This window comes from Saimiri boliviensis, chromosome 3 (assembly GCF_048565385.1).
Source record: "Saimiri boliviensis isolate mSaiBol1 chromosome 3, mSaiBol1.pri, whole genome shotgun sequence".
NCBI classification, from domain to species: domain Eukaryota; kingdom Metazoa; phylum Chordata; class Mammalia; order Primates; family Cebidae; genus Saimiri; species Saimiri boliviensis.
Genome location: NC_133451.1, coordinates 133,761,376 through 133,902,801, shown reverse-complemented (window position 1 = coordinate 133,902,801; position 141,426 = coordinate 133,761,376). Strand labels below are relative to the sequence as shown.

Below are 141,426 nucleotides of genomic sequence, written 5' to 3'. Positions count from 1 at the left end.
TTTTCTCACAGTTAAAGTAACAATTCCTATCAAATATCTGTAGTTTAACAGGTGCCGCTGTCCAGACTAGTTGACACTCCGATGATTCACCTAGGACAGTCTTTGTAGCTTTTCTTTTTACCTTTGTCTTTATTCAACTTCGAATTAAAACACAGCTGGAATAAATTTTTTGTGTGGGAAAGGCGTCTTCCCTTGTTAATGTTTCTTTCTGAGTAACAAGCTGTTTCTATCAGAAATAGTAGCCAATAAATATAACAAAATAAAACACCAAAAAATATCTGCTCAGAAGGAAATGATTATTGAAAGCAAAAAACTTACTAAAACATGCAGGCTAATTATTTTTTATATGAACACTTTTGGAAAATTGTTAAAATTTATTATATCAAATAATAAACTGAAGAATGTGCATTATTGTGCATAAATGGCACCATCTCTTGACAGAACACAGTGATTACATGTATCTCTACTTTATGGAACTTGTTAGAGTCACCATTTTATAAGCATCTAACCATTAATCATTAATATAGTTACATATATTTTGCATATATTTGAAAACTTGTAAACTCAACACTATAAGTTCAAACTAGTCTTATACGGAGGCAAAATAATTCCAAGTGATGTAAGTAAAGAACCTGGCTAGAGGTCCCTGGTCATCACAGTAAAGATTTTAGGAATAGGATTCATTTCATAATATACAAATTTCTCCATTAAAGAGCTCTTCTTTGGGGTTAAATTTATGTATCAGTCTGTTCTCACACTGCTGATAAAGACATACTGTAGACTGGATAATTTCTAAAGACGTTTAATTGACTCACAGTTCCACATACCTGGGAAGGCTGCACAATCACAGTGGAAGGTGAAAGAGGAGCAAAGTTACATCTAACATGGTGGCAGGCAAGAGGGCTTGTATAAGGGAACTTCCTTTCATTAAACTATCAGATCTCAGGAGACTTTTTCATTATCATGAGAACAGCATGGGAAAGACCTGCCCCCATGATTCAATTAACTACCACTAGGTTCCTCCCACAGCACATGGGACTTATGGGAGTTATAATTAAATATGAGATTTGGGTGGGGACACAGCCAAACCATTTCATTCTACCCTTACTCCCTGCCAAAGCTCATGTCCTCACATTGTTCAAAACCAATCATGCCTTCCCAAAAGTGTCCCAAGTCTTAATTCATTTCAGCATTAACTCAAAATTTCACAGTCGAAAGGCTTATCTGAGACAAGACAAATCCTTTCTGCCTAGGAGTGTGTAAAATTGAAAGCAAGCTAGTTACTCCCTAAATACAAGGAGGTACAGGTATTAGGTAAATACACCCATTTCCAAATGAGAGAAATTGGCAAAAACAAAGGGGCTACCAGGCCCATGCAAGTCTAAAATTCAGTAGGGAAGACATTAAATCTTGAAGTTCCAAAATGATACCCTTTGACTCCATGTTTCACATCTAGGTCATGCTGATGCCAGAGATGTGCTCCCATGGCCTTGGGAAGCTCCACCCCTGTGGCTTTGCAGGGTATAGCCCCCCTCCTGGCTGCTTTCTTGGGCTGGCATTGAGTGCCTGTGGCTTTTCCAGGTGCATGGTGCAAACTGTTGGTAGATGTAACATTTTGGGGTCTGGAGGACAGTGGCCCTCTTCTCACAACTCCACTAGGGAATGTCCCAGTGGGGACTCTGTGTGGGGGCTCCAATCCTACATTTTCCTTATGCGATGCCCTAGCAGAAGTTCTCCATGATGGCCCTGCCCCTGTAGCAAACTTCTGCCTGGACATCCAGGTGTTTCCATACATCCTCTGAAATCTAGGCAGAGATTTCCACATCTCAATTCATGACTTCTGTGCACCTCAGGCTCAACACATGGAAGCCACCAAGGCCTTTTGAATTGCACCCTCTGAAGCCATGACCTGAGCTGTGCCTTGGGCCCTTTAGCCATGGTTGAAACAACTGGGACACAGGACACCAAGACCCTAGGCTGCACATAGCAGGGGATCCTGGTCCCAGCCCACAAAACGTTGTTTTGTTTTGTTTTTTTTTTTTTTTCCCTCCTAGACCTCTGGTTCTGTGATGGGAGGGACTGCCATAAAGGTCTCTGACATGTCCTGAATATATTTTCCCCATTGTCTTGGTAATTAACAAATAATAAAATGAAAGAAAGCTGCTTCTTAATTTTATTTGCTCAAATTTATTCCTCACTTCTATAATATTTAAAAACAATAAAAGTATTTGCTCTTTCTCACACAAATCCAGTAACTTCTCATCTCTATATTACTTTAAAATGAACTTTTAAACACTTTCCTCCTTTTCTCTTTAGCTTTGAAGGTACTTCATTCTCACTTCTACCTTATTACTGATCTTGGTAAATTTAAATTTCATTTTCTCTGTTGAGTTAAGAAATCTTCCATTTTCCCTCATCTCCCTTATTTGAAATCAAACCCCGTATTCTCTTCGCAGTTGTACCTTACTTCTTCTTTGCACCCTCAAGTTTCTTAACTTTCTAAGATATCTCATTAAAAACAAATATAGAAATGTCCACTTCTCTTCTTTCTAACTTCTTCTGACCATTAAAGTTGCTTTGACTAACAAATGTGTTTGACAGAGGCAGATTTTCATTGAGAGGGACTTGTATAAAAATAATAAGAAAAATATTTCAAACAGGTAGATTTCAAATTTTCTTTCCTCTCCATACCACCCGAATACCTACACACATAGAGGCTGGTAATTAAATGACAAAACCAAACCCAGTGAAAATCTAGACAGTTCTGAATAATCACCCACTACTTCTGAACAAGTGGCATCAACAACAAAAAACACCACCTATTAGTGTTAATAAATGCAAATGATTAAATTAAAAAACATGCATAGAAAAACAAAGCAACTAACCTTTCATCTGACTCTGAATTTGAAATTAGAGCCTAAGCAACATTAAAAATCAATATGCAGTGTTTAGAGAAGTATATTCTTTCTGACCCATTACCAGTTATAAAGACGTATAAATGTGTGTTATTCAACTATTTCCTGTTAATTCTATTTTTTTAAAATTCTCATGTACTTTAATTTTGAGTCTAAGGTATACAAAAAACTTTACTATTTTTAAATTAAGATTTTATATTTTATTTTCTGTTGGGGGTGATACATGGCCATTAATAATGCTGCAATTACTCTTTTTAGATTTAGACAGACAAGGTAGAGCCTACACATCCTGCAAACAAATATAATTTAAGGACTACCTTTAATCTCAGAAAGAAAAGCCAAAGCAACCTCACGACTTAGAATGTTTTGAAAGTAATAAATAGTTCATTCATGTCTTGCTTTAGGTCTGTAATAATACAAGAGACAGAACAAATAGAGCCATTTTCTGTTAGGAACTATGCGTAAGTGGTGTTGGCTAGTGTTTTTATTATAATATTTGTATAAAGCTCTAGGTGGAAGAAATTAGCCAAGGTATATCTATTCAAAGCAAACAAATTCATGCATCTGAAATAATTGCATGTAGTGGAGAAAGAGACTACAAAATATCAAATCCAATACTTATTACCATTCCCCGCCCTCACCCAAAGAACAAAGGAAGCTCAGAAATTAGGAGAAAGAATGGAAGTTCTACAAAGGAACTGTTTGCCTGTTTTGTTTAGCTATCCAACTACAAAGAAAAATGATGCTCATCGAGTGACTAAGTTTGTCCCGGGGATGATTATCCCAGAACTTTGGAAGGCCAAGGTGGGTGGATCACTTGAGGTCAGGAGTTCAAGACCAGCCTGGCCAACATGGGGAAACAGTGTTTCTACTAAAAATGCAAAAATTAGCTGAGTCTTGTGGTGTAAACTTGTAATCCCAGCTACTCAGGAGGCTGAGGCATGAGAATCACTTGAATCCAGGAGGCGGAGTTTGCATTGAGGTGGAATCAGGCCACTGTACTCCAGCCTGGGTGACAGAGCAAGATTCTGCCTCAAATTTTTTTTTTTTTAACTTTTGTCCTTTTTTATTATGCATTATGATGAAAATTATTGTAATTTTTCAAACATTTTATTTGAAAAAGTGTGAACTTATGGTCAAGTTACAAAAATTGTACAAGGAATACCCACATATATTTCTCTTTAATTCAATGACTTTTAACATTTTCCCATATTTGCTGTATCTTCATTATTAAATGTATGAACCTCCTATCTCTTAAGCAGGATATCCTCCTGTATAAATACAATATAGTGATCTCGTTCAGAAAATTTAACTCTTACTTAGCACTTTATTTAATATGCAATCCATATTCATATTTTCCAAGTTTCTCAAATTAACTTTATGACGTTTAATTTTCCTCATTCAGAACACAATTGAGAATCATAGCTGACATTTAGTTTGCATGTTTATTTGGTCTTCTTTAATTCACAAAAGTTTCCTAGACATTAATTAATTTTTTTAATTTTTTGTCTTCTCATTACATTGCTGTTTTCAAAGAATCTGTCTCCGAGAAGTTGCAAAATGTTTTTCAATTAAGAGTTGTTTTCTTCTTCATGATTAGGTTCAGGTCAAATACTTACAGTAGGAGTAATATATAGGTGATACTGCATTCTTCACAGTGCATGTACGTATCAGGAAGCATGTGATCTCACATTCTGTATTTAGTGACAGTAAGTTTGATCTCTTGATTTAAAAAGTGTCTGCAAATTTTCTGCTTTGTAAATATAACTTTTTCTTTTTGTAACTAACAAGTAATCTGTGGAGGTAATTATTTCAGATTAGAGTATTTTGTTCCCAATCTTTGACATAATGTTATTAGCATAAATTAATGAACCCTGTCTGAAATAATTACTTTCATGGTATTTCAAAATAATGATTTTTTTCAATTTCTATTATTCTTTCTGTATGTATTCATTGGCACTAATTTGTATAAAAAACTTCATCTTCTGATGTTCCTAATTTATAAACGTTTTTAAATGTATTTGTGGCCTCATGGATTATTTTAGTATTTTATGCATTATAACCTATTCTGTGGTTACTCATTTAAGAAATTCTTCAAATTGGCACCTCTTCTAGAAGGGCTGATTAAAATAAGTTTATTCATTGCATTAGCAGTCTGTTCTCACATCGCTAAAAAAGACATACCTATGACTGAGTAATTTATAAAGGAAAGAGGTTTAATTGATGCACAGTTTCACATGGCTGGGGAGGCCTCACGATTATGGCAGAAGGTGAATTAGGAAAAAAGTACCATCTTACATCGTGGCAGAAAAGAAGACGTGTGCAGGGGAACTTTCCTTTATAAAATCATCAGATCTCATGAGACTTATTCACTATCATGAGAACAGCATGGGAAAGACCCACTGCCATGATTCAATTACCTCCCATCAGTTTTCTCCCACTGTTTCAGGAAAAAAAATGGGTCCTTGTCACAGGATCAGAAAAAGTTAAAAACACAGACACTTTGAAGGGTGAGAGGGAATGGAATTTATTGGATGAGAAAAAAATAACTCTCAGCAAAGCAGGATAGAGTCCTGTTAGCAGATTTCTCACTTCACAGACAGAATCTCAAGTCCCCGCCTAGGAACAGGAGAGGCCAGCCTCCTCCCCGCCGCAAACAGCACACACTTCCAAGGCTCCACCCAATCCTCCCAGTGCACAGGTGGATGTTATTCAGAAATAATCAGGAAAGGGCAGACTTCATCCAGGACCAGCAGTCTGGTTCTTCAAGCCTTCAGGCTGTTTTAGACTTGAAGGCAGGGTTTCACTGGGGGACCCTTGGCTGCCTCCCATCTCTATCATTCCCCGCCCCCCCCCCAAGAAGTTTACCTAACTGCTGTTAGAATAACGATAAAGACAAAGGTGCATCTTAACTGCTTTCTGCTGACAGGGGGCGCTGTTTGAGGAAAACGGCAGTCAGAGTTCCTTTAGAGGTCTATTGAAGGGTCCCTGGCAAAAGGGGCTCTCATTCGAGGCTCTGGTTGCATGATCTTTTGGAGTTTGATGGCCTGAAGGCGAGAAACAAGGCTGAAGGCGAGAAACAAACCAGGTTATTAGAATATATGTATCAAAACAAAATGGGGATGAGGGTGAGGACAGCTGAAAAATCCTGAGGCCTTTTATCAGTTTACACAGGGAGAGAGAGGCCAAAAGCCCAACTGATAAAACAAACAAACAAACAAACAAACAAAAAAATCAAAAAAACTTTTCCCCTTTAGCCAGAATGTCAGGCGTCTGAGTTCCCTTACCCTGAGCCCAATCCTAGGCCAACCAGTAGAAAGTTTGGGAAATTAACTCTCCCCAGTTTGGAGAATGTATCTGGGGGAGGTGTCCTGTCCCATAGGAAAGAAACACGATTACCTAACTGTGACAAGAGAATGGAGGAGGAAAATGAAAAAGAAGGGTCTTTTTTTTTCATAAGGTTCCCAGGGGCTAGGGATGCATTTGAAAGGGGTACAGATGGCCGGGCTCAGTGGCTCCTGCCTGTAATCCCAGTGCTTTGGGAGGCTGAGACTAGAGGATTACTTGAGGTCAGGAGTTTAAGACCAGCCTGGCTAACACAGTGAAACCTGTCTCAACTAAAAATACTAACATTAGCCAGGCATGCTGGCATGCACCTGTAATCTCAGCTACTCAGGAAGCTGAGGCAGGAGAATCACTGGAACCTGGAAGGTAAAATTGTAGTGAGCCAAGATCATACCACTGTACTCCAGCCTGGGCAATAAGCAGTAAGAGCAAAACTCTGTCTCAAAAAAAAAAAAAAAAAAAAAAAAAAAAAAGAAAGGAGATATAGACTGATGATGAATGGGTACTTATCTACAAAAAGGAGAGAAGGCATCCCTGGTTTTTCTTCCCAGAAAATACTTGGGGTATGTGAAGGAGGGAAAGTGAGGCATTCCTCTTCCTTTTTCCCTCTTTGTATCCCCAAGTCCCAGAGACCACACAGGATGGATGTCAAACCGGTCTTCATCTCTGTTAACAGGGGGGCCTGGGAGTGGGAGTATTCACTTTTACCCTTGTACATCCTATCTCCCTTGCTGTCAGTAGCATTTGGATTCTCCAGACCTCATTTATACCATGGATACTATAGCATGACCTTTATTCATGAAATAGGAAGCTTGGCTTATTCAGCAGGAGTCAGTCACACTCACCTGCACTGTGCCTTTTCACTTCCATTATCGTCTGCATCTAGATCCTTTAGATCTAGTTCCCCCTCCACCCCTGCCCCACCCCACAACCAAGGGCTTTGACCCAAAGCTTAGAAATGAGTTTGGGACAAAAATATGTCTTGGGGGCTTGCATGGATTCCTTATTATAAGCCAAATGCTAAGATAAAGCTGTGGAATTGAGTCCACCTCTAACAAGGAAAAGGGTGTCTTATGACATGCCCAGATAACTGGTGTCTATAGTTATCCTCGCTAAGATTTGGGTGCATGGGGCTTGGCTTTGGTTAGCTTCCTTGGTTTTACTTTCCCAACAAGGCAACCTCTAGGTGATGGGTAGTCTATTCCCATCACCTGGCAGGATTTGCAGGCTAATTGCTCAGAACTAGAATTTGATCCAGAATTTTACATTAGCTGTCCCTTTTACTCCTTCTGAGCTGTAGTTAGAGAATGCTGGTTGATTCACAGGAACAAGCAGGGTTACTTTAAAATGTAGGTAGAAACTTAAAAACAACTGATGGGTCTAGAATTTAATAGAAAATGTGTAAGTTTTGAAACATAATTTCTTTCTACCCAGTCCTCAATTTGTTAAAAAAAAAAATCATGATAGGACTGAGTTGTTTGTAAAATAGACTTTAATCTTACACTTGGACTGATTACTTGCATAAAGTGCAGAAAGAATAACTATTTCTATATAGGCCTTTTACATTGGTTTTGATGGAAATCTATTCCACAAGGAATCTCAGGTAAGATTTTTTTGAAGCCAAGCCCAGCCCTCAGTTTGAAGGCTCAAATACCTGTAAGTTTGGTAATCCTCACCCCTTAAGTTTCTAAGATAAATTTTGAGCTTCTGGACCTGTTAGAAAGTAACATTCTTTACTAACCACAGGTCAGAAACCCCACAGAGGAGCTGCATGAGGCCAGTTTTCCCAAGAATCTTTTATCGACTCTGCAAGTTGAGCTTAACTCCTTAAAAGGAAGCATACTCTTCCAGTCAAAGCCTTGGTAAAACAACCATTTTCTCCAATTGCATCTTCTTGCAAAAGAAAATGGATTCTTATTGCACTGATGCAAACATCTATGTTGCCATAAGTTCTGAATACTCACAACTAGTCCAAATTCTAGAGAAGCAAGGCAGAGAGAGAGGCAAACATGCTCTGTGTTATTAACAGGAGTATACCTTACTCAGTTATTAAAGGTCATAAATAGTTCAAAATCAGTTTCCTTGACTCTGAAAAAACAAACAAACAAACAAACAAAAAAAACAAAAAAGCAAGGATCAAGTAAAAATAAAAAAGATTGCCTCAGTTTTTTATGACTTGGTAAGTTGTTGATTATGGGCTAGGTGCAGCCATTAGTCCATTTAGTTAACTCTTGTTTTACTTGATATTCATGAACATTTTAGTCTTTATGAGTCTTGTACATTTTCCCTTTATTCCAAAGTTATCAGAAACCTGTATTTGAGAGCACCTGTCAGAGTTCTACAGTTTATCATAAACCATCTTTTAAAAAGGATTAAAACAAGATAATTGTCTGTGAATAACAAAATGTCCAGGGTAGTTACAGTTAGAAACACGATTGACAAAGAATGTTGGTTATTTCTGTTATTTACAATTATTTAACATAAAAACCTTAATTATGAAAGCTCAAACATTAGAATTTTTTAAATCCCATACAATTTTGGAACATATATTAGTATTATTTATCAAAATATAACCTAAAGAATATTGAACACTATTTTGGCAATCTCATATACCTAAATACATCAGATAATACTGTTTACTCCTCTTTTGGATACTCCAGGGGCCCTCTGAAGCATCCAAAAGCCAGGTATCAGGAAAGACAATTATGAAACTGAAGTTTGGTTTTCAGAAGCCGGTTAAATGTGTTAGAGGGTTAAAATACTTGATATTATGAAACAGAATTCCAGATTACTGTAAGTTATTTATTTTGCCAAAATGATGATACAGAAATTTAAAAAGCAAAAAGCCTTTTATAACCTTTACAAATTTTGCCAAAGAGCAGATTACTACCTTAAGAGAACCTTGTTGTACTTTTATTTTAATGATCAATTTACAGGAAAACCACATAATATCCTTTTGAATTTAGCTGGTATGTTCACACAGGAATTTTTGTAAGGTTAGTTTGTACAATCCTTTTACAACTTGTTTGAACCTTTCACTATATCTTATCAAATTCAAACAATCTTTTAAACCTAGGCAAAAACTTACATTTCCACATCTTCTTATAATCTTTTACTAAAAGCATATTCTACTGTTCTTACACAGCTTGCATGTAAATCTATTTCAGTAGTTTCAATTACATGTTATAATGGTTCCTCCTAGCAATTTTTAACTTTAATGTAAAACTTGGTAAGTTGTTTTGATTATGGGCTAGGTGCAGCCAAGGTTTGACTTCCTCTAGCACAGTTAAGGGTATGTTTAGTTCTATATGTTCCCAACCCTTACCAGTTATGGAGCAGACAAGACAAATAATTCTCAAAACCCAAAAAGCAGTTTATGATCTTAAAACATTTAGCAAACCTAGCACTTGACCTGCATAGTTTAGTTCAACTATTTATATTTTGATGACACACATCTGCATTTTACCAATAATCTTATAGGCTGTTTTTATTTTTTGAAGATTGAAGTCATATGAACTGAAAGGTATCACAGCTTTTATTTTCCTTTTTAAAAAATATTTGATGCAAGCACTTACCTTCCTATAGGCCAATTAATAAGAGCTTTACTCTGATAGCCATTACACACACAACACATGTATAACTACAGAGACAGGAAGAAGAAAACCCAGGAGCCATACAATTTTTCATTTGCCAAGCTCCTATTTGGATTATTGATCCCTTTAAGAGACAGCACTAGGAAAACATGTAACTCCCTTTAAGGCCTAATAGACAAGGATTACTGGGAGATAAAAACCTGTGTTGAGAGGGATCTAACCACTTTTAATTCCTGGGGTTCCATGAAGAAGACAATGGCCTCTCCCCTGTCATGCCTGCATTAAAATTGGCCAAGCAAAATGGAGATAAAAAAATATAGTCAACTGAGAAAAAACCCTTTTTCTGCAAAGCAAGATTCCAGAAGAGAAAAGAATAATAATAAAGGACTTTTAGATATACCTATAACTTGGATATTCACCTTTAATTAAGCTGAGCACTCCTTAAGAAAATCCTTTTAAATCCCCTATTACCTGACTTCAGCCATGCCAAGAAGACAATTTTTGGGCTTTGAAACTTTACTAAAGCCTCAGCAAAAGGAAAATCCAAGGTGGTTCATGGAGGGAAAGAGAATCAACAAACAGCAAAGATACACAGATATCAAACCAGAAAGACTCATTTGCTAAGCCAGAATTGAACCTGGGTTGTGCAGAGGCTAAACAAAGCATTGCCATGGGGTTACAGGTCACATGCTCAAGACCATAAATAAAGATGGAGGCCTGGAGCAAAGTTCATTGCTGACCATACAGAAAGTTATGTAAAGGCCAGGAGTGGTGGCTCACACCTATAATCCCAGCACTTTGGGAGGCTGAGACAGGTGGATCACTTGAAGTCAGGAGATTGAGACCAGCCTGGCCAACATGGTGAAATCCCGTTCAACTAAAAATACAATATATGTATATATATCTATATATCTATATAGATATATAGATATGTGTGTGTGTGTGTGTGGAGAGAGAGAGAGAGAGAGAGAAAGAGAGAGAGAGAGAGAGAGAGAGAGAGAGAGAGGCTTGTGCCTGTAATCCCCGCTATTCCAGAGACTGAGGCAGGATGATCATTTGAGCCAGGGAGGCAGAAGTTGCAGTGAGCCTAGATCGTGCCACTGCATTCCAGCCTGGGCGACAGAGTGACACTCAATCTTAAAAAAAATAAAATAAAATAAAATAAAAGGAAGTCGTGCAAAGCGTACCAGATTGGCTGCAGCTTAAAACCAACCTCATAAAGAATTTGTAACAATTAAAACTCTGCATAGAATAAAAACTGTGACCCCGTCACTCCTGGCCCAGCAATACATCTTCCAAAGGAAAAAAAAAAAAAAAAAAAAAAAACCTGCTGAAAAGTCAACTCCCGATCCAGTGGAGAAAAGGAAAAGACAGATTAAATGCTAGGCTGTGCTCACTGTGGACAGGTTGGATAATAGAAAAGATGCCTAGGGAAGAAACTCTTAGTCTTATGCAAATAAATTCCTCCCCAGGGAGAAAAACTTAATTGCAGTCAATCAGAGGGGGATCCCTTGGCCAGGGGAGGAGACATCTCTAGGGAGCCCTAGCCAGCCTGCCGTTGGGCACCCCTTGGGCCATGCCTCCCAGCCGTGGCTGACAGGGAGTGGGTAAGCCACCATTTGTTTGCCCATCCTGAGTATACCTACAGCCATCAGGGTAGGGTGGTGTGCAGTTTCCTCTCCCCTCAGAAGAGATCCAAGGAAAAAAAGCGTTAGAAACAAAAGGAAAAAAGGTTTTTTCGTTTGCATGGTTATCCTTCCTCAAGCCCAATGTTGGTCACCAAAAATGTTGCAGAAAAAAACTGGGTTCTTGTCACACAACCAAAAAAAGTTAGGCACGCAAACACTTTAAAGGATGAAGGAGAACAAAATGGATTGGGCAAGAAGGAAAACTAACTCTCCACAAAGCTGGAGAGAGTCCTGTGAGACAGTGTCTCACCTCACAGATTGAATCCCATGTCCCTACCTAGGAACAGAAGAAGCCAGGTTCCTTCCCCGACAGATGGCTTTCATTTTCTGAGGCTACACCTCATCCTTCCAGTGCACAGCTGGGTATTACTCAGAGTCAGTTGGGAAAGGGAGGGCTTTATCCGGATAGGCAGTCTAGTTTTTCAGCCTTCAGGCTGTTTCAGGCTTGATGGCGGGGTTTCACCAGGGAAGCCTTGACTGCTTTCAATCTCTGTCACCACAGTATGGGAGCTACAATTCAAGATGAGATTTAGGTGGGGACACAGCCGAACCATGTCATTCTGCCCCTGGCCTCTCCTAAATCTCATGTGTTCACATTTCAAAGTCAATCATGCCTTCCCAACAGTCCCCTAAGGCTTAACTCATTTCAGCATTAACTCAAAAGTCTATATTCCAAAGTTTCAGTCTGAGACAAGGCAAGTTCCTTCTACCTATGAGCCTGTAAGATCAAAAGCAAACTAATTACTTCCTAGATACAATAAGGGTACAGACATTGGGTAAATGCTGCTATTCCAAATGGGAGAAATTGGTCAAAATGAATGGGCTACAGTCCCTATGCAAGTCCAAAAGCTAGTAGTAGGGCAGTCAAATCTTGAAGGTCCAAAATGATTTCCTTTGACTCATGTCTCACATTCAGGTTGTACTGATGCAAGAGTTCAGTTTCCATGGTCTTTGTGTCGTAACCGAGTGAGTGCAAGATCACCACTGAGACAAAGAGTAGGCCAAATTACAGGGTCTTTATTGCTGGTGGCCGAGGAGGACTCACACCTCTCTAACCTACGGCCCCACAAGGAGGGTGTTAAGACCTTTTATGCCTGTAAACCACCTCCTGGGTGGGTGTGGAGGCGAGGGGCTTTGGACATTCCAAGGGCCAGTGGACTTTGGACATTCCATAAACTACCTCCTAGGCAGAGGTGGGGGCGAGGGGCTTCAGACATTCTGAGGGCCAGGGTACTTTGGACATTCCGATTGTTACTTAAGTGGTTCACAGAAGTCAAGATAAGTGTTAGTTTACACATTGTCTGGATAGGGTGGAAATTACAGACCTTAGTTACTTACTACAAGTTGTAGGGGCCAAGATGGCCTGGGTTTGGACTGCTTGCCTGTCACATCAGGGTTACAGAGAGCAGTTTCAACAGAAAGCCGAGGTATGGTTGAGGTATCCAGTTTTATGGGGCATTTACCATGCCACATTCCTCCCTTGTTTTATTTACAGGAATTAAATTATTAATTTCTTTAGTAGGTTAGTATTGTTTGTTTGTTTTAAGGGGGTTTGCTGTAGGGATTTACAGCACGGATTAGGGTGGGGAGGGTGGTGACCAGGAAGCACGCACAAAGTTTAGCTCTAATGAATTCGGGGATGAATGGTTGGCGCTCTATTGTTCTTCCGGTGGGGCAGTCTTGATGTGGAGGTGATGAATTTAGGCTGTTAGTTTGTTCACCTTGAGTGCGGTGGGTGTGGTTAGGATAACCGTGTAGGGTTCCTTCTAACGGGGTGAGGCTGGAGGTGGCAAATTTTTTAACAAGGACAGAATCTCCATGCTGGAAGGGGTGTGTCAGCTGGTCTGTGATGTTTAGTGGGGTGGGACAGGTGTCCTTAATGAGCTGGTGTACCTGGGATTGAACAGACTGGAATGCCTGTAAGGACTTAAGGAAGGTATAGTTATGGACTTCAGCATGTACGGTATCCCGCGGGTCTGGGGACTATAAGGGAGGGGGCTTATCGAACATGATTTCAAAAGGGGAGAAGCCTTTCTGATAGGGGGTGCATCGGATGCGGAGGAGGACAAAAGGAAGCAGACTGACCCAGTTTTCACCGGTTTCCAAGATAAACTTTGTCAGGGTTTCTTTTATGGTTCGGTTCATTCATTCGACTTGCCCTGAACTCTGGGGATGATGGGTACAGTGTAATTTCCAGGATACACCCAGAGCCTTGGCTAGGCCCTGAGAAATGTGTGCAGTAAAGGCGGGCCTATTCTTTGACCTTAGTGTTAGAGGGAGGCTGAACCGACGAATAAGGTCCTGTGATAGTTTTTTTAGTGACAACTAAAGCAGCCTCGGACTTAGTGGGGAAGGCCTTGACCCATTTAGAGAACGTATCCATAAACACAAGGAGGTATTTATAGCCATTTGCTGGGGGTTTTATTTCAATGAAATTTACTTCTTAATGCTCCCCAGGGCTAGTCCCTCTGAGTTTTACCTGGCTAGACCTGTTCCCTCCCGGATTTACTTGGGCACATACATTACACAGAGTAGTGATTTTCTTGATAAGTTCATGTAAATGGGGAATGTAGTCCTTGGCATTTAGCAGTTTAGTTAGTTTGGTCTGTCCTAAATGAGTGGCCTGGTGTGTGTTTTAAACTAGGGCCTGTCCTAGAGCCTTGGTGACCACAATCCTTTGGTCTGGCAGTATTTACCATCCTGTGGAGCTCTGTGTGGCACCCTGTTCCTTTGCAAAGTCCTCACCTGAGGAGTTCGTGGGAGTGGGGAGGCAGAACTGGGGCGGGCGGGGTTACAAGGAAGGTCAGTGGTTTCCCTGGCCCCATGGCTGCCTGCCTGGCCTGCAAGTTGGCAGCCCTGTTTCCCCTTACCTCCGGTGAATTCCCCTTTTGGTGTGCCTTGGAATGGACTAGTGCCAACAGTTTTAGGCTCTATGTAGCCTCTAGCAGGGCTAGAATTTCCTCTTTATTTTTAATAGCTTTTCCTTCTGAAGGAAGTAATCCTTTTTCTTTACATATTGCTTCATGCACATGAACTATAGCAAAGACATAATGGCTGTCGGTATAAACAGTGACAGTCTTTCCCTCTGCCCAGTTTAAGGCTATTATCAGGGCTATAAGTTCAGCCTTTTGGGCTAAAGTTCCATGAGGAAGGGCCTGGGCCCAGATGACCTGCCGTTGGGTGACTACGGCTGCCCCCGCACACCTGACTCCGTTGACTATAAAACTGCTGCCATCCGTATACAGTACCTCTTCTGGGTTCTGTAAGGGGACATTGGTGAGGTCCAGTTGAGCGATTTGGATGACACCTATTATTTGTTGACAGTCATGTGTGGGTTCTCCTGGCTCACTATTAGGCAGCAGTGTGGCTGGATTGTAGTTTTCAGGAACTCGATGTGAGGCTGGTTCAAGAGTAGAGCCTGATGCTGCACTATGTGGATATTGGACACTCACCTTCCTGGAGCCCCGTGGAACAGTGATTTTACCGCATGGGGTGCCACTGGGTTTAATTCCTGCCCTAGAGTCAGTTTGTCTGCCTCCTTTACTAATAGGGCTGTTACTGCCAAGGGCTGAAGGCAGACTGGCCACCTAGAGGCTACAGCAGGTGTCCCCAAACTACGGCCCCACGGGCTGCATGCGGCCCCCTGAGGCCATTTATCCGGCCCCCCGCCGCACTTCAGGAAGGGGCACCTCTTTCTTTGGTGGCCAGTGAGAGGAGCGCAGTATGTGGCGGCCCTCCAACCGTCTGTGGGACAGTGAACTGGCCTCCTGTGTAAAAAGTTTGGGAACGCCTGGCAGGATTAAGTCTTTTTGATAGGTAGGTGACCGGCCTGGACCATGGTCCTAATGTCTGGGTGAGCACCCCCTTCGCAATTCCTTGTTTTATGTGTACAAACAACCGGAAGGGTTTAGAAACATCTGGCAAGGCCAGGGCTGGGGCCGAGGTTAGAGCGGCTTTAAGTTTATTAAAAGCCTGTTGTTTTACTACTGTCTAAATTAGGGGTTGATTCCCTCCTGTGCAGGCATACGGTGGCCTGGCTATTTCGGCAAAACCTAAAATCCGTAGCCTACAGTACCCTACCGCCCCAAGGAACTCCCGAACTTGGCATTTTGTGGTAGGGGTAGGCATCTGTAGTACTGTTGTAACCGAGTGAGTACAGAAATCACCACCAAGACAAAAGTAAGCCAATTCAGAGGGTCGTTTATTGCCAGCGACCACAGAGTACTAGTGTCTCTCCAACCCGTGGCCCCGAGCTCAGGGGGAGCAAGGGTTTTAAGCAGAAAACCCACATCCTGGTGGGGCACGGGGTTCTCTTTTTTTTTTTTTTTTTTTTTTTGCAGTCAGCATTATGCAGAGCAAGCTAGCTATTTTTCACAGAAGCCAAGGTCGGCAGTTATTGCAAGGAAAACAGGACAGCAAGCAGTTATCACAAAGGAAACAGGGCAGAAGTTACAACTTATTTTTGGAAAAACCATTTTTCTTGGTGCTTGCAGGGTGCAGGGTTTAAGATGGCGTTGCTTAGGTTCTAACTCTGGGTCAGCTATGGTACTGTACTGCTTGGACTCGGCTGGGTGCCAGCGCCCGGTTGCCTTTTTCTATGAGATAACCCACATAAGTAACCTTTTGTTGACAGACTTGGGCCTTTTTGGCTAAGACTTGATATCCCAGAGTTTGTAGTGTCAACGGTACTGAGTGGGTGGCTTCTCTGCAGGCCTCTTGGGTTCTTGAGGCCAGAAGTAAGTTATTTACATATTGGAGAAGAGTACACTCAGGGAACTTGGCCAGGAATGTGGCAAGATCCTGGCTCAGTGCTTTATTAAATAGAGTGGGAGAGTTTTTGAATCCCTGAGGCAGCCAGATTTATGTGAGTTGCCCCGAGACCCCAGTGTCCAGGTCTGTCCACTCAAAGGTGAAAATGGGTCTGCTGATTGGGGCCAGTGGGATGCAAAAGAATACGTCCTTGAGGTCTAGGATGGTATAGTAATGGTGGTTTGCATTCAGGAGGCATAGGAGGGTATATGGATTTGGGACCCTGGGGTGGACAGTTTTTACTTTTTTATTTACTTCTCTTAGGTCCTGTACTGGCCGGTAATTCTTTGTGCCAGGTTTTAGAACAGGGAGCAGAGGGCTGTTTCAGGGTGACTTATAGGTGGTGAGAATTCCTCCTTCCCCGCCTGGCTTCCTGACTCATTGGGTATTGCCGGACCTGGACCGGAGCTGCCATTGCCAACAGTTGGACCACAACCAGGCTACAGTGTTCTACGAGACCTGGGGAATTGGTTTCAGCCCCCACTCCAGGTACACTCTCCTGGCATTGGCGGAGGAGGTTTGACGTTGATGCCTGATTTGTTTCTGGTGATAAAGCTTCCTGCAAGAGATACTCATCTGACAGAGCACAAGGGATGAGGATTTGCTGAGGTGCTTCTGATACGGACGACAAAGTGGGGACAGAGAGGCAGGCCTGATTTTCGCAGGAGATGGTTGCTCAGAGTTTGTGAAGTAGGTCCTGCCCTGATAGCGGGTAGGCATTCTGGAAGGACTAACGAGTGGGTAACAGTGCCATTTCCTAAGTTAAAGACTTGATTTGTGGTCCATGAACTTGTTGTGGTCTTTCCTGTGGCCCTTCGAATGACTGTTTTCCTACTGGATAGTGGTCCCAGAGGCTAAGGACTGAGTGGGTCACCCTGCTGTCCACTAAAAGACTGATAGATTTGCCCCCAATCTTTAAAGTAACCCTGGGCTCCTGGGGGCTTAACAAATAAGAGCCCTGGCCCCATCAATCTTGATCTTTTAAATTGAGAGTAGCCCTCGGTGGCTTTTTCTGAGTGGTTACTTGTTTTTTTTTTTTTTTCTCTTGGGGCACTCATTTTTTCATGTCCCTCTTGTTTATAGTATGTACATTGATTTCTTCCTAACGGGGGGCCAGGGACCCCGGGGGCCCTTTTGCAAGGCCCCCTGCCCTCATGGGATGACTGTGTTTTCTGAAGGGCTGCTATTACTGCCTTAGTAATTTTTTTTGCCTTGTGTGGCTCCAGGAGCATCCCTGTTATTAAAAACCTTCTGGGTAATTTCCAGCAATTGGGTTAAATTTATTCCCTGGAATCTATCTAGTTTTTGCAACTTTTTCCTGATCTCTGGGGCTGACTGGGAAACAAAGCCTAAGTTAATGGCCCGTTGATTTTCCGGGGCCTCAGGGTCTATAGGAGTATAGTTACTGTACGCCTCTTGTAGGTGTTCCAGGAAAGCAGCCAGTGACTCCTGCGGACCCTGAGTCACTGTTCCTACCTTGGAGAGGTTGATGGGCCTTCTTGCCACCCCCTTAACCCCCGCTAAAAGATACTGGGGAAATGTGTTCAGAGCCTGGTGACTCCCCAAGGTATCGGGGTCCCACTGGGGTTGGGTAGAGATTCTCTTCTACTGTTCCTTGCCCTGGACCTATGATGGCTTTCAGGGCTTCCTGTCTAATTCTGCCTCTTTCCTCTGTGGTGAATAGAATCTTAATAATTGTTGGCAGTAGTCCCAAGTGGGGCGATGAGTCTGGAGTACAGATTCCAACAGCCCTGTCGAAGCCTGGGGCTTCTCAGAGAAGGGGGGATGTTGAGCCTTCTGACAGAACTTACTCCATTTTAAAAACCCTACTGCCACCTCAAGTTTCCCAGCTTCCCAACATGACCCCCTCCCAGGGAACTTTCCATCTCAGCAGGTCCCTAACCCTCCCCCTCTCACCATCTTAGCAGTTCCCCAGCATGAACCTCTCCCGGGAACTATTAAACTCAGCAGTTCCCAGCACCTCCCCTCCTGCACAGCCCCTCACACTGGATTCGTCTGCCTGCTTGCAGGCCATAAAAATCCCTTTTGACACACCACGGGTGCTGTGCACCAATTTTGAGTGCCGTCCGGCAGCTTTTCCCTTGCTCTTAATAAAGCTTGTTCCGGCACCTGGTGTTTCGGCCCTCTTTGTTATTTCTATTACCTTCCAGTTATATAAGTCACTTGAAGAGAAGGTGATGTGAACAAAGAATGGGCGACCCCGATTGTCTTCTCCCATTGGGGGCGCCTCTCGGAGAGGAAGGACTGCCGCTGGGTGTGGAGCCCCGCTGTGGGTGTGCAGGGGGACACGGGTTGGTTATTGGTGCTGTCCGGTGCACGGGGATGCTGAGGCCCTGGTTCAGAGGGCCTTGAGTAGAGTGGAGGTAATTCCTCATCTTCTGCTGGGGAGGGAAGTATGGCTGGCGCAGAAGGGGCTCCGTTAGGGGCTGCCAGCATAACTTGTAGCCCAACTTGTTTTATGCAGCGTTTAAGCCATGAAGGGGGGCTGTTGAACTAAGCCTAGCCACTGGTTAATGTATGGAAATTGATCTGGGTGCCCAGGGGAACCTGTTACTACATTCCATACAACCTGGGTTACCTTGGGATTATATGTCCTGGTGTCTGGCCACCCCACCCCAAACGATGGTGACTCCAATTTACACAGGGTGTGGAGTTTTTCCAGGGTTAGTTTTACCCCATATTGGCCTGAAAATCTAGACTCAAAATTGGCCATCATGCACTGGAGGAGGGTGCAGGGCTGGGAGCAAGAGGATCCTATCTGTTTTCTTTTCTTTCTTTTTTTTTTTTTTTTTGTAATCTATCAGTTGTTAGCCGTACCTGTTTGTTTTTATGGAACTGTCAATTCTGGAAAGCGCTGTACTTGTGCCTTGCCCTTTCCAGCACCAGTTTTAAGTGTGCCGCTGTAGCAAGGTTTTATAAGGAGCGAGCAACAAGCTTGATAGGCCTATCCCTGGCTCGAGGTAAGGAGACGGGTGGAAGTGGCCAGGGGTGTGGGTTGATGTCACCTGCGTGGGACCACAGCAGTGAATGGCAAGCTTTTAGGAAATTGAAAAACCCACTTTTGTAGGATCTTTCCTTAGATGTGCCCTGGTGGAGTCCAAGGGCTTAGGGAAGGTTGGAAAGTGAAAAAACAAATGAACAAATGGGGCAGCAAATTAACCGGGTGTGAATTTTGAATTCACCACTGCTCACAGAGATTACAAAACCTTTTCCAGTGATGTCTCATGGTAGGCTTGCCTCGTCAGAGATTAATGACTGTGTCCGTTCCCCTGACCTGGGCTCCTGATGGACTAGCCCTTCCGATTTCTACATCTGACTTACCTCTGGAGGTTCCCGGGACCCTGAGGAATTTCAGGTGAATGTTGGCAGGGCAGTCGCCTATCTGCCATGGGGCCAGAACTCTGGGGCCCTGGAACGTCTCAGGGGGTGCCTCCCCTAGAGATCCCCGAGGTGAGGGCAGCCACTCGGGCGAGACTCCAGGGATTTTGTCTGAGTGATGTTGGAAAAATCTCACTGGGGTGTCCAAATGTTGTAACAAAGCAAGCACGAAATTACCACTGAGACAAAGACTAGGCCAAATTACAGGGTCTTTATTGGCGGCGGCCATGAAGGACTTGTGTCTCTCTAACCTGCAGTCCCGAAATGAGGGTGTTAAGACCTTTTATGCCTGTAAACCACCGCCTGAGTGGGGATGGTTGCGAGGGGCTTTGGACATTCTGAGGGCCAGTGGGCTTTGGATATTCTGTAAACTGCCTCCTAGGTGGGGGTAAGTGTGGAGGGCTTCAGACTTTCCTAGGGCCAGGGGACTTTGGACATTCCGACTGTTACTTCAGTGGTTCACAGAACTCAAGATAAGCGTTAGTTCACACATTGCCTGTGTAGGGTGGAAATTACAGACATTAGTTACTTATTACAAGTCACAGGGGCCCAGATGATGTGGATTTGGACTGTTTGCCTGTCAAATCAGGATTACAGAGAGCAGTTTCAACAGAAAGCCGAGGTATGGTTGAGGTATGCAGTTTTATGGGGCATTTCCCATGTCACATTTGGGCAGCTCTGCCCCTGTGGCTTTTCAGGGTACAGTCCCCTTCCTGGCTGTTTTTCCAGGCTGAAGTGAGTGTCTGCAGCTTTTTCAGGTACACAACGCAAGCTGTCCGTGGATCTACCATTCAGGGGTCTGGAGAATGTGGGTTCTCTTCTCACAGCGCCACTAAGCAATACTCCAGCTGGCACCCCACATTTCTCTTCTGCACTGCCCTAGCAGAGGTTCTCCATGAGAGCTCTGCTCCTGTAGCACACCTCTGCCTGGATATCCAGGTATTTCCATACTGTAAGGGTCATTGCTGAGTTTAAAATGAGGAAACTGAGGCCAGTATGAGAAAATTAAATGCCAATTTATTCAGCTCCTGGGCGAGGTTCCATGGTCCCAGGGAAAGGGGCCAGAGAAGTTGCGCTGACTTCCTGAGGCATAGGGTTTTTATAGCTTTAGTGAGTGAGGAGGAGCAGGGTGCTCTGATTGATTATAGGGGAGCAGGACGTAGAGGGGCAAGCTGCTATTGGTAGGTAGATTGTTGGGCGGGACTTCCCTAATGCAGGATCCAGCTAGGGTTGATTAACTGGATCCCTCCAGCAGAACATGTGCTCCTGAGGTAGTTTCCGGGCGTAGAGATGTGAGGTACGTTCCAGGCACAGAGATGTGACGTAGGTATTGGGCGCAGAGATGGGTGGCTGCGTCCAAGCTCCTGGTGAGGCAACTGGCCTTACACAAGGTTTCGGGATTGTGCCTGCTGAAGCAACAGCCAGAGCTCTAAGTTAGCCCACTTTAGCCGCAGCTGGGATGCAGGGCACCAAGTCCTGAGACTGCATAAACCAGCAAGGTCCTGGGCCTGTCCCATGAAGCCATTTATTCCTCCTAGATCTCCCTATTTGTGATGGGAGCGGCTGCCGTGAAGTCCTCTGACATGCCGTGGAGCCATTTTTCCCATTATCTTGGCAATTAACATTTGACTCCTCATTACTTACGTAAATGTCTGCAGCCCATTTGAATTTCTCCTCAGAAAATGAGTTTTTCTTTCTATGACATCATCGTGCTGCAAATTTTCTGAACTTTTATGCTTTGCTTCCCTTTTAAACATTAAGTCCCAAGTCCAAACCGTATTGTTATGAATACATAACACTGAATACTTTTAATAGTACCCAAATCACCTCTCGAATGCTTTGCTCCTTAGAAATATTTCTTCTACCAGATGCCATAAATCATCTCTCTCAGGTTAAATTTTCCACAGATCTCTAGGGCAGGTAGCATCTCTCAATGCCACCAATCTCTTTGCTAAAACATAGCAAGAGTCACCTTTGCTCCAGTTTCCAACAAGGTCCTCATGCCCATTTGAGATCACGTCATCTTGGACTTTATTGTCCGTATCACTATCGGCATTTTGGTCAAAGCAATTTAACAATTCTCCTGAATGGTCAAAACTTTCCCACATTTTCCTGTCTTCTTCTGACCCCTCCAAACTGTTCCAACCTCTGCCTGTTAACCAGTTCCAAAGTCGCTTTCACATTTTGGGTATCTTTACCACAGCACCCCACTCTACCAGTACCAATTTACCGTGTTAGTCTGTTCTCACACTGTTAACAATGACATACTCAAGACCAGGTAATTTACAAAGGAAAAATGTATAATAGACTCACAATTCCACATGGCTGGGGAGGCCTTACAATCACGGAAGAAGGTGAATGAGGAGCAAAGTCCCATCTTATATGGGAGCAGGCAAGAGGAGGTGTGCAAAGGAACTCCCCTTTATAAAACCATCAGATCTCATGATACTTATTCACTATTAGAGAATGGCGTGGGAAAGGCCTGTCCCCATGACTTGTACCTCTTACCAGCTCCCTCCCACAACTTGTGGGAATCACAGGAGCTACGAGTCAAGATGAGACTTGGGTGGGGATCAAGCAAAACCGTATCACTAATTTTCCACAATTATCTATTAAAAGTCAGTGATGGAAAATATGTTTTAGAAGAAAAAACATTGATAATTTGATAATTCAAACTTGTAATGCTTTAGAATTGGATTTTCTAATTTAAAGCACCAACGTATTTAGCTATAGAAAAGGAGATACGTTTCCTGATCATTCTAGCTCTCAATAATTTGAGTGGTTATGAAGAGATAGTTAAGGCAACATGTGGAAATACTAGCTTCTGGATATTCCTTTTAAATAACAATTTACTTATGTTACTTATGTTATATTTATTTTATCCTTTTTTTTTTTTTTATTATCAGATATATGAAACTCCTAAACTTCTTAGGTCAAAACAGAAGTGAATCACATACTTCCTATTTTTTTATTCCATCTTTTGTACATGTCCATTTTGAACTTGTCCATTTCTTCTGGTTTTTACTTTCATTTACTGATTGAATGAAATGCTAATCCTTAGATCTTTAAATATAGGAAGCAACTTTTTTTTTTTTAATCTTATGCACAGGAGTAATACACATAGGAAAATATTACATGCCTGTGACATCATTATCAACAAACATTTATTAAATGTGCCATGGATATATCCTAATCATTTGTATTTTTTAAAAAGCCCATAGCTAGCTGGTATGCTCAGGCATTTGAAAATGAAAGGCTTTCAAGAACGTTTTGAGCCAATTTCAGTTACTGGCTCAGTTTGCAGGAGGTTTCTGCTTGTCACTCAGCCGCAGTCACAACATTAGAGCAAAGCTTTAGTTTAAAACAACTCCATGGTTTGCTACAAAGTATTGAAAGTATTCCTATTATTGGTCAGGACAAGGGGAAGGTCTCCTCTAATGTTTAACTTGTAGGGCCATTCGCTTGCCAAATTATTTGTCCACACAGTACATGATTTCATGGGTCATGGTGACTTGGACAATGTTTCTCCAAATGTTCTCCCTGCAGTTTTATGTTTCTATCTGATTTCTCAACTCTGATCTCTTATCTCTGTGTACTAGAACATTAGTACTGTTACAAAAATATTGATTTTTCATTATTTCCATAACTTTGGGCATTATTCTAATAGAGGGTTATTAGTTGTGTGGTTAATGCAAAAACAGAGCAAAATAAAACAAAAATAACTCAAAGAGAGCAAAATAAAAAACAGAACATTGAAAAGGTACAAATCCTGGGCAATAATATAATATAATATAAATGATTAATAATTTTTTCTCATGTAGATTTTACACACTATAGTAAAATAGTATTTCCCAAAATTCATGTCCATCTAGAACTTTAAATTATGACCTTATTTGGAAATAGGATATTCATAGTTGCAATTATTTAAGGATATTAAGATTCTGCAAATAGTTAGTGTTTCCATCTAGAATTTCAGCATGTGACCTTATTTGAAAATAAAATTGTTATAAATATAATTATTTAAGGATCTCAAGACCCTGGACTTAATGTGGTTCCTAAATCCAATAACTGGTGTATTCATAAGAGATCAAAACAGAGAAGGATATTTGGACACAGAAAAGTACAGAAAGGAAAGCTGTGTGAAGACGGAGGTGAAGCAGAGGTGAAATTAATGCTGCTGCATGCTCAGGAAGTCTAAAAGCTACCAGAAGCTGGAAAGGTCAATGAACGTAGAGATACACTATGTCAAATGCTGCTGATGGGTCAAGCTCAGTGAAGCCTGTATATTGAGCACCGGTTTTAGCAATGTGGCAGTGTTTGTGGTAGAGGCAAATAACAGACCACTGTCTTGAGGAGATTTACTGCTAAGCAGAACAATAAGATGGTGCTGACATGGAAAATGTAACCAATAAAAGTTTTTCCATAAATTAGAGAAATAATACATATTTATAAGTTTATAAATATAAATGCCCTAAAAAGTGAATATGTGGGAGGAAGAGGGCTATTTGTTGGAGCAAAATTCTTCGGGAGTTAGATGAATCATAGTGCAATGCCCAAATAGAGAGTCTGGCGTAGATAGTTCATTTGTGATATGAGCAGAGGAATTTAGATTATATGGGAATACCTACTAGGAGGCTGTAGATATCTAAATGGTAATATTCCTCTTATTATTTGAAATTTCTTAGGGTAAAAGACATCAAAGTTATCAACTGAAAGTAGAAATAGAGATTGGAGAGAGAGGCTAATGTGTGAAAATTCAGTGGTCTAGTAGGCCGGATGCAGTGGCTCACGCCTGTAATCCCAGCAGTTTGGGAGACCAAGATGGTTGGCTTGCTTGAGGTTAGGAGTTTGAGACTAGCCTGGCCAACATGGTCAAACCTCACCTCTACTAAAAATACAAAAATTAGCTGCACATGGTGGAGGTGGAGGCACAAGAATCGCTTGAACCTGGGAGGCAGAGATTGCAGTGACCCATGATTGTGCCACTGTACTCCAGACTGTGTGACTGAGTGAAGCAAGATGCTGTCTCAAAATGTATCACGTGATCTAGCAATGTGGAGAGTACACTTGACATTCATGGTTATGATTTTCAAGTGAACCTAGAAAGTTTGGTTTTGGGTTTTGTTTATTTGTTTTTTCTCCAGCCACATTCAGTTACCAGAGAGCAGGCACAGAGTCAGTAGAGACTAAGTTAGCCAGGACAGAATTTTGGATCTAGAAGTGAGACAAAGTGAGAGGGAACAAGGGAACTGAGAGTAAATGCCAAAGAGTGACTGAAATCACTAATCATTAATAACCAAGTGCAACAAGGTGAGAATGGGGCAAGCACACCCAAAGGGGTGAGGGACAGAGAAAAATTAGTTAGTTCAGTGCAACATCACAGATCCCAGAAAGACTGCTGAGGTCAAGATGGTAAAACAAGCAAGCTGTAAACAGAAAGGTGGGCAGAAAATGGTATGCAGGAAATTAAATTATGAAGAGCGACAGTTACTTACAGAGAAGTCCAGGCTAGACCCATCCAGTAGAAATATAGCATGAGGCACATACATAACTTTGGATTTTCTTGTAAATTAAAAAACGTAGAAAGAAATCAACGCAATTTTATTTATTTATTTATTTATTTATTTATTTATTTATTTATTTGAAATGGAGTCTCGCTTGTTGCCCAGGCTGGAGTGCAGTGGCCTGATATGGGCTTACTGCAAACTCCCTCTGCCAGCAGAGCAATTCTCCTCTCTCAGCATCCCAAGTAGCTGGGGCTGCAGATGCACGCCACCACGCCTGGCTAATTTTTTGTATTTTAGTAGAGACGGTTTTCACCATGTTGCCCAGGCTGGTCGTGCACTCCTGAGCTCAGGCAATCCACCCGCCTCAGCCTCCCAAAGTGCTGAGATTACAGACGTGAGCCACCGTGCCTGGCTTATTTTTTATTTTTATTTTTTTGAGTAAGAGTCTCACTCTGTAGCCCAGCCTGGATTGCAGTGATGCGATCTTGGCTCACTGACACCTCCACCTCTGGGTTCAAGCGATTCTCTTGTCAGCCTCCCAAGTAGCTGGGACTACAGATGTGTACCACCATGCCTGGCTATTGTTTGCATTTTTAGTAGAGATGTGGTGTCACCATGTTGGCCAGGCTGTTCTCGAAACCCTGAACTCAGGTGATCTGTCCACCTCTACCTCCCAAAGTGGTCAGATTAGAGGAGTGAGCCACCACACCTGGAGGTAAATTTAATTTCAATAATAGATTTCTTTTGGCCAAGCACATACAAATCTTATTTCAACTTGTAATCTAATCAACATAAGAATTGTTCAGGAGCTAGTTTCTATCCTGTTTTAGTGCTTACTCTTTGAAATTGGTATATATTTTACACTCACATCTCGATATGAACCAGCCATATTTCATGTGCTCAGTAGCCAACTGTGGCTAGTGGTTATGGCACTGGTGATGCAAGTCTAGGTAATGACTGCAGGAGTGTTTCACTGAGAGAGAGCCGTGTTCAAGACCCTCAGGGGAGGAGGGGGTTCAAAGAACTGAATGGCCAGGCTATTGGTATGTTCATCCTCATGTGTGTTATGGATTTCAAGAACTAATGGATAGAAGTTTTAAAGAGAATGGCTGTAAGCAGGTAGGTTAAATCATTTAGAAATGTGGAAGGTGATTCCGAAGTCGACAGTTAACAGTGACAATGAGCAGTGATGAGGTTTTTAGGAAGAAAAGGAGAATGATGTGAAAACAATATTTAGAAGTAAGTAGTACTTCTCACCCACTTCCAGATCCCATGCTACCTGGGGTGGGGGAGACAAAATACCCATCCTTTGAGAAGTCTTCTGTGGGAGTAAGTACACATTTAGTAGGAAGTTTTCAGTAGAGTCAGATAAAACCATTTTTAAAGAGATTCTGCTTTATTTACAGTTTTTATGTGAGTGTATTTGTGAGACAGGATCTTGCTCTGATGCCCAGGCTGGAGTGCAAGGGTACAGTCTCAGCTCACTGCAACCTTTGCCTCACAGGTTTAAGCTATCCTCCCACCTCAGTCTCCTGAGTAGTGGGGGCGACAGGTACATGCCACCATTTGTGGTTATGTTTTGTATTTTGTGAAGAGACGGCATTACACGATGTTGCCTAGGCTGGTCTGCAACTCCTGGACTCAAGCGATCTGTTTGCTTCAGACTCCCAGAGTGCTAGGATTATAGGTATGAGCTACTGTGCTCAGCCTACACATCTTAAGGATCAGATTTGGCTGAGATTGAATAAACTGTATAGTAAGAATTGTCAAATACATACATATTTACACTTGTCCAGCAGAAATAAGGCTTTATCTAAAATTATATTGAAAATAATTGTTCTAGGTATGGGAAAATTCAAGGAGGATATGAATAAAGTTAATGAAGCCTATTCTTGGAAGGTGGAATCGTGGTAACTTTCATTTCTTTAAGGAGTGTATTTTTATTTAAACACTTCAAATATGTATGATTGCATTTTAATAAAAAATTCTAAGACCAGTTCTTTCCTTGAGATCTTTTAACTTGATATAACCTGGCCTCTAAAGGAAACAATAGGTATTTTAAAAAGTGGCTAAGTGAATGAGGTGATTTTCTGTGTGTGTTTTTATACATTTAGTCAGATAATGATTACAAAGGGCAAATGAAGCAACTAAATAGTAACAATTCTGGGTGTTTACGCCATACAAAGCAAACACCAACCTTTCCCAGGATAAACATGTTTCTCAGGCAGGACACCAAGGCAGGTAGCTAAAAGAAAGCTGAAATCTATTGGTATACACATATTGCATTGTTGCTGAGAAATTATTGTTGATGCATGAAATGGATTTAACAATCAATGCGAGAACAAGGGGTGTTTCTCTTCTGTAAAGTGAAATCTGCCCCTGGTTGGTGGCCGCAGCTGACGATTTGCAGGGCATGTGGTTCTTTTGCACTAGCCTTTGAAGCCTAAGATAACTAAAAGCTTTTGCTTAAAATAAGCTACAATCCCCCATGTCAGAACAATAATTTGAATTAAAAAAAAATTAAGAGCTGCCATTAATTTTGAGTTTACAGACTTTCTTCTTTGAACATTTTGAGGTTCTCCTACTTATCATTATTATAGTTCATCAAGTTGATAATATTTTGTCAACTAGTTTGAACTAACTTTAAGATAATATGCTCTTTAAGGAGACAAAACAACGTCAGTGGCAAGCGGCATAACTGAGCAGAAAAAGTGCACAGTATTTGAAATCAGATGAGATTTGGATGCTGGCTCTATCATTTACAGACTGTGTAACCAAGTATGCGTATTTTCTAAAACATAGTTTAACTATTATTATTATTTTCTTATGGCACCTTCTTTTCTTGTTCCCCTGGTTCCCCACTTCTTAGCCCTTTAGAAATGTAAATATAGCCTTTTACCCCCATTCCCCATACACTTTCTACAGGGCAAGTTCATCTAAGTATGTGCTCCAAGAGGGAGCTCTCCTTGAGAGTTAACCCTTGATTTACAAATGGAAGAATGACTGGCACAGAACTCTCACCCACCAGGAGATTGCCTCCAGAGGTTAACAGTCAAAGAGCAAGTCGACTGCTATCTCCTAACTGCAGAAGCTACGGCAGTTTCTGGCCTATTCCTGCCCATGAATGCGCCAGCAGTCACTAGCTCCACTGCATCGTAGATAAGGCCCCAGAGCTAGCACATGGACGCCCCTCTTGCTCACTTTCCCCTCTTCCTTTCAAAGTGGTTGCTTTCTGCTCTAAAAGCAAAGTAGTATCCTTAGGTGGGAAGTTTGCTTTTCTTCCCTAAGCTAACTTCGGAGTAAATCACTTTCTTTACATGAGACATGGCTCTTGTTAATGGGACTTTCTGCGAGTGGCGAGTGCCTAACCTGTGTTTCAGTTACAACTGAATTAACCATGAGAAATCACTCAAATCCTCCAACATACTGTTTCTTCTTCTGTGTAATCAGACAACAGTGTTTCATAAAGCTGCTGTAAGAATTAAATGAGATACCATGTATCTGTTACATGGTAAGCTTGATACACGTGAGTGATTATTATTTTCGATAAGCCTATGTTGTCTGGAATAACTCATATATTTTTCTTTTAAAAAGTTGATGCTAATTATAATTATAAGCACAAATTCATAAATTTTATGTATAAAGGTGTCAGAACTACTTCAATCCTCAAGTCATGTGCAGTCTTTAGACTTTTATTTGAACGAAATTTACCATCATTGAGAAAATCTTTTACACCATCAAGTCAATCGTGGTATGTCATTCAGTTAGTCACGAAACCATATTGCTTATTGCGAAAGGAAAGAAAAACCTTGGAACCCCAGATTCACTACGCCAAAGGGCAAACTTAAGCTTGGAAACTGAGTCATGCAAGCAACTACCTTTCCTTTTGTTTCAGATAGCTACAGATAATATGTTCTATGTTTACTCTATCTTGTGTAGAGTGCAGGTGTACTAAACACAGATGAATACATATTTAACTGTTTCCCTCTGCCCTCTCCTTTTCACATGCAAAAAATACACGGATTTGGCAATGTTGTACAAGCCCTTTTTCCCCTCCTTACACTTCCCTGTTAAATATTGAAGCCCTCAAAATCCTCTTCGGAAAAGGCATGAAAGAAAAACCACAGTCCTGTGGTTTTTGTGTTTCTTTTTCCTGGGCATGTTGACACCACTGGAAAAATAAAAGTTTACGTTGATTGAGACCTGTCTCAGATACTTTTCAGCTTACGCTATCATGACAAGATAAGCTATGGCACTCTCTGGGAGTTACAAAACATACACTCTAAATGCAGAGACGAAGTAAACATTTGTCAGAAAGTTTAATACATAAATTCTCCTCCGAAATCATAGAAGTTTGATTTCACAGTGGGCTGATGGTGCTATGAGAAGACACCATGAGAAAGAAAGGACTTTAGCCACATCTGGAAGACTTAAGGAAATCGATGGGAGGATATCCATGTTATTTTGTATCATATGAAGGCATCTTACGAAGCTGCGTTTCTCAATTGCTGTAGCAAAGAAGACCTCACACAATGAACTCAAATTCCCTTTTCTACTAACTTGAAAGACTCCTACTTCTGTTACCAGAAACAGAAGACTCCTACTTCTGAGCCAGAACCCAGGAGAGAGTTCTTGGACCTTGTGCAAGAAAGAATTCAAGGTGGCTCTGTCAAGTGAAAACAAGCTTATTAAGAAAGTAAAACAATAAAGAATGGCTACTCCATAGGCAGAGCAGTGGCATGGGCTACTCAACTGGGTATTCTTATAGTTATTTCTTGATTATGTGCTAAACAAGGAGTAGATTATACATGTATTTTTTGAAAAAAGGGTGTACGATTCCCAGAGCTGAGGGTTCCTCTCCTTTTTAGACCATTTAGGGTAACTTCCTGATGTTGCCATGGCATTTGTAAACTGTCATGGTGCTGGTGGGAGTGTCTTTTAGCATGCTAATGCATTATAATTAGCATATATGAGCAGTGAGGATGACCAGAAGACACTTTTGACACCATCTTAGATTTGGTGAGCTTGGGCCAGCTCCTTTACTACTACCTGTTTTATCAACAAGGTCTTTATGACCTGTATCTTTTACCTCATCCTGTGACTAAGAATGCCTAACCTATTGAGAATGCAGCCCAGCAGGTCTCAGCCTTATTTTATCTAGCCTCTATTCAAGATGAGGTCACTCTGGCTCTACCACCTCTGACATTTCTCCAGGGAAAACTCTAGCCCTATTTGTCCTTGTGCCTCCTGCATGAAAATCACAATACCCAATCACTGTTGCATAAGCATCGTGCTTCTTCCTGTATTTTATTTTATTTTACCAAGTTTGCACAGGAAAAGCTAAATTTCCAGATAAGGCATCAAGATTCTAATGTGAGTTAGGCAATGTTTTCGATATCTAACCGAGGGCTTCTCAAATTGTGTTCTATATAATACCAATTCATTGATAAATTTCTTTGAATTTTTAAATGTCACCTAAATTTGAGATTCACCATGCACTTTGCCAACTTTGAAGGTTTTAAGAAGCTTTGAAGGACCTAAATTGGCTTGTGTACCGCCAGCTTTTGATTACAGAAACTTTCCTTCTATTACCCCTAATAAATCAATGGCAGAAATTCTGTTTCAGACAAATTCCTAAAGTGCTGAGTTAAAACTGCAGCATATTAATAAAAGTTCATAAGCAATTTAGGCACATCATAATTCTCAATCTATTGATGAGAATACATACTTAGGCACAATCTATTGATTGAGAATTATAATGTGCCTATGTAGCAATTAATTGAGAATTACGACATACCGACATATCAATTGAGATTAGTGTCCAATTCACTCACATTCTAGATAGTATCATGTTAGAATGAAGGCATTTTCTCTTTCTCCGGGCTACTTGTAATATTCCTGAGAACTAGTTTATTTTGATTCTAGTGGGATTGTAGATTATGTACTTATGCAGTTTTCTTCTTTGTGTTAGCTGCTGGAAAACTTGGGGCCAAATTTTTGCCCATGTCTAACAGCTGCCTTGATTCTTATAGATCATGTTGTAATAATCTCATTCCTGGCTTACTAATATTTTACTACATGCATTTTTATTTTTTTCTGTTCTCCCTATCTTTCTGTTTTTAGCTGCATTTTATTCATGTCCATTGAATGTATATTGTACATTTTTTTAAGTTTTTTTTTTTCCTTTTGGAACAGGAAGCTTATAAACAAGTAATATTATTTTAACAAACTACCTTTTATGTATTTTGTTTAATGAGCCCGCTCTTAAAGAAGTTTTGAAACATAAGGGAATGATCATTGCATTGTTGGGGCCGTGACACTTTTCAATGGCTCAGTCTCACTTTCACCTCTAATTAGCAGATGCATTTAGGCAATATTTTGAAATTCTCTGGGCTTCCATTTCCCATCTATGAAGTGAGTCAGTTAGAAACAGGCAGCCTCGGTTAAAGATTACACACCAAGTGGTTTTGGCAGGAGACGTAATGCAGCTTCTGCCAGCTGAAGAAAAAGAGTAGAATGAGATGGGGCTAGCTTCGGTCAGATATAAGGAAGAAACAGGGTGGGGCTAAGATATGTGGGCAACTACAGTTAGCTAACAATTTGGTTTCCATTTAAATGGATATTATCTTATAGATTTATTTCTTTTCTTTGGTGGAAGAAGGAAAAATTTTATTTGATTAGAATTGTTTTTAAAAACAGACTCATTCCCAATATCTAAAGTGAAATGAGTAAATAGAAAAAAATTCAAAAATGGTGTCTATATTATTCTGTTTTAAATATTTTTTTCTAAAACTAGTGTAAAAAAGGTAGAAAAGCTACATGTTGAACCAACTTGTTCCTATTAAATGGAAATATTTTTGCACAATTTCGTTTCAGAATTTTAACCAACTGCAATGCACATGCTTATGACAAGAATGAGCTACTGCAGAACGTCAGAGCTAATGAGGAGCTTTCCCTCCATCCTCCCAGGCTTGAGAGTGCTTCTATCTTGGCAAAAGTGCTTCTATGTTGGCAAAAATTTCACCAGTGAAACAAGAAGGTATGCATTTGTTTATATGCATCACCCAATACTTCTCTAACTTCTGTTCTAGGCAAATGAGAACACAGGTGAGATTTGTAGGTGTATGACTGTTCACACCAAACAAATGCTGGATGCTATCACTGTGTTCTACTGCAACAGATGCTTCAGGATTGTATGAATAGACAAAAGAGCTCAAGAAATTGAGACATCACAGAGCTCTGTCATTGTAGACCAGCAAGACTCAGAAAACCTGTGTTAAAACAGTTGTAAACAGTCACACTGTGGCCGATACCTGTTTCAACACAATACTAAATTAGATTTGTACACGTAAATATATTACACATAGGAATTTATTTGCATGTTTTTATAAATTTGCTTTGGAATTAAAATTCTATAAAAGGCACAAACAGAGAGATGCAGGAGCCAGAAATACCCTTGGGAAAGTTAATGTCATTATACATAAGCAAGAAAGTCACTAGGCCTGGCTACCAGGAAGTGAGACACAGAATGGGCAAATTTAGAATGGGAAAGGAGACACATGTGAGACTCCTGAGTGGAAATGGGGTGCGGATATGGATGCAGAGATGGGGAACAGTGGGTGGGGCAAATGACAGAGTGCTCCTGTGGGAGAGAGGGAGAGTCCAGAAGATGCTGGCAGATGGGAGGCCCTGAACTCCACCAACCCGATTACTCCGGCTTTGCCAAAAGTCACAGCAGAGGCAAGTCAGCATGCTCATTGGAGGTCAGTCCAGGCGCCTATGCAGTGCGCGGCGAGGAAAGCGTCCATCTCTGCCACATTCACACCTGAGGGATCGCAGCGCCTCTGCAGGCGGTTCAGTTCCACCCGGGACGTCTGCTGCCAGCCCCTCAGCAGCTGAGCGCACCTCTCCCAGTGACCAGGCGCGAGGTTTTCCGCCATCCCCATCTGTGCTTGGCTGATTCCTTACCATCTGGGTTCCACTGTGTCTCCCTCTCAGAAGAGCTTTCCTTTCGCTTTCCTTCTCTGCTATTGCCCGCCTCATAACTCTGCTTAATTTTTTTCAGAGCCCAAATTGTGATCTAAAATCATCTTACTTCCTCATTTGTTCAAAAAAAATTTTTTTTTGGTAATTTCCCTCTTATCCTGCATCTTAACTTCATGAAAAAGTTGATCTTTTCTGTCCTGCGCATTATTTTAACACTAGGAATCTACGATTGCTACAAACAATTACTCTCTGTAACATAGTCATTACATTCAGTATGCCAAGTGAATGAATGTTTTCGGTACAAATTTAAATAGCCTTTTATTACAGGTAATTTAAATAAACACTTAATATTATATTTTAGAACACAATTTTAAGGGACTTTCTGTTACTGGATAGATGATGAACTTTTAACTTCTTAAACTGATGCTGTATTAAAAATATCTAGGAAAAAATAAAACCAATAATATGTAGAAAACACTCATCACTTCCTTGTTGTTCTATGACTCTTCAGTTTTCATACTGATTTTATCTTATGAACTTCAGAGGCATTTCTTCCAATTTGACTGTTTAAACAAGCCGCAGCCATAAAGCAAATTTGGAACTAGCGAGACTCATTCTTTACAAATGCCTTACTTCCTGTAGACACTAGTGAATCTGGCATATGGGTCAGATTCTGAATATTGCAGTTTTGTCTGTGTAACAAGATACAATTTGAAATCAAAGTCAAATTAACAAATAATAACCATAAAAATGTCATTTTCTTATTATCCAAGTGATAAGTAAAGGTATTTCTAGATTTATAGTAGTGTAAAACATAGGGCCTTATCTCTGATAAAGAAGAGAATCAGTAAAGGTATGTTATTAAAGTCTAACTGTTGGGAATTATAAGGCAGCCTGTGTATGAGAAAGAGTAAAGACTTCACAGTGAAAGAGCTCTTGGTTTGTACCCTGACTCTGTCAATTTCCGGCATAGACAGCCTTGGCAAAACTATTTCTCAGAAAGCTAAATGCACGACCATGTGGAATACCCTAGCACAGTGTCTGACATGTAGTAGGCATTTTGAAAACATGTATTTTTTTTCTTCTTTTTAAATTTTTTTTCTTTCATTTGGTCAAGTAATTTCATAAATGCTGATCAACTATTTGAGAGTGGTCAGTTTAATCTTGGATTCATGAGAATTCTAAATGTGCCAGAGAGAAGTAACTGCACCTCAACAACTTTTATTGAGGGCGCTCAGTAAAAGTTCTTGATTTACTGGCATGCCTGTGTGCAAAGATTTGGGTATAAATATAGAACAAGTCATGGCATTTGATGGTTCATGACTTCGAAACAAAATTCATTGACCTTCATTGGCTACCCACATTTATTCCTTCCCATATTTCTAAATACTATTAATATACTACTTCTCTGCTAGATACCTAAGCGTTTGGATTCATCTTGACTCTGGTTGAACAAAGGGTCATGAAAAAAAATGAGATTTAATTTTGTTGAGGAGCGTTTATTGTGTTTTTATTGACCTTATCTATGTTGGGTGCAGAAGATTTAAAGAGAAGAAACACTCAGTATTTACCTGTAAGAAATTATAGGCTAGTAAGTGAATCAGGCACAAAAACCAAATGAGGACAGTTAAATGTGATAACTGCCAAGAATTTAAATACGAACTAAGTCTTGTTGAACTACTGAGGGAAAGAAATTGTTCTTCTTGAGGATACCATGGAAAGCATCCCAGAGAAAGTGCTATTTGAAATGTATCTTAAAGAATAATGAGAGTTGAGGAGGTGGAGGGGTGGAGAGGTCACTCTAAGCATGCAAAGTTTAAAGAAGATTCCAGGACTTAGTTCCTATGCTCTAGATTTATCACTAGGTGTTTGTGGGGAAGTTATGGGAGATGAGATCTGAAAATTATACAATCTGCTGTAAGGGTGTGAACTCTTGAGTTTTCTGCTAATAAGTTGGGTTAGTATGCAGATTTTGTTGAACACTGAAATAAATAAACGTATCATGCTAGCATCAGAATTTGCTTCCCCCTTCCCTTTAAAAGAACAGATGGTTCAATTTGAGTATTTGTTATTTTTTTTGACTTGTAAACTACCTTTAACAGTGTTTTTGGTGTTAGTACTTACTTTAGTAGTAGTGATATGAATTATATAAAATTATTACTATTTAACCATTCTGACCTACAAAAGCATGTTTCATATGGTTCAGACTGTATATTACAGCAATAATATCTAAACTTTTAAAATCATTTTAATGATTTTATGTAGTTGATAATAAAATATGCTACTTAGTACTTTTTAAAAAAATTATAGAATATATTATGATAGTATCATAAAGTTTAATATAATTTATACTCTTAAAATAATTGTTAACCCCTTCTTATTTACAAATAGAACACCTTGTTTTTTAAAATACTATTAAATTATATAATGAAAAACATAATTTCTGTTCAAATTTTCAATGATACTATATCATGTTGATCCAGGGAAAAATGAATGTTAACATGTTCATATACCATCAATAGTGGACAAAAAGCAGTTTTCATAACCTCATGTCTGAAATTGCTGGAACTTATTTAGAATCTCAATGAAGTTGTTTTTGTAAAAATGTTCATGATTTTTAATAAAGAAATAAAATTTATCTGTAGACATTTCTCCAAAGCCCGAGATGAGCAAGGGTCTCCCGGTTTCTGGTTCCTTTGTGATGTATTCCATGTGAGGCAGGCCAGTTTTCTTAACTACAAGCCTGTGTAGTGTAACCTTATCTACACACATCTTCCAAGAGTTTCATTTACTTTTCTCTTGAAAACTAGTCATCCTAAATCCACATAGGTAAATGAAATAGTCCCTTCATAGTCCATAATTTCTTCCCTTGAAAATGGTGCCCTAACTTTATTTTCTGTTTTTTTTTCTCAAGTCTGCCATAATTACAACTGAGCAAAAGTTACTTGCTGATGGCTGTTTCTGAGTTTTATCAAAGAGACTTTGAAAACCTCCTACTTGTGTGACTAAATTTAAATTCTAGCTAAGGAATTTTAATTCTGTTCAGATTCCCATCTACGGGAATCAAAGAAAACGTCAAGAGAGCAAAACAAAGACAAGAAAAAGCTACTTCACAGAACAAATGGTAATTTATCCTGTCAACTAAATTTTATCAAATGGCTGCTATGTTTACAGATGCTTCTTGGCTTTGAAAGGAAAAAAATCTGTTTTAAAAAAAGTAAATATTCAATTCCTAAATATATTTTATGTCCTGATGAACAAGAGCTCTATGTATTAGATTGGCTTCCCCATGAGAAAGCTTGAGGCTGAGATAAGGATATGGGGGAAGGGGATTTATTTGGGAGGTGTTGCCAGAAAAGTAATGAGGGACTAAGGAAGTTGAGATATGAAAAGAGCCACCAATAAAGATAAATTATATTGAGGTGAATGCTAGGAGCAACTGGCAATTGCTCTGGGCTCTTTGAAGAAAGGTGCAGAATCCTTTCAGAATTCCCATACTGAGCCCCCATTTCTGTGTCTGCCACAATCTACCAACACAATCTACTACAATCTACCATTTTTTTGAGTAAGAAAAATAGTTGAAAGTTACATTGGCAGACAGGAAAATGTTGCAGCAATTTTAAGCTGTGAAGCGCAGATGGAAAAAAAGGGTAGATGGAAAAAAATCTTACGGAAGAGCACATGTGGTGCTTTGTAGAAAGTAATATTGTGAAGGCTGAGGGAAGAATCTTTATAAATTCCTACTCACATTTAGAATTTAGCTCACTGCAAATTCCTGCTAATTCTCATTGCTCTACCCTCACAGGCTCACTCTTTTCTGCACCCTAACCATAGAAATCATGAGGAAAGACCCAGAGACAAAGGTTTTTGTTATAATGATTTATATCTGATCTTCATATTCTTTTACTATATGTCTGAGCAAAGAAAGTTGTTGTATCTCTTAGCTTTCCAGTACCTTCACTTCTGAAATAGATTAGATGGTTTCTAGGGTCTCTTTTAGGCCCAGAATTAGTTATGATTTGCATCCTCTAAACATGCTCATCAATCAGTCTTGCCTCCAGCATCTTCCTTCTCTAAGTCATGTGTGCACAGTTATGTGCATAGGGAAATAGAATTTTAGAAGGTGACTGCAGATTATTGCCTGTACCGGTAGAATCTCTGTTAAATGTCTGAGGTTCTGTCTATTACATTGTATTCTTTGAGTTAAAGTATATTTTCAGAAATATACTTTAACACATAGTAAGTGTAAAATATTCAATATATAAATAAACCGGGAGCAGTAGATACCATAGTAATAGAAATTTGAAATCTAAGCCTGGGAGCAGTGGCTCATGCCTATAATCCCAGCACTTTGGGAGGCTGAGTTGGGAGGATTGCTTGAGGCCAGAAGATTAAGACCAGCCTAGTCAACATAGCAAGACCCCATTTCTAAAAATAAAAATTAAAATAAGAAATAAGTTCCAAATACAATTATAAAGAATAGTTACCTAATTAGATTATCATCAGATGGACAAATTGGGTTCCAAGGGCAAAATTTAAATATTGGCAAGATCATGACCAAAATATAACCAGTAATACATTTGATAATGTTTTCTGCTGCAAAAAGTAATAAGAATGTGTGTGTACGGGGGCCTTCCACTGTAGTTATCCTCATGGATGAAGAAAAGAAGTTATTTTTGGATTAGCTTACAATTTCTCTGATGCCTCAAACTCAACCTTTTCAATGATCAGTTCTTATGATGTAAAAGCAAATATTGAAATGATACTACTTAGAAGTGAAATGTCATTTCCTCAATTTTTTTTTTATTTCTAAAATATCTATTTTTTCCAATTCATAGAAATTTTTTTCCTCATTTCTTTCACTGGTATGTTGACCAATAAGTGAAGAAACTTCTAAGCTTAAAAGGCTTAAAGAGAGTGGAATACATTATTTAACATTATTCTTTGTAAACACATACCCAGTTGAACAACTATGTAGAGAAAAGAGGGGCTGTTAACCATTCTCTGCTTCCAAACACTCTAAGCCAGGACACAGGGAAAAGCAACAATGACTCCACCCCTCTATCAGACAAGGCCAATATCCATTGTGTAGGTAATTTCCAGGATCATTCATAAAAACTCAAGGGAAATGAGACAGGTATAGCACATAATTTTGATGATTTTCTAGTTCAATTATAACATGGCATTTTCATGTTGTTTATCCTTCTGTATTAGATACATAATTTATTATTCATTAATAAAATCAAGATTTTAATGTGGTTCGGGATTTTAAAGATTACCATCAACTAAAACAATTTTTCTTTCGGTGAGGAAGTTGATATGTACAGAGGGTAAGTCAATTTTTCTCATATTACAAAGGTAGTGGTAGAGCCAAGACTAGAAATGAGGTTTCTGACTTCTAATGACTTTGGTTAATTAGAAAAAATTTCATCATGGTGATGTAAAGGTGAAGTAAAGGCTAGGTGCTGTTCCTGCATATAGTTCTTAGTGAGTAGGAGTGGTGTGCTAAGGATAAGGCCATGAAGCTTCTATCCTGGCTTAATAGTTCTTGGGGCAATTGCATCGAGCCTAGATTAATAAATAATGTTTCTAGGAGGACTATTTTTTATCACTGATATTATTTAGAATTATGGGCACATGGCTATCACTGTTTTAAAAGTCTATATAGACAATGTATCCTAATGTGGATGACTCCTACCACCATGTCATTGGTATGCCACAGATGAACAGTACACTGATAATGTCCATTTAAATTCCAGTACAACATGTTGGGAGCTTAACTGTTGCTGTTTATTAGATGATATTTAGATCAGAAGAACTCTGATGATTGAATGGAAATGGCTTTGAGCATGTACCCAGAGTTTATTATATAGTTAATTTCCCTACAGGTGTTAAAATTCAGTCTTTGATCTATAAATTAATTGCTTTTTACAAGCTCATTGTCTTATGTATCCTAATACTAAGCCAAATGCTTTCTTGGGATTGAATAAATGTAATTTTTTAAACTTGGTCTTTATTGATTCATTGAATGTTTGTTACTTTGAATATAAAAGCAGAACTTGGCAAGTCATATGACTCAATTTGGCAGATCACTCACTCTTAGCAAACAAACTGTGCCCAACATAAATCCACTCTAAAGTTGACAGAGGTTCTGTACCAATGGAAATGAGAAGTTAGCTAAGAGTACAAGAAGCATGCTGATTGGCTGGTGCAGGGTAAGCAGGATACATAAAAGGCACCTGTGGAACATCTGGGAAGGTCAATGATAGCATCTGCCTAGAGTCAAACCTCAGTGCTTCAGACTGCCTATTCACCATGAGTGGGTGCCTATTTTTAGAAAATAACTTTGGGTGAGTATTTATCTTTATTCTGAGTGGGTTTAGGCTCTTAGTAGCATGAAGTATGAACATTTTAATTTCTGAATTTAAGGAGCATTGAAAACTGTCACCTTTATTCCTTTGTCTAACAATCTAAAGAAAATTTGCAATGAGAATTTCAATCATCCGTATCATTAGTTAGCTGTGTTTTCTAATGCACTATTTTTCTCTCTTGATTTATTAAATTTGCAGATATGCTTCAAAAAATCTCCCTTTAGAAGGCAGTGAAGAGGGAAAATCACAAACTGGTGTGAATAGAGCCAGTAAAGGAGGTCTTATCTATGGGAACTACCTGCATGTAAGTGACAGGGTCCTTACAGGGTTTGGTGTCTATTGCTAGGCACTCAATTCTGCCAAGTGACTTTTTAATGATTTTGTTTCTTGGATTTTTTTTTTTTTTCTCAGTCACCAATCATTTTCTGGACCTAAGAATATCCCTCTTCATAAACATTTTTACATTTTCAACTTTCTTTAGGATAATTCAAGAGACTTATAGGAGAAAATTCATCTCCAGTGGAAGTAAAAGCAGAGAATTCAGAATCTGGGCAGAGGCATATACATGATTAGGTGCACTGTGGATAATTTGCAGGCATTGGGCAACTTGTATAAATAAGACATGGTTAACAAATGCCAGCCTAGATAACTGCGAATGCATCTTGAAGGAATTCTCTTTTAAAGCTCTTATAGTAGAGTAGAAATGTTAAAGGCACACGGATAATTTTCTTTAAATCTTTAACATATAAAGAGGGATGTTAATGAACAAGGTGATTAGAGATTCTTCTGGGCCAAGTTTCAGCCTGGTTCGTCTTCTATTTTTTTTTTTTTTAAGAAGCAAAACGATTAGAGTCCTTGATGGATGAACTGATAAAGAATGTTAAGATGTTCCTTGAATAGGCTCTTCAGGGGAATAAAAGAATGGGAAATGCATAGTCAGCTCAGCAAGTTTTGAAAGTTTCATCATATTCATTTCATGAGAAGGGATATGACTTCTCAAAGAGCATAATAGGATGTATTATGATCAAATCCTACCAAATAGAAATTTTCTGAGAAGAATAAAAATCACAAATTCAATTCACTCTTAATGATGAGATTCATTGTTTAAAAGAAAATAGATTGGTTTCTGAGCATTTTGGGTTTGGAGGTACACTTTTCATTTTCATATTCTACTTCTTTACTAAAGTTGATAAAAACAAAGTTCTGCAATTTCAGACAGGCTTTTTATTTTTCATTTCAAGTTGGAAAAAGTTTTGAATGCACAAGAACTGCAAAGTGAAATAAAAGGAAATAAAATCCATGATGAACATCTTTTTATTATAACTCATCAAGGTAAGTTGCACAAAGGGTTTGGACAGTAACTATTCCACAGGCATTTCTTACTGATAATGAGGAAAGTTATAATTTTTAAACTGTAAGATGATGAAAGATCATGGAATTAACTCTGTTAGAAATGTTTGAGAATATTTTGCTGCCAGATAAATTCTCGTAGGACCTATATAAGGATTTAAATAGCCATCTTCATGCTATCCCACTGCTAACTGGGTGAAGTAGGACTTTAGCTTTGTTCTTAACTCCAAGGGGACTTTCTGCCTCTTGGAATTTCACAAAGAATTCGCAAGTGAAGATGTTACTGTTTCTCACCTTGGAACACTAAAAAACTATTTTCAAGATTATTGAAATTTATGGTGGGTTGACATAATCCTGTAACAATCTGTTAATAAGCAAAAATGTAAATTTTGTTCAAAAATGTATGTTTATCCTTTCCAGATTTCTATAATAATTTTTTGGCAGTGATTTTTTTTAGCCTACGTGTCCATGACTTTACAAGTTTAGAAGGTCTCTGAATTCTGAAATTATGCACAAATTTTCATGAATATTATCTTTCAGAGGTCTGTGACCCCAAAATATTAGTAACATTGACTCTAAGCTTTTCAGTGCCACTATACTGTCCTCTGAATGACTGGAGCCCAATCACTCCTGCCTGCTAGTGCCCCACATCTAGATGTGTTTCCTTGCCTTACCAATTCTCTGTGTTCTTTCACAAATGGGTGCTTTCCAAACTGATTGACTAAATTAATAAACTCTTTCGAGTAAAGAAATTAAAAGCAAAAACATTGGCTTATTTCTCCTGTTTTTATGTTTATACTTTTATTGGTGGCTTATGCCAACGAAAATCAGTAAGAGAAGAATCATTGTATGGTAGCATAAATTAGGAATTTCAAAATTGTTTAGAATCTCAATTCTGTTTTAAACTGTGTGACTTTGGTCAAGTTGCTTAGATCACAGGACTTCCATTTACTCATATGTAAAATGGAGAGAATTGCTGATGCTCTCACTTATAGAGTTTCTACGAAGATAAATGAGATAACGTGCATTAAGCGCATAGCCTGCAGTATAGTACGTAATAAACATGCAACAAATGGTAGCTATCATTATTTTATAAAAACACTTTTCTTCTATTCTTTAGTTATAATATGTATCCAGTGGTTAAAACGCTATACCTTTTTAACATAGGGTTAAAAAGATACACATAAACTGAACAATAAATACTTAGTTGTTCTTTGCTCACATATAAAAATTAGGTCCCCCAAAGTCTCCTTAAACATAACTTAAAGTTATAATTGGATTCTCTTAGCATCGAAACAAGACCTTTATCCATATGATAGAGCCAAATAGTATGCACTGAAGATCTCTAAGATTATTGATTTCCTATGCTGATATAATTATTACATTGTCTATTTAATTTATTCATAAAATAATCACCCAATGTTTACTTTCTGCCTAACAGCTTGCTAGATACTGCAGAAAAATGGATGAATATGAGCAATCCCTTAGTTTTTAGTGGCATAGAATACTATGGGAAGGACAAGCCAATAGGAGAGCCATTTATATTTGCTATGAATCATCTGGTAACACAAAGGAGTCAAAATGTCTCTCCATGGCTATCATACTGCTTTAAGTCTTAAGGTTTTGGAGCAGAGGTTTCCAATTGTAGACGGGTAACTGATCATTTTACAAATGAGTCAACTGAAGTTAAATAAGATGATTTTGCCCCAATTGACATAACCACTAACTTCAAGCAGATTGATACCAACTACGCTTCTTCCAATATGTCATTATTATATCACTTTTCTTTAATGCCAATGTCATTGTTTGATAGCCCCTAGTAAAAGGAGAGAACAAACTTAATATTTCAACAGAAAAGTTTTGGCAGGATTCGGGTTTAAGCAAACAAACCTTGGACTCATGGAAATTCTGAAAGACGATCTACTGGATAATGTGGACTCAATTGCAACAAAGTTGCCCCTGGGAATTAACTGTGACAGTCATATGAAGCTTTGCCTTTTTCATTTTGCCACAAACATCTGGCCACTTTCCCATATGTCCTAAGTCTATGAGTTGCTAAGATTTTCACAAATGAAACAAAAAGACAAAATGCTGCATTTTAAGTAACTTAGCTTTTTATTTTCCAGTTCTTAAAATCCTACAGTCTTTCATTTAGGTTAGGAAATAGTAATTTCTCAGTTTGTGGTTTGTGGTTGAAGTTAATTATCACTCTGCTTCCTCACATACTTCCAGCTTTTATAGAGGAAGCTAAATTAGGCTATGTGCTGTATCCTCAGAGACCTAAAAAATGCATTTGCTGAGAGTAATTACTGGTAATGAATATGAAGCATTAGGTAACATGCCTAGCATATTAAAACATTTAATAAAAGGAGGCTATTTCAACTTTAACACTAACAATTATTTGTGGCATACAATGGGATATTTACATTTACTGATTTTAAGGTAATATTTTAATTTCTCTTTTAATATGATAACTGTATTTTTCATATAATAGTGGTCAAAAAGGCTCCCATAACTTTCCAATTGACAAATGATTTCCTTATTACAGCTTATGAACTCTGGTTTAAGCAAATCCTCTGGGAATTGGATTCTGTTCGAGAGATCTTTCAGAATGGCCATGTGAGTTCTTACGTCACAATGTTGGTTTCATACATATTTTTAGAAGATTTGGAAAGTATTATAAATGAGAGAAAAACATTAACACCAAATCGTGGCCTTACTGCTTAATGTTAAAAACAAACAAACATTTTCTGAATGAATGAGGCGTTCAGTCATATTTTCCCATTGCTACTCCAGAATTACATGTGACTTTAAGGTTCCTTTCAAATTCCAGTTCCAAGCCCCTGGTTTAGAACTCATTTCCACCCACAAAGGTGTTATAAATGATGGTGGATTCCCAAGCGAAGAGGGATCCTTTAATGAAGAGGTACTGGAGTTGTATTTCCAGTAAATATTAGCTGCAGGAAGATGGGAGCAATAATAAAGAAAGTGAAAAAGAAAGAGAAGGAGGCAGTAGAGAAAGAGTAGTGGGAGGAAGAAAAAGAGGAAGACAAGGGTGAAAGGGAGAATGGGGAAGAAAAGGACAGGAGGGCAGAGTGAGAGGAGACGAGGGAAAACTTCCGGGGTTTGACCTGCACTGCATCTCCCACCCCACCTCCTCCTGCCATGGCCTCTGAGGATCCTGCCTTGGGTCCTCTACCTCTGACCCCCTGCTCCAAGGAGGGCTAGGAGCAAGAGCACACACAGACGGGTGGGACTTTCCCTGCATGTGTGAATCACTTTCCAACCACGTCAGGGGCAACTTTGGCCCTCAGTAAAGAGTAGGCGGTCCACATGTTGTTTAATCCTCACCAAGAATTTCCTGTGTTATCTTGACCTCCCTTCTTTGAAACAAAACTAAAAGAGAAACTTGTTTTGAAATCAGTGGGGGGTTGTATTCTAGAATTTTCTTTTGTCTTGCTTGTATATTATTTTCTATAGTCAAAGAAAGAAAAAAAAAAAATCCAGGCCCGGCGCGGTGGCTCAAGCCTGTAATCCCAGCACTTTGGGAGGCCGAGGCGGGTGGATCACGAGGTCGAGAGATCGAGACCATCCTGGTCAACATGGTGAAACCCCGTCTCTACTAAAAGTGCAAAAAATTAGCTGGGCATGGTGGCACGTGCCTGTAATCCCAGCTACTCAGGAGGCTGAGGCAGGAGAATTGCCTGAGCCCAGGAGGCGGAGGTTGCGGTGAGCCGAGATCTCGCCATTGCACTCCAGCCTGGGTAACAAGGGCGAAACTCCGTCTCAAAAAAAAAAAAAAAAAAAAAAAAAAAAAAAAAAAAAAAAAATTAAAAAAAAAAATTCAATTTTGCAGAGATTCCTTGCATGCAATTCAGAACTGTTATTAGTTCAACATATACTCTTGGCAAATTTTTGTTTCAAAGTTTCCTTTTAAAACAAAATGAGAGATGAAATGAATGGGAATGCAGTGTCATTGTCTATTTCGTATTTTCTAGAGGTGAGCGTTGCTAACTCAGTGTTTCATTTCTTACCCATCAGGTCAGAGATGAAAGGAACATGCTTAAGGTGGTTTCTCGGATGCACCGGGTGGCAGTCATCCTTAAGCTGTTGGTGCAGCAATTTTCCATTCTCGAGACGATGACAGCCTTGGACTTTAATGACTTCAGGTGTGTACCTCTGGCATTTAAAAAAATGAGATGAAGTTTACTTTCTCATTTCAGCGGGGTAAAAGGAGCAGGTGTGTGTTGTGTGCCATGAGGAGCCTGTCTTACTAACACTTTGTCACTATATGGATTTAGGGGTCTTCAATCACAAAGCATTTGAGAAGTTATTAAAAATATTTTATTATTCATTTTTACCTGTAAGCATAATATGATTAATTAATTTAAATTCATCGCTGTATGTCCTGTGTTTCTCCAAAAAAATTTTTAGGCAACTTCACACATTGACTAAAATACATGTAATTACATTTGAAAAATACAAAAAAAACGGGAGTGATATATAGAGAAGCACATCAATCGAAGTAGACGTTATGAATTAAACCATAATGTTAGCTATACATTTCAAGGTAATACCATACAGATAGCTTTTTTCTTACCAAAATATGAGAAGGAAAAATTTGAAGAATCTTTCATTGGATGTAGGATGTAACAAGCAATGTCCTGAATATGGCCAACAAAGGAAAAGTAGAGTTCGTGGCGAATTTAAAACGTTAAAGTCTTAGCAGCAACAAAAAGACATTCACAAGGATGTAATATGGGGAGTGGGAGTAATAACATTTTTTGGTATTCGATGATGTCTAAGTCACCCATTTTTCTGATTTCAATAACAGTCAAATCACAGGTCTAATACTAGACAGTTGTGTGCATTTGCTCTTGATATCCAGGAGAGTAAAACTGACTATTTCTTACAGTAGAATAAATCATTATGGTGATTGCTAATCTTAAGTCTTTTCTCTTCTCTTCCCTCCCCTCCCCTCGCCTCCACTCCACTCCTCCCCTCTCCTCTCTCCTCTCTCTTCTCTTCTCTTCGCCTTGCCTTGCCTTCCCTCATTTAATCCCAAAGAGAGTACTTATCTCCAGCATCAGGCTTCCAGAGTTTGCAATTCCGACTATTAGAAAACAAGATAGGTGTTCTTCAGAACATGAGAGTCCCTTATAACAGAAGACATTATCGTGATAACTTCAAAGGAGAAAATAATGAACTGCTACTTAAGTCTGAGCAAGAAAAGACACTTCTGCAATTAGTGGAGGTACGGGCTCGCATACAATTTCTAAAGTTTTAAATCAATACATCTTCTTAATTTAGCTTTTGCTAAGTCAGAATTTTAAAAACGTATCAAAATTGAGTTACATTCATTGGATATAAGGATAGAAAGAATTCATAAAAATACTTGAATCTGTTCATTCATGTTACTAAAATATTGAAAATGTCAAGGACCCTGCTGAAAACTTCAGAAATACTTATGTAATCAATTGTATGTTAAATATTTAATAACCTCATCATCTCAATAAAGCAATTCCTTAAACATCCCTACTAAGTAACACTTAATTAGCTGATTTTTAGAGTGAGTATTATTATTTAGTGAGCTTTATTATTTTAAAATATTCTGTAATTGAAAATTTCCAGTTATTTAGTATTTTTCTGAGCTGAACTAAATTGCTAAGAATATACACCACAGAAAATTTTCCCTTCATATCCAAATTCCCTAAAGGTGTATAAGTAGCCTTCAGGATTACTTTTTTCTTCAAAAATAGATTACCATTATTATTATTTTTGTATTTTTAGTAGAGACAGGGTTTTACCATATTGGAATGGATGATCTCAATCTCCTGACCTTGTGATCTGCCCACCTCGGCCTCCCAAAGTCCTGGGATTACAGGCATGAGCCACCTCACCCAGCCCCAAAACAGATTATTAAACAAAGATTGCATTGACTTGGTTTCCATTACAAAACCTTTTCCTCTGTGAATTTACTTTTACTGTGTTGGGTTACATTCTGCTCATTAATCCCCTGGGTATTGTAAAGGTGGATTTAGGTTAATGTATTATATATAATGCCAAATAATGGCATGTAAGAATAGGGAGAAAAATAATTACAAAACTAATTTCAGATTTATAATAAGTAGGGGTTAAATGAGGACCCACAGAGGTACATGAATTTAGTTTTATTTCTAGATTTAAAAATATTTTAAAATCTCAAAGTAATTGCATGGATGGTTAATTTCAAAGTTGCTAAGTATACAGAGCCCATGAATTTAGAAGCGATCATATATTATAATATCATAATTTCTTCAGCTCCTAAGACATAAAGTAAATTGAGAATAAACCAGAAGATATCAGTAAAATAATTATTAGGAATATACTCTTTATATATGTTTAGATAGAACATATGTTTAGATATGTTTATAGATTTCTAGAAGACAACTGGAATTTCTATAATCACATATTTCTTAAGGAGTAAAGAGTAAACATTATTAACAGTTGCTATAAAAATTAAGGAAATTGAATATATTATTCCATAAATGAAGAAATTAAAGAGAAACAAAAAAATTACAAATAAAACGTGTATTATATGTTTCTGGAAACCATGAAGATTTCTTGTCTTAAGTTTATTAATGTCAGTTACAATGCATTTTACATAGTTTAAATTTTATCATGTATTCACTTAAAAAATGTTTATTTAAGGCATGGCTGGAAAGAACCCCAGGTTTAGAGCCAGATGGATTTAACTTCTGGGGAAAGTTAGAAAAAAATATCACCAAAGGCCTAGAAGAGGAATTCATAAGGATTCAGGTATTTAATACAGAAATATTCAGAATTTTATTTTAATTATTTTTTTGTTTTTCTCTTAACCTTTCATTTTCTTCATATTCTTTTTCTTTCACAAATGTATTTTTTTGGACTGTATTACATGATTGATTTAACTTTCTTTATGTGGGATAAATATTATACTAAAGTAAGACCTTTATTGCAAGGGAGAATTTCGTCTACGATAAGTAGCTGAAATTAATTACTTTTTTATTTCCATTGAAAATTCTGTATTAGGACCAATTCTAAACAGAACTAGGCTCATAATGGACTAACCAACCAAATCTCTTTGGCCCTGTAACTTTGCTTTCACTTTTGCATATTTACTGGGTGCTTTCTGGCAGCTTTCAGACAATGTCAGTTTTCTCCTACTTAAAAGATACTATTGATTGCTCATTGCCCTAATCTTACAGATCTCTCATCCTCTTTGCATGACTGAATTTCCGGGAAGAGTTGTTTATATTCTACATCTTGGGAGGCTGCATCAGGTAGCGCTTAAAGCATAGACTTTTAAGTGACAGTACTTGGGTTCCAGTTCTACTTCCACTTCTTAACAACTATGTGACAGGTAACAAGTGACTGCACCTCTCTTTGCCTATCTTTCAGCACTGGCAAAATAGAAAAATAAGAATATGTAACTTTTAAGACTATTATGAACAGGAAATTATTTGTAAGGTGCTGAGAAGGGAAGTCAGAATAATTACTTATTTCCCATCTAGTCCTCAGCTTACTTCAAGCTGTCTTCCTGTACCATCATTCTCAAGTGCCTTCATGTACATAAATCCAATGGCCATTTTATTTATTTATTTATTTATTTATTCATTTTGAAATGGAGTCTCGCTCTGTTGCCCAGGCTGGAGTGCAGTGGTGAAATCTCGGCTCACTGCAACTTGCATCTACCGGGTTCAAGTAATTCTCCTGCCTCAGCCTCCCAAGTAGCTGGAATAAAAGGACCCTGTCACCATGTCCAGCTAATTTTTGTATTTTTAGTAGAGACAGGGTTTTGCCATGTTGGTAATGCTGGTCTTGAACTCCTGACCTCAGGTGATCCACCCACCTGAGACTCCCATTGTGCTGGGATTACAGGTGTGAGCCACCACACCCGGCCCCATGGCCATTTTTACCCTTAACTTAGTTGACCTCACAGAATCATTCAGTGCTAATGACAACACTTATTCTTTCTTGAACATTCTTTTCTCTTGGATTTAGCACACACCATTATGTTTGCTTCTAATTTTGTGGCCCTTATTTCTCTATCTCTTTTATTTGCTCTTATTTCTCTCTCAGGCCAATAAATGGTAGAGTTTTGTAGTGCATTGGCTTAGATCCTTTTTGTTCTATCTCTACACTCTTTTTTTTTTTTTTTTTTTTTTTTTTTTTTTGAGACAGAGTCTTGCTCTGTCATCCCCAGGCGGGAGTGCAATAGCATGAACTCGGCTCCCTACAACCTCTGGCTCCTGGGCTCAAGCAATTCTCCTGACTAAGCCTCCAGAGTAGCTGGGACTACAGGCATGTGCCACCATGCCTGGCTAATTTTTTGTATTTTTAGTAGAGATGGGGTTTTACCATGTTAGCTAGGATGGTCTCGACCTCCTGACCTTGTGAACCGCCCACCTCAGCATCCCAAAGTGCTGGGATTACAAGCATGAGCCACTGAGTTGGGCCTTTCTACATTCTTGCATTAGATGAGGTTATTTACACCCACTGCTTCAATATCTACACAGCCACCATAATTCTCAAACATTTATCTCTGGTTTTATCTATTCTTAGATTTCAGAACATGTATATAATACCTTACTTGTTATTTCCTCCTGGTCCTCTCAAAAACACACCAATAGAACCAAACTTGAACATTTCCCCTTCCATCCAGTCTTGTACCAACATTGTCTTCTCTGCAAAAAGAATTTTTTCTCCTGTAATCCATCTAGGCTGTCCTTAGACTCCTATCAATCAGTGATCCTTGGCTCCACCCTCTTCTTTCACCACTTCTTCAAGCTGTCATCAAGTCCTACCAATGTTACCTATTTAGTTCTCAAATATCATCCTTTAATCTACCACTACCACTTAAGTACAACCTGCTATCGCTTTTCACCTGGACTATAATAATCTCTGAACTGTCCTCCCAATATGCCTCTATTTCAATTTAGTCTTCACATTGCAGTCTGAATAATCTTTTCAGAATGCAAATCTGATCACATCTCCCATTTGTGTAAAGCCTTGAATGTCACCCTAAGGTGACATTAATCTTAACTGTTTTCAGAATTAAGATTACAGCCTTAATGTGGTCTATAAGGCCTTTTATGATCTCATATTCATGTGGTCAAAGCCATACTGTTTCTTTATCAGCTAAGTTTAGTTCTTTGGATTTATCATCAAGAAGTCCTTTTATGTGTTCTTCTCTGGGCTTGGAATGTTCTTCTCCAACTAACTTCTTCCCACTCTTAAGATCTCGGCTCAAGGAAAATTTCTTTAGGAAGGTCTTTCCTGAACTTCTTATTACTTAAAGTTATGACACCAATACTGCTTCTGCATAGTATAGTCTATGGTTGCAATTTAATGCCTGGGTGATTAATTGTTCAGTGTCTTATTCCTACCAGATAATACCTGTATAATATCAGGACACTCAGTTTTTGCTCACAGTTTCATCTCTATCATTTAAACTTAAATAGAAGGATGGAAATAATTTAAACTTAAATGAAAGGATAGAATCATTGAGTGTGTGAAAGATTCCTTCTCATAAGACATAATTTCCAAATAGTAATATTAGATGACACAGTAAATATTGAAAGCACATCATTTCTACAACTACAAGTCTCTTTCTTATAAATAAAGTTTTCTAAAATATCAATCTATTCTCTCTCAGGATTATTAATGCCATATTTTTCCTAAAGGCTAAGGAAGAGTCTGAAGAAAAAGAGGAACAGGTGGCTGAATTTCAGAAGCACAAAGAGGTGCTACTGTCCTTATTTGATGAGAAACGTCATGAACATCTTCTTAGTAGAGGTAGGTATTTTTAATTTATGAATCTTTTCCCTGGAATGTGTGAATATGAGATCAAGTTTTAATTTTATAAGACTAGCAAGACTTAATTGGGGGAAATAGAATGAAAATTGTATACCTATGTAACAATCCTGCAATATCTGCACGTGTACCCCAGAACTTTTAATTAAAGTATAATTTAAAAAAAAGAAAGAAAATTGATATTCTACTAATAGGAAAAAAAAATGAGTAAATTTTTTGGTGATAAACCTGTTTTAACAGGTTTCTGTGCTCAGATTATTTCAAAAACATTAGAAAAAAAATGTATAGTCTATGCCAGATATAAGGGATCTCAAGATCAATTGCATGTAGTTTCTCAAGTAGTTCACAGCCTAATAGGAACAGAAATGAAGACAACTGTTGTAATAATAAACACTGTGGTAGAGGTAAGATAAGGAAGGAATAGCTACTGTGAGAGCAAGTGTTGATGTCGCCCTATTGTTTTAGGATTAAGATAAAGTCTTTAATGTGATCTGTAAGGCCTTTTACAATCTCATATTCATGTGGTCCAGTCATACTAATTTTCTTTTATTAGCTAAATTGAGTTGTTTGGATTTATCACCAAGGAGTCTTTTTATGTGTTCTTCTCTGGACTTGGAATGTTCTTACATTCCAGTTATATGGAATGTTCCTGCCCTCTTTCTCTCTTCCTCGCTCTTTTGTGTGTGGGTGAGTTCTTTCATCCAAATCTGCTTGGTTGACCAGGAGACCAGGTAAAGCATACATTTAGACTTTTGGCACAATTGGTACTGAGCCGTTACTTACTGAAACGTATTGAGCAGTAAAATCAGTACTTTCATTTCTAAACTTTTGTGTTCATTTTGACTTAGAACTTTTATTGTAAAGCATCTCAAACCTTTTTGGAAATGGGCAGAATAAAAGTAAAAGTTCACTTTTATAACACAAATACAAAACATAGCAACATATGAAATTGTGTTAAATTTTGTAAGCTTAAACGTTGTTAGCTTCAGTTTTCTTTAGAAAACAAACAAACAAACAAACAAAAAACCCTCAGTAAAGAATAGCAAAATCTTGTTTTCCTGTGGCAAGGAGGCAGCCTTTCATTAGAGCACACATATATGATATAACTATGCTCATTAAAACCAAGCAAACTAATTTCAAATGAGTTAGTGAAAGCTACTTTCAAATGATGCTTATCAGGCATCACTGTTTTTTGAAATGAAAGACACATACTATTTTACTTAGAAAATGCATTTTATTATGAAAGTTAAATAAATATTTTTTAGAAAAATCAGGTTTTCTTAAGATGCTAATTGAAGGTTTTGAGAATTTAAAATATGTACATTTTTGGTTTGTTTTTAAAAATCCAATGTTAAAATTGCATTTCAAGTGATAGGTTTACAAATTCAAGTGGAAGGATAAAAAATGTAAACTAAAACTTATATTGTTTTCTAAATACATGTAATCCATTAAACTTTTTTAAGATGACTATGCCAAATTAGTATAAATTTGCCTTAAGGGACTTAACAAATTATTATTTGCTATGTATTGTGCAGGTGAAAGACGGCTGTCATACAGAGCACTTCAGGGAGCATTGATGATATATTTTTACAGGTAAAGCAAATCGGAAGAGATACTGAAGTTAAAATTGAGGAGTGGATATGAATTACATATCCGGTATAAAGCCTAAAACTTACAATCATAGTTTAATGCAGTAATTTAGTTTTTAAAGAAAACTTGGAAAATAGTAATGAAGTTTTATGAGCCCTTTTTTTTCCTTTTAAATAGTAAAGGCATAACTTTTTCCCTAAACAGGGTTAAATGGGGTTAAACACCTCACAAATTAATCAAATAACCCTTTTAACTGAATTCTGCAAAGTATTATGTAACCCTAAGTGACTTAAATGGTTAAAGTTTGCTGTCTCTCAGAGATTCACTCATGAAATGTGTTCTATCATTAAACAATGTTGTAAGGTTATTCCTATTTAATAAAATAAAAAAATCATGAAGTGAAAATAACTTGTAAACTGTACTACGTACAGTTTCAATTAAATTGTTTTCACTGTCTAAAATGTTTCAAGTATTCCTTAAATATTGACTCAATCCTACTCTATTGTATAAAGGTCCCATCCTCAGGGTTCATGAATTAAACGTGTCAGAACAATAAATATCACACCAGTAAAAAATACTTACATTTACAGGCTGTCTTACTGCTGTGTATTTATTTAATTTTAAAAAATCTTAAGTCTTTCTTCAAAATGGCAACATAAATAAAACCTTTTGATTCTTTTCCTAAATTAGAGTAAATGCCAGTCAGGCTTATGTGTCCTAATTAGAAAATATACTGAAAAAGTTGAAGAAATAGATGTAAAAAGAAAAACAAAGAGATGAAAAGAAATAAAAAGTGGTTTTTCCTTCTGTGTTTTAATATCTTTTCCTAGAGGGTTTGACTACTGTTGGCTGGAAAAGCTGTGATAGAGCACCTGTCTCTCTTTTAATAAGAAGTGTTAGGTGTGACTCTGGGGGATTACTTCATGTATATTACAAGGAATTTTCTAGACTTCGAATAAACACTGCAAGTTGAATGATATTATTTCATCTTTGAGATGAAGAAACTGAGACTGAGAGAATAAGTCAAAGCTACCACAGCTCCTCAGTAGCAAAGTTGACATTTGTTTCCAGGGCCAACTGATTGCAAAACTCACGCTCCTCCTAACACATTGGATTTACTTGACTATTTTCTTTCTTTCTTCCTTTAGGGAAGAGCCTAGATTCCAGGTGCCTTTTCAGTTGCTGACTTATCTTATGGACATAGATTCACTCATGACCAAATGGAGATGTAAGTCCTTCCTGCTCATCCCTGCTGCTGCCGCACATGCTGCCCTATGCTCTTTATCTTGGTCTTTTGCGTGTCCTCTTGCCTGCCTTCTCTCTTCCTCCCTCCTTTGTGTGTGGCTGTGTTCTTTCTTACAGATCAGCTTGGCCATCACTCTCTCCCAGGGGCAACTTATCCATAGGCACACTAGGCACAGTACCTAAGGCCCACAGAACGTTTGCGGACTCATGAAAATGTTTTATTTTAAAATCTGAAGGGGGAAAAAAAAACTTTAGATCAAAACAAATGTTTTATATGAGTAATACATTTGACATTATGCCAATGCAGATTAAAATTTTTAATTTCAATAGTATTTTTTTTTTTTTTTTTTTTTTTTTTTTTTTTTTTTAATGAAGGACCCCATAAAGGTAAAGGTAGCACAAGGTCATGAATCATATGAGGGTCCTGGTCTCTAATACTGGGTGCATGGGCTAAATGCAATGAAGGGTGGAGTGAAATGCGTGTAGCCTGAGGCAGGTGGAGCGCTAGGCAACCTCACAGTCTCATCTGGCTCTCACATGTGAGCCTTCCATATGGCCAAGTATTAGCTGTCAGCATTTTCTCAGAAGCAATGATCATTACCAACCCCTTGTTGTCAGAACATTGTGAAACTAATGGAGGAAAAATATCCATGGAGTGAATTTGTGTGTTTGCCCAGACAGCCATGTGTGCATGGTGCACAGAATGCTGGGCAGCAAAGCTGGCACCGGAGGCTCCTCAGGATATCACTACCTGCGCTCAACTGTGAGGTAGGTGGGGAAATCCTCCCTTCTCCCTGGTGACAGTCACCAACAGTTTGTTTCTTCATCTATACATTTATTATCGAAAAAAAGCCAATTTATTTGCTCCTGTCTGAAACTAACAAGTTTCTAGTTAGATTATAGTCCAATTCAGTCTTTCGGAGGTAATTTTATAAAATTCTTAATTCTGAACCTTCACCGTTTTGATCCTGTGTGTAAAGGGGTATGGTGCCAATGACTGCATGATAGGTGAGGGCGCAAACGGTTGAACAGGGCTTACATTCAGGCAGAAAGTCTTCAACTCATTCTGGCTCAAGTTTTGACTACAGTAAAACATTTAGTACTAATTCTGCTAATGTCTTCTTGGTTAGATAAACGACGTAGTTAAAATAGCTTGTTTTCTGACATGACTGTATTTTGAATTATAAAACCATTTCTATCTACTCCAAAGAGTGCCCTCTTTAGAGTGTTTAGAAGGAAAGAGATAACATTTATTGAGGAGTTAAAATATGCTGCAGAGCTTTCTAAGGCATGTACATTCTTATTTTGATACTCACAATATCATAGATCATGGACAAGGGGATATATCTGGAAACCAGGAAACCTCTGTGGTCCCTTGAAAAAGAAGAATCAATTCAAGAATAAATTAGACATTTAGTTTTAGTCCCTCCCCCAAATCTTTACAGTACATTGCTTTCATCCCTACAGTTATTACCAGATTGCCTGATTTCTAAAATATACAGGTTCAAATTTTCATTATTTTTATACATTTTCACTTCCCTGGAAATAAATTCTGTAAGCACAAAACAGTCAATAGCTGCCTGTACCACATGAGCACAAACATCAGTGGGCCATGGGAAGAATAAACACAGACAGCATTTCCAGTGTGTTGTCTCATTTTTAAAAAGATTGACTGAAAGGAAGGACTGAAGTTTTCATTTTCCAGAGTTACAAACTGGGGCATTGAAGTTTAAACAACTTGTCAAAGGTCCTTGAATTGTAGGTGACAGATCCAGAATTTGAACCCAGATTTATTTGACTTCAAAGGCAAATGTTCTTCTTCCATCAAACTACAACAGTTAAGATTGGTGACTAACAACACAAAAGCAATTTTAATGTTAAAACCACTCTATAGACATTTATTACTAGTCTAAGATGGCATTGCAAGGTATTAATCCCTTCAGAGCAGTTATTTGGCAGCACTTTTTAGTTGGAAATATTTCCAAATGAGTATCTAAGAACTCTGTATGTTTTAAATTTATTACCTTGTACACCATCCTTTAGAAGTAGGAAATGAGAACACACCCTTGTCTTTATGAAGGTATCGGCAATACGACTCTCAGATTTCATATGAACCACACTGGCCTAAAACACATGGTACTGTTTTATGGGCATAAACTTTGCAAATGGAATAAAACTAGTACTATACCTAATATAATGTAAGATATATACAACATGTAATGTATATTATATTGAATACTAATTATGGAAAATAGCTGAGATATAAATTTTCTAATTGAAAATTTTAAATATTTCATGTCAACCAATGTAACACATCTCCATGTATGTGTTTTTCCAGTGATAGGTACAAGGTATTTGTAGATTTATTTAATCTCTCAACGTACCTGGTTCCCCGACACTGGTTGCCGAAGATGAACCCAATAATTCACAAATTTCTATATACAGCTGAATACTGTGATAGCTCCTACTTCAGCAGTGATGAATCCGATTGAAATCATCCTCGAAATCGATGAAGAATACCGGTTTCTCAGTCTATTTTTTATTTTCTGTGAACTTACATAAATATGTAGTTTTAATAAATGTATATAAATATTGTTCAGCACCACAGTGCTCTCATTTAATTCTAGGAATAATTTAATTACCTCTTGTTTGTGATGAGATTAAGCGTTAAGAAGAGAAATAATTCATTTAAACAGTAACATTGTACAGAGTGTTTTCTTATTAAAAATTCAATTTCCCCTGAGACCTAATGTAACTCCTTAATGTAATCATTATCTCATTGTTTCATACTTTATAAACTTATAAATTTCAGCTATTTCAAATATTTTATGCAGTAAACTGTGTCATTCTGTACAAAGATTTTCAAACAAAATTAAAAAAAAAAATAAAGCATTCGTCTTTCTCCCTGTATTGTTTTTGAAACATTAATCATATTTGTTTGGAATCTTAATGACCAAAGACAGAAATCTATCTGAAGTTTAGCTAGAGGAGATATAGTGGAGAATTACTAGCTTGGAGAATTCAAATGAACGCTGGCCAAAAAACCTTAAAAGAGGATCCTGGAAGCTCTGACACCACAAGGACTGGGTTCAGTTCCTGGAGTGCTGTATTCCTGGAACACTCGGAGGATCCTTTCTGTCTCATCTCCTCTTCCCTGTAGTAGAACGGCTCCTGTCTCAGGCTGGGTCCCAGTTCCCAGCACCATTGAACTCACACAGGGAGAAGCTTCTCTTTGTCTCAGCTCCTATGCCTGTGTTCTGGGAGGTGGTGTGAACTCCAATGCATGTAGAACTGAGGTTGGCACAAGTAGCAGTTCCCTCAAAGAAGATGTGTTTTCCAGAAGAAACGACACAGACTAAACAGTGACCCACTTCATTTCTAATAAAACATATTAATTAGACTAAGAGTTTAGATTAGACATGAGTTTTAGTCTTCTTTTTCTAGCTTGGCCGGGTTATTGGCAAACTTAAATTTTTGTTACGGGAGGAAGTACATAATATTGTTTAAAAAAGCTAAACTGTATGTCAACCTTGACCTAGAGTGATTATCACTGGCAAGCAGCAATTTTTTTTTTCTTTTTTAATAAGGATCATATGATCTAGTTTGTCTCAAAATTACATAGCATTGCCTTTACCTTCATGACTGTTGTGTGTTCATGTATGTGTATATTCACAGTATCTGATGGTGGCTAAGCTGACATTGTACAGAGGCAAATTGCATGGTGGCTAAAAGGTACTAGCTTTGGAATCAACAAGTTCGAGGCAAATTCTGGCCCTGCAAACTTATTAACTGTTTGGTACGATTATCAGTTGAAGGTTAGTTTCCTATCTTTCTGGGGATAAAAGTACTTATTTTATAAACTTTGCTATTTCTCAGGAAAAAAATATGTTAATAGGTGTTTTATCACCAAAGTGCCTTAGAATATTGGTGTAAATGGCATTTTTCAATGTTTATCATTCTTTTAACAGACTATATTAGTCAGGATTCTCCAAAGGGACAGAACTAATAGGATAAATGTATACATGAAGGGGAGTTTATTAAGGAATATTGACTCACACAATCACAAGGTGAAGTCCCATGACAAGTCTGTAAGCTGAGGAGCCATGGAGCCAGTCTGAGTCCCAAAACCTCAGAAGTAGGGAAGCCAATAGTGTATTCCTCAGTCTGTGGCTGAATGCCCCAGAGCCCCTGGTGAATCACTGGTATAATTCCAAGTGTCCAAAAGCTGAAGAACTTGGAGCCTGATGTTGCAGGGCAGGAAGAATCCAGCATGGAAGAAAGATGGAGGGCACAGGACTCAGCAGGTCTGTTGTTTCAATGCTTGCTTTCATGCTGGCAGGTGATTAGACTGTGCCCACCCAGGCCAAGGGTGGTCTGCCTCTCCCAGTCCACTGACTCAAATGCTAATCTCCTTTGGCAACACCCTCGCAAACACATCCAGGAACAATACTTTGCATCCTTCAATCCAATCAAGTTAACACTCAATATTGACCATCACAAGTCCATTCTTTGTCAACTTGAACCCATACACATCGCCTGAAATCATACATAATCTTCAAATAAAGACAATAAGGTCATAATTATACCTAACACAATACAGCTATCTTTGTACAAATGACAGTGCACCAATCCCCAACCCAAATGCTATTACATAAAGTTAACAATGCTTAAATGATGATGGGAAGTCAATAAATCTTACATCACATCAGAAAGGAAAACAAAAGGAAATAAATTGAATATATTTTCTTAGTACAAGTTTTTATATGCACAAACATGTTCTCAACAAAATGAGGAAATGCTTGTGACAATTACAGTCCTTGTTTCTGCAACTGGTCACATAGCTGAAGCTGGTATCAATGACTACTTTATTCTGCTACCCATTCCTTATTCTCTTTGCCTTCAGCAAGCACCTCAGGAGGTAGCAATATTCTTACTTGGTGAAGTGACCTAAACCTTTATTCCTGAAGGGTCTGGGCCATTTATAGTCCTGCCAGGATAGGGGTGTTAGGGGTGTTATAGTTTCCCATTGACATTTATCACAGGCATGGCAATACTAAGAGACCCCCTAAAGATCTTCTGTGTTCCACACATACTCTTCCTGACCTCTATTGTGGAGTAGTAAGCTGATTTCATCTTGACAGTCTGGGTCAGTCACCCCAGCCAACACCATAACTCCCTTCTTGGCCTGTTATATTAGTCTGTTTTTATGCTGCTAATAAAGACATACCCCAGACTGGATAATTCATAAAGGAAAGAGGCTTAATGGACTCACAGTTCTACATGGTTGGGGAGGCTTCACAATCATGGAGGAAGGCAGAGGAGAAGCAAAAGCACATCTTACATGGCAGCAGGCAAGAGAGCTTGTGCAGGGGAACACCATTTTTAAATTGTCAGCTCTCATGAGACTTACTCACTACCATGAGAACAGTATGGGGGAAACTACCCTCATGATTCAAATCTCCACCTGGCCCTGCCCTTGACATGTGGGGATTATTACAATTCAAGGTGAGATGTGAAGCGGAGACACAGTTAAACCATCTCATAGACTATATGGTTATATTTAGTTCTTTACACCTGTATTTCTTGGTGTGACTACGCTAGGAGTTCCAAGAGTTTTATCAAAGGATGTATCAGTCATTCTTAATGTAAATATCAAAATAATTTAGACTGCAAGTTCCCACCCTTGTCCAGCCACACTTGCCCAGCCACACTTGCCTCTAATGCTGATGAGCCACTTTATAATTTTTAAATGGGTTAGAAAATCACTGTAAGGTTGGCTAACTTCGTATGAACTTTGAAGTCTTTGTGAAAACACATCCAGAAACATATTGATGACTTTTATTACGACTTCTAATTATTATGTGAGGATTTCATTGCTTGGACTTCAAGTAGTTTGTTATGGCTGGGCGACAGCATAACAGCAATCAACCTATGCAACACAGTAGCGATCATGGTTAAAAAGGTAGAGAGGGGCTTCTTCATGATAGCTCACTTAAAATAGCTTGCATGGTATCATACAGGCATTGGGAGCCCTTGAACAATTTTAAACAGAGCAACTGATGAGGTCTTTGAGAAACGTAAATGCAGGGGAAATACAGTAGATGGACTGACTATAAGAACATCGATCTGAGTCACCAGACTTGCGGTCTGGATTTAGGGACGCAGAGTGTAATGAGTAGGCCACTGAGTAATGGAGATAAATGACACTAAAGAACGTGCAACTGAGAAACAACAGTAGCCACAGGAAGTAGGTGATTCGGTGATGGGTTACCGAGATAAGGATGACCTGCTTAAATATTTAGGATTTGTCGTAATTTTACTGATTGGGTGATTCCATAATGTTGATTCTGTTAACCAAAACAGAGAATCTAAGAGGTAAAGGAGCTTTTTGTTGGGGGCAGTGGGAGAAGTTAGGGAGGATGATGAATGGAATTTTGGAAACACTGAGGTTCAAGTGTCTAGGGAGAAAACCAAAATCTGGCTCTATTTAAGCTGAGAAAACAGTATAAATATAAAGCACTTTAATACTATGTTGATGAAACGTAAGCCATACACTGAAGAAGAGGTTCTTTTTAAACCAAAGTCAAATGTAGGTTGTTTTGTTGTAAATGTCATCAAAATCCAGAACAGCAGAAACATATTAATCATTCTGAAATTTTAAAAATCCTTTAGCACCTGAAAAAGAGTATTAGAAATGCATTTATAACACATAGAAAGTCAGTAGCGAACACAAACTAGAACAAACAGGACACAGTTCTTTTCTGGCATGCCTGGATAATAAGAATATTTATTAATTATAATGTCAATATCTGTCTTCCTGGAATAACTTTAACCTGTGTCAACACACATTCTTTTGGGATTGGTTCTGATTGGTGTAATAACAGAAATACAGCATTTTGTTTTTATTTTGTTTAATTATGGAGAAGGATAAACAAAGGGCAAAAGTGAGAGAAAAAATAAGATGTCCTTGATTTTTTTTGTGGCTGCTGCTGCATTTAATATTTCATTTCTGTTAGATCATATACATTAGAAAAGTATGATCAATTTTAGAAAAGAAGTGTGTACATATGTAGTATTAGAAATAATTTTCTTGCATTGACTCATTTAATATGGTTGTACTTATATTCAATCAGAGGGTCAACTCTTTTGCTCTAAGGTTTGTACACTGCTAACATGACATGGCTTGTTTCTCGGGAGTTGCACGTCATGAGCAGCACACAATGTTCCTTCTACGCACACAGGATGACTGATCACTGCGCAGACGCAGGCTACTCAGAATTGCACCTGAAATCACTTATGCAATTAGTGATGCAAGAGTGATCACAGGGATCAAGACTGGGAGCCAAGGGAAAGAAAAAGAGGTGCAAAAAGAAGCAGTTTGGATGGGAGATCGGGAAAACTAAGGGGAAAGCTGGAAAACTGAGAGTCTGCAAAACTCATATTCCGGCAGATACCCAGGGTTAAGAGATGGGACTTTGATAGGAGTGGTGCTTGTGAATTAGGGGGTAAGAAAGAGGTGAGATCCTAATGTTGGTAAAGGTATAGAGACAAAGAGAGCCAAGTAAGTGGTTAGAAAATAGAAATGGAGGCCAGGCACAGTGGCTCACACCTGTAATCCCAGCACTTTGGGAGGCTGAGGCAGGCAGATCGTAAGGTCAGGAGTTTGAGACCAGCCTGGCCAATATGGCAAAATTCGGTCTCAATTAAAAATACTAAAATTAGCTGGGTGTGGGTGCACACCTGTAGTCCCATCTACTTGGGAGGCTGAAACCAAGAGACAGAGGTTGCAGTGAGCCAATTTCACATCATGGCACTCCCACCTGGGTGAGAGAATGAGACTCCATCTAAAAAAAAGAAAGAAAATAGAAATGGAAAGTAAAAATGAGACTTATTTCTTTAGTCAGGGAAGAGGGAAGCCAAACTGCCAGGAAAACTTGGTATAGATTAAGAGAACGAAAGGAAGAAAATGTGAGATAATATTTTGTTCTCTAGTATAAAAAGAACAAAGAAATTCAATCTATTTAGACTCCTATTCACAATAAAAATTTTCAAATAATAATTTGTCTCTCAGGCAATGCTAGTAGAAGTAACTTATGTAGTTGCCTTCGGTTCATTTAATTTTAGTTTAACTGAAGAGATTTTGCCTTTTTCCTTCCCTCTACATGGTCTCTTTGCTGTTCAAAGGGTAAGCACCATTTACTGAGGTAAAGCAATTGGTGTTTCAAATCCTTCAAATACACCATCTCAGAGGGCTGCTAATATAACTAACTGTACAAGGCACACATAATTTTAGGTTGGCCCTTCTTGTGTGTAGGGGTAATCTAAAGCTAGTGATCACATGCCACAAAAGAAAAGAAATTCTTATGACCTCTTTGGTCCCACCTGAAATATCTCATAACAAACAAACAAATAAATAATAAGCAAACAAAAACAAACAACAGCCTCCCCCAGCTGCAGGGGCCTAAAATATCTCCTAATCTGAATTTCTTCTCAGGGCAAGAAACTGTTCCATAGACTTCCTTGTAGGCTTCTATGCCGGAGTCTGCCCAGCTGCCTTTGGGTGTCCATCTCTCTACAAGAATGGAACATTCTGCAACTTAGTTTAGATCCTACTAGGCCTTAGAATCTTTTGTAGGTGCTAAAACTTGAAGTTGAGTAACGCTTGGAAGTGCTATGTTACACTGCATCATGAAAACCTTCATATCTGTAGTTGTCTCTTGATCTGCCCAACATGTCACACAAATATAGAAGAAACTGAATCTGCAATACCTGAGGGGAAAAAAAGGGGAATTATTAGTCTATTTCTTCATTAGATGCTTTTAAAATTGTAAATTAAAGCATTTTTTTTCATTTGGGTTCAGAAAGAGTATCTACTAAGAAAATAATGTAATACTTATGTCCTGTCAATATAAACATGGCGTCATCAAAAGCAGACATTAGAAGAGTACTAGGCATATTAGAAGTATGCCTAATATTTTTGTTTGAGGACACTAAAATAATTTTAAAGATTTAAAAAATCCACAACAAAAACTCCTTGTTAACTGAATAAATGAATGCATTTGGAATCTGTATTGTACTAATACAGTATTTCTCAGAGGCAAAATAACTTTAGGAATTATTACTATTATTATTTTGAGACAGAGTCTTGCTGTTGCCCAGGCTAGAGTGCAGTGGCACAGTCTCAGCTCACTGCAACCTCTACCTCCCGGGTTAAAGCGATTCTCCTCCTTCAGCCTCCTGAGTAGCTGGGATTACAGGCACGCACCACCATGCTTGGCTAATTTTTTGTATTTTTAGTAAAGATGGGGTTTCGTCATGATGGTCAGGCTGGTCTTGAACTCCTTACTTTTTGATCCACCCGCCTCAGCCCCCCAGAGTGCTGGTATTACAGATGTGAGCCACCGCACTTGGCCAGGAATTATTTTAAATACAAATTTCATAACTCAAATTCTAAAATTTGAATGTGGACAAAACTTTAATAAATCACAAGTGGGCTATGCTTTCTTAACACACAAGAACACAGATTGCAACATCATGGCAAAAGCAATAAACAGCCTATCTGAAGACTGGCTTTCATTGTAACTAACCATATCTTTGAAATTCCTTGTGGCTATGAAATACTATCAGCCTTATACCACTGTTCATAAGAGTAATATGACATCATTGTAACTTTCAGGCAATACTCAGTTGCAGGAAGAATTTCAATCCCTGTATGATTAATAACCAGGCATGCCTTTTAAGACTGACATCATGAATGCAGGTAGAGAGCAGAAATTATCTCCACTCACCCTTAGTAGCTGAGGGATGGAGGAAGGTTGTGAGAGGGATTCAGTTATAATTGAGGCAATTATGAACCAATATTTAAATTACGTTATTTTAACTCTCCTGTCAGACGTTTGAAAACAGTCACCCCTCAGCCCAAATCCAGGATCCACCACTGCTGCAGTCTGAGATAATATATGTCCAGCAGCAAGGGTTCAATGATTAGCATCAGTAATTTATCTGCAAGTTCCAAAGATCACAAGCCCTACTGATGCTGAAAAGTGGAGGCCGGATGAGGTTGCTAGCTCTCTGGCTAAAACGTTTCTGTGATGTTGACTTTTTTCAATGAATAACTTATTAAAACTGTCTCGTCCAGGTGATAGAATAGATCATTCAATAACTTTCATGGATTCTGCCTTTGGGATGATTGGATAATAGTCATTCAACATTAACTTTCAAATTTTTCTATAACTACATACATAGTCTCATTATATCCAGAAGATTCTGCATGTTTAAAAAGTTATATATATGTTAGAACGTATTGAAATGAGAAATGACATGATTGCTCTAATACGTAATTTAGTTTGGGTCTAGCTTGATTCAGAATATGTGTTGCTTTCTAGACCAAAAGTTTTAGAATATAGGTTTGAACATAGGTTTTATAATATGGTTAAAATTCTTAACTAGCTATTTTAGTTTGGTTGTTGGTTAATTTAAAAAGTTGTCATTCAATAAAAAAAAAAGCATGTTTGGAATTTGTCTAAGCCTCTCAATTCTAGTGGGTGTTTTGCCAGAATTTTGTAGGTGGCAAGGGGCGTATGAAGTCACAGACAATACTAATGCTCCGTTTTTGTATATTTTAAAACAAAGAAAAACTCTCAGTAATCATTGAACAGACATTATAATATACAAATTAAGAAAAATGTATAGTTATGAAATGTAAATTTTGAACAAGAAGACATTACTGCAGTTCAGTCTCCTAAGTTGTGTGTTTATTTATTTTTTAAAGTAAGCTTGGTAAATTATTACCTTATGTTTTGAGATATATATGTAACATACATTTTTTACCGAGGTCCCTCTTCCTTTTTCAAATACGAATATGTGCAACAGTTCTGTTTGTAAAACACTATTTTTAATCATTTGGTTAAAGAACAAAATTATTACCGCTGAAGTGGTTTGAGTATCTGTAACTTTAATGTATTCAAATAAACTCCTTAATATTTATCTTGAGATATTAAACACAAATTCATGACTTACCACAAACATTACTTCCCATTTTGACATGGGCATAACCATCTACTCCCCATGAACTTCCCCAGGAATTCCGCACAATCCAATACGGAGTACTTCCTACAAGGAAACATAAATGGTGATAAACCCTGAAAACTCAAATTTGTTATGAAAGTTTAAGTTTCTTTAAGTTGAATTCTTGACAAGGATAGTAGCTCTAAGAAAAAGATTAGAAAAGTAATGTAATGATAACTTAAACTACTTTATTACTTATTTATTTTGAGACGAAGTCTCACTCTGTCACTCAGGCGAGAGCATGATCTCAGCTCACTGCAACCTCTACCTCCTGGTTCAAGCGATTCTCCTGTCTCAACCTCCTGAGTAGCTGGGGTTACAGGTGCCCACCACTACACCTGGCTAGTTTTTTGTATTTTTAGTAGAGACGGGGTTTCATCATGTTCGCCAGGCTAGTCCTGAACTCCTGACCTCAAGTGATGCGCTGGTCTTGGCCTTCCAGTGCTGGGATTACGTGCCCAGCCTAACCTACTTTATTTTAACTAAATAAACCGAAGCAGTACTTAGGGACACACGCCAATCAGTAGAAATAGATGTTTGAATTCATTTCCCGTAATGCAGGAACTGCATAAAATGAAAAGAAACATTCATTTCCAAGGAATCAGAAAAAGAAACAAAGAATTGTTAGGTACCTATGATAAAATAATATGCACTTACCTTTTTCCAACAATTATCCTAAATATTCCACATACAGTTTTATAATGACAAAATTATCAACATTTTAACAAGATATCCACCCAAGAACTGATAGGTAAAATCTGACAAGACATTTATACCTATAAGATTGTTGAGAAGTTGTGAAGGTCTTATAAGGACTTAGCCATAGCAGAACCAATTTTCAACATTCTACAGGAAGGTGATCATTTTGCAATAAGCATCCAAGCTGGAAAGCAATCAACTGAGTGTTATCAGCATTTACCTGTTTTATCAAATCCAGTTACGAGAACTGCATGATTTGCTTCTCCACTAGAGCAGTGATGCTGTATAATGCCCCCCAGGTAATCTTGCCAGCTCACTGCATCTACTATGACTACCAAAGGGCCAAAGGTAAGAAGGGCTTTTGCCATTTCATCTTCTTGGTTACTACGAAAAAAAAAAAAAGGAAATATTTGGTTAGAAAATTTAGTTTTTAAGGTAAAAATACAAATGATCTATATAATCTGTGTAGGACTGTGAGTAGGTTTGATTGCAGTTACAAAGGACCTAAGCAATGGAAGCTAAGTCTGAGAGACTGGCAGTCTAGGACTGCGATAGGGTTTCAGGATGTCAGGAACTCAAGCTCTTTCTCTATTATTGTGCTGCTATACGAAGGTTTCCATTTTCAAGGTCCATTCCTGGTCCAAGATGGCTGCTGGGACTCCAGGCATTTAACACATATTTAAGACAGCAGGAAACAGACAGGAGAAGTGCTACATCTCTGTTGAGAAGACTCCCGGAAATCACACACAACATTTCCACATATATCTTCATGGATCTCACTGGCCAGAACTCAGTCATACGGCTAAGTCTAGCTTAAAGGAAGACGGATAATGAGTTCTTTAGCTGGCTGGAAAGTAGTTAAGATATAGGGCTTCTTTTAATAAGGAAAGTGGAAAGATTGGATATTTGGAGACATCTTGTCATCTCTGCCACACCGTGAGAATCAAGAGACTAACTTACGTTAGTGACTGTCAAATATAGAAATCACAGGGAAGGGCTATTCAAAAGTGGCTAATATAATTCTACAATAGAAAACATGTTAAGCAAAATATTTTAAAAAGAGAAGAAATGTTAAGATGCCAGAACTAGGTGTTAGCTGTAAAGGTTGTGAAATACACAGTTACTGCTTTCACACATGGACAGAAAGTCTCATATTACACAACATTTGTCCTTCATCGATCTTACAAGTGAGTGATCAAATCATTATTTACATTTTTCAAAGGTCAGCTTCGTGGGTGAAGGATACTGAAACCAAGTTCCTAGTAGTTCAAGCCATTAAGATAACATTTGGTAGTTTACTGCTATAGTAAGCCAGCGGTGAATTAGTGGCTTGAAAGAGTAAATAATCTTTCATGATGACCAGCTGGAGACCAGTTTCTAGAGAGAGAATATTTTGTCCATGGAGGAGGAAAAAGTTGAATGTGTAATAATGTAATTTATTGAAATTGAAACTACATACTGATTTTATACATTTATTCACGTTACATATTAACATGAATCTCTGCTCTTTGAGATTTATAAGTAGATATTTCTAATTTTTGCTACTGTAAAACTGTTCATATTAACTAAGATTAGATAGGTCAAATTATAAAATTTTTAAAAGGCATCATGATAGGTTACAGATTTTTAATTATCCCACACCTGGGTTCAAATTTCAACTGTGTACTACAGCCATTCAACCTACCATGCAGAATCATATGGATATAATTTTATCATACTAGGATAAAATTATGGGATATAATTTTGCAAAACATAAATTATGTGGCACACCCAGCCCATAAATAAGTTATACTCCAAGTTTACAATAGGTCATTTATTTCCCTAATTTCTAACTCAACTAATAACTAATTTTGTTCCCCATAGGAGTTAGTGTATAAAGTACATCTTATTGTACCAAAATTCTTTGACTCTTTCATGATTTAAGTATGATATATATGATAATCTCTGTAGCAATCAGAACACAGCTGTCTCTATCAATTTAAGATAACAAAAGGATTACTGGAAGTTCATCCCATCAAAGATCCAGTTACAGCCAAACCAGGAGAAAAGCAGAAAGATCAAGAAGAAGAAAAAATTTTTTTAATTGCATTTTAGGTTTTGGGGTACATGTGAAGAACATGCAAGATTGTTGCATAGGTACACACAAGGCAGTGTGATGTGCTGCCTTCCTCCCCATCACCTATATCTGGCATTTCTCCCCATGCTATCTCTCCCCAACTCCCCACCCCGCCGCTGTCCCTCCCCTATTTTTAGAATGCAAAGGGTAACTGACACTGTAGAATCAAACAAAAACAAAAACAAAAACAAAAACAACAATTTAGTAATAATCCCTGATTTGAGCCAGAGCTGAAGAAAAGATATCAAAATTAGAAGTAAGAAACAGAGTGACAAGCCTCATTCATAAGCAGAATTGAGTGGCATTGCTATCATTTGTCTTTCAGAAAGATGTCAGCTTTTAGGGAGTTCAAACATACTCCAGATGGCATTTTAATTTCAATTATTAGCCCAAATACAGAACTATTAGCAACATGTATATTGTTAATGGTTATATTATCAAACTGATTTCATGAACTTACTATTCATTTCATAGATTAATAATTTTTGAAACCTACAGTCTTTCAAGAATTTTCCTAAATTTTATTGTCATCAAGAGGCAGTGATTAAGGCAAGTCTGATCTGTTACTGACACTTGAAGATGGACATTTAAATCCATCTTATCTTCCCTAGAATTCAATGTGTTAAATACTGTGTCTGAATTTTTCTGACTGTTGTTATATGTAATAGGTTCCTACTCTTTTTGTTTACTTACATAGTCATTCTCATACTCCAGTTTGAGTTCTGAAATTTCCGGGGCCTGATAAACAAAAACTCATGAAGAACCCTGGGTGGGAATGGTCATTTTGCTTTAAAATTAGGTTATGTTTTTATGATTCAGAGAATTTTTCCTTTCTTAGGTATTTTCAGGTTCTGTACAATGTATTAAGGAGTACTTGGCTGGAAACCTAAGACCTCTTGATCTTACCAATAGTGTTAGGAGTTCAACAGATATGAGTTCTGATCTGACTTCACCATTTACTAGCTGTATGGCTCTCCCTGAGTCTCAGGCATCTACCTTACATGGAAATAATATTATTGAAGTACTAAGGTCCAGGTCTTGTGATCAGTTATAGCAAATGATTTGGAAGACCCTCCCACATCCTCTGTCACCACTGCAATGCACACTCAACCCAACCTGCAACAATGAGATCCTGTAGCTCTTTCCCTGAGGACTTTCCCGCATAGAACCAGGAAAGCAAGCCCTGTCCCCATCTCTATCCCCAGCTGCACCCTCAACTAATGAATCAGTGAAGACAACAATCATCAGCTTGGGTGGGATGGCACTGAAGTGCACATTTGTCCCTGGCCACCAGAGTTCCCTAGTAGGACTAAGCACAAGGTTAGCCACAGCAATAATTGGCTTAATCAAGAAACCCTGCTGCCCCAGTTCTCTCATTTCCCCACCCCACTACCAGTCTTTCCTGGGATCACTTCCTATATGTTCCAACTGAACTCTTGCTATTTCCTTCTAAATCTGTTCCTGACTTAGACTTTCGTGTTTAATTAATTGTGATTCTATTTTTCAGTTATTCGGATCAAAAGGCCTGGAATCCTCCTAGACTCCCTTCTCTCTTATCTCCTCTCCATTAAAAAACTGTAGAGTTCTTCACTCAGTGAGCAGTATTAATCTGTATTTATCCCTCATCACTCATCTCCAAGGCTATTCTTCTAATACCCTGCTCTGAGGCTATGGCCTGGGGACTGATATGGTTTGGCTGTGTCCCCATCCAAGTCTCAAATGTAATCTCCCAGAATTCCCATGTGTTATGGGAGGAAACTGCGGGGGCAGGGGTGTGGTAATTGAATTATGGGGGCCAGTCTCTGCCATACTAGTCTCATTATAGTAAGTCTCATGAGATCTATAGTTTTATCAGGACTTTCCCCTTTTGCTTCTTCCTCAGTTTCTCTTGCCACTGCCATAAAAGAAATGCCTTTTGCCTCCCAGCATGATTCTGAGGCCTTCCCAGCCATGTGGAACTGCAAGTCCAATAAAACCTCCTTTTCTTCCCAGTCTTGGGTATGTCTTTAACAGCAGCATGAAAACTGACTAATACAGTAAATTGGTACTAGTAGAGTGGGGTGAGAAGATATCTGAAAATGTGGAAGTGACTTTGGAACTGGGTAACGGGCAGAGGCTGGAACAGTTTCCAGGGCTCAGAAGAAGACAAGAAAATGTGGGAAAGTTTGAAACCTCCTAGAGACTTGTTGAATGGCTTTGCACAAAATACTGATAGTGATATGAACGGTAAAGTCCAGGCTGAGGTGGTTTTGGATGGAGATGAGGAATTTGTGGGACTGGAGCAAAGGTGAATCTTGTTATGTTTGAGCCAAGACTGGTGGCATTTGCACTGCCCTAGAGATAGATGGAACTTTGAACTTGAGAGAGATGATTTAAGGTATCTAGCAGAGGACATTTCTAAGCAGCAAAGCATTCAAAAGGTGACTTGGGTGCTGTTAAAAGCATTCTATTTTAAAAGAGAAACAGAGTATAAAAGTTCAGAAAATTTGCCTCCTGATGATGCAGTAAAAAGAAAAACAAATTTTTTGAGGAGAAATTTGAGCCGGCTGCAGAAATTTGCCTAAGTAGCAAGGAGCCTAATGTTAATCCCCAAGACCATGGGGAAAATGTCCCTAGGTTATGTCAGACACCTTCACAGCAGCCCCTCCCAGCACAGGCCCAGAGGCCCAGGAGGAAAAAGTAGTTTCATAGGCCAGGCCCAGAGTCCCTGTGCTGTGTGCAGCCTAGGGACTTAGTGCCCCTTGTCCCATATGCTCCAGCCATGGCTGAAAAGGACCAACATAGAGCTCAGGCTGTGGCCTTGGCAACTTCCATGTGGGGTTGAGCTTGCAGGTGCACAGAAGTTAAGGACTAAGGTTTGGGAACCTCCACCTAGGTTTCATAAGATAAATGGAAATGCCTGGATATCCAGGCAAAAGTTTGCTGCAGAGGTGGGGCCCTCATGGAGAACCTCTGCTAGCGTAGTACAGAAGAAAAATGTGGGGTCAGAACCCCACACAGAGTGCCTACTGGGTCACTGCCTAGAGGAGCTGTGAGAAGAGGGCCACTGTCCTCCAGACTCCAGAATGGTAGATCCACTGACAGCTTGCACCATGTGCCTGGAAAAGCCACAGGTACTTAATGCCAGATCATGAAAGCAGCCAGGAAGGAGGCTGTACTCTGCAAAGGACAGAGGTGGAGCTGCCCAAGACCATGGGAACTTACCTCTTGCAGCAGCATGACCTGGATGTGAGATCTGGAGTCAAAGGAGATCCTTTTGGAGTTTTAAAATTTGACTGCCCTGCTGGATTTTGGAGTTGCATGGGCCCTGTGACCCCTTTGCTTTGGCCAATTTCTCCCATTTGGAATGGCTGTATTTACCCAATACCTGTACTTCCTTTGTATCTCGGAAGTAACTAGCTTGCTCTTGATTTTACAGGCTAATAAGCAGAAGGAACTTGGTTTGTCTCAGATGAGACTTTGGACTGTGGATTTTTGGGTTAATGCGGAAGTGCATTAAAACTTTGGGGGACTATTTGGAAGGCATGATTGGTTCTAAAATGTGAGGACATGAGATTTGGAGGGACCAGGGATGGAATGGTATGGTTTGGCTGTGTCCTCTCCCAAGTCTCAACTTCAAATATATCTCCCAGAATTCCCACATGTTGTGGGAGGGACCCAGGGGGAGGTAATGAATTGTGGGAGCCAGTCTTTCCTGTGCTATTGACATGATAGTGAGTAAGTCTCACAAGATCTGATGGGTTTATCAGGGGATTCAGCTTTAGCTTCTTCCTCATTTTCTCTTGATGCCACCAATAAGTGCCTTTTGCCTCCCACAATGATTCTCAGGCATCCCCAGCCATGTGGAACTATAAGTCCAATTAAACCTCTTCTTCTTCCCAGTCTTGGGTATGTCTTTATCAGCAGCATGAAAACAGACTAACACAGGGACAGTATGAGCTCATCTCCTACTAGTCTTGTCTTTCTTCTCCACACTACAGCCACAGTGGCTCCATCATTGCCCTAACATGCCAGACATGTTTCTGTCTCACTATCTTTGCATTTAGTCTCTCTGCTGGGAACATTGTTCCCCCAGATGCATGGTTAAGTCCACACACTTCCTCAAGTCTTCACTTGAGCACAATATTTTTAGTGAGGGTGGCCTTGCCTGGCCACTATTTCTCAAATTGTATACTCCCCCTATTACCAGGTCTTTCCTCTTCTTCACACTGTTTTCTTTTGTTCTCTTTGGAAATTATCACAGCTAAAATGCCATACATATTTTTATTTTGTTGTTGCAGATTATCTGTCTCAATCACTAATGAGGGCAAGGTTTTTGTCTATTTTGTTTTATGCCAAATCCCCCATAACTTAAAAAAAGGTCAGTAAATATTTTGAATGAATAAATGAATCAAAGAAAGATCTTCTTGCAGTCCAATGTTGTCAGCTTAGCAATGTACTGTTAGAGGTAATCTTCAGTATGAACAAGAGAGTTTGATTGGGATCTCTACCCATAACTCCTGCATTCTCTCTCTTAATTCAGACTAACGCCTATTATTCTTTTGCTTCTTCTTAATTTGTTTTTCAATTTCCTACCACGAAATGGGATTCCCTTAATCCATTTTAATGACATTTCAAAAATCTAGGTATTTCTTGTACACATCCTTCCTTTACACTCTCAAGGAACTCACAGTTTATAGAGCATACTTTCTCATTTTAGAAAGCACATTACCTTTACCCCCAAAGGAGATGTTGGTCAAGGTGCTCAGTGACCCTGCATGTTTTATTATAAATCCTATGTAGCCTCCCAGCTGTGGAATTAAGGCTGTCTGGTATATGGTTCCTAGGGTCACCCTGAGGACTCTTGTTGCAGACCACAGCTGTGTTGACAACCTGCCAGTTCTCTGGCACACTTAGGCTCATTTAAACAGATACATTTTGTTCAAGGAGGCAATTTCACTCTTGACTTCTTTCATATCCCATGGGTAGATACCATCTGGATCAAGGGATTCTTTTATATTCAGGACCAGTAATTCATAGGGCATTCTGTTACCTTATCCTAATTTAATTTAGTTCCTCTGTTTTCTCTGTTTCAAAAGACTGCAAAGTTCCCATCACATATTTTCTTATTGAAGCCAGGAGTCCGTTGGGCCTCCATTTGTCCTTTTCACCCATGAACACCTATTTTGCACTCTGTCGAATGGTCATGATGATTCTCCAGCCAGCTTTGTGTTTTTCATGTATTTTGAAAGCATGTTTAATGATTGTTTCCCCTGAAACTATCCAAAGTTACCCTGCTCTTCAATTCCAACACAAGTCCTTTTCCTCAGCCTGTCTTTATCTACTCCTGCATTCCCATCATGCTTCTAGTGTGTGCCACATAACTGATCCTCAGTAGGATATGCTTCCCTCTTGTTTCTAATCTGAAGTTTTGTGTTATAGTTTTCAAATGGCTGATGTCTTGAAAAATGCAAAGAACATAGAGGATGTTCAAAATATGCTTCCTGATATGTAGCCTGCTTGATATTGGCTGCAGAGTCTATACAAAGCAATTCTGGATAAACTCACTGTTAAGATTGAAATATGCTAATAGTATTATAACACCTAAATTTGATAAGATGAAGGTGGTGTATATAAATATAAATTATGCACTAGTTATAATTTATAAGTGTAATAAATAAAATATAACAAATACACATATACATTATACCTTAAACAGAATTTAAATTTGTTATTTCTATTATAATGACACTTGGAAAAATAAGTAGATTATAATTAAGAAACAACATTTACACCACTCCATTGTAATTGCTAGTCTCTCTAGAAAAAAGTAGGTTTTACAATGATTAAGAGTATGCAGTGGTACCTTCAATCAAATTATTAACTAAATAGTCAATAGCTCATAATTTAAAAATATATAAAGAAAAGCATAATACAATAAGATCTTTACCTGAAGTCATATGCAGAATAACCTTTGATTGAAAATCCAGAATGTGAACCAGAAAAGTAATGGCACAGACCATTCTGTGCTTTAAAAGGATATTCTGAATCTTTCACCAGTTTTACTTGCATCTAAAAGAAAACAATCACCAAAAATGTTTACTGTCAATTGTTTTATAAATCAAATAGAACTTACTTCACTGTGTCAAAACAGGTTCAATTTCACACACCTTCATCATGTGGATATACTTTGCATTCTTTTTCTTTTTTTATTTGTTTTTTCTTTAGAGACAGAGTCTTGTTCTGCTACTCAGGCTGGAGTGCAATGGCTCTATATCGGTTCACTGCAATCTCCACCTCCTGGGCTCCAGTGATCCTCCCACCTCCATCTCCCCAGTATCTGTGACTACAGGTATGTGCCACCATGCCAGACTGATTTTTGGTATTTTTTGTAAAGACGGGGGTCTTACTATGTTGACCAGGTGGGCCTTAAACTCCTGGACTCAAGAAATCTACCTGTCTTGGCCTCCCAAAATACTGGGATTACAGGTGGTAGGCATTGTGCCCAAGACTATACTTTGGGTTTTTAATATTATAAAATAAATATTTAGGTGCTTGTTCTGGATATCCTAGACATTTAGAGTCAATATCTTTCCTTCTCCCTTACTTCTTTTTATCTTATAGCATCCGTTTGTAGACCCTCCCCCTCCCACCCCCGCCATGGATCTGATAACAGTCATATCATTGTTCTCTTGATGGTCAAATAGGGAAGCTCACTTTCCTCCCAGGGATTCTGGTTCAGTCAACTAGACTCCGTCCAGTGGTTTATACACAGGCAAGGGTTAAGCCAAGCATTCTTTCTATCGCTTCACTTTCATGCCATTCATATAGCATGTGTCAAATGCTTTATAGTTGTCTGTACAGAATCCTCCCTTTTTGAATGCTAGGCTAATAAAAGGGAGGAGACTCACAATCCATTGTTGTCTATAGTGTGAAGCTCCTGGAATATGTGATTAAAAATGCAATCAATGGATAATGGAAGAGATTCAGGTTTGGGAAGCTCTGGCTTGATGACATTTTACAGAACCTAATAGCACCCTCATTGGCAAATTTCATGCAGTTGATTTGGGATCTGGGACACTGTCAGGGTAAGTCCTAGGAACACTGAGGGACACTGTGGTATACTGAGCAAAGCCCTACTGTGGGAGGCTGGGGAATGAAGGTGGAACTGACTTGGCAACCTGATCTCACCTCGTAGGCCTCATTTCTTCATCTATAAAGAGAGCTACAGGCTGGGTGTGGTGTAATCCACAGTACTTTGGGAGTCTGAGGTAGGTGGATCACAAGGTCAGGAGTTCAGGAGCAGCCCAGCCAATATGGTGAAACCCCATCTGTACTAAATATATATATATATATATATATGTATATATATATAATATATATAAATAAAATATAAATATATATATAACTATATATAAATATATGTATATAAATAGTTATCTATCTATATATTATATAAAACATATATAAATAAAAATATAAATTTATATAACTATATATAAATATATGTGTATATATAGTTATCTATCTATCTATCTATCTATCTATCTATCTATCTACCTATCTATCGATATATTAGCCAGGCATGAAGCAGGAGAATCACTTGAACCCAGGAGGTGGAGGTTACAGTGAGCCGAGATAGCACCACCGGACTCGAGCCTGGGCGACAGAGTGAGACTCCATCTCCCCCGCAAAAAAAAAAAAAAAAAATCTGCAAAATTAGTCGCAAAATTAGTCTCTAATGCCCCTTTTAACCTTAACATTCAGAAATTCTATGAAAATAAAAAAATCATATATTTTCATATTTCTGGGGTGTTATGAGATATTCAGATCTGCAAAAAAGCATTTACATATTTTAAAAGTTAAGAAATAAATATAAATATTTCTCTGGAGACAGACTTCAGATTTCTCCCCTTTCTATTTCTTGACAACTGATTCACCTGGAAGTGATTCATTTTTAAATATTCTGATTACTTCAAGCTTTGATCATCTACATTTCTGAATGTGGAAACATTATTTAATATATGTGAGCAAATTGTTTGAATTTTGAACACACAGTAAACAAGCAAAAAAGGAAATACAGAGTTTAAACGGCTGAGAGACTAGTCACCTTGTTCAACCAGTTCAAAGCACTGAGAGTAGAGCCTCCATTGCAGCCATAGTTATTATATGAACAGTCAATGACCTGCTGTACACTTAGGTCTTCCAGCGGCTTCCCTTTTATCGCACATGCAGATTCCACTGCCCCCACCACGCTGAAGGCCCAGCATCCTCCACACTGTTTAAAAATAGAACAAGGGGTAGTATATACAGGGTTTAAATCAACTTATCAATGTATCTCAAGATAACAAGTTATCAAATCAAGTAAGGTTTCCAGAATCTGGAAACCTACAAAATATATATGCCTATCCTCTAGATTTTTAAAGTTAAAAAAAAAAAAAGAAAATCAAAAATCTCTTCTGAGCATCATTTAATTATTAGTCCATGTTGTTAGCATTATTACTATTCTAAATTTGGCAATGCAAGATGAAAGTGAGTATTTAGAGACTGAGGAAATACTTGGACTATACAAATACTGATGCTCTTTTAAAAGACTATTCAATTCAGTGAATATGTGACTTCTCCTTGGAAGGGGCTTTTCGGCTGGAGAGCATGTGCTGACTCCCACCCCCTTCTTCAATCCCTCTTGCTTTTCTTAGGACACTCTGCTTCAATGATCATGTATCACTTCCAGCCTAAGGGTGAGGAGGTGAAAGATGTAATTTGTGCTAATTATTTGATGGAGATGAGATTAATGAATGACTTTTTAGGCTATAAAGATGCCACATGTACCTATTAAGTATGCTTACAGTGGCTGCACATGAAATGTCCTAAGGACATAAACCCATATTAGTCATGACTCCAGTACTGGCTGCCAGTCATGCTGACTGTGGATCTATGAACTTGCTTTTACTTGACAAACTAGAACAAAAGAATAAAAGGACTAGGCCTGAAAGAAAGAGAGGAGACAGAGGAAATGAAATTAGGGATCACGAGATCACACACACACACACACACACACACACACACACACACACACACACAAAAGAAGGATCCACAGAAAAGGCACAGGAGAGGAGGATTTGAGATTGGATGAAACGGACTTAACCAGAGGGCCATGTGTGGCAGAGTTAGACCAAAAAAGGAATAAGTACGACCGGAGATCTTTGCAGAGTTAAGTTTTGGGCAACTTTATGGCTTTAAGTACTCTTTGAAAGGTCTATCTATATCTCTAGTGCCTATGGCATAGTAAAACCACTCACTAAGGGTTTAATAAGACCCTACGATAGCAGGGTCTCCAAACCTGGACCAAGGTGAATACAGGTGGCTGACACCAGCCCTATAGCCAGCTTTAGTCAAGCCACAAGGGCAGTTTCTGCATAAAAAGAAAAAAATCTCTCATATATTCCTTTAAAGATGCCTAATTAAAAGTTCCCTCTTTAGGTGGGTGGGGAGGCTAGGAGAGGGATAGCAGGGGGATTGAGGAGGGATAACTTTAGGAGAATACCTAATGTAGATGATGAGGGGATGGATGCAGCAAACCACCGTGGGACATGTATAACTATGTAACAAGCCTGCACATTCTGCGGGTGTACCCTGGAACTTCAAGTATAATAATAATAAAAAATATATATATATATATATAAAATATGTATATTTTTTAAAGTCGCCTCTTTAATACACGGTGGATAATTTTTGGCAGGATTGGATTTACGGCGAATTCACGTTATTCAAATCCAATAATAATCAATGATTTGGTGGTAAAACTTAATGCACAAAAATAAATATAGAATCTGAGAAGCAAAAATCATTCTAACTAGACATGGACTAAGAAACTGCCAGGACCAAAACACTTTCCACACAAGGGAAGGCTGAATGACCTGCTCAGGTTTCCACTGCAGACATATTGAGACTAGCCACCTCTGGTTAGGAGTTTGACTTTCTCTAGTCGGCAGGCATTCCCTATGCCGACAGTGGAGGGTGCAGACAGGTAGGGGATGAGGGGCACGCACCCCTCAAACACCTGCCAGCTACGTGGACTCACTACATGCATTATAGGCCATCGCCTCCACATCTGTTCTTACCACGTTCCTTCCCATTCTAAAGATCCCTTCTTTGATGACTCCAAAATAACTCACAAGCTGCAGCCCTTCCAACTCTCACGTCCTCAGCACATTTTGAGCCCTTTTTAAAGGTAAATTGCTACATTTATTGCAGTACTTACATATTTCCTAATCAGTATACATGTGTAAAACTGTTCTACTGTCTTTATTAATTTTCTGTCTTTTAAAAAATATGTCATTGACTAAGTTCCTAGATAGTGTGACCTAACTGTATTTCTCCCATAATCCCTGTCATGTTACTGCTCAATTCTGCATAGGCGGTGGTTTTCTGGCATGAATGTGTCACGTTATAGCCGAACTGACTACTGACTATACTTTTAAGGCCTACAGATTAAAAGATATATGATCCTGTGAAGGTGGAGCAGGTTTTCTGACAGAGCTTGCAAGATCAGACTTGAGAACCCAGGAGATTTGGCCACACTGTTGGTAAATTTATCCATTTTCATTTTACTTTTTCACCTTTTTCTCTTTGAACTATTTAAGCCTTTAGTGCTCATGTTTACCTTCTCCGGCCTTCTATCTGCTTTGTACAGAGAGCGTGGTATCTGTGATACAGCTACTGGGAACTACCCCTGAGTTAGTTGGTGGCAATGGCAGTTAGTAAGAGAACACAGCAAGGAAGGTTTATCTTCAGGAATTAAAGTCAGGGCTTTGACATTTGCCGCCCATTCCTCCAGAGATTCTCCTTTCATTGTCATTTTTGGATGACCGAGGTGTGATTTTCCTAGAGAAATTACGGGTTCCATTACAAGTTTTATTAAACTTGAACTCAGAGGTGCCTTTCAATGCTTAGATGATTGAAAAAGAAAAGGGATTTAAACTTACCATCTGCTGGTTTCTCACTTGTGTCACAACATGCTTGTCCCTCCAGTCAAATCTTAATGGCAAAGACACATTAGGGATGGACATACGTACTTCTGCTGAGTATCTGGGATACTTGGAAGGTTTGCTTCTTAAATAAATGGCTGAGTAGAAACATAAAATGAAAAGACAACCATTATTATATTATGGGGGGAGGAACTCTTTGGATTCTTTGGGAGAAACTTTTCAAGAGGGAAATGGTAGCCTTCTACTAGACCTGCCATTTTAGATTTGCCTTTGTGCTTTTGTATAACATAAAATGCATTCATTGATGACTACAAAAGAGAATTCCTACAATAAGGCTGGAGCTGATACATAAAATGACTTGTTTGATAGAACCAGGTCAGTAATAAAAATGGTATAAATGATATCATTGGTTCTATTATAACCCATGGAACCATGTGTGTCCTGAATAGAAACAGCACTAGAAAACTGCAGAAGTGATTAGACAGTTGTCCTTTATAGCTACATGGAAATGTTCATGATTATAATATTTGTTTCTTAAGCAATAATTAGAAGAGAGTGTCCATGAATTTATTTTCTTATGTGTGCACACAGTACATGCCTGACACTTAGTAGGTAAATATTTCATATATGTTAACTATTACTCAATTTATTAGATTTATAATTAAATATTTATCAAAAGTTAAGCAAGTCAAAATCAGGAAATCACCCAATAGCACCATCGGACCATACCTTTAAACTCTTCAGGAAACAAATAAGAAAACTGATTTATTCCATAGAAGGCGGTCGAGTTTTCACTGGGAAATAAAGAATTCAAGTATCGATGTCTATTAAGACTTTCCTAAAAGAAAAACAAAAACTATTTCATATCTATTATGTCGGTTTTCCAAAGTAAACTGTGTATAACTAACTTGGAGATATTTTTCAATTACAAACTAAAAGCATGATTTTCTTCAGACTGCAATGTAAAGTTGTATAAGATATGCACAGGAGATTCACAAATATTTTCTGTTAGAACTGTTACCTAATTTCAGACAGTTTTTGAGGCTGAGAAAAGTGTAGTTTATTCATTTATAATTTTCCAGCATTGTATATACAGCTGTTAAAGTACTGACATAGTGGGAAAAAGGTAATATACTGCAAATAAACAGTAAATTCACTCGTGGTTAAAAATTATGAATATGGAATATGTCTTCTTCACCTTTGTATTTCCAGGAACTAAGTAATGAAACATGAAAAACAGACTGAGTAAATAAATTAATAAATCAATCTGATTCTATTAAAGCTTTATAGATCTCTCTATCTCATGTAGGGTGCAAAGGCTCTGTGACAGATGCAATTCTGGAAACGTTCTAAGAAGACAGCCTGGTTTCTCTACCTGGAAGGAAAATGTGACCATTATTTATTGATTTCTCAACTTAGAATTTTGGGATAATTTATCTTAAGCTTATCTTATATATGAGCATGCTTCAATTTCCTAATACTAACCAATTACGCAGAATAAATAAAATTTCAGGGGGCTATCATTTGGTACATTTCCAACCCTAGTGCTTCTGCATATTTGTTTATGTACTTAGTGTTTATTGTGTGTCTGTCTTAAAAACCTATAAGCAAAATGACAACGGGCTTACAGGTCTTATTCGTTACCATGATACCCTCACTGAGCATATGCCTGGCACAGAACAGATCCTCAATAAGTATTTGTTGTTGAATAAATAGATAAATGACATTTTTCATGTCATGCCCTTAATAACTTTAAGCTGTTTATTTTTAAGTAAATTATTGCTGGAAGTTACCGTAATCTTAATTTATTTTCCTTTTGTGCATACCTCGGAAGACTGCTAACCAACAAATAAAGTTTCTGAGGTAGGCAAAAATAATATTGATGAAGCAGGGCTTTCAATATGACCTGGATATATAAACGTAAAAACAGAACTAGAATACAAGGTAATTCTGTCTATGGCAAATGACAAATGTAAGCCAGAGAATATTAACTGCTAAGGAATGCAGTGGATTCATTCAATCAGTAAGTACTGCCTGGACATCTTTGTGAGCTGGAGTAGTCAGGAAGGCACTGAGAATGCAGGATGTTAAGAATGCACAGGAGAGGCTGGGCGCGGTGGCTCAAGCCTGTAATCCCAGCACTTTGGGAGGCCGAGGCGAGTGGATCACGAGGTCGAGAGATCAAGACCATCCTGGTGAACATGGTGAAACCCTGTCTCTACTAAAAATACAAAACATTAGCTGGGCATGGTGGCACGTGCCTGTAATCCCAGCTACTCAAGAGGCTGAGGCAGGAGAATTACCTGAACCCAGGAGGCGGAGGTTGCGGTGAGCCGAAATCGTGCCATTGCACTCCAGCCTGGGTAACAAGAGCGAAACTCCGTCTCAAAAAAAAAAAAAAAAAAAAAAAAAAAGAATGCACAGGAGAGAATGTGGCAGCTGTAAGAATGTGCCTCCAGCCTTCTTTCTACAGGGAGCTTAGTTGCTGCTGGTTGAATCTCCATGATCACAGCAAGGGAAGCCACAGTTCCTGCGCGCTGCACCTAGGTCATGACTGATTGCTAACACTCGCTACTTGAGGGACAAATGGGTCTCTTCTGCCAGTTGGTTTTTGATTAATGACTCCCTGATGGCTTTGCTAAACCTTCAGACTTTTCAAACTTTCCTTGGACTGTGAGACTTCCCCAACCTTCTTTTCCTTTTTCCTTCTTTCAGGGTCAGAATTACACTGCAATCAGATAGCTCTACCTGGCCCTCTTCCTGTTCGCTTATAGGAATTGTTCCTACAATTGGCTAAAAAAAAAAAAAAAAAAAAAAAAAAAGAACAAGAGGTCATGAATGAGCAATTTATCAATATTACGAATGAAAGAAGAGCCATGATTACAGATGCTTCAAGGATTAGAAGAATAATATTTTGACAACTTTATGACAATAATTTGGCAAACTGCACAAAATGGACAAACTTTTGGAAAGGCACAGATTGCCAAAGCTGGAAGGAGAAATAGAAAACCTGACAGCCTTTTATCAACTAAAAGCATTCAATTTGTAAGTGAAAACTGATTCACAAAGAAAACTTCAGGCCCAGATTGCTTTTTGCTAAACTTTATACAATGAAGAATGAAGTAATAACAATATCATCCTTTGAGAAAATCAAGAAGAGAACACACTGCAACTTCAATAAGACCAGTGTTATCCTGATTCTAAACCAGAAAAATATATCTAAATAACATAGAGCTACATACCGGTATCCCTCATAAATACGCTGTAGATGCAAAATCCTTAACAAAATAGCAAATCAAATCTAACAATATATGTAAAGCACAATACATTGTGACCAAGTAAAGTTTACTCAGAAATTCTACGTTGGTTTAAATATTCAAAATCAATCATCATTTTTATACATCATATGAACAGAGAAAAACAGGAATATACCACACACCACACACACACACACACACGCACAAGAGATATAAACTGGTATACCTTTTCAAGATTTTTTAAATGACAAAATTGTTTAACTAAGAAAATCTTATTCTACGAATGTATTTTAGACTCATGTGTTTAGGCAATCCTATAGCCCTAAGCATCGTGTGTGTATGTGTGGGTTCTACACATGTGTGTCTGGTAGGGGAGGCAGTAGTTGAGCCACACACTCTATTTAGTTGGAGAGCTAATGCAAGTTTATTAGATTGTTTGTGACATCTATGAGAAAAACAGTATGTCTCAGGCATCTTGACTCTCTTAACCTTTCCAGCTATGGGTAACAATAATCTTAGACAATGTTCTGGTTAGGGTAAGTTAAGAGGAAAGACGTCATGTTCAAAACAATCTAAGAGTAGAAACCCATGGAGAACAGCTTGAGGAGTCCTCAGATATTTACTTAATCTACTTCCTTGAGAAGAACTCAAGTTGGCAAATGCCAGACGAAACGAATGTGTGCGTCATTGTCAGGGAGTTCCTATGTCCTCCTCTTAATTTTTGTGTTGCCTTATGACTGTCATTTCACCACCCAGAGTTTAGGTGTTCTGGTTGTGAAGTAGTTAGAATAACAGCAGTTTAATACTGAAAAAAATGAATGTGTTATTTATTTATTTTAAATATTTATGTCCCTAATTTTCAATGATGATTCCAATAACAGTTACTTGGTTTTGGTCTTGTGCCATGTGTTTGAAAAGACAAATATCTCCACATATATTTTCTATTTGTTACCACTTGATATACTGTTCTTTGATTTGTGTCAGCAGCACCAGTATCTGCCGGGCTTTTGAAAATGTTGTTCTCTTCCACTTGTTCAACCACGAGACAACTTCTAAGAGAAATCCATCTGCTATTCTGGTGTAATGACTCCTGTCATTTCACAGCCTTCCATATCTCATGTCAGGACCACTCAATCTTTATACAAGTTGTTGACTTCTTGCCAAGAGCAAAATACTCTAAACCACTAAGTGCTCTGTTTTGTCCTCTCCATACCACTAATCCCCACCCACTTGTTTTGATTTTGCAAAACCACTAATAACCTTAAAAGTACTTCCCAGGAGGCTTCTGTACACAGGATAATTATTTTATCCACACACGCACACAAATATACACACACACTAAACGGATAAATTTCTCTAATCTCTTTTTAACTTTGCAACAATCTAAAATGTCTTGCCATTGCTGTGCAATTTTTGGCTATATTCTCAACCTCTCTGAGATTTATTTCCATCAACAAATGGAGTAATACTTAATCTGGCAGAATGTAAGGATTAAATAAAATAATAATTGGAAAACACATATTATAGGGACTGGCAAAATAAATGCTCAATTAAAACACTCTCATTCTATATCTTCCTTTTCCTTTAAACATAGAATATTTGGATTATAGAAATGGCATTCAAAGATCATACTTTCAGATTCAGTTGGAGCAAGCATTTTTCATGTCATTAGAAGTGAGGTTCACTTATCCATTGAAAACAATCAGTTGCTTTCATGGTAAAATAATACTATCAGTATATCCAAGAATATTTATTCTCTTATCTATTCTCTTATTTGCTATATACTTAGCAAGTTCACCTAACATGGGTTTCTCATCATTTAAAATTTATAAAGCCTTGTATTTCATTTCTTTAATTACCAATTCTTTTAAGTGACTTTTCTGGTGTCCCTTGATTCTGGCTATTAAAGACTTCTAGGAGAATCACAAACTGGGAGTCTGTATGGGGTTCTTGCTACTCATTACATCAACAACTTCTGGTAGGTGAAGAATCAGTGAGCACATGTTCTTACCAGAGGGCAACAGGGGATATGATAGTGAGCAAATTTAGAGTAGCCATCTCTAAAGCCACATAAAATATTAAAGAAAAAACCTGAACCTTAACTTGATTTATGAGAGGAAAGATGTAAAGTTTTGATGAACATATAGGAAACTTCCAATTAATACTTTTGAAAAGTACAGAAGTTTAAAAATTAGATCTTACATGGGAAAAATTAGAGCTGATAAATCAGATCATCCTATGAACAGATTTGGTGAAAAATAACTACCTTCATCTATTTTTTTTTTTTTTTTTTTTTTGAAACAGAGTCACCTTCTGTCGCCAGACTGGAGTGCAGTGGTGCAATCTCGGCTCACTGCAACCTCTGCCTTCTGGGTTCAAGCGAATCTCCTGCCTCAGCCTCCCAAGTAGCTGGGACCACAGGTGTGCACTACCACATCCAGCTAATTTTTATATTTTTAGTAGAGATGGGGTTTCACCATGTTGGCCAAGATGGTCTGGATCTCTTGACCTCACGATCCACCCACCTCGGCCTCCCAAAGTGCTGGGATTACAGGCTGAGCCACTGTGCCCAGCCCACCTGATTTATTTATTTATTTATTTATTTTTTTGAGTTAAATGTGTTTAATTGAATGAGTTACAAAGGGAGTTACCAGATTCCTGCACAGGAGGGTAACTCAGAACCTAAGAGCTTGAGGAAATTACCCTGATTTTAAAACTAGAAAAACATGTCCCCTTGGCATTAGCAGATCTTGTGCACCCTAAATCTCTCTTTATTATAGGTATAATCTCTCAACATTATACCTAGGATCCTGTCCCTGTAAGACTCTGTCCCTACTTATTATGACTTCTAGAAGCCATCCTTCTAAGAGGTAGAATCTCTTAAAGCTGCCTTCGTGTGTGTGCACACATGTGCTGCAGGTGATCACATATTTGAACTGGGACTTAAATGTAACATGTTTCTAAGCAGTGTCTTCCATATTCTAATTTCCTGCCTGTTGGCCTAGCTAGGATGCTTCATAACTACTCTAAAGGAAGTTGATAAGAACTGCAAAGTAGTCATGAAACATCCTAGCAAGGCCGAACAAGAAACAGGATGATTTCAGTCTGATCATAAAACAAGATAACTCTATTTGATAAGAGACTTGACCCAGTTGCATGAGGAGATTAGGCTGCAGTCTGAAAATTCCTCGGAAATCAGCATTTTTCTTACAGGATCAGAAAGCCCTTCCAGCTGTCTTAGGCATCTTGATCCTCTTACCTTTCCAGCTGTAGGTAACGATAGTCTTAGACAATGCTCTGGTTAGGGTAAGTTAAGAGGAAAATGGTCCTGTTCAAAATGATCTAAGAGTAGAAACCCATGGAGGGCGGCTTGAGGGATTCTCAGATATTTCCTTAATCTAATTCCTTGAGGAGAAAAATCTGTGAGCTTTCTCACCGACTGCCACTAATTAAGAATAAATGAAATAATGTATTTTATTCTTGCATGTACTCAACTGTTTCTAAAGGAGTAAGCAAATCCTTTAAGAGCAAACTGCTGAGTTTTCACTTCTCTACAAAGAAAGTTCTCAGCCATCGAGTACCCTAAGTACAAAGGGTTGAAGGGATTGTTAAACTGAATGCAAGAATTCATTCTAAGTGCTTTATATGAATTAACTTAGGCCTGTATAAAGGTAATTGCTAACATTACACCATCTTCACAGATGAATAAAATTGAGAAACAGATATATGATTTGCTGAAGGTCACACAACTAGTATTTGGTGGAGGGGTATAGTTATTTAGCCTGAAAGGAATCCACAGAAGGGATATAAACTTTAAGGGATTTCACATCTGTTTTATCAGCTGAAAAGCCAGTGAACATTTATTTTTTTCCCCATTGAAATCTAGGTTTCCTTCCACTAATGATGATTTACTTGTACGTATCAATATATGCAAAGATGTGTGTATTCCTTTACAATGACTCGCATGTAGCCATGGGATAAGTTTTATATTGAAATTACGAAAGAAGCCTAAGGTACTTTGTAAGATCACTTTCTCTTCAGCACTTTAAACTCACTGATTGTCTTGCAGTTCCATTACTCAGATTTCTAACAACTTTCATTTGCAGATTTTGAAGTTTCATAGGATAAATCATAAATTGTACACATAGATTTAAAATGTTCTCCTTGAGAGTGCTTTCATTTCTGGAAATGGCAGTGAACCTGAGTATGAGCAAAAAAGGTAAAATATTTGTATACGATATTAGAGCATTGCTGAGAATTTCTTGGAAGACTTGGGAGCTGTAAACATTAGATTAGTGATTCTCAACTGAGGATAATTTTGTTCGTCATTTGCCACACTGGGGATTGTCATACTGGTGGGATGCCACTGGTATCTAGAACATAGAGCCCATGCATGCCCTACAACGAAGAGGAAGGCCTCGCCCCAAACAAATCACTACCCATTCTCAAACACCAACAGTGCCACTGTTAAGAAGCCCTGGATTAGAATAATAACAACATTTTATAGGATACACTTTTATAAATTGCTACTTTTGAAAAGTTTCTTAGACAAAGTATTTTATATACACTGTACTGAAATCTATGTAAACATAATGCAGATATATGTTTACTATGTGTGATAAGAAATGTGGAGTATGTGTGTGAGCATGTACACAAAAAGATTAAATTAAAATTACATTCCTTTGTGAATGTCTTCTTGGGAGAATCTGTTTCTCTAGTGTATAAGTCTTTACATTTCTCTTTTTGTTTACAGGAAAATGGATTATAATACAATCTTTAAACATAACAATATTCATTTTTTGAATAAATGTCTTAGAGCACAGCACATATCTTATTCTCCACTGTATCCCTCAGAAAACCCAGACCAGTTCCTTAGACACAGTAGAAATTAAATAAAATACTGGATGAATGTATGGAAAGATGAATTAACGAATGACTGAATAAATTATGATCTATGATTTTAAGTTTATGATATATTTCCATTTAGTCAATGTATGCTTTAAGTGAGAATCAACAGAAAAAGTCTGCTGAACAACGTTATCTAACGTCAAATTCATGTCTTTATTTTTATGCAGGGTAGAACAGGCATACCAAACCGCTGGGCCATGGACCAGTACCAGTCTGTGGCCTGTTAAGGACCGGGCCACAGAGCAGGTGGTGAGGGGCCATGAGCGAGCATTATCACCTGAGCACCACCTGCTGTCAGATGAGCAGCAGCACTGGATTATCATAGGAGCACACACCCTACTGTGAACTGTGCATGAGAGGGTTCTAGGTTGCACAGTCCTTATGTGAATCTAATCCTTGATGATCTAGGGTGGAACAGCTTCATCCTGAAATCATCCACATCCTCTCTAGCCCACCCCACACCTCAGTCTGTGGGAAAATTGTCTTCCATGAAACCAATCCCTGGTGCCAAAAAGTCTGGGGACCACTGAGGTTTAAAATAGGTTTTAGGCTGGGTGCGGTGCCTCACACCTGTAATCCCAGCACTTTGGGAGGCCGAAGCAGGCAGATCATGAGACTGAGACCATCCTGGCCAACATGGTGAAACCTGTCTCTACTAAAATTACAAAACTTGGCAGGGCGAGGTGGCATGAGCCTGTAGTCCCAGCTACTCAGGAGGTTGAGGCAGGAGAATTGCTTGAACCCGGGAGGCAGAGGCTGCAGTGAGCTGATACCACGCCACTGCACTCCAGCCTGGGCGACAGAGCGAGACTCTGTCAAGAAGCAAGCAAGCAAGCAGGAAGGAAAGAAGGAAGGAAGGAAGGAAGGGAGGGAGGGAGGGAGAGAGGGAAAGAGAAAGGAAAGTAAAGGAAAGGAAAGAAGGAAGGAAGGAAGGAGGGAGGGAGGGAAAGGAAAGGAAAGGGAAGGAAAGGAAAGGGGTTTTAAAGCTTTCTTGGAGAAAGTCTATTTGGAGGACCTAATTCCAGATTTCAAGGGGCTGATTATGGCAAGTATATATAAATGGCTCATTAGTTAACATCACTTGTTACAAAAATACTATAGTCATCTACTGGTACATAAATAAATATTTCTAAATATATAAATAATCTTAAAAGAATATAACCTGTATTATTATGGCAAGTGCTCTTAAGCTGAAGCTTCTAAAATTTTATGTAATATCACATGTGCAGCCAGGCGCGGTGGCTCATGCCTGTAATCCCAGCACTTTGGGAGGCCCAGGTGCGTGGATCAAGAGGTCAAGAAATCGAGACCTTCCTGGCCAACATGGTGAAATCCCATCTCTACTAAAAGTACAGAAATTTGCTGGGCGTGGTGGTGCGCACATGTAGTCCCAGCTACTTGGGAGGGTGAGGCAGGAACAGCACTTGAACTCAGGAGGCGGAGCTTGCAGTGAGCTGAGATTGCACCACTGCACTCCAGCCTGGTGAGAGAATGAGCCTCCGAAAATAAATAAATAAATAAATAAATAAATAAATAAATAAATAAAGCACATGTGCTTTGGCATAGGTATTATTCTAAAGTGAGAGTATCAAAACAACTTTTATTGGAATTTTTATTGGATCCAATATTGGTCTGCGCCTCCCAAAAGGATAAGAATACCAAATGTTCTATGGCAAAATAATGAGCATTAGTAAATAAGAAGGCATACCTAGGTTTTGGCACAAAGGAGAGTAGGCCGAATTCAATAGTTAAGAGCTTCCTGAGAGCTGGAAGTTTCCAAAGGAGTAAAGGAGCAGACATAAGCCATCCCATCAGATATCCTGTGAGACATCCACTGAGCAATAATATAATAGTTTGCGGGAAAGTCATAGGGCTACCCTAACTTTCATTTAAGGTACATTCCAAGGGAACTTACAGAACTAAGCCTAAGATTAAAACAAATTTGAAAAACCATCACCGTTCTCTAAACCCATGACCATGAAAGACATTACTAATTAATCACGAACTTAACTGGATCTTTAGCTGCAAACCCCTGAATCATCAATTCACCAATGAATTCACTTGATTTCAACAAGAAGTTTCATGGTTACCAAGGAGCCAAGGCCCTTCCACCTTTCCCTGTGTTCAGCTCTCTATCCCTAGTATAAACTGCAATCTCAAGCTAACTAATCCAACTATTGTCTAATGATCTGAGGTGGAAGAGTTCCCTTCCAAAACCGTCCATCCCCCCACTCCCCCCCACCCCCATTGTCCATGGGAAAATCGTCTTCCATGGAATGGGTCCGTGGTGCCAAAAATATTGGGGACCACTAATGTAGAAAATCGGTTTTAAAGCATTCTTAGATAAAGTCCAGCTAAGCACCAGCAGGTGTTCAGTTTCTAGCAACTGTGCTTTGAAGCCTCAAACCTTTGTGGGTATCCGCCTCATGAAGAAAACTCCTACTGGCAGCAATTGTTTTGACAACTTTTTAGGTTTTTCTTAACCCAAAGTTTTTGAAATGTACTAAGAGTCTTCATAATTCTATTCTCCTCCACTTCCAATCTTCCATTGTTCAACCTGGATCTTTGTATTTCTCCTGAGAAAAGTTATATTTTCTAGATATTCATCTTCTGGGTATGGCCTCTTCACAGGACCAATATGAGTCACTACATAAATTGTATATATATACTTAGAATATATATTTATAAATTATCTAAATAAACGTTAAAAATATATTTATAAGTCTGGCCCTTTGAGCTTTGTCCTGAAATAGGATTTTTTTAGGAGCCTGTGTTTATTTATTTAGCCAATGAATATGTTTCCAGTAAAGGTGAGACTGACTTTTCCCCTAAGGGGTTTGGTTTACCAGGAAAATGAAACTAAGTACAGGCTAGCCGTAGAATACAGGCCAGAATTTTTTTCTTCAAAGAGTGTAAGAGGACTTCTGGTTTTGAAAGCTAGAACTGAACTCAAGCATAATAAAGTGGAGATAACAGTACACATCTCGGTTTGGACAAAACGTTACGAGCGGGCAGAATCAGGGAAAGCTGGCCTTCCCAAACACTGGAGATTTCCAGGAGAGAAAGGGGAAGAAAAGAGCACAGCTGTAAAATCCTGTGAGAAATTCCAACAAACACCAGGGGAAAAGATACACTTCCTTGGGTAATATTACCGAACTCGGACTCACGTTTGATGCAGAAGGAGTGAATTTTCTTTTCTAATAAATCAAATCATGATCATGACATCTTTCATGAATTTAAAAAATGTGTTAAATAGCATCAGATCTCCAGAACACAGCGAGGCAAACACCCAATCCGCATCCCTTGCCGTTTGCCTTGGTTTCAGGAAAATCAGGATTTGTGCTCAGCGAACTGGTCCCTTACAGCGTTTTCACGCTAGACTCAAATCTAAGCATTTATTATAAAAACGTTCTCATCACGCTATGAAAAGGAAATTATATGTTACTCTTTTCTCCAGCTGCGTCTCCAAGGCAGGAAGAACGTTTAAGGCGATGCGGTAGTTGAGAGGGAATCATTGACCATCAGGAATCTGTGGGCGGGCTAAGGGCAGGCTCTTAGAGATGTCTCTGACTTCTGATCACTAGCGCCCTCCTCGGGAAGGAAAACGACAGGTTTCTTCCGCCAACAGGCTGCAGCCTGTTTCTGGTTCTCATAAACGTGACCTAGAGCTTTGGCAGTCAGTGGCGACGACCGAGGGGACTGCTAAAAAAGGGCTCCTCTCCCCACCAAGAACACTGTGGACGTATCTCCTGATGTCTTTGGGTGCGCCCCCCACATCCATGGCGACACCTCTTTTCTGGAAAATCTCATCTTTGGGTTAGCAAAGAAGGAGCGGCGCCGTGGCATGAGGAGAGGGGACACGGAAGCCGGCTCTTGCACCCGCGGCTCGGGGCCCCCGGCGCATCCGGGGTGCCCAGCGGCAGGGTCGGCTCTCCGGAACCCTCCTCCGCAGCCCGGACCCGGGACAGGAAGTGGGGGCGCGGGGACGGACCCGGAAGGCGCGCGCTCAGTACCCGCAAGGCGGCGGCCTCTCGCCGGCGGCTCCGCGGCCAGGTCGGGGTGAAGGGGGCGCGGGAGTCCGCGTCGCCGCCGCCGCCGCCCCAGCACAGCAGCCCCAGCAGCCACGGCAGCGCCCGCAGCTCCATCGCTGTGCGCGGCTCCTCCGCCACCCGCGCGGCCTGTTTTCTGTTTCGGTTCCTCGGCTCCTCCCCTCCCGGACTCGAGGGGCGGAAGAAGCTGCGGTGGAGTGCAGGGTGCCGGGACGGACCCCGCGTTAGATCCCCGGGGCGCTGCGCCTGAAAATCCGCTCAGCTCGAGGCTATGAAGCTTCTCGCTGGGGCGAGTATTTTGCATTTTTTTCCCTTGTTTTTGGAAGAGTCAGGCACGTGCTTTCGAGGTTTCACATCTGTCTATTAGAAAAAAAGAACCCTAAGAGGCATTATTTTGTGTGTGTGTGGTGAGATCAGGGCTCACTGCAGCCTCGACTTCCCAGGTTCAAGTGATCCTCCTGCCTCAGCCTCTAGAATAGCTAGAACTACAGGCACATGCCACCACGCCAGGCTATTTTTGTATTTTTAGTAGAGATGGGATCTTACCATATTGCCCAGGCCAGTCTTGAACTCCAGGCCTCACGTGATCTGCCCGCCTTGGCCTCCCAAAGTGTTGGGATTACAGGTGTAAGCCACCTGGCCTGCCTTGTGAGCTACCAAAACCTGCCTTGTTCCTTCTTGCCACGTTCCCTAAGTTCAAGACCTGCTTCTGAAATGATGTGGGTCAATACATAGAGGCATCCATTCAGCAGATGTTTATAAATAAGCAACAACATTGTACAGTCGTGAAAAGCATACACAGTTTTTGGATCTGTTATGGCAGTTTCAAAAGTCTTGAAGCCTGTTTCTCCATTTGCAAGGGAAGATAGAGCCAGGTACATGATTTGCAGGGCCCCGTGTAAACTGAAAATGAAATTCCTGTGTTCATAAATTGTTAAGAATTTCAAGACGGCAACAGCAGAGCATTAACCCAAGCTATCGGCCCTCTAAGCACCCACTTCTGCACGGGTCACACGCTCATGAAGCTGGCTCTACTGAGCCTTTCTATTATAATCTATTGTGAACAAGGCTTCCATGTCTCTGAAATTCCTATCACTACCCTCGTAGATTTTTAGATTTATCAGATTTTTGCCTTTAGTTTTTGCCTAGATGCAGTGAGTTACAATATTTTCTGATGCAAAATTGGTCATAAAATAAAAATAATGTTCTGCTTATTAAGAGGAAAGACATTAGAGGTTTTTTTGTTTTGTTTTGTTTTGTTTTGTTTTGACAGAGTCTGGCTCTATCGCCAGGCTGGAGTGCAGTGGCCCTATCACAGCTCACTGCAACTTCCGTTTTCCGGATTCAAGCAATTCTCCTGCCGCAGCCTCCCGAGCAGCTGGGACTACAGGCACCCAGCACCATGCCAGGCTAATTTTTTTTTTTTTTTTTTTTTTTTTTTTTTTTTTTTTTTGTATTTTTAGTAGAGATGGGATTTCACCATGTTGGCCAGGATGATCTCGATCTCTTCACCTCGTGATCTGCCCCCCTCGGCCTCCCAAAGTGCTGGGATTACAGGCATGAGTCACCGCACCCTGTGGACATCAGAGATTTTTTTAAGGTCCATCCATGATGAGATATATTGCTCTTGGAAAGTACGGTGATACAGATTTTATTTAAATCATAGGTTCACAGAACAATGTTCATGTTAACCTCAGCAGTTCCCCTGCGCTTAGCCCTTTCTTGTAACTCATACAAGCACATACTTTTCTTTTTAAACTGAGGTTTGATTTCAGATCATAGTTCATGTTTATTGACAACCTACTGAGTCAAGAAACTTAAATATAGGCAGTCATCCTTACTCTAGGAAAACTGGTATTTTAAAAATGCCACTTGATTTAAACTCACTTCATAAGCTTGCATCAAGTATTTACTGAGTACCTGCTAAGCGTCAGGCATTGTTCTAGGTAATGAGGGTATATCAAGCAAATGTGTAAGTGACTAAAGAGGTGAAAATCCCCATCCTCATGAAGCTGATATTTCAATTGATTTACATCAACAAATATTTATTGAGTGCATCAAGTGCGTAAGTGACTCAAGATATGAAAATTCCTACCCTAATGGAGGTGGTATTTCAGTGAGGGGAGAGAGACGCAATAACTTTACTACAGGTTGGCCTGGCGGGGTGGCTCCCTGTAATGCCAGAACTTTGGGAGGCTGAGGCAGGTGGATCATGATGTCAAAAGGGTGGATCACAAAGTCAAGAAGGCGGATCATGAGGTCAAGAGATTGCGACTACACTGCTCAACATGGTGAAACCCTGTCTCTACTTACTAAATAAAAAATGAGCTGGATGCTGTGGTGTGTGCCTGTAGTCCCAGCTACCCTGGAGGCTGAGGCAGGAGAATCGCTTGAACCTGGGAGGTGGAGGTTGCAGTGAGCCGAGATTGTGCCACTGCACTACAGCCTGGCAACAGAGTGAGACTTCGTCTAAAAAAATTAAATTACTACATGTTGAGGATCCCTTATCCACAATGCCTGGGAGTGGAAATGTTTCAAATTTCAGGTTTCTTTCCCCCAGATTTTGGAATATTTGCATATACATAATGAGATCTCTTGGGGATGAGACCGAAGTCTAAACACGAAATTCATTTGTGTTTCATATACAACTTATGCACATATCCTGAAGGTAATTTTACTGACTATTTTAGATAATTTTATACGTGAACCAAAGTTTTGAATGCGTTTTGACTGTGATCCACCAGTGAAGTCAGGTGTGAAATTTTCTAGGTGTGGCGTTGTGTCAACACTCAAATAGTTTTAGATTTTGGAGCATTTTGGGTGTTTGGATTAGAGGTGCCCAACCTGTACACGTGTTAAAGGACAATAAATCTGGATAGGGAGAGTCATGAGTGTGAGGGGTAGTATTGCTTTTTTAAGGAAGGTGTTCAATACTGTCCTCACTGATGAGGAGGCTTCTGAGCAAACATTTGAAGAAGGAAGTGAGCCACATGGATATTCAGATATCCAGGGAAGGAGAAGCGAAGATAGGAAGAATCGTCAACACTAAGGCCTTGAGATGGAAGTTTGCTTGGCATGTCCCAGAAACATAAAAGAAGTCACCATGGATGGAGGAAGGGGGAAAAATAAAGAGGGTGGGGGAGAGTAGAATAGGAAGTTAGTAAGAAGCACACAGATCGTGAAGAATTTTGAGTCAGTTAAGAGGGAGATCAGTTAAGTAGTAAAACAAAGTTTTTGAAAAGTGTCCTGAAAAGTGAAGGTGAAAGTATCTGCTAATTCTTAGAATAAACACTATACATTAATGACATCCATGTGGAGATGTATTTTTTCATAAAATCTGCAAAATAGCACATGGAATTTCCCTTAACTCTTGATTACATATCTACTGCCCCATAAAATACGACCCTCAAACTTAGCATCTTAAAAAACGGATTTCTTTTGGCTGGGCACGGTGGCTGACACCTGTAATCCCAGCACTTTGGGAGGTTGAGGCGATTGAGACCAGCCTGACTAACACGGTGAAAACCCATCTTTACTAAAAATACAAAAATTAGCCAGGCGTGGTGGTACGTGCCTGCAATCCCAGCTGCTCAGGAGGTTGAGGCAGGAATATTACTTGAACCTGGGAGGCGGAGGTTGCAGTAAGCCGAGATTGCACCATTGCACTCCAGCCTGGGCAACAGAGTGAGACTCTGTCTCAAAAAAAAATTTTTTTTTTCTTATTTAATACATTTTCTGTGGGCCAGGCACCTGGGAGCAGCTTATCTGAGTGGTTCCAGCTCGGAGTGTCTCATGAGGTCGCAGACAAGCTGATGCACGTGGCTGCAGTCTTCCGAAGGTTTCCTAAGGTTAAAGGATTTGATTCCAAGCTCATGTGGCTGTTAGAAAGAGTCCTCAGTTCCCCTAGGCCTTTGGACGAAATCCTCAGAACCCTTATGAGAGGACTGGGCTTTTCCAGACTGCTTTGTTTCTGCAGAGTGAGTGACTAGAGAGACTGAGAGAGTGGACCAGGGAATGACTGAGGCGGGAGCAGGAGTGTCTTCTTATAACCTTACCTTGAAACGTATCACCCCTCTGCCATTAGTTACACAGAGCCAGTCTGGTACGATGGAGCCGACATGAGGCGAGGGGCCATCAGGTGCCATCTTAGAGGCCAGCTACCACAACATCACGTTGGACGCTATCTGCCCAGTAACAAACACGGTCATTTCTTTGTGTGCAAAAATACTCCGGGACTATCCATTTTCACAAATGCCTCTCAACCTTTCTGATAGGAAAATAATTACGTACTGTTGTTTTTATCCGGTGATGAACCTTCTGGGATTTCTTCCATTTTTAATCATACTATTTCATGTTTCAATGACTTTGCTATGAAGTTATTTTGTTTTTGTTATCACTTTTTCTTTTTTTGAGAAAGAGTCTCTCTCTTGTGCAGTGGTGCGATCTCAGCTCACTGTAGCCTCAGCCTCCAGGTAGCTGGGATTACAGGCAGGCACCACCAAGCTTGGCTAATTTTTTGTATTTTAGTAGAGACAGGGTTTCACCATGTTGGCCAGGCTGGTCTCCAACCCCTGACCTCAGGTGATCCCCCTGCCTCGGCCTCCCAAAGTGCTAGGATTAAAGCCATGAGTTACTGCATGCAGCCTTGTTTTTATTTTTACTTGCTATACATTCATATGTTTATTATGACTTACCACTGTGTTAAGCACTTTGCAAATATCAACCTTAATTCCCCCTTGCAGAAGGTAGCATTATCATCATTTCTGTTTTATAGACAAGAAAACTGAGGCAGAGAAAAGTTAAGGACTAATTGCATGAGATACTGAAAATCTCATATAATCAGCTAGAGATTATTAAATAATTGGAAACATAAACTGAGAAAAATGCTAGGATTAATCTGGGGAAAATGTTGGAATGAATACTAATTCTGTAAGAGACTAGGTCTTTAGAGAAGTTTTCACGCTATGAAGAATTGTGCCTCACTGCACAACCTCATGACTGCAGGGTTTCAGATATTTAATGCACTGATAAGAAGGAGCCATGTCTTTTGCCATTAGTCCTTAAAACAACCCAGCAAGGTAGAAATTATTGTTCTCACTTTACATGTGAAGGAACTGACATGTTTAGTTATTAGGGACTTATTTAAGATCCTAAGTAGTAAGTTGCCAAGGTGAGATATAAATTGAGCTGTCAGACTTCAGAGCTCAGGCTTGCATTTTTTTTTCCTCTTTTCTTTTCTTTCTTTTTTTTTAAAGACAGTTTCTCGCTCTTGTTGCCCAGGCTAGAATACAATGGCGTGATCTCGGCTCACGGCAACCTCTGCCTCCTGGGTTCAAGCAATTCTCCTGCCTCAGCCTCCAGAGTAGCTGGGATTACAAGCATGCGCCACCATGCCCAGCTAATTTTGTATTTTTAATAGAGACGAGGTTTCTCCATGTTGGTCAGGCTGGTCTCAGACTCCCAACCTCAGGCCATCCACCCACCTCGGCTTCCCCGTGTTGGGATTACAGGCATGAGCCACAGCGCCTGGGCTGGCTTGCATTTTCTTATACACCAGACTGCTCTCAGGAACTCCAATGCCTACCTTACTGTCTTGTCATTACTATTTCTATTTCATATTGGCTTTTCTTTATTCACATTCCTTTGGTAGTACACTGTGAGCTTTTTACATTCAGTTTAACTTACAGGCAAGGGTGGCATTCGGTAACAGACATGAGTCATTGCATTCCCTCTGAGTTGGATTGTTCGGGTTTCTTTTTTTCCTTTTTAATTTCTTTCCTATATTATGGGAAGGGACATTATTTCTCCAGGAAACAAATGGACTTGTGTGTGAGTTGAAAAAATTGATTATCTTTAATCTTAGATTTTACACTTGAAAATTTTACTAATGCCAGAAAATCCTTTTTGTATTGTGGTTGTTAATTAAGTTCATAGTCATTGCTTTGTTTTTAACATCTTATAATGGTGACATTTTGTATGGATCACGTAAATCTTTATTAAGAAAATGAGTTACATAAATTTCTAGGTAAGAGATGTTCAAACTTCCTTTCTGGCTGAAATTTAAGACATATCGTCTGAACAGCCACTGCTAACGGGCAGAATTTTCAGGTCGTAGAAACTGCTCATTCCCGTTTCTCACCTGGAGGGGAAAGGCTGTAAGAGGGGTGGGCAAAAATGCCATGAACCAGAGGAGGATGTGGTAACTCCACCACCCAACTTCCAACGGCAAAGTAAATAGCATAAATGAAAAGCCATAATGCATACCTCCTTCTCCAAACAGTTAATGGAACAAAAAGCCCCAAGAAACACCTGAACTCAAGAGCAGTTTCTATGGAAACCTCAATCCATTTCTATTCTGCTGACATTTGAATAAATGTGAGCCGACGCATGCTTTAGCTCGGTCACATTACACACACGGTGGAGACAGCACGAATGGGTTTGTCTTAGAACCATTATTAACTACTGGCAGCAAAATCGCATCCGTTCTCTCTCCTCATAGACTTACACTATTCCACAGTCTTAAGTAGTTCTGAAAAATCTGGGATCAGTAAGCAAAAACACTTTTGACATGACTCTACTGTTTTGTAGGCTCCAGAACCTCCTTTCCTACTCATGTAAAAATTGTAAAGAGCAAAATTGTGTCATTTTCATAATCTAAGAAAATAGCTCCAGTATCTTTAATCTGTCATTAACACTAATGCATGTCATTAATGCTAATGCTCCATTCTGCTTTAGCTGCTCTCCACTTCCCTTAAGTTAGATGGAGCCTGCCTGAATTACATACCTTTTGATTTCTATTGCCTGAGCAAAAATCACCTTATCCCAAAAGAGGGATGCAAGAGAAAACAAGACTCACAGGAAGACATAAACACAGAAAAAACTGTCTTTAGATGGAATTCATATAAAAGAAGGTGACCCATCCTAATTGTGACCCACCCTTCCAACTAATGATTACAGAAAGCCCCATAGCTCAGGCAGTATATGAGAGAGAGAGCCTCAGAGGCAGTGCGCTATAGGGCATGGTGGTGCACACCTCTAGTCCCAGTTACTCAGGAGCCTGAGGTGGAAGGATCTCTTAAACCCAAGAGATCAAGGCTGCAGTGACCCAGGATTGCACCCCTGCATTTCAGCCCTGGCAACAGAGTGAGACCCTGTAAAAAAACAAACAAACAAACAAACAAAAACAAATTTTGTTTTATTGCTTTGAAGAACGATTTGGTTTAAATGATTTTTATTTCATCATCATTTTTAAATATCATATAGGTCCACCTGACAGTCTCTAAGGTAACCTTCAAGCTAAGACTCTAGGTAATGTCCAATGACATAATGTGGTAGATATAACACATTTTTGGAGTCCAGTTAACATGGGTTCTTCTGCTTGGTCGTTTACCGGCCAAAGCCGGTAATGTTAGTTATCCTTCTTGAGCTTCTAGTTCATTACCTGTAAACTGGAAATAATAATTTCTAGTTCTGGCAGTATTATGAAGATCAGAGACAATGAATACAGAATGCTTGGATCATAGTTCATTCATTCATAATGATGGCTACAATTATTTGGTGATAAAGTTTTCTTGTGGGGGAAAGATTTAGGACCAACATTATTAGACTTTACTCTCTTCATTGATAAGTCCTTGGACAAAATAATTTTATGTTTGAGGATTGTAGCCCTTCCCTGTCTTTTCTGCTTCTTAATGATTTTCTTTACTAACCTCAACATTGCATTAATAATTATATCCTGTTAGACATAGCTATCAATAATACTGGAGGGATATGGTAATTTTCTAGTGGCTTTACTTGTTTAGGTTTTATAAGTACAGGAATTCCTCACTAGCCATAATTTCTTTTTAGATATTCTCGCTGATCCAGGAAACTCAGAGAATTCCGGTTTAATGTTATGTTTCTAAGGTTAAAGATGTTTCGGGAAACAAGGTTTGGGGATTTGGAACAGAAAAGACAGGTTTTGTGGGTGGCAGAGAGGGAAGTGTGATTTCTGCCATGGAATTTGGGGAGGGAGAGTGCTAATGAGTGGAATTGCTAGCTCCCTGTATCTGTGCAGTGAGTGAAGAAGAGGGTCTAATGGCACACACGCTGGCATTGTTATAATGGGAAGAGGTACGACCATTAACCTCAAGTCCTACAGACGTGGTTAAGAAATAGCAAAGTAAGTTAAATAAAGCCTAGCCAAGCACGAGTCCTCTTCCCATGGGGGCTTTCTGAAACTTAATCCGCACAGCCAGGGAGTGACTGTGGTATAATTCAACAAAGTGGGCCAAGGAAAGAAAGAGGCTCAGAATCCAAGACTTTTAGGATTACTAGAAAAATGGAATATGGAAGCTAGCAGAGCATGCACAAATCCTATAGTCCGTCTCTTTAATTTGCAGATGAGAAGTTTCCTAATAAGATGGACACACTCCTAAAGTCACAAAGCTGGTCCTTGGAAAGTCAGAGGTTGACATGGTATCCTGCCTCCTACCATTCACCTTCTTCTGATATCCTAGGGTACCTTTTGGAGTGGATAAGCTGCCTCACTTTAAAAACTGGAGTTGACTCTGTGTATTTTTCTTTCTGGAGTTTAAAACACAGCCATTGCTCATCTGTCCCAGGAAGTCATCTATACAGTTATAAACCTGAAAACATTTTCCTGAATTACAAAACTTCCGATAGATCTATTCACACTCACCAGTGATCAGATTAGAACTGCTTAGAAAACTGGTACTCACTTCTTTCGCAACATGTTTTATCTTTTTATTCATGCCATGATTAAGAGTGAATATGGGGCCAGGTGTGGTGGCTCAGGCCTGTCATCCTAGCACTTTGGGAGGCCTAGGTGGGTGGATCACCTGAGGTCAGGGGTTTGAGACCAGCCTGACCAACATGGTGAATATTAGTTGTTCAAAGAAAGGGTATTGTACATAATTAAAAAATAAGTGAACATTCTGTGAGCTCCTAATTCTATATCAGACATTATGTTAACGTAGTTTTCACATAAATTACCTCATCATACTTTCAAGTTTTTTATATGCATTTCCTTGTGAATGTGTCCTGGAAACAGGAACGTGTCCTGTTAGAAAACAAGCTCTTATAAATATAAAATGCTTGAGTGAGAAGCTAGTGAGGACAGACTCTGGGCTATGAGGTCACACAACTTGAGTCTGATGATGGCCTTACCATTTATTTATCGTTATGTCTTGGTACATTCCCCAAAGGGGGCTTAATTTCTTCATCTGAAAAATAATAGATGAAAAGAAAACCTAATTTAGAAAAATCAAATGTGATGAAATATGTAAAATGTGTATGGTGCCTAACACATAGTAGTGCTCATTAAAATTAACTAATATTGGTATTTATATTTATAATATTATTTCTACATGAAAAATTTGCTTCATTGTGACTATAAACTTGGCATTTTTTTATGAATAGATGATTGAAATTTATTTGAGCACTGAATGTTTCTAAATTTTGAGCTCAAATATAAGATTTCATTCATCATTCATTAAAACAAAATTTAAAAATGCATTTACTGGTTCCAGTAATCATTTGTGTGTTATTTCAAGTCTGACCACTTGAGGGCAGCATGGTACCTTTTAAGACAAAGAGCATAGCCTGAGTGGAGGAAAACAAAAAAAATCTAGTATTAAAACTGTAAAAATCATGGGTACAAAATTAAAACTAGAAGTCTCCATAATGATCTTCTTATCCAAACTTTAATTTTACAATTGAAAGAATTGAGGTCTAAGGAGGCCAATTAGCAAGTCCAATCACACAACTGATGTCTTTTGATGGTAGAGCAAAGGACCATTCAACAGCATTAATAGTAGCAATAATAATTGCATTATTGGAGCACCTAGTTACTTTAAGAGATTTTTTAATTAAGCATTAATATTCCATGTGACAATACCTTAGAGCAATTGAATATTTCTGATAATGAATTAGCCAGAGGAACGTTCCTTTTTGAAGAAAGAGAAAAATTAAAAGATGAAATCTTATTTCTAGAAGGACTTAAGTATGTTCTCGAAGGCAGAAGCATGAACAGAATGACTTTTCAAGGTTATTAGTATTTTGCTCACAACCATGTGTTTGTGAGTTGCCTTGAAACTGCAACACTGTCTCCAAGAAGTTGTGGCAATCAAGGGAAGGCAATCAAGGTGCGTATTGGTTTTGGCTAGAAATCTGCCAGCTTTTTTTAACTTACTTTTTCTCATCATTCCCACACCAGTTCCATAGTCAAGCAAATCCATACACATATCCAGCCAGAATCATGCAAAAAAAATCCATACTCTCCCCTGGCAGCACCACAGTGGGAGTGCCTTAGAAGGATGGATGCTTTAACTTTGCAACTGCAGTCTTTCTCATACATACCCCTTTTCAAACTTCAAATAAACGTGATCTGGATAAATAGAATATGCTTACTCTACAATACCACTCTTTCCATCTCTCTCTACCTCCTTAATGTCTTTTCATTCTTTGCAGATCTTTCCTTCCTTCCTTTTTCTTTTTTTTTGAGATGGAGTCTCACTCTGTCACTCAGGCTGGAGTGCAGTGGTGTGATCTCAGCTCACTGCAACCTCGCCTCCCAGGTTCAAGCAATTCTCCTGTCTCAGACTCCTGAGTAGCTGTGACTACAGGTGCACACCACCACGCCCAGCTAACTGTAAACGTAATTCACCACATAAACAGAACCAAAGACAAAAACCACATGATTATCTCAATCGATACAGAGAAGGCCTTTGACAAAATTCAACAGCTCTTTATGCTAAAAACCATCAATAAACTAGGTATTGATGGAATGTATCTCAAAATAATAAAAGCTATTTATGACAAACCAACAGCCAATATCATACTGAATGGGCAAAAACTGGAAGCATTCCCTTTGAAATCTGGCACTAGACAAGGATGCCCTCTCTCACCACTCCTATTCAATATAGTATTGGAAGTTCTAGCCACAGCAATCAGGCAAGAAAAAGAAATAAAGGGTATTCAAATAGGAAAGGAGGAAGTCAAATTGTCTCTATTTGCAGATGACATGATTGTATATCTAGAAGACCCCATCGTCTCAGCCCAAAATCTCCTGAAACTGATAAACAACTTCAGCAAAGTCTCAGGATACAAAATCAATGTGCAAAAATCACAGGCATTCCTATACACCAGTAACAGACTTAAAGAGAGCCAAATCAAGAACGAACTGCCATTCACAATTGCCACAAAGAGAATAAAACACCTAGGAATACAACTAACAAGGAACATAAAGGACCTCTTCAAGGAGAACTACAAGCCATTGCTCAATGAAAGAAGAGAGGACACAAACAGATGGAGAAACATTCCATGTTCATGGTTAGGAAGAATCAATATCATGAAAATGGCCATACTGCCCAAAGTAATTTACAGATGCAACGCTATCCCCATCAAGCTACCAATGACCTTCTTCACAGAACTGGAAAAAAACACCTGAAACTTCATATGGAACCAAAAGAGAGCCCACATAGCCAAGTCAATTCTAAGCAAAAAGAACAAAGCGGGAGGCATCACACTACCAGACTTCAAACTATACTACAAGGCTAGAGTAATCAAAGCAGCATGGTACTGGTACCAAAACAGAGATATAGACCAATGGAACAGAACAGAGGCCTCGGAGGCAACACGACATATCTACAACCATCCGATCTTTGACAAACCTGACAAAAACAAGCAATGGGGAAAGGATTCCCTGTTTAATAAATGGTGTTGGGAAAATTTTTGTATTTTTAGTAGAGACGGGGTTTCACAATGTTGGCCAGGAGGATCTTATCTCTTGACCTCATTATCCGCCCACCTTGGCCTCCCAAAGTACTGGGATTACAGGCGTGAGCCACTGTGCCTGGCCCAGATCTTCCCTTTCTACTGCCATCATTATTCACTCATCTGTACTATTCCATCAGCTTCAGAAATTGGATGCTGTGATGGGTAGTTTATATGTCAACTTGACTGGGCCATTAGATGCTTAGAGAGTTGATGAAACATTATTCCAGGTGTTTCTGTGAGGGTGGGTTTGGATGGGACATTTGGATCGAAGATGATAGCCCTGGATGATACAGCCAGACTCATCTAATCAGTTGAAGGCTTGACTCTGACAAAAAGCTGACCTTCCCTTGACTGCCTTCTAACTGGGACACCAACTGTCTTTCTGCTTTCCCACTCCAACTGACACATCAGTTCTTTTTGAGTCTCTAGCCTGTTGACCTTTGGACTAGAACTTTACCATGGGCTGTCCTGGTTCTCAGGCCTTCTGACTGAGATTGGAACTAAACTCTCTGCTCCCCTGGGCCTCCGGTTTGCTGACATACCCTGCAGATCTTCATAATTCTATGAGGCCATTCCTTTTCATCTCTTTCTCTACCTATATGAATATCTTACTGGTTCTGTTTCTCTGGGGAACCCTAATAGGGACTGTGATACTGTTTTCAATATATTTTCATTTGAAACTAGAGTGCCATTTGTACAATGATTTATGAATTAGGATTATATACTAATTCAACAAATCATCTATTAAATATGGAGTCCCTACATTATGCTAGGCACTGACCTTTCGTCCTCAATGGTCATCATCGTGTTTGTAGTTTAGTAGGCGTTTAGTGAGTATGTGTTGAATGGGTGAATACATACATTCCATCAGTTACCTTGTGAAAGCATTTTTGTTTCTACTGGAGTGCCAGTGTTTTTCCTTCCGTCTATATTAAGGTCATTAGCTTCTTGCAAACAAAGCACTTATCATTTTGTTGCTAGGAAACCACTTTGTCCAGCCACAGAGCTCTGCAGATTACAGCTTCGGAACAAAGGACAAAACAAGTTCCAGGTCTATAAACATAAAATAATGTTAGTTTTCAGTTAGTATGTTAGATCTTGAGATTTTTGTTCAAATAAATCTACTAAAATCTATATTGGTACCATGACAGTAAAGATGCCCATATCTTACAGCTTATAAAAATGAGACCCAAAGAGTGGTTTACTCATCCCAGTATGCAGTTAGTAAACGGCGGAGTGGTTCTCAGAAGCCCAGTGTTTGCTATTTCTTCATGGGCACACTGTTTCTCTTTCACGGCCTGCACACACCACCCTCTGGAAGTCACCCTCATCTGTGTCAATACTCCCTCAGGGACCCATCTCCTGCCCACTCCCCTGAACCCCAAGTATGACGGTCACCCTTGCTCAGTGGGTGTCAGTGTCTTGCCTTTTATTTCCCCATGTCTCTTGAACACCACAGACCCATTTACACGTGACGGCCTCTTTCCTCTTTTCTGCAATGCCTAGAAATCTCTTTTCACAGTACCCCATATTGCTGCCTTCTTCTGTTATTTTTCCTGTAGATTTCACCCAGATGTCTTCCTTCACCTTCCTATTTCAAGTGGTGCGCAGCCTGCGAGTCATTTTCTATCCTGTTTCCCTGTTTATATTCTTCATAAAACTTTATCCAAAAATACATTTCATTTTTTGAGACAGGGTCTCACTCTGTCACCCAGGATGGAGAGCAGTGGTGTGATTAAGGCTCACTGCAGCCTCAACTTCCCTGGGTTCAGATTATCCTCCCACCTCAGCCTCCTGGGTTGCTAGGACTATAGGCATATGCCACCACCCTCAGCTATTTTTTGTATTTCTTGTAAAGCCTGGGTTTTGCCGTGTTGCTCCAGCCCCTGGGCTCAAGTGATCCATCCATCTCAGCCTCCCAAAGTGCTGGGATTGCAAGCGTAAGCCACTGCACCCAGTCTTTCTTTTTCATTTGGTTTGCTCATTCTGTCTATATCACTGGCAGGCAATATCTGCAAACTATATTGTCCGTAATGACAGAAGCTGTCTCTACTGCTGGCCTTTACATTTTGACTACTCAGTGCCTAACACATCAGATACTGTTCTTATTTAAATTTATTGGCTAAATTTTTATGGAATTTCTGTACTTTCAAATGAGAAGAGTTATATGTATATGGTACTGGGATTCATTACGAAGAAAATACTTGTATGTGTTTAATTTGAAAAGATAATTTTGTAGAGTCTTAAATATTTAATATCAGTTGAATAAGACTACAAAAAACCCCTAAACCTCATATTTGCCATCATTTCAGTGAGGATACCCAGGTATCAAATACAGGGGTGTATGTCGTGTGAAAAATCACTGTAAATCTTGATGACAGAGGCCATGATAAGAGCACAAGCTGTCTTATTCTACAGTATTTCATGACTTATCTGGTATTTAGCAAGCCCACAGCTTATACTCACTCTTTGTTTTAAATAAAAATATAATATATAAAATCAGATTACATATTTTTAAGTGTACTGGGTAAGTAGTCTAGATTCATAACATTTTTGCTGATTTATGGCTTTCCTATTTTGAGAATAAATATTATCCTCCATAAGAAGCTGGATAATTGAAAGGCAGAAAACCCTGTGGAGTCACGATTGCCAGGTTCTCAGTGCCAGATGCTGTTGGTGAGAGCTTGGCTTTTGGAAGCACCTGACCGAGGCCAAGTGAGTAAAAATACCAGCTAGTGCTCGACTTACGACCACAGTCAGGACCGCGGTCATAACACGATTTGGTCGTAAGTTGAGCAGGCTATGTGTACAGTTGAAATGGTGCACGCGGAGATGGTGGTGCTGCCGGAAGCTGGTCCGCACTGTCATATGCCCAGCTGCGTAACGTTTGTGCTGCCAGATGCGGAGCAGTTGTGGCTAGCGATTGTGGTCGTAAACTCGAATGGTCGTAAGTTGCATAGGTCCTAAGTCGATCAATACCTGTAAAGCGTTTGGTAAGAGTGAATATGTGAGGGAGAGCCAGAGCTAAATCCAGAAGAAAAGCTGCTGTTTGGTAAATCACTGCCAGAATACTGAACCACATGAATGCCAAGAGGGTGTGCTATGTCATCCAGCTGTGGAAGCATCCCTTTGGGTGCCTGAAAGAAGTAGCTGTACAGTCATGGGGCTTCCCCGGCCTGGATCAGATGAGCTTGAGTCATCCTTATTAAGCAATTTAAATTGCTACATCATGACCTTTTTTGCAATCATGATTTTCTAAGCATAGTGTTTATAAGTTATTACAAGAGACTAGTTTTTATTCTCCCTCTCTTTCCTTACATACCTGGGGTAGGTGGAGTTATGAGTCCCTAATTTTCCCTTCTCTCCCCTACTTTCCATAGCTTCCCTATGGGTGGAGTCTATTTCCTCACTCCATTGACTTTGGCCTTGGCCAAGTGATACCTCCTTTAGTTAACGAAATAGTGACCAGAAATGATTATGTGCTTGTACCAAACTGATGCCTTGAGAGACACATAAAGTTACCCACAATGCTCCTGTGATATCTGTCCTTTGCCATAAGAGGAGCAAGTCTCAGGGAATTATTGTTTTCTCAGCCGGGGGGCTGAAATGAAAACCCAAACCCATCTGAGGCCTGTGACCCAGGCTAGGGTTGAGCCTAGGCAAGCCCAGTGGCAGATCCCTGACAACTGGAGTGTGGAGAAAGGATTGTTTTTACTATAACCCATGGATATTACCTGATGTAGTCCCTGGAAAACCCTGATCACAGAAGAAACCTGGTTAATTCAGAAGAAACCTTATTAATTCACCAACTGATAAAGTACCATGAATAACATAGTGAATTTATTGAAGAAAGGATGAAATGACTAATAGAAAGAGTGCTTATAGGAATTGAAAATAATATCGAATATTATTGACAAAAGTGATATAATGATTACGTGTTTATTTAAATAACCTTCTAGAACCCTACAGGATGACTCTAGGAATTTACCAGTGACAATGTCTAAAAACAAACAGGTTGGATGGGGGTGACTCGGGTCTTTCAGCTGCTGTATTATTATTATCATTTTTAATGCCAGAAGGCAATTCTGTTTTAGGAAAGGGTAGATAAGCAAAACGTACCAGGACACTGGTACCTTAACATTGTGATCACAGAATTGGATTTTTCCAGTGAGCTCTTTAGAACAGCCCATGTCCCATGTATAAAGTTAGGTGTGTAACTGTTGATTCTTCTAATGTGGAAAGCCTCTCATTATTCCTCTGTATTACAAAAGATAGATTCTATAATTTTTTTGTACTAAATTCTTCTTTATTAGACTTTGTCTTTTCTAAACGGGTAAAGAATTAGAGCAATATTCTTATCTTTGAAAACACATGTGCTAGCTGGCTGCAGTGGCTCATGCCTGTAACTCCTGGTACTTTGGAGGCCAAGGCCTGTGGATCACCTGAGATCAGGAGTTCAAGATTAGCCTCGTCAACATGACATAACCCCGTCTCTGCTTAAAATGCAAAAATTAGCCAGGCGTGGTGGCAGGTGCCTGTAGTCCCAGCTACTCAGGAGACTGAGGCAGGAGAATCGCTAGAACCCGGGAGGCGGAGGTTGCAGTGAGCTGCGATCGTGCCACTGCATTCCAGCCTGGGCTACAGAGTGAGACTCTGCCTCAAAAAAAAAAAAAAAAAAAAAAAAAAAAAAAAAAAAAAAAAGGAAGCATGTGTGATGTGTGCTACAAATAAAGGCTAGGATAGCTGCATTTGTCTATGTTTCCAAACTACTGGCATTTTATTCATATGTATTGATGCTTTTCTTTAAATTTCCTATTTAATTTTCAATACCGTAAAGGCAGAGACTGTTGCTCTCTTTAAAGTTATCCATGGGACATGGTAGAACGGTTTGTGGAGTTAGTATTAAGTCATTGTTGCTGATTGCCTCTCTTCTCCACTTCACTTTGCTACTACAGACCTGGCCAAAGACATTTTGTTTAAATGGATCCTGTCTTTGTTTCTGGCTAATAATCATTCTTTTGGAAGAGGTGAATTTTGGTCTTTAAAACAAGCAATATGTATGCATCACACATTGAACGAAACGGATAGTAGATTTTTTTAAATGCATGTGCTATAGTTAGCTTAGCACCCACTTATAAGTGAGAACATACAATATTTGGTTTTCCAATCTCGAGTTACTTCACTTAGACCTTTAGTTTAGATTGGTCTTTAGTTGAGACTCTTAGTTTAGATTTTTTAAACGCATGTATTTAGTACATGCATTTAAACGTTTCGGAAACTCCGGATCGTCTGAATTTCCAAAGGAGAAAAATAAGTTGGCCTTTAGTTTAGAACTTTAGTTTAGATTAAAAAAAGGAAGGAAAGGGGAAGAAAAAGGGAAGGGAAAGGGAAGGAAGAGAAGGGAAAAGGGTGGGGAAAGGGGAGAGAAATAGAAAAAGTGAAGAAAAAATATGAAAAGAAGGGAAAGGCAAAGGGAAGAAAAAAGAGATGGGAAGGGGAAGAACGGGGGGAGGGAAAGGAAAGGGAGGAAAAAGAGTGGGCAGTACTTGCATTTAAAAAATCTAAACTGAAGGCCAAATTATTTTACTCCTCTGAAAATTCAGACTCCTCTGAAAATCTGGAGTTTCTGAAACATTTTTATGTGAACGCCTTGATTTATATGGTCATTTCTCACATCGGTAACCGATGGTTTCATTTTTTAAAAGTAGCCTCACTACCTCAAACCTGGACGATTTTAGTAATACTGAAAATAAACCAGTTAAATAAACGTAGACTTATTTTCAAAGACAGTTTGGGACATAAATGCGTTGAAAATCTACCCCAGCTGCAACTCTGAAGTATCGATTCTGAGGCTTTTCAAAGTAATACACTATACAGTGTATGCTGTAATGGGAATTAAAGGGGCTAGAAGAATAATAGCACTAGTTTTTTTTTTTATGAGCTAGTTTTTATAATATTAATATAATTTCTTAAAAAACCTTTCAACCCGATTGCATAATTTCCTGGATGTTAAATGTAAATTTTTTTCAACTATCCATTTACAGAACATGTATTTGTAAAATCTAAAAAGGAATAAACTTTTGTGCATAATGGTGGAATATTTAGCTTCTGCGGTGATTAGGATTACTTTTAAGTGTCACTTTTATTCTCTGTATAGTGGATTTCCATATAGTAGAGACACCTCCCAAGACAATGCTATCACAATTGCTAGCTGTGCAGATATTGAAAACTTTAAAAAATCATTTCTCTATTTGAATGAGTGTAATAGTCACATTGTAGTAAGATTTTTGTTCCCATTAAATTGAAGCAACATCTACACAGCAAAATAAATAATCAGAAGGGCAAAAAGACAACGATTAGAGTGGGAGAAATATTTGCAAACTCTGTGTCCAACACAGAACTAATATCCAGAATCTACAGGAAACTCAAATCAACAAGAGAAAAATGAATAATCCCATCAAAAAGTGGTCAAAGGACGTGAATAGGCAGTTCTCAGAAGAAGATATACAAACAGCTAGCAAACATGAAAAAATGCTCAACCTTACTAATTATCAGGGAAATGCAAATTAAAACCAATGTGATACCACTGTACTCCTGTAAGAATGGCCATTATTCAAAAGACAAAGAACAGTAGATGTTGGTATGAATGTGGTGAAAAGGAAATACTTTTACATTGCTAGTGGGGATGTAAACTAGTATGACCACTATGAAAAACAGTATGGAGATTTCTTTTCTTTTCTTTTCTTTTCGAGATGGAGTCTCACTCTGTTGCCCAGGTTGGAGTACCTTAGAGCAATCTCGGCTCACTGCAACCTCTGCCTCCTGTGTTCAAGTGATTCTTCTGCCTCAGCCTCCCAAGTAGCTGGGACTACAGGTGTGTGTTATCACACCCAGCTGATTTTTGTATTTTTAGTAGGAATCTTCACCATGTTGGCCGGGATGCTTTCGATTTCTTAACCTCGCGATCCACCTGACGTGACCTCCCAAAGTGTTGGGATTACAGGCATGAGCCACCACACCTGGCTGGAGATTTAAAAAAAAAAATCTAAAAGTAAACTACCATTTGATCCAGCAATCTCATTACTGGATACCTACCCAAAGAAAAACAAGTTATTATATGAAACGCACACATGCACACACATGTTTATAGCAGCACAATTTGAATTCAAAGATATGGGACCAACTTAAATGGCCATCAACCTACGAATGGATAAAGCAAATGAGGTATATATACACTGTGGAATATCAATCACCCATCACAATGAATGAAACAATGTCATTTGCAGCAACTTGGATGGAGTGGAAATCATTATTCTAAGTGAAGTAACTCAGGGTTGGAAAACCAAATGTTGTTATGTTCTCACTTATAAGAGGGAGCTAAGCTGTGAGGATGCAAAGGCAGAAGAATGATACAGTGGGCTCTGGGACTCAGTGGGAAGGGTGGGAGGGGAGTGAGGGATAAAAGACTACACACTGGGCACATTGCTTAGGTGACAGGTGCACCAAAATCTCAGAAATCACTGCTGAAGAACTTCTCCACGTAGCCTGTACTTAAACTTTTCAAAAGTTGAGGCAACAAAAAATGTAACAAAATGCCTATTCAAAATGACGAAGTAAATAATAATGGCTTCTTTCTTCTGTCAATTACATTTGAGGCAATGACTGTCTGGAACAGTCTCGGGGAACTAAATATTTAATAGTTATTGGAAATTTCCAAAGGAAACTTACCAGTCGATATAGGGAATTGATAGAAAAAACACATCTTAGTATTAAAACCATTCCGCAGAGGACGGGGAAGCCTGCATCATTAAGAGGGTAGAATTACATGCCTCAAGGCTATCGAGGTAAGGTACCTGACAGAGAATATGTGTCTAGCCCTGCACCAGCCAAGAAAAGTGTGGATCTGCAGGGAGAGGTGGCTGGTCCTAAAGAGCTGAGCACTGTGCATTAGTCAACTGCTGATTCAGCCGCACATGCTAATCAGAGCATCCAGAGATGGAACCAGGCTGTGTGCTTCCCAAGAAATATCAGATGCAGAGCCAGGCTTGTCGTGAACCTCAGGGACACAGGACAGACCCGAGAGTCCATTCCCTGTGCCTCCTCCCAATCCTGTGCATGTCGTTGCACTCACATATCAAACATGGTTTAGAGAGGAACATGACGGAGAGCTGGAGAGCAGAAATAATAGACTGAATTCTTCCTACTGCCTTTGTGTGGGAGCTGTGAAGACTAGGTTAGTTACAAGGCTATAGTTGGAGTAAGTTGTGACCACACCACAGAGGATAAAACAGACTCTGTCTACACCTAATGTTGGTGCTTCTTGCCATTTATTCAATTCTATTGCTTTTCAGATTTTTATTTCCCATTGGCAATCTAGCACTGATGAAAATTTTCCCTTTATCCTAAAATTGTTAGCCTGAATTCATGCCTGAAAACTAGCAAGAGCAGCTACCCTACATTGTAAAGACAACCATGAACCATTGCAGCCAGACAGTGCAGAATCAGCCACATGAAAAGGAGAACCCTTCCAAGGCTCCTCTAGGAGATGCCCCAGGAGGGGAAGAAAAAGTCATGAGTCTTCTGAGAATTACAGTGTTAATGGAGAGTATTAAGTCCCTCATTCTCATCTAAGGGAGAGGCACTCCCTTCCCAATGCTCAGGCTTATTGACGGCAGTGAAGATTAATGAGGAAGGAATGAAAGATGGAAGGATTTTCTGCAAAAATGGAAAAAAGGGAAGCCTCGTATTCTGATCTGCATTTAGATGCCTGGTTAGGCCACACTCCCGCTTTCCTCCTTATGTCTTCCTGAACAGGGGAAAAGACAGGATGGAGAGAGGGAAGAGGAATAAAACAGGGAGCATCCGCAAGAATGTGTGTTTCTCGTGAGTCAAGCGGAAACCTCCAGGGGGAGTTTCCACTGCATGAGGAGACCCTAGCAGCAGTGGGCTCAGGGTGGACTATCGGGGTTTGCGGCTGGAGACTGGACTAGACCCAGGTTTCTCATCTCAGAGAAGTGTGCCCTGGGATCCCATGGAGGGCCTTCCACAGACCACACATGTGTGTTCAAGGGCAGGATCAGCATGGGGGTCTGCCTCATAGAGGGCTTGACGGCCAGTCAGTGAGAGCTGGAGGGGCAACAGCGACCCAGCCCGGGACCCCTGCAGCTGAGTCCTTTCAAAACAGTGAGATCCTCCCACTCCCACAATCCAGCCTCCTGCTCACGATTATCCAGGGCTCAAAGTTGTCAAGGGCATGGAGGAGCTAGGGAAAGAGCAAAACATGTCCCTTTTCTGCGATCACTTCACAAGTATAGCTGGGGATGGCAGAACGCAGCTTTGAATTAGGTATGAGACTGGAATTTTAATATGCACTGGACTGAATTCTAATTTGTTAATTCTAAACAAAAAAGATATTTAGAAAGTTTTCAAATCTGCCCAAGATGACATTCAAGGATGGAAAACGGAATTCAAGGGATGTGGGCTAAGCGTAGTGACTGAAAAATGACAAAGGCCATTTCATTTTTATAGCCTCAAAAAACCGCTTTCACATTGAATGTGGAATTATGAAGTTAGATCCAAGTAATGGAGATGATTTTGTAAGGAAAGCAGAAAGAACGCTAACAGTTATTGCACAGACGTTAATAGGTAAGTACTTTGCAGGGGTTCTATGTTTAATTCCTGCAATGAACAGTGTAGTACTCTCCTCAATTTAACTGAAGCCAAGAGAAATTAAGTAACTTGCTCAAGGACACAAAGGTAATGAATGATAACTCTGGTATTAAATAAGTAAATACTTTGTCAAAGCCAGGACTTATTCCACTCGTACTCTGCTGCCTCCAACTGTGGTGCACTGTGAGACATTTTTCTTTTTTTTTTTGAAACGGAGTCTCGCACTGTCTCCCAGGCTGAAGCACAGCGGAGCGATCTCAGCTCACTGCAACCTCCACCTCCTGGGTTCAAGCAATTCTCCTGCCTCAGCCTCCTGAGGACCTGACTACAGGCGTGCACCACCACGCCCAGCTAATCTTTTTGTATTTTGATTTTAGTAGAGACAGGGTTTCACTGTGTTGGACAGGATGGTCTTGATCTCCTGACCTCGTGATTTGCCCATCTTGGCCTCCCAAAGTGCTGGGATCACAGGTGTGAGCCACTGTGCCCCGCCTGTAAGACATTTTTTCATAATAAAACTTCCTTTGTGTCTGCTTTAATTATGTCTAATCTAGTATGAAAAGACATGTTATGGTATAGAGTATTGTAGCTGAACCTGTCAATGGTATATGATGATTCTTAGTCAGTTCAAATATTAATTCCCTATTTTTTTAAAGGTACAGTTTTGCCTTTACTGTGAATTTCCTTTGTTTGGGTGGTATACTTGGGTGCCATGGAGATGATATTCGCAGGCAGATGTTAATGCATCATTATAAACACTGCCTGTTCTTGCTCCCTTATGAAAATGAAGAGATCTGTTAGTATTTCCTGGCACATTGCCACCTGGATTTGACTCAAACCTCTCCTGACACGTTTTCACTCTGAATGACTGGTTTCCTTTTTGTTTGCTTCTGGTTCAGATTTTGGAGGTCATATTTCAATGTCTGTTTTGAAAAGTGAATGGTGGGAGAAGGAGGAGGCAGAATGTAGGTTCGGCAGAGAAGATGGCCCTTTAAAAATGTTTTTATGCTGGAGATTTTACCAGAGCAATTCTGACAGTAAGCATTGACTGAGTGGTTTATTCAGATATTCCCATCTGAAGAATTCCATTATCCTAAAAACACAGATTATTTTTTCTGATGTTTATCTACTCCCTAGCTTTCTTAAATTTGACAATTGCCCAATTTTGAGAGTTAATATTTGACTCTGTGCTCAGTGTCTGAGTAAGATTTACTAGTGCATTCATGTTGGATGTAAGTCTCAAATGTGTCTTCCACGTTTCACATTTTATTACTCTTCTCTTTGGAACCAGTCAGGGACATTTTCTCTTACACTACAGACATTCAGTAGTTTTATATCTTAAGACCTTATATGTTCTTAGTCATAACATATTCATTTGGACCTTATTTTTTTTAAATCATATATCTGTAGCAATTTAAATGACCTAGGATTCATTCCAACCAGTAAATAGCTGGTCTCATAGAAGTAGTCTCTCATCAACATGTAGAAAGGCATCTCTGAGTTGAAGAGAAAAAAAATGAATAAAACAAAAGAGGGAATCGATATAGACTTTATTAATAATGCATTAGAAATTGAGAGGTTGAATTAACTCACATCTGTACTTTAGACCAATAAAAGATGGGAAAGAAACATAAATAGAATCTGTAAGTTTATTATTATTATTATTATTATACTTTAAGTTCTAGGGTACATGTGCAGATCTTGCAGGATTGTTACATAGGTATATGCAAGCCATGGTGGTTGACCGCCTCCATCCCCTGTCACCTACATTAGGTATTTCTCCTAATGTTTCCCCTCCACAAACTCCCTACCCCTTACTATCCTCTTCTAGTGCCCCACCCTCCAACAGACCCCAGTGTGTGATGTTCCCCTCCCTGTGTCCATGTGTTCTAATTGTTCAAAACCCACTTGTGAGTAAGAACATGTATATATCTGGAAGTTTTAAGGCGAAACTTTGGAAGACATATTTCTAGTATTCTATACAAATCCTACATTTTGATCCTGCATTCACAATTGGACCCTGACTAACTGGAGGCCTGATGAGTGGATTTATTGAGGCAGGTGACCAGCTTAACATATATATATATATATATATATATATATATATATATATATATATATATTTGTGAGACAGGGTCTCACTGTTTCACCCAGACTGGAGTGCAGTGGCATGATCTTGACTGACTGCAACCTCCACCTTCCAGGCTCAAATGATTCTCCTGCCTCAGCCTCCTGAGTAGCTGAGATTACAGGTGCACTCCGCTACCACACACCTAATTTTTTTTTTTTTTTTAAATTTTAGCAGAGACAAGGTTTCACCATGCTGGCCTGGCTGATCTCAAACTCCTGACCTCAAATGATCCACTTGTCTCGGCCTCTCAAAGTGCCGGGATTATAGGCATGAGCCACTGCACTTGGCCAAGACCAGCTTAAGCTTATTTGTCCTTGTTTTTGTGTGTCCTTCTTATTATAAGCATAGGTACTTCTGTTTTTATTTTCCATTCTACCTTTATGATGGCATAGGAAGAAACGCTTTATAAAAGCCAATGAACAAGAAAAACATTCAAATAATGATGGAGCCTCTGCTTTATAAACAAAGAGGATGACATTCTGAAAGGAAGTCGTTGGTCAAAAGATCATGTGAAATGAAGTTGCTCAGAATATTGAATGCCACATACTGTATGTATGTCTGAATTTGACAGACGGGAGGTGACTTAGAGTTGTCAATAAATAATATATAAAAGTATGGTTTGTATGAAAGTCGAACTTCAGAAAACTTCAGTCTAAATTTTACATTTGCATTTTACCACAGCAAGTCTAGATTTGGTTGTACATCCAGAGGAAAAAAAGTTACGAATATCCCCTCTAGATTATCTTGAATGCCTCTGTCGTCGACTTTCAGGTCCAGTTGTGGTGCTATTCCTGACTTAATGTCTGCAGAAGGCTGCAGGCTATGGCCATCGTGGCCTAGCATGGATTGAAAGAGGCTGGAGATCATGAATTGGTTAATGCAGAGGGGTGGGTGGATGAAAGCTGCTTAAAAGCACCTATCTAAATTCACATCACTGGTCAAGTGACGATGTGAAAGGGTTGACTGTATTATCTTTAGCACTCGTTTACTCTTTCTGAGGTGAAAGAACAGGAGCAACCGCCTGGATTCACTTTAAAAAATGATGGTAGCTATCAGGTTCTCTTAGTATTCCTATGAGCCTTCCCATCCAAGCAATATGTCCTTCCTACTGAGTGCTTATTTGAAAAGCTCAGCGAGGAAAATCTCTTTGAACTGTATTTTTTTTTTCAGCTGAATGAGAACATCTGAAAGTCCATCTCCGATTTTCTTTCATCGACACTAACTCGGTTTGACAGTCTGTACCCAATAGAACTATATATCACAACATGAACTAGAGTTGGCCAGACATTTAAATGCTCACCAGCCCTGAACTCACAAGGCTGTTTTTAACCTCTAGCTTGTTTGTAGATTGCTGTTCAAGGTAAGTTCCTGTGTAAAGTGACTGCCTTTGTTCTACATGAAATTCACTTTTATTTATTAGACAATTTAAATTTTTCTTTTTTACTGCATTGCAAAATACTTTAGGAATCTAAGAAAGTCATTTTGCCTTATTTTCCATTCACCGTTTGTCCATTTGTATAAGTTTATTACAAACCAGATGTCCATCACAGCTGTGAAAATCTGATACTTGATGAATAAATATAAATGAGGCACATAAAACTAGGTGTGGTTTTATCCATGAAATACATGTACGCTTGAGGCTTCAAAGAGTTCTGCTTCATATTCATTTAAATGAATAACATTTTTGCATGATTTTTCTTGATACTTTTGAAATTTTTCCAAACTTGAATCCATTACCATTAGATACTATTTATACCATGATGATATAAAAGTTAGAATTTTCATTATGTATGCATTACTTCATCTATTGCTAGAGGAAATAATTTCACAGCTTCATAACTTGCTGGAAGAAACCACATTTGAAACAGGAAGTTTATATTCCTGTTTCATCCTTCTGTTCTTAACTGTATTATGACATTCTAGGCATTCCCAATTTGAGCAAATAGCTGTAACCGAATGAAGCCACCTTTGTCTCTTTCCGTTTCAGGGCCTGACATTTGGGTGTTCATTGAGTGCTTTGATTGGCTGAAACATGGGGGTTTTGTTATAATATGAGCTGTTAGTCTAAGCAATCGTTTCTAAGCAAAGCCCTTAAATTTATTCTTTAAAATACTTCATTTTATCTTAATGGACAAGACACTGTTTAGAGATACATGGTTCCTGCTTTTGAACAATTCATCTTCTAGTGAGGAATAGACATGTATACACCCCAACATAATCTGTGAGTGTTGTGTTATAAAGAGATAAGAGAGTGTTAAAGGGACCAGGGGAGGGAGAGATTGTCCTAAGACTCTTCTAATTGAAGAGAGTGTCACATACTCAAAGGATCGCTGAGAATTTGACACACAGGAATGAGGTTGAGGAAGAAAGGACACCACAAACATCCCAATGGCTTGGAACAAAATTCAAACTCCTTCTTTAGCACCCGAGGCCCACATCAGTAATTTTCCTCTTTGGCTGAAGGTCAGAATCCAACTCACGAAGTCCAGAATCTGATGCCTAAACTCCATCCCCAGAGATTCTGGTTTATTTCATGCCAAGGTAACCCTTACCATGGAAGCAGAGCTGACATTTACTGATCAGAATGATATAGCCCTGGCCTCCCTTTCAGACTTTATTTCCTGTCACATTCTCCTGTGTTCATTTAGCTCCTGCCATCTGCAGACCCTCTCCCTCCAGCCCAGCAGCTTCTGTTCCTCTAAAGCACATCTTTACTAAGGATGACCTGTTGTGCCTGGACTATTATTTCTGAGATGGTAATAACAGCTGATATTTGCTGAGGACACACAATGTCCTAGGACCCAGGCAGCATATACATTGTAAAATGTATTAACTCATTTAATCGTCTCCACGAATGGATGAGTTGTCTTTATTTTATGGTGGAGGAGCCTGATGCACAGAGCTGTGATGTCATACACCTGTGGTGGAGGGGCTGGGATTGAAACTGATGTAGCTGATGCTTAGAGCCCTGAAGCCCAACACTCAAGCTACCACTTTCAGTTTTCCTCTTCATATCATTTAAGCCTTGATCCAAAGCTTCCCTTCTCAGAGCATTGCTTGACTAACCTCACTCCCATTTCTCTAATGCTTTACTCTGCAATTACAATGTTCATTTATATATCTATTGTTTTTCTTCTAATACAATGTAAACTCCACAAAGGCTGACTATATCTGCTTACTCACCATTGTATTTCTAGTACTGTAAAAATGGCACAGAGAACGTTTTCAACAAATATGTAAGAAAGGAAGAATGAATTTCTGGTGTAACAAGTATTCAAGGCAGAATAAAATTGCTCCAGGCACTACTCTCACCTGACATTTGTCTGGCACAACGAATTCATGATTGGAAATTCCAAAGAACAGGCAGCTAAGGAGTGTTTGATTTTATATACTCAACCAACATTTCAATATGAACTTAAGCAGTACAGGGGTTGCCTATAGCCAACGAATTGCTTTGCTTTGCAAACATCCATTGTGCCCTGTTTTCTTGCTGGCAGAACATTAATATTGCCCTGTTTTTTCTACTCCAGGAGGCTTCACTAGTGAGTGGTGAGAGTGTGAGCCATCAGAGTGGGTCTGATCCCCCTTACTGATCATTCAGGTTGGGTAATTGTCACAGTCCTGGCAAGTGAGACCTGAGTGAAGTTCTGCAGGGGACCCTCTGGTAAAGGTCTTTGACTCTTAAAAATTCAAACAAGAGAGTGAGCTCCTCCACCCTCATATTCCAACACCATCAGGTAGGAAAGGAATCCCTGCAGCTGCAATTACATCTGGAAACAATTACATCTTGAGACAATTAGATGGTCTCATAGTTAAGAATACTGGATTTGGAGTCCAAAAGCTGGCTTCGAATTCCAGCGTCGCCCCTTGCTAGCTACATGATCTTGTGCTAGTTGGCTAATCTCTCTGTGCCTCATTTCCCCTTTCTGTAAAATGGGTAATAACAGTGCTTATTTCATAGAATATTTGAGGATGCATGAGTTAATATGTAGATCTGAAGTTCCTTCATTTGTAAAAATAAGGGGCCAACCTCATAGGACTGTTGTGAGTATTACATGAATTAAACATATCTGAGGCACTTAAACCAAGGTTGGCACATAGACAGTGTTAGAAATTATTAGGCAGACCAAGGCAATCTCAAGAAGGCAGAACTGAAATTGGGACCATTCCTTAAATCAGATTTTAGTATTTTATACTGGCATAATTTAAGCCATTAAAAGCAAAGTTTTCTGTGTCCTCTAGTGAAATTTTTTTTTTCTTTTTTTGAGACAGTCGTGCTCTGTTGCTTAGGCTGGAGTGCAGTGGCGTGATCTCGGCTCACTGCAACCTCTACCTCCTGGGTTCAAGCGATTCTCCTGCCTCAGCCTCCCAAGTGGCTGGGATTACAGACGCCCACCACCATGCCCGGCTAGTTTTTTGTATTTTTAGTAGAGATGCGATTTCACTGTGTTAGCCAGGATGATCTCGATCTCCCAACCTTGTGATCTGCTCACATTGGCCTCCCAAAGTTCTGGGATTACAGATGTGAGCTGCCATGCCCGTCCTTCCCCCACCTCCATTTTTTTTTTTTTTTTTTTTTTTTTTTTTTTTTTTTTTTGAGATAGAGTCTTGCTGTGTTGCTCAGGCTGGAGTGCACTGGCACAATCATAGCTCACTACAGCCTAGAACTCCTGAGCTCAGGCAATCCTCTTGCCATGGCCTCCCCAAAAGCTGGAATTACCAGAAGCCACCATGCCCAGCTGTGAAAGTCATTTTAACTGACATATTGTACATAAATGTGGAAGTAATAGAACCAATATTCATGGTATCTGAGACCACTGGGGCCACAGGCTTCTTTCTGCATAGTAATTCAGCTTAGAGCCTCTGTGTGAATGGAGAAAAACGTCTCCATCATACTGAACACTCTGCTTTCACAAGAGTGGATATTAGTATTTAAATTCAATCCTCAACAGTTAAATGTTCTCAAATAATGACCAATATAGTCAATAACAATTATAGGCCACAGCACTGCAAGGAGACAGTGTTAAATGTCCTAGAATCATGCAGGGCTTTAAGACTCTTTATCTCAGGCTAAAGCAACAGTGAAAGCTTTATATTTTGTTTCCTTCCAAATCTAGCTCCCATGACTAAAATTCTGAAGTCCAGAACATGGAGTGCTTAATTATCTAACTGAATCTCATTTGAACAAAAAACAATTTGATCGATGGGTCCAGCTGTGAGCATTGTGTAGCACGAATTTTCTGATCGCTTTAAAATGTTGGCTATGCAGCTGTCATCTGGAACTTTAGAATGCACTAGCATTAAAATGCCACAGCTATTTTACAGACCCGCCTGTATCCATGAGAGAGACGGCATTCTTCAGGGGATCTTCAGTATACAATTTGTTACATATCCTAGAGATGCTGTAATCAGTGTTAATGTTTTCATTTCTCTTAAATCCCTGTATTAGTGTAACTGAGCAATTTAGAATGGGGTTATCTCAGGATAGCTTTTGCCCAGAAAAGAACTATTTGTTGCTCCTTCCTACACAATGTTGCTTAAGATGGCTGAGACTGTGGAATGGGATTCTTGTTTTTTATATTCTCACAATTTGTACTCATGATTCGGGAGATTATGAGAGGAAGGGTCAGTACAGAATCTTTCTTACCACAGCTGTCAGTTGGCAGAAGGACACAGGGCAGGCCAGAAGCAGGAAGACTGCTTCTCTTTGAGTTAGGGAGGCATAGAGATGCTGCAGTAGCTGACTCAAGGCTTGTGTTTGAGTCACCTCGATTATACTTAGGGCACATTAGTTAGAGTTACCCCGTCTTCCATAGAAATCATTGTACTTCCCTTGCAGTACAGGGGTAGGGTTAGAGACAGTAATTTCTACAGCAACTTAAGTGAGAAGAAAGATCTGGAGTTTGCCAATGGCCAAGGAATACAAGACAGCATTTTAATATAAGATGATGTTAAATGATGTTTATATTTTCCTGTTCGGTGCTACCGTGACATGTCTATTCCCAAGTCTGCAGAAATCAAAGCAATCTAAATGTAAAGAGAATATCTTGATATCCAATTCTGAACAAATAGATCATTTATTTGCTTTCAAAGTCACCTTTGCCATTGTCAAACCAAAGAAGAGAAAAACTATCACTTAGCTGGAAGTGTCTGTTTGATATTATAGGAGGGTGAGGAAATTTTTTTCAGGCTACTTCTCTCTGATATCTGCAAACATTAATAGTGTGGTCCACTGTATAGAAGTGTAGCTCTCTCTCTGTCTTTTTTCTTTAATGATATTGCTGCTAGAAACGCAGAAGAAATCTGTAGCTAGTGATATGGTTTGGCTTTATTTCCCTACCCAAATCTGACCTCGAATTTCAATCCCCACGGGTCTGGGGAGGGACCTGATGGGAGGTGATTGGATCATGGTGCTGTTTTTCCTCCATGCTGTTCATAGTGAGGGAGTCCTCAGGAGAGTGGATGGTTTCAAGTGTGGCACTTCCTCCTTCTTTAACACTCTGTCCTGCCGCCATGTAACATGTGTCTTGCTTCCCTTCTCCTTCTGCTATGATTAAAAGTTTCCTGGCTGTGTGAGGTTGCAGTGAGCCAAGATTTGGCCACTGCATTCCAGCCTGGGCAACAGAGAGAGATTCTGTCTCAAAAAAAAAAAAAAAAAAAAAAAAAATAAGTTTCCTGTCAGAACAGACCAATATAGCTAGTTAGGAACGTTTAGCATGGGAACAGTTTATGACCTTGACAACCATAGGCACTCAGTAAATGCTAGCTGATGCCTTTAGTAATACTGAGAAAGAGAATAAGTAGTTGTAGAGATATGTGGGAAGCTTGATAATGTGCATTTTAGTGAGCATTCAGACTTTTCTGTTAGAAAACCATGTCATATGAAGTAAAAAATCCTCTACAGTTGTCAGGGTTATTTATCCACATAAAATGTTTTGACCTTTGTTTTCTTTTAGTGAAACTGAATTTTTCAAGTATGACCTCCTTCTGATCAATTGCATCTTCATCTCTTGTACATGAGGTTAGCCGCTAATGATTTCAGTTCTTTTGATTTAGAGACATATTTTCTTGTCTTTACTATTTTTTTCAGGTCTAATGGTCAAAAGTTTAAACTTGGAAAGCAATCCTATTGCAATACAGCTGTTGCTGATTTTATGAGAAGACCTGGTCAAAGGGAAGAAGGAATGAAATGGTATAGCTGTAAAAAAAAAAAAAAAAAAAAAAAAAAGAAAGAAAGAAAGAAAGAAAAAAGAATCAAATGGACATATAATTAAGTTTGGCTGATATGTCCAAGTTTGGGATCACAGTGATTATTGCAGAAAGGAATCAATAAAATGGCCTTTCAAAAACTGTTTTGTTTCTTTTTCTTTTTATTTCAGGATGTATGATTAGAGGATGGGAGGTCACAAAACTTGTAGAAAACTGAATAGTTAGAAGTATTCCTATCATTTCCTCTTTTTATAAAAATGTGTAATATGGTTAACCATTATAATCTTAATTCCAATTTTTCTTAGTAAAGGAAAGAAAAGTTACATGGGGTGCATTTTTTTTTAAGCAAAAGAGCACTTCTTCAATCTCGAAGTGGTTTGTATTAAAAATATGGCAATTTTTGTTTTTATATTTGTTACCTAGAAGACTGTAGGGTTTTTGTGCCCTTTGCCTTGGAAAATTATTTTACAATTTCTATGATACAGAAAACTTTTCTATATATTTTAGTGTTCAGTTGTATTCTATTTATTCATACCTACTTATAAATATTTGAAAATGTCCTGTGTATTGTATAAAAATTTTTCTTTCCCCTTCCAGTTGGCCAGGTACAGAAAAAAGAAAAAGAAATTGAAAATATAAAGGAGTTTAGGCATCAAAGATAGACTAAGAGCTGTAATATTTATCTAGTAGAAGTTACACAAGAAAAGACAATGAAAACAGAAGCAGCTAAATTAAAAGGCATAATACGTGATTTTTCCAGGCTGATAGATAAACTATTTCTCAGATAGTAGAAGAAACATGAGTCTCTAATAAATAGAGAAACTGCAGAAAAACCAAGAAACAGTGATGAACCATAAATTAATAAGCAATGAATCACAAGAACTATAATTTATCTGATAGAAAATTTTACATGAGCAAAAACTGATTGTAGAAAAATAATATCTTGAAAATTCTGAGAGAAATGACTCTCAACACAAAGTGTCATATAATAATGAGGCTAAAATAAAAATATTTAACACAATGGTGAATTCTCAGCACTCGCAGAATTTAGCTGAAAGAACCATTAGATTATGGTATTTATTAAGAAACTTATCCTAGAAAAGAGCTACAGTTTTTTTGAAATAGAGTCATGCTCTGTGGCCAGGTTGGAGTGCAGTGGCACAATCTCAGCTCCCTGCAACCTCTGCATCACAGATTCAAGTGATTCTCCTGCCTCAGCCTCTCAGGTAGTTGGGATTACAGGCATGCAACACCAACCCAGCTAATTTTTGTATTTTTAGTGGAGACAGGGTTTTGTTATGTTGGCCAGGATGGTCTCGATCTCTTGACCTCATGATCCACAGATCTCAGCCTCCCGAAGTGTTGGGATTACAAGTGTGAGCCACTGCGCCCAGCCTGTAGTTTTTTTTTTAAAAGATGTATTTACATAAATATTTGTATAAAAATAATAATTTAATAGTGATAAAGACACATAATGGAATTTTGAGTAGAAAGGGAAACTAATATGCTAGGAAACAATTGCCAAGATATGTGGGTCAAAGCATTCTAAAACCCTTTTGTTGCTTAAGAGTAAAACAGGAATATTGATTATCATACACCTTTACTAAGTCAAGTGTGCATATTAAAATCTTAAGGGTAACAAATACGAGAAGAGGATCTTATACACAGTTGGAGTGAAGGTGAGTGACTTGAAAGGAATATCTAATGATACTATTTAGAATGCACTAAAAAAATAAGCATATGTAAAAATTAAAGAAAGTTTAAGATACAAATAAGATTTAGAAAGTTTAACAAACCCCTAGTTGAAGTTCCAGAGGAATTGAACAATAGAGTGAGAAAATATTTGCAAACATACTGAGACTATTCTAAAGTTGATAAAAGATTGTAATTTGCAGATTCAAGAAGTCAAATAATTAAAAACGTATCTACATTGTGTAAGACTATATTTGCCAAATACTTGCTACTCCTTTCTATGGAGGAAAATATTTGTCCACCCAGTGGATTTTGGGTATGGTAACATGACTTGCATTAGTTAATGAACCAGAAGCAGAAGCAGCATGTGTCTCTTCTAATTAGAGGCTTAGGAACTAGCATGATTTTGTCAGTCTTTCTTTCTCTTCTGCCATGATTACTGGAAATGCCCTAAATTAAGGCTCATCTGTCAGCCTAGATCCCCAATCAATGGAATGTGGAGCAAAGCCATGGGTAACTCACATAGATGTGTGGCATAGAGGAGACATAAACATTTGTTGCTCTATTTACTGATATATATTTGAGAGGTTTTTTTGTTAATGTATTTTAAACTGGAAAGTAGTTCTCAATAGAAAGAGATTTTGTCTTTCAGGGGATATTTGTCAATGTCTCGAGACATTTTTGGTTGGCACAACTGGGGGTTGTGGTGTCACTTGAATCTAGAGGATAGTGGCCAGGAACTCTGCTGAACATCCTACCAGATATAGGACAGCCCCACAACAAAGACTTTTTCAGCCTATAAGATGTCATTAGTGCCAAGGTTAACCTCTGGTCTAGCCTATCCTAACGATTTTATATACCCAGACACATTATAGTGAAACTGCAGGTCAACAAAGACAGTTTTCTTAAAAGCAACCACAACAGCTTGACTGATTACAAAGAATTAACAATTGGACAATTAGCTAATTTCTCAATAGAAATCAGAAGGCAGTGGAATATTTCAAAATTCTGGGAGGAAATAACCATCAACATAAAACTGTATAATCAACAAACCCACCTTTTAGAGATGAGAGCAAACTAACAGCATTTTCAGATAAACAAAACCTATGATTTATGGCAAATAGACCTTAAGTAGAGAATATATTTCCACCTCTCTCTACTCTAAAAGTAATCCTACTTGAAAAGTTTCATGTGCAAGAAGCAATGATCAAGCAAAGCCATAAATATAAGGACATATTTAAGCAAACACTGAATATATAAAACAATAGCAAAGATTAAAAAAAAAAGAAAATAAAGCTAAAATCATGATAACCATAATGATGTAAAGATCAAAATAAATTTTCTGAGTTCCTTGCACTATTTGTGAGTTTGAAAAAAAATCAATTAACTTTAGACTTAGAAATGTTGTATGTAAATTTTAATTTCTAAAGTCTGTTAGTCTTAAAATATATAAAACCAAAATTGACAGAAACACAAAGCTAAATTGACCAATCTATGGACATGGTGGCAGCTTTTTACATATCTTTCTTGAAAGTAAGTCAAGAAGAAAAACATTATTTAAAAAATAAAATACTTCAACAACAAGATTAGAAATCTTAATATAATGAGTATACATGGAATTTTGCAGTCAATTAGATAATTTGTCTTTTTTGGGTACATTTTGACTATGTAATAAACATAAAGGTAGTCTTCAAACATAACTAACAAATCTGTAAAATTTAAAAGCTTTCTTTTCTCACAGTGAAATGAGAAATGAATAACCAAAATTGTAACGAAACTGTGTCAGTGTAAGACATAAGAATTATAAAACATTTGAAACAGAATGATAATCGACAGTAATAAATATCAAAACTGTAAGATTAGTTGCCTTAAATTTTTTTTAAGAAAGTTTGTACAAATAACAAATAGAGATAAATGACCAGAAACAGAAAACAATAAATTTTAGGGAGGATCAACACAACCAAAAACAATGCTTAATTCTAAAAAGATAGACAGTGTAACTCTAGCAATTTTGACCCAGAAAACAAAAGAATACATAAGCAGAAAATATTCTGGGTGAAAAAGGGAGACAATGATATAGAAAGAGCAAAGATAGAACATATGAGAGAATTCAATGTCGGGATGTCATTATCAAGGCACACAAGTTGACATCTGCCAAAACAGACAATTTTCTAGGAAATTATAAATCATCAAAATTAACTTAAAAAAAGAAAGAAAGAAAGAAACTGAACAGACATATAAGAATTCTTTAATTAGCTGGTGAAATCAGACCAGGTCTAAAAAGTTTTAAAAGCAGGTTTGCCAAATGTTGAATAACAGCTAATTCCCAAATAAATAAACAATTTCAGAGAACAAAAAGAATTAAAATTTTCAAACTAACTTTTTGAGCTGCAATTTCCACACTGGACAAGGATGGTATGAAAATAAATTTATAGACCTATCTTAAAAACATATATAAAAAAATCTTGACAATGACGAAGTAGGTTTTATTCCACTAATTTAAGGAAGTTTTAATGTTAGAAAAATCCATTAATTATAATTCTTATCAGGAGAAGAAAGAACATTGTATAATATTATTAATACACAGAGAGTGGTTTCATAAAATATGTTAATATCATAAACATGTCAAATTTCTCAAAAGGCCACTTTAATTGCAATTAAAAAAACAAAGTTTTTTAAAACTTGAAACTGTTAAATGATAAGCTAAAATTCATAGAGAAGAGGAAACGCTCATAAGGGGCCAATAACATTTCGAAGAGCGAAAATGTGTAGGATTTTCCCTACAACAATTTAAATTTCAATGACTATAACAGTGTGGCTCTGGTGAAGGAATAGTTAATAAGGGTGGTAATGGTGATTATGCTAAAAACAGCTAATGTTTTGAGTGCATTTATGTGCCGTGAAATGTTCTAAGTGTTTTATATACAGACAAACATTTAAATCTTACAACTTCATGTGGTAGGATCTACTAGGCCAATTTTACAGATGAAGAAATTAGGAAACAGAAAAATAATTTCACCAAAGTCAAAGGGTTAAATGCTGGAGGCAATATGTGAACCCAGATAAAAGGCATCAGGTTCACATATTATTTTTTGTGTTGTAAAGTGAAGCAAGGGACGTTAGGAACAGATAGATACATATGTGGTAAATAAGACCTAGAGAAAAGAAATTATGAATCAATGGGTAAAGAAAGATGTAGGCAGTAAAACACCAGAACTACACACATACACACACACACACACACACCCCAATGTATACGTGTATATATAACATAAAAATAGTCAATAAAAAATAAATGTTTATCTAGGTCTCACATTATGTTCCTGTAAGTTCATTATACATATCTTAAAAATATAAATGTCAAAAGCAAAATTTAAAACAAAGTTGGAAGAAAATACACACATAAAGTACAAAAACAATCACAGATCTTCATAAAATAAAAGGATTAATTTGTATTAAATGTAAGCCTCATATACCAACTGAGATCAAAAACAAAAGTAAAAGGAAAATGGCTCAATTGAGAATATATGCAATGTATATGGCCAACAAGAATGAATATTCAAGATATACAAATTACTGTAACAAATTAAGAAGAAACACACACCCAGCTCAGTAGAATTATTAAAGAATAGCAAAAGACAATTTATGGAAGAGAAAAATTCAAATGGTTAGATAACAGAAAGCACTTAACTTCTATCATAACCAAACAGATGCAAATTAAAATAGTTTTTTTTTTTTTTAAAGTTTCATAATACCAACTGCTGTTGAGTTTTTGAGAAAATGAAGATATTTATCCTTCAGTGATAAATGTGCAAAATGTTATAACTGCTTTGAAGAGTAATTAATTTAGCTATATCTAATTCAGTTAAAAATGTACACATTTTATGTAGTAGCCAGTGTTCATGATGGGTACCAATAACACAAGCTTCCTAGTATTCACACCCAAGTGAAGAAACCTCTCGTATGGTACCAGGGTCATGGCTAATACCATAAAATACAAGTGGTTTTATATATACACACACACATATATATATATAGGTGGTTACATATATATATATATATATATATATATGTATATATAAAATATATATAAAATAAAATAAAATATATAAAATAAATACATGTATTTATAATATATACAAATACATATATTTATATATATATAAAACCACCTGTCATAATCTAATGGCATATATATGTCATATAATCTAATGACATTATATATACATATATAAACATTATATGTTATATAACGTATCTATATACATTGTATATTACATACACACATTGTACATATATACATTATAAATATATGTGTAATGTTTACGTAATGTCATCAGATTATAAGACACTGTGGCTTTCATCTTGAGCTCTCTCTTTCTTCCTCCTCCTCCTCCTCCTCCTCTTCCCCTCTCCCTGTCTCTCAGTTCACTTGCTTGAGAGGAAGTCAGCTGTAATATGATGAAAATGGCCCTATGGACAAGTCCGCATGGTGAAAAATAGAAGCTTCCTTACGAAAGCCACATGACTGAGTTTGAAGGCACATCCTCCAGTCTGTGAGATGATTGGAGCCTGGAAGGACAATCTTGACAACAACCTCATGAGACACTTTGAGCCAAAAGTCCCCCAAATAAGGTGCTTCTAGATTCCTGACTCACAGAAATGGTGAGATAATAAATGTTGTTTAAGCTGCTGACTTTGGGGTAATCTGTTACAAAGTGATAAATGATGAATGCACCTTAATTCCCTGCTATCCTACTTGTCAGCCTATACTGCTGACCAGTTATTTCAATATTCTTTTCATGTGTTGGCTCAAGTAAAATATGATAATGTTTGTGTGAATAAACAGCCAGGCCTGAGGCAGGCTATTTACTGAGGCAAGGCCTAGCATCTCAGGCCCCCAGTTGGATCCAGACACCTTGAAAGCCGAGAGGATTACTCTCTCTGCATTTCTCTATCCTACTTTTTCTAAACAACCATCACTTACAGAGAAATACACTACAAGTAGAGAGAGATGGAAAGTGATGTTCACAAAGAATTTATTTTTAATTTTAAAACATTCAGATAAGTTTTATCTTGTATTGTATATTAAAGTAGGAGAAACAGGAAAAAATTTGAGAAAGAAAGGAGTATTAATTTTTTATAAAACAAAATTTGCCATTGTGTGTTCCTTATGTCTTAGTGCCCACTATAGGTTTAAGAAGATATAGAAATAGAATGGAAAACAGTAAAGTGGAAGAGAAAAATCTCTAATTATAAATTTTATCACCTATCACTTTGATGAGTTTTATTTTCACCTCTCACTATTAGTTAATAATGTTTCTTTCTTTTAATGTCCCCAACTTTCTCTGAAGAGTAAAGATTTACCTAAATTACTCATTTAAGTTTTGCTTTTACTTTACTTACACCATATAGAAATGTTCGGATAAAAGTAATTCATGACATACTTGAAATATCAGAGAGTATCACAGTGCTACTAATAAGAAGCAACTCTTTCTCTCCTCCTCAAGATAGGCTCCATTTCCCAGAGAAGATCACCTTTAATAGTTGACCCTAATGCTAGTGACCTGCTCTAAATTCGTATGTTGAAATCCTAACTCTAGTGAAACTATATTTTGAGATGGAGCCTCTAAAGAAGTAACTGAGGTTAAATGAGGTCATAAGAGTGAGGTCCCAATCCTATAGGATTACTGTCCCTATATAAAGAGACACTGAATAACTCTTTCTCTGACTCAACCTCTAGCTCCATGGCTCTCACTGAGAAAACACTATGTATTTTGGCTTTTGTTGCCATTGTTTTTGGTGTTTTAGTCATGAAGTCCTTGCCTATGCCTATGTCCTGAATGACATTGCCTAGGTTTTCTTCTAGGGTTTTTATGGTGTTAGGTCTTATGTTTAAATCTTTAACCCAAGAGTTAATTTTTATATAAGGTGTAAGGAAGTGATCCAATTTCAGCTTTCTGCATATGGTTAGCCAGTTTTCCCAACACCATTTATTAAATAGGGAATACTTTCCCCATTGCTTCTTTTTGTCAGGTTTATCAAAGATCAGATGTTTGTAGATGTGTGGCATTACTTCTGAGGCCTCTGTTCTGTTTCATTGATCTATATCTGTTTTGGTACCAGTAGCATGCTGTTTTAATTCCTGTAGCCTTGCAGTATAGTTTGAAGTCAGGTAACGTGATGTCTCCAGCTTTTTTCTTTTTCTTTTTTTTTTTCCCCCTTAGGATTATCTTGGCTATGCAGTCTCTCTTTTGCTTCCATATGAAGTTTAAGGTGGTTTTTTTTTCCAATTCTGCAAAGAAAGTCAATGGTAGCTTGATAGGGATAGCATTGAATCTATAAATTACTTTGGGTAGTATGGCTATTTTCAGGATATTGTTTCTTCCTAACAACAAGCATGGCATGTTTTTCCATCTGTTTGTGTCATCTCTTATTTCCTTGAGCCACGATTTGTAGTTCTCCTTCAAGAGGTCCTTCATATCCCTGACTAGTTGTATTCCTAGGTATTTTATTCTCTTTGTAGCAATTCTGAATGGAAGTTCACTCATGATTTGGCTCTCTGTCTATTATTGCTGTATAGGAATACTTGTGATTCCTGCATGTTGGTTTTGTATCCTGAGACTTTGCTGAAGTTGCTTATCAACTTAAGGAGGTTTCAGGCTGAGACAATGAGGTCTACTAAATATACAATCTTGTCCTCTGTAAAGAGAGACAATTTGACTTCCTCTTTCCCTAACTGAATACCTTTTATTTCTTTTTCTTGCATGATTGCTCTGGCTAGAACTTCCAATACTATGTTGAATAGAAGTGGTGAGAGAGGGCATACTTGTCTTGTGCCAGTTTCGCTTCCAGTTTTTGCCCATTCAGTATGATACTGGTTGTGAGTTTGTCATAAATAGCTCTTATTATTTTGAGATCCTTTCCCTTGAAAACTAGTTTATTGAGAGTTTTTAGCATAAAGGTGGTTGAATTTTGTTGAAGGCCGTCTCTGCATCTATTGAGATAATCATGTGGTTTTTGTCTTTGGTTCTGTTTATGTGATGGATTGTGTTTATAGATTTGCATATGTTGAACCAGCCTTGCATCCTAGGGATGAAGCTGACTTGATCGTGATGAATAAGCTTCTTGACATGCTGTTGGATTTGGTTTGCCAGTATTTTATTGAGGATTTTTGCATCAATGGTCATCATGGATATTGGCCTGAAATTTTCTTTTTTAGTTGTGTCTTTGCCAGGTTTTGGTATCAGGATGATGTTGGTCTCATAAAATGAGTTAGGGAGGAGTCCCTCTTTTTATATTGTTGGAATAGTTTCAGAAGACATTGTACCAGCTCCTCTTTGAGCAAACTGACACAAGAACAGAAAACCAAACACCACATGTTCTCGCTCATAAGTGGTTGTTGAACAGTGAGAACACATGGACACAGGGAACGTCATACACTGGGGCCTGTTGGGGGTGGGGGATTAGGGGAGGGATAGCAGGGGTTGGGGGGATTGGGGAGGGATAACATTAGGAGAAATACATCATGTAGATGATGGGGGGATGGATGCAGCAAACCACCATGGCATATGTGTACCTATGTAGTACCTATGTAACAAACCTGCACATTCTGCACATGTACCCCAGAACTTAAAGTATCATAATAATAATAATAATAATAAAGACATTAGGCAAAAAAAAAGAAAGAAAATAGAAAACAAAAGGCTACATAAGAACTTAGCAAAAAGATGACCGTCGACAAGCACAGGAGAGAATCTTTACCTGAAACCAAATTGCCAGCACCTTAATCATGTTCTACCAACCTCCAGAAAAGTTAGAAAATAAATGTTGAAGCCATTTGGTCTGCTGTACATGGTTACAGAGTACAAGTTAGCTAAGACACCTAATCATTGGATTTTCACTGCTGTCAAAAGTTATTTGCTGGGCTAAACTTTAGTCAGGCTTCTGAATCTTCTCCTTGTTCCATCTATGCATTTCCTCGTAAAATGCAGAATTAGCAAAAGAACTTAGGTAGCTTAGTTTAGCCAGAACCCCCTATTCTTGATATCTGATCATTCTTTATAAGGGATCAGGCTCCTCATTCTCCACTAATCCCCAGGTGAAGCCTGATCACTCTGACCTCTCTTTGGCAAAAATTGTAAAGCAAGCCTTGGAAACACTATAAAAAGCAAGATAGGCTTTTTTTTTTTTTTTTTTTTTTTTTTTTTTTTTTTTTTTTTTTTTTTGAGATGGAGTCTAGCTCTGTCGCCCAGGCTGGAGTGCAGTGGCACAATCTGGGCTCACTGAAACCTCTGCCTCCTGGGTTAAAGCGATTCCCCTGCCTCAGCCTCCAGAGTAGCTGGGACTACAGGCGCATACCACCATGTATGGCTAATTTTTTGTATTTTAGTAGAGACAGGATTTCACCATGTTGGCCAGGATGATCTCAATCTCCTGATCTTGTGATCTACCCACCTTGGCCTCCCAAAGTGTTCGGATAGGAGGCATGAGCCACCTCCCCCAGCCATGATAGGCTTCTTTGTGTTCCATATTATTAGGTTTTCAACACAAGGACAAAAGCTGGATTCACATTTAGATCAGTGAAATGAATATACATATGTTAAAACATAAAAAAGAGACATTTGCAAATTCATGTGTCCACATTATCCCAGAGCCAGTCTCTGAGTATTATGTGGATTGGTGTTGATGCGTGATTGCATGTAATATGAATGGCTTTCTTGTATTCAGTGATAATGTGTAGTCATAAGATAAAGCATTTTAAGGTATTTTTCCATTAAGTGACCCATCAATGAAACATTCATTATTTAAAATCCCTAGGAAAATTAATAGATATATCAATTACATGTAAAAAAAAATGGAAATATAAAAATGACTCATAATTCATTCACTGTGAATTATTATGTACTTTGACCAAAGGTGACCAACAGCAAGATAGAATCAAAGTTTAAATTTATAATTGTGATGTATATTTTTTACTGTTAATATAAGGGATTATAGAGAAAATATAGCAAACAAATTAAAGTTATGAAGAAAATGTAAAGCATGCAATCCTGACAGCATACAAATTGGCTTTACAGAGCATTCTCGTCTAGACATTAATGAGAATTTGTTGGATTAATTTCACCTGTGATTTTAATAGCCTTCATATATTTATTTTACTCTTCACATATTTTTTCATAGCACAGGTGTTGCACTTAGGACAAGTAGACACAATTAAGTTACTTTTCTCAGACTCCTAGTCTAAATGTATCTTGTGATCAATGATAACTGGACATGTTACTTATTTTCCAGATGTCTTCATGCAATATAAGAAGACAAGCAAATATAAGAAGACAAGCAAATGAAAAAAATGTTTTTTCCTCAACAACTTGAAAAAAATCAAAGTAGAAAAACTTAATTTTTATTTCCTTTTTTCTATATTTGAATCTAACAATCACTTTCTAAAATAATACTTCCCTTCCTTTTTTTTCAGAGACAGGGTCTCCCTCTGTTGCTGAGGCTGCAGTGAAGTGGCAGAATCATGGCCACTACAACCTTGAACTCCTGGGCTCAAGCAGTCCTCATACTTCAGCCTCCCGAGTAGCTGGGACCATGGGAATACACCACTGTATACGGCACTCCATAGTTTCCTAAATATTTGTTTCAGATGATGTTCTGGCCATAACAGACTCATTCAGTACCACAAATTACTATTTCATATTTTGTTTTCACATTGAAATTGTCTTTATGAAAAACAATTAGAATTGAATGTTGTCAAGTCTTAAAAGTGACCCCCTAGAATGTGTCTGTACTCCATTTGCAAATATGTACTACCAAGACTTTATTTTGAGAATTGAACTATGAAAGCCTTTATATGCAGTTGTCAAAGCAGTAAATGAAATAGGATCTGCAGGAAAAGAAAGCATAAAAATATTAAAAAACAGCTCAAAGAGAGGTCTGGTCTTCGTTTTTAGCTACTTGAAAGTAATTTCTAAACCCTTGGAATTTTGAGAGTGATTGGAATGTCTTTGTTATTCCTGGTAATCCCCTGGTACCACATCTGGCAATTAATGCCCATCATGACTCAGAGAGGAGTGAGCCATGCCAGAAAGACAAAACATATGACTGTAGTTTTGTCTAGTTTTGGAGTTCGGGGCCAGATGATATCAGTCCAACCTCCCAGGATTGGGGTCCTAGAGATTGAGCTCAACCATGTGGACGATGATTCCATTAATCCTGACTGTGTAATGAAACCCCAGTAAAATCACTAGACACTGGAGGTTCTGATGAGCTTTCTGGGTTGGCAATACTCTGTACATATTGTTACACATCTATTTGCAGAGCTTAATGCATCACTGATACAAAGAGAGATTCAAGTTTTGGTATCCTCCCAGTTTCCATCCTATGCATTTTTTCCTTTAGCTGGTTCTAATTTGTGTCCTTTGCTATAATAAAACTATAATTGTAAATATATCACTTTCCTGAGTTCTACGACTTGTTTTAGTGAACTATTGAGCCTGAGGGTGGTTGTGGGAACCCCCAAATGTGTAGCCAGCTTGTCTGAAGTGAGGGTGGCTCCGAAACTCCTAAATTGTCAGCTAGTGTCTGAACTGAAGGTGATTTTATGGAGACAGTTCTCTTAAACTTCACAGTCGGACAGTCTCATTGAGCTGGTGTCTTAGACAGATTTGACAGTTGGAGAATGGTGCCTTTAATCTTGAGTTATGCAAACTCTGGATAGGAAACAAAGTCTTAGATTGTTTGGTAGTCTGCTCCAAACCTTCTAATATGTGGAGAATTTGAGATCTGGATCCCTGCAGTGTGATCTGATTCCGGGATTCATCCAGGAACTTTAAGCTGTTTTAGAAAACTATAGAATAAAAAGATAGGCTGGATGCTCCCTGGAAGATCTTGAGACAAATATATGAGTGTAAGTAGTGGTTTTTGGAGGTGCAATAAATAACAGTTGGAGGATGGAGAATTGAGCCAGAAAGAAAAAGCAGCCAGTGCTGTGTGTCATCCAGACAACTATCATTGCAGGTGATTGGCGCTTACTCCATCTGGGGGACTAGAGAGCTGTGACATTCCAAGGTAGTCTGTGGTTGAGGACAAAGATTCAGGGAAAAGGGTGAATTTTATTTCCCTGCCACTTCTAGATGACACAATGCACAGAGTGCTTGTCAAACATTTTGGAGAAAGCTGTTTAACAAGCATATGCAGTTATTAGCAGATGGAAATCTAGGCTTTTGGGGATTGGATACACTGAAATACCAAGACCTGAGGGATATGAGCATGCACAGACAGCTCTGACAGCTATACTCGCAAATATAATAGCACTGTCTTGGAAAGTGAGGGGCTAGAATCACATACGACACCAGACTCAAGCCTCTGCTGTCAAACCTGAAAGAGGTGAAGCCTATGGCTAGACAGTGCATTGGAATCTTCATCCACATCAAACATTAGAAGCCCACAGTAATTAACAAGGTTATCTGCTGTTCAAGTATTTCTCCCTTCAGGGGTGAAGGGTTTATTCTTTAAGCAGATAAGAGTGCAGCCCAAAGATGCCCATGAGGCATCAGTCCTCCGCATATGTTTCAGTTGAAGAACATGGCTTTGTCCTGGGTCTGACATACTTCCAGGGACATTCTGCATTCCATGACTGATAGACACATGGATTCTTTGAAAATTCTTCTTAGTCCTAAAGCTCCATCTGGGGACAACTGTGGCTTTTGTTTGGTCTGCATTTCAGCTCAACTTCTCTGCCTAACTCAGCTTCTTTTCCCCTTCTACAGGTGCCAATTACAAGAACACTCCTCTGGTAAACATCCTGAACAATTCACAGCTTCCCATAAAACCCAACTTGAAGCAATCAGAATACTTTAGCATTTCTTATAATGCTAAGTTGAGAGGCTTCCATTTCTTAAATATGAAGAAAAAGTAAACATGATTCCTGTATATGTCTTACAATTTTCTGAATCTGAAATATATGCGATGTTATTCTTACATAAACTCAGTAGCTCCTTATGAAAGTTAATCAGCCAAGATAAACTAATGTTTATTTGGTCGTTAGTGTTGGGACTCAGAAGATGATACCTGAAGGTATGTTGCTTTGGCGTGCTGAGTGCTTTGTGGGTTTTTTTGGTTGTTTATTTATTTATTTATTTTTGAGACGGAGTTTCACTCTTTTGCTCAGGTTGGAGTGCAGTGAGTGTTGTGATCTCAGCTCATGGCAACCTCTGCCTTCCGTTTTCAAGCGATTCTCCTGCCTCAGCCTCCTGGAGTGCTTTGAATTAAAGGAAACTGGAAGGCTTTAGAAGCTGCCTCAGAATCAAGGTCTCTTTGACTTTCCCTTTTTATTCCTCCACAAGTGCCAGAGGGGCTTTCTCTGAAGTTCCCTTATCTGACTCAGGGAAGTTCTTTCAAAAGGAATGCAGCTGTCTGGAACCCCCTCCTTAAACATCTCATCCAAAAACCAGGGGGTAATATTGATCAGAGAGATTAAATGTCATCCCCGAGCCTGGACAGGTTATCACTTATTTTCCTGGAGGCTGCCCCCAAACAACTTTTATTACCTGAGAGACTTTATTTGCATAGTAGATAACCAGTGTTCCCCCACAGTGCCCCCCATCTTCCCACAACTTGTTGCCACCTCCCTCCAAAGCTCAAGTCACTTTTGCTTTATGCTTAAGAGACTTTAATCTTCTGGTCCTTTGAGTCTTGTATTCTTCTGTGAGGTTCCTGTATGCATACATATAACTAACCTGCTTTTTCTCCTGCTAATCTGTTTATTGATATTTTATTTCAGCAGACCTAATGATTCCTTCAGAGGGAAAGTCTCAACTTCCCTGCACCAGAAGACTCCTGTTTTGCAAATTAAAAACAATTTTAATTATAAAAATGATAAACTTAAATCTATTTTCAAGATATTTTTATGAATGATATTTTATGAATTTTTATAATTTTACTTATGATCTATAAATGTTTTATTCTAAATAAAAATTAAATGCTTGGAGTATTTCATAATTAGGAGGCGTTATTCAAAAGTTACATCATTACCTATGGCTATGTGAATTTTACCACCTTTGAAATAGTTTTGAAGTAGATACTTAGCTACTTTTTCTTTGATTAATCAATTTTATCCCCAGTAACAAATGGTTAATTATTATTATTATTATTATTGAGATGGAGTTTTACTTTTGTTCCCCAGGCTGGAGTGCAATGGTGCGATCTTGGCTCACCGCAACCTCCACTTCCCAGGTTCAAGTGATTCTCCTGCCTCAGCCTCCCAAGTAGCTGGGATTACAGGCATGCGTCACCACGCCCAGGTAATTTTTGGTATTTCTAGTAAAGATGGGGTTTCTCCATGTTGTCAGGTTGGTCTTGAACTCCTGACCTTGTGATCTGCCTGGCACAGCCTCCCAAAATGCTGGGATAACAGGTGTGAGCCACCATGCCCATCCTTTTTTTTTTTTTTTGACAGAGTTTTTTTCTGTTGCTCAGGCTGGAGTGCAGCGGCATGATCTCGGCACACTGTAACCTCTGTCTCTCAGGTTCAAGCAATTCTCTTACCTCAGCCTCCTGAGTAGCTGGGATTCCAGGTGCGGACCACCACAACCGGCTAATTTTTATACTTTTTAGCAGAGACAGGGTTTTGTCATATTGGTCAGGTGGGTCTTGAACTCCTGACCTCGGGTGATCTGCCCAAAGCACTAGAATTACAGGTGTGAGCCACTGTGCCTGGCCTAAAATTAAAAATTTTAATCACCAAATCATCACTAACTAAGATCTTCATTAACTCAGTTCTTATTATTTTCAGAGCTTGTGTTGAGGACCAGAATCCATAAGTCAGAAGTTCTCGGCTGGGAGCAAGATGCTTCCTAGTTTAACCGTCCAACGGGTTCACCTTGCCTGCTGCCTCAACAGAACCGATTTATCAAGACAAGGGAAATGCAATGGAGAAAGAGCAACTCACACAGAGCCAGCTGTGCAGGAGACCGGAGGAGTTTTATTGTTACTCAAAGCAGTCTCACCAAGCAATCAGAGTTTTTCAAGATAATTTGGAGGGAAGAAGCTCAGGCAGTGGGGAGTGCTGATTGGTTGAACTGAGGATGGAATCATAGGAGGGTTGTAGTGGGGTTTTCTTGCTGTTTTCTGTTCCTGGGTGGGATCACAGAACTGGTTGAACCAGATTACCAGTCTGGGTAGCGTCAGTTAATCCATCGAGTTCAGGGTACGCAAAATATTTTAGGCACTAATTTTAGGTTTTACAATAGTGATGCTCTCCCCAGGAGCAATTTTGGGGAGGTTCAGGCTTTTGCAGCCAAAGCTATCCTAAACCGTAATTTCTAATCTTGTAGTTAATTTGTTAGTCCTGCAAAGGCAGACTGGTCCCCAGGCAAGAAGGTGGTCTTCTTGGGAAAGGGCTATCATCAGGTTTGTTTCGGAGTCAAACCGTAAACTAGATTCCTTTCCTAGGTTGGTTTATCCTACACCCAAGAACGAACTAGGACAGCTTAAGTTTAGAAGCAAGATGGAGCCGGTTAGGTCTGATCTCCTTCACTGTAATAATTTTCTCAGTTATAATTTCTGTGAAGGTGATTTCACTAGGGGGATTTTAGATAAATGGGCTTGTGTTGCTGCTTCAGTGATGGGAAACTCAAGTGGCACTTATGTAGCAGGGGTCACAGGTGTAAAATAGCCTGAATAATCTGAAATAATCTCATATAACACAAAAACCTGTCTTAAATTTAAAAGCAGGCATACCATGAAAAGATGTAGAAAACAGTCTGTTATAATGCAAATGAAACCAGACAAGATATACTGGGCAAGTCACTTGTTTCCTAATCCTAAATAGTAATATCTACTCTTCCTTTCAGAGTTCCTAAAAGCATTTTGCAAGCATAAAAGATCTAGACCAGGCATGGTGGCTCATGCCTGTAATCCTAACACTTTAGGAGGCCAAGGTGGGCAGATCACGAGGTCAAGAGATCGAGACCATCCTGGCCAACATAGTGAAACCCTGTCCCTACAAAAATACAAAAATTAGCTGGATGTCGTGGCACACACTTGTAGTCCCAGCTACTCGGGAGGCTGAGGCAGGAGAATCGCTTGAACCTGGGAGGTGGAGGTTACAGTGAGCCAAGATTGTGCCACTGCACTCCAGCCTGGCACCTGGCAACAGAGGGAGACTCTGTCTCTCAAAAAAAAAAAAAAAAAAAAAAAAAAAGAGTTCTATACCAACCAACCTTCCTTCCTTCCTTCCTACATTGTGGTGCATTGGCGAGACTCTAACATTTAAGTGTTTCTAAAAAAATGTCATTTTTATGATTAAAAACAGACTTTTATAAAAAAAAATACTAGCCCATCTTTAGAAAATTCATTTTCATTCATGAATATGAAGCATACTATTTACTATATACATATGAAAAAATTCATTTTACTTATATTAAGAGTTTACGTCCTCATGGTTAATTCAGTCTTTGTAACCTAGATATTTACGAGTGTACTGTGGGACATGGTTTTTCTATTCTATCAGAGAACACAGAAGTCCAAAGTGGCCTGTAAATATAAAACTGACCAAACCAGTGAGGAAAAGTAGGTGATCATAGTGGATTATTATTATTGGTTTTTTGATATGTGGTTGGTAGCTTAGCTGGTATTTTGGCATCTATGTTTATCAGAAATGTTAGTCTGTAATTTTCTTTTTTGGTTATGTCCTTTCCCAGTTTTGGTATTAGGCTACCACTGACTTCAGAAAATGATTTAGAGAGGGTTTCCTCTTTCTCTATCTTGTGAAATAATGTCACTAAAATTGTTACCAATTCTTTGAATGTTTGGTAGAATTCTACTGTGAATCTGTTTTGTCCTGGACTTTGATTTTTTTTGTTGTTGTTGTAATTTTGTATTTACCATTTCAATCTCGCTGCTTGTTATTGCTCTGTTCAGTGTATCTAATTCTTCCCCCATTTAACCTAGGAGGGTTATATCTTTCCAGGAATTTATCCATCTCGTCTAAGTTTCCTAGTTTATGTGCATAAAGTAGTTTGTCATAGCCTTGATTGATCTTTTGTATTTACATGGTGTCCATTGTAACATCTCTCCTTTTGTTTCTAATTGAGCTTATTTGGATTTTCTCTCTTCTTTTCTTGGTTAATCTTGCTAATAGTCTATTAATTTTATTTGTTCTTTTCAAAGAACCAGCTTTTTGTTTCATTTATGGTTTGTATTTTTTTTTTTTTTTTGTTTGTTTCAATTTCATTTAGTTCTGTTCTGATCTTGGTAATTTCCTTTCATCTGCTGGATTTGGGCTTGGTTTGTTCTTGTTTCTTTAGTTCCTTTAGGTGTGACGTTTGATTGTCTGTTTGTGCTCTTTCAGACTTTTTGATGTAGGCATTTAGAGCTATGAAGTTTCCTCTTAGCTCCGCCTTTGCTGTGTCTCAGAAGTTTTAATAGGTTGTGTCATTATAGTCATTTGGTTTGAAGAAGTTTTTCAATTTCCATCTTGATTTCATTTTTGACCCAATGATCATTCAAGAGCAGGTAATTTAGTTTCCATATATTTGCATATTTTTGAAAGTTCCTTTTGGAGTTGATTTCCAATTTTATTCCACTGTTATTTGAGGAGTGTTTGGTATAATTTCAATAATCTTAAGTTTATTGAAGCTCATTTTGTGGACTATCATATGGTCTACCTTGGAGAAATTTCCATGTGCTGTTTAATAGAATGTTTATCCTGTGGTTATTGGATGGAACATTCTTTATATATCTGTTAAGTCCATCTCTTCCAGAATATATTTTAAATCCATTGTTTCTTTGTTGACTTTCTGTCTTGATGACCTGTCTAGTGCTGTCAGTGGAGTACTGAAGTCCCCCACTATTATTGTGTGGCTGTCTATCTCGTTTCTTAGGTCAATTAGTAATTGTTTTATAAATTCAAGTCATTTTATAAATGTCTTAAGACATTTTAAAATTTTTATTAAAATATTTTATAAATTTAAAAATTCCGGTGTTAAGTGCATATATGTTTATCATTGTGATATTTTCCTGTTGGACAAGGCCTTTTATCATTAATTATCCTCTTTGTCTTTTTTAACTGCTGTTGCTTTTAAGTTTGTTTTGTCTGATGTAAGAATAGCTACCCCTGCTTGCTTTTGGTTCCATTTTCCTGAAATGTCTTTTGAAATGTCTCCTTTACTTTAAGTTTGGGCCAGGCATGGTGGCTCACACCTGTAATCCCAGCGTTTCGGGAGGCTGAGTGGGTGGATCACGAGGTTAGGAGGTCGAGACCATCCTTGCCAACATGGTAAAAACTCTGTTTCTACTAAAAGTACAAAAATTAGCTGGGCAGGGTAACGTGCCTGTAGTCCCAGATACTTGGGAGGCTGAGGCAGGAGAATTGATTGAACCTGGGAGGCGGAGGTTGCAGTGAGCTGAGATTGTGCCATTGCACTCCAGACTGGCAACCCAGCGAGACTCTGTCTCAATTAAAAAAAAAAAAGAATTCTAACATCAACCTTTCTTCTAGGAGATCAGTATTGATTTTTAACCATTGTTTTTAGGAGGTTTGTATATATCTTCTTTGGTGTGTCCCATGCTTTACTTCAATCAGATCATCTTTTACTTAAGGGCTTTTGGGGCTGTATCATAAAATTTGATGGGTGATAATGCACTCTTACTCAGGCAGTCTTTAATGATGAGTCTTTAACTCTTGATTACTGAGGAAGATTTTTATTTGCTCTCTTTTGCTTATAAGCTACTATGATTAAGTGATACCATAGATTTCTCCCTCAACACCCTGAACAGCCCTCTTTCTGTGTTCTCTTTATGACTGCATTTTCTCTTCCAGAGATGAGAATTCTTTTTATTATGTGGCAATGAGAAGGAGAGCTTAAAGCAATTGGGGCCCTGCTTAAAGTTGCAATAGAAAACAGATTTTCTTCCTTGTGTAGAATGAAAAATTTCTCATACAACTCTAGAAATTGTTGTCTGATTTTGTCCACCTAATGAATAATAGTTTACAGAAAACACAAAAGACTCATGATTCTGTCTTCAGGATTGCACCATTGTGTGTGTGTGTGTTTGTGCATGTACGTGTGTGTATGCATGCCCTTGTGTGCATATGCCTGTGTGCATGCATAATAAAAGAAATAACCTAATAGTGCTCACCGCTATGCCACGTATACTATAAATGTTTTAAGAATGTGTTTTCCAAAAAATCGTATATTTCATTTTATGTTCAATTCATTTGCATAACTTAATAACTAGTAG

At 38.6% G+C, this 141,426-nt stretch overlaps 2 protein-coding genes across 3 annotated transcripts; one reads left to right on the top strand and one right to left on the bottom strand.

Annotated features, from left to right (window-relative positions):
• Window positions 1-39,484: 39,484 nt before the first annotated feature.
• Window positions 39,485-56,375, top strand: TDO2 (tryptophan 2,3-dioxygenase). Of its 2 annotated transcripts, none has more exons than XM_010338572.3 (12): window positions 39,485-39,592; window positions 39,812-39,917; window positions 40,855-40,945; window positions 43,512-43,582; window positions 45,005-45,132; window positions 46,031-46,217; window positions 47,654-47,761; window positions 50,668-50,779; window positions 52,333-52,390; window positions 53,536-53,615; window positions 54,310-54,400; window positions 55,971-56,375. In XM_010338572.3, exons 1-12 carry the CDS (start codon window positions 39,558-39,560, stop codon window positions 56,122-56,124), a joined length of 1,221 nt encoding a protein of 406 aa, XP_010336874.1. In that variant the 5' UTR covers window positions 39,485-39,557; the 3' UTR covers window positions 56,125-56,375. The 2 variants fall into 2 exon arrangements, with proteins under 2 accessions (XP_010336874.1, XP_010336875.2); XM_010338573.3 differs by having other exon boundaries at window positions 54,314-54,400; window positions 55,971-56,059.
• Window positions 56,376-57,643: 1,268 nt separating this feature from the next.
• CTSO (cathepsin O) lies at window positions 57,644-90,871 on the bottom strand. Its single transcript, XM_010338571.3, has 8 exons — window positions 90,663-90,871; window positions 79,214-79,322; window positions 78,482-78,621; window positions 75,604-75,771; window positions 73,444-73,565; window positions 65,619-65,782; window positions 64,652-64,744; window positions 57,644-62,401 (listed from the first exon to the last, which is right to left on the bottom strand). Exons 1-8 carry the CDS (start codon window positions 90,792-90,794, stop codon window positions 62,367-62,369), a joined length of 963 nt encoding a protein of 320 aa, XP_010336873.3. The 5' UTR covers window positions 90,795-90,871; the 3' UTR covers window positions 57,644-62,366.
• Window positions 90,872-141,426: the final 50,555 nt, after the last annotated feature.

What these genes read in the sequence shown, in the direction of transcription:
- CTSO (XM_010338571.3), bottom strand. Translation starts at nt 90,794, where the DNA reads ATGGAGCTGCGGGCGCTGCCGTGGCTGCTGGGGCTGCTGTGCTGGGGC. An exon ending in AAGTGAGAAACCAGCAGATG is followed by an intron (nt 75,772 to 78,481) that starts GTAAGTTTAAAT and finishes ATTTTTAAACAG; the next exon opens with TGTGGAGGATGCTGGGCCTT. An exon ending in AATGGGAAGTAATGTTTGTG is followed by an intron (nt 62,402 to 64,651) that starts GTAAGTCATGAA and finishes TTTTCCCCTCAG; the next exon opens with GTATTGCAGATTCAGTTTCT.
- TDO2 (XM_010338572.3), top strand. Translation starts at nt 39,558, where the DNA reads ATGAGTGGGTGCCTATTTTTAGAAAATAACTTTGG. An exon ending in TCTATGGGAACTACCTGCAT is followed by an intron (nt 39,918 to 40,854) that starts GTAAGTGACAGG and finishes TTTCATTTCAAG; the next exon opens with TTGGAAAAAGTTTTGAATGC. An exon ending in TTGGACTTTAATGACTTCAG is followed by an intron (nt 45,133 to 46,030) that starts GTGTGTACCTCT and finishes TTAATCCCAAAG; the next exon opens with AGAGTACTTATCTCCAGCAT.